This window comes from Callospermophilus lateralis, chromosome 12 (genome assembly GCF_048772815.1).
Source record: "Callospermophilus lateralis isolate mCalLat2 chromosome 12, mCalLat2.hap1, whole genome shotgun sequence".
Classification (NCBI taxonomy): domain Eukaryota; kingdom Metazoa; phylum Chordata; class Mammalia; order Rodentia; family Sciuridae; genus Callospermophilus; species Callospermophilus lateralis.
Window position 1 is genome coordinate 40,847,608 of NC_135316.1, and position 144,179 is coordinate 40,991,786.

Here is a 144,179-nt window from a genome sequence, read left to right on the forward strand (position 1 = left end):
TGAGAAGACATTACAGTTTAGCAGAGAATTAGGGAATGAATTATTGATAGACATGTAGAAAATAAAGCAAAAAATCAGCAAACCCACAAAAAAATTATGACTCAATTATAGACAAAATTAAATATCCAATTGAGACCACATAAACATAATAATATTGATTAACAATGAACAAAATATTTATACACTCATTATATAATAGTGTAAAAACTGATTATTGACCAAATAAAAAATAAGCATACTGGAAAAATGACAGAAGAAAGTGAAAAAGATTGGAGCTATGAAATGGTTGAATATTTATCCTCCATTGTAGTCAATATATACATACTGTATGAAGCTAGAAAAATGTAGCCATATAATTAAGATAGTTTTATCTGATTTTTATTAGCAATTTACAGGTAATTGGAAAAAATGGATGAAAGTTTTGAAATTGATCAGACAAGATAGAGAATTGGAGAGGAGACTAGACAATTGTTTTCATAAAGGACTTGTAGAAACATTAGAATGCCAATTTTTATTAAAATCCTACATTTCCTTATTCTACTTATCTACTTTTAACTGATTTTATTTATTTATTTTAGCAGTAACTTCAAGAAATAATCTTGCTGGGCTCACAACCATGGAGTTATTCTAAGAAAGGCTATTCTGTACTGGAACAATCCAGAAACAATTTCCAGGCCTGGATAAAAGCGTTCCATCTTAAAATCAACCAGGTGTGTGGTGCTGAGCAATGCAGTGAGGAAATAATGGGCAATAGTAGGAATGGAAACCAGACTCAATAGTAATGATGTTTTCAGAGGGAAATTTTCCAGTGCCAAGAAAAAATTGGGGAGAAAAACTACAAGGTCCAACTATTGAAAAGAAAAGATTTTAAGGGTGCAAGTAAACAGATAAATTAACATTAATCATATTACTTATATATTTTGAGCACTTTTACACCTAAAATATTGTGCAATGCTTTCAGAAGTTGATATTTTAAACAGGTTCAGATTTTAAATAAGATTGGCCCCCCACCCGTATTACCTCCCCATATTACTAACAGTTGTCTTCTGCTGTTGTTGTTGGTATTCTCAAAAACCAAATTTTACTTTGGTATGAACTGGGTCCCACAGTCACACATGCTTTCTGTATAATTTCTCTCTTAGTTATTGCTCCTAGTTAATAGGGTGTAAACATACTAAGAAAGGCTCTCCCATCTTATAGACTAGTGGATTAATCAAGAAAATGAGACCCTGCTTCATCTCTATTAATTTCTACTCCACACATTATACAAAAACTCCACCTATTTCACAATCAGATCTTCAAATTAATGCTCTGAAATTGCTGTCCCTACATTTTCACTTTCCACTCTTCAAATGAGGTCTCTCCCTCTCCCTCTAAATATCCCTCAGTCTTTTCTGCTTAACAACATCTCACTGCTTAGAATGCCAATAGATGGTCTTGGGTCTTCTCCTTTCTCTAACTTTCTCTAACTATTTCATCCACACCTTGAGACAAATTAGATGCCCACCCATTTGCTATATTTCTTTTATTGGGATTCTTGATTATAATTCATAAAGTATTTCCCACACCTTTTGTCATTCCAAATTCCTTTTTTTCTTAAGAAAAAACATAACGCATATAAGAAGCAGAGGACTAGGGTATAATCTTAGTCTCTCCCTTCATTCTTATCCCCACATCAATCATCTATATCTGTATATTTTCAGTCCTTCTCTCTTTGTTTGTCTGAACCATTCTCTTCCTCCATTGCTATCTTTTTTCAAAGCTTCATCTCAACAGCCCTTTCACAGACAATGGTAACATTCCCATCCCCAGTACCATTCCACAGGTTTCCAGAACTTTCAGCACATGTTCTATACTAACACCAGTGTGATCTCTAAGATACAAATCTTCTCATTTTATTCAATGGCGTAAGCCCTTTTAATGTCTTCTAAATACCTGTAGAATAAAGTCCAAACCCAAGCACGTGGCCTTCCGTAACCAAACTATTAGCTATGTATCCCACTTATCTCTTACTGTACCACTATTTTTCTACACTACCCATGACATATTTATTCCAGCTCTGGATTACATATCTTTACTTCTATTTAGGTTGCATCATTCAATCAGTAATTATATACCCTTTTCTTCTACATTTTCATACCCAACTGAGGACATGCATACATTAGCTTTCTGCTATTATAATAAAATACTGGAAGTAATTACATATAAAGAAAAAAGGTTTACTTTGGCTCACAGACTTGAAAGTTTCAGTCCATGATCAATTGGCCCTGTACCTTTGGGGCTGTAATGAGGCAGCACATTGTGGTGGCAGTGCATGATACAGAAAAACTGCTCACCTATGGCCAGGAAGTTAAAAAGAGAAAACAGATAGCTCCAAGCACAATGCTGAGGGCTGTCTAGTGTTCCTAAGGGAAAGAGAATCGTAAAGTGCCTTAAGAAGAACAGACATAGGCTAGATCAGCGCTGTCCAGACATGAATTATACTGCTGTTGGCCATGAATTCAATGTTAGTGAGTCAACAATACATATAAAGCAAGGAGACTTCAAATACACCCATATATAAGCAAGATTATATATTGAATGGCTGGCAAAACTGTGACCAGAGGCTCCCAGAAACCTAATCCTATACTTCCCCTAGGAACAATGGCTTGGTATTTGCTAATTTAGTATTTACACTGACTTCATAGAATATAACTACTTGGGGGGGGGGTGGAGGAGAAAAAAGAAAAAGTGTGTGTAGGGTGGAGAGCAGGAAGAGGCTGGGATCTCAGGATTCTCTCAGGGCATGGCCTAACACCTCCCACTGGACCTCACCTCTCAAGGTTTCATCACCTTACCAGAACAACTCCCTGGGGGAAAAGACTCCATCTATGAGCTTTTGTGGAACATTTAAGGTGCAGCAATCTACAATTAAGTTTCTTCAAGATCAACTTCTCTATGAGGCCCTCCTGGACTTTACAACCAAATCTGGTCACTTCTTCGTAATGTCTTCATTTATATCTACAGAACTGTATTTATATATAGATACAGACACAGATATAGATATAGATGTGTGTGTGTGTGTGTGTGTATATATATATATATATATATAATTTTTTAATAATAAATATATGTATATATATATATATATATATATATATATTATTTTTTTTTTTTTAGTTGTCAATGGACCTTCAGTTTATTTATTTATATGCGGTGCTGAGAATCTAACCCGGTACCTTGCACATGCAGGTAAGCGCTCTGCCACTGAGCCACAAGCCCAGCTTAGAACTGTATTTTTAATAAAGATATTTTTTCTCATTTCTATCTTGGGCCATGAGTTCCTTCAGAATAAAGTCTGTGTTTTATTTGATTTTAATTCCAGCATTCCAAAGAATTCCTGGAAGAGAGTTAGTGCTTGCTCTAAAAGAGACACTTGAATCTCTAACTGTCCTCTATTGAACCAAAATTCATTAGGAAAAGTTGCTTTAGATATTTCTTTTGCATGGAAGTTGTTATGTTCTGATTTATTTGACTATGAAAACCATATCATAACTGAATGGACCAGTGATCAGCCATCTCTAGGTTAGACATAAGGAAGCTGCTCCCTTTTGTGATAATGTGGAGAACAACCAGCTAGAAAAGTTGGTCTATATTGGATATGGGTGATATAATGTAGTTATCTCCGGATGTTAAATGAAAAACAAAAGTAGCAGAAACAGGCATAGTTATTTCAGTAACAAAGGAAGTCCTAAGGAGCACAGAATCATGAGTGCTGTAGAATGGCTAAAGGATGAAGGACCTTCTGAGGAATAGAAGAATAGTGGGACTCGGTTGGGTAACATGTAATGTTATTGTGTTTGAAATGGGTGATGTTTCCTTTGTACTGAAGAAGGTAAATGATGTTACAGTGCTTCATTGGACCTGGTTATGCTGCAGTTGAGATGGTACCATATGGCATATTTGAAAATATTCCATGATCACAGATGGCTATATAAACTTCACAGACTGGACTTATGTAATAGATTATGAAAGTCAAGCTTTATGGCATTTAAACTATTCATTATCAGAGAGTTTCATAATTTATATATTAGGGGTACAAAATCTATTTGATCAGGAAAAAAAGATCTATTAAATTCTTAACTCATATTTCTACTTTAGTTCTAGCTTCTTTGAGGTCTTCTGAATCAGTACAACATTTACTGCTTACTTTCAAATTGATTTAAAATCTCAGCCTTGAATTTAGGGCTCTGCTTCCTCAATGGTTTGTTCATATTCTATTACATACACAATCTTAGGGCCTCTCCTGTTTTTCTATGTTCATAAATCTATTGTCACAGTTAGAGATGACATCAAACCCAACAAACTTAAACACTAGGAGGTGATCATGTGAACAACATATAGCACCTACAAAAATTCTGGAGAGGTGATCAGAGTCTAGACATAGGTGACATATGCTGAAAAAAGGGATCAGTGGATTAAGAAGAGAGTCATTGCCTAGGATATCCAAAGCACATAGAAATAAGGCAGTGTAAAGGGAAATTGGACACTGAGAGGGGCAGCAACATGTGCAGACTTGAGTCTAGTTTTTTAATGTAAATAATCTTAAAGAACTGAACAACAACAGATGAGGTAGAGAGGGAAGATGGGAGGGGAGGGGAGGGGGATAGTAGGGAATAGGAAAGGCAGCAGAATACAACAGTCACTAATATGGCATTATGTAAACATTGTGAATGTATAACTGATGTGATTCTGCAATTTGTATTTGGGGTAAAAATGGAAGTTCATAACTCACTTGAATCAAATGTATGAAAGATGAAAAAAAAAGTCAAAAAAATAGTAAATGAATGGAAGATCTTCAAGATCATCTAGTTATTCCTTTGTTTTTATAAATTTCAAAAACCAAGCCTCAGAGAGTGAGTTGCAAAATAGCAAAGAGCTTCCTTGAATAATAGATGAGAATGGACATTAGAAGTAAATGGAGGCTGCCTGGAGTCCTCGCTTCCAAAATGACACAAACAGAAGGTGAGAAGGAAGAAGAGGAGGAGGAAAAATGGTCCTGTCCATAGTGGCCATGGCGTTGTGAATCCTTTTAACCGTATGAACTGAAGGAGGTATACCCAAGGACAAGGCCCATTAAGCAGTTTGTTGAAATGTCCCGCTAAGCCATCAGGGACATTTCCAAAGCAAGTGTCTTCAACGCCTGTGTGCTTCCCAAGCTGTGTATAAGGCTGCATTACTGTGTGAGTCATGCCATTCACAACCAATGGGTCAGAATCCATCTTATGAAGATCAGAAAGATATAAACCCCCCTAACCTGAGTTAGACCTTCTAGTACTGCCCAAAGACCTCCACCATAGTCCATGTAAGGAACGGAGTGCTTAAAGAGTAGGGAAAAACTATCCTCCAAGAGCGGGGTGAGTCAATGTGTTAACTCTCTGCACAAAGAGAGTTGCTAATTCCTAAGTAAATGCTGGGTAACTTGCTCATAAGGAGGTAATTAACAGTAAGGAAGACTCCTAAAAACTTCCATAGGCAGGAGGAGGACTCCTCATGCTTGTTTCCCAAAGTAGATACTGAAAAATATCAGGAAGACCATTGATTTCCATACAGTGTGCAATAAAATATCAAAAAGTTGTAAGCCTGTTCCTAGAAATGAATGTCATGGGGGTAAATGCAAAGAATTTAATAAGAGCACACAGGGCTGAGTTGTTGGCACAGTAGTCATAGGTGGCTACCAAGGCACTTGGAAAATAGAGTCCAAACTAAAGTATGCTGCATGGGAAATCTGAATGAAACTGATTTTAAGACTCACAGAAAAACCTATGTACAATTTCTCATTAATAATAGACATTGATTATGAATAATAATAGATAATGGTCAGGTAATCAGTTTCATGGGCCCCATCAAGGCCTTTTTCCTATGTAAAAACAATGCAGTCTACCTGTGGGAACATTCCAGCCAATTCCTTTGTCTCAGAGCTGTGGGAAAATGGAAGGAGGCTAAATCCAGATGGGGGTACAGGAAGGATCAAAACTCACAAGGTAGGGACTACGGTTGTGGCTCAATGGTAGAGTGCTCAACTAGCATATATGAAGCACTGGGTTTGATCCTCAGCACCACATAAAAAAATTAAATAAAGGTACTAAAGAATAAAAAGGCTGCAGGTGTGGTTCAGTGGCTAAGTACCCCTTGATTCCATCACTTGTACCAAAAAAAATAATAAAAATAAATAAAATTATATTTAAAAACTTGAAGGTTAAAAAAAGGATCAAGCCAATAGCATTAACACTTTTCCAATTACTCTTTAATGTAAATTTTGGCCAATGGCTTTAGTACTTGTTCAAAGCCTGTTTAACATAGATTTTGGTCAATGCTCATATCCCAAAACCATAGAAGACCCTGAGCTAGCACACCAAAATGGATTTTCCTACAATCAGGTCCCATCCCACATTGCACAAGTTCTATCTCTTCTCTTCTCGCTTAAATAAATCCTACCCTGTTTACTCTTCCCTTCTGTTGTTGTTCATGGATTTTATTCTCCAAATTTGTGAGACAAGACTCCAGAAAGAAATTGGTGAAGCAGAAAATCTAGTCTTATCTCCAAACTCCAGTTTCAATTACATATTGAAATGACATCAGCAGGATAATATGGGTTAAGTAAAATATAATATTAAAATTAATGTTGCCTGTTTCTCTACCTTTTTAAAACAGTGGTTACTAAAACATTTTTTAAAATCATATAGGTGTTTCATATTTGTGTTTTATATTATATTTCTTCTAGACAGTATGGAAAATATGTGGGAAAGGTAATTCTCAAATATTATACAGATGAGGCATTTTTCAGTTATGTTGTTTAATCTTATAATAACAATAATTAAAGAGAACTTAAATAATTATTTTGCTTGTGTTTTAGAGTTCCAAGAAGCTCCATGTTTTCTTTTACTTAAATTTCTAAAGATCGAGTTAAAGATAATTTTTTCCCAGCAGTATAACTCCTATTGTAAGCATTCAATATTAGTCTGAGATATGGAAGCAAAATATAAGTTCTTCTAAGGAATAAATGTTGTATTCTCAGTCCTCGAGGTATAGAAAATATGTCCAAGAAAAAACCATCAGAAAAGCTGAACTAAGAAAGGTATTTGTACTCACCATAAAGAAATGATAAATGGGGCTGGGGATATAGCTAAGTGTAGAGTGCTTGCCCAGCATGTGTGAGACCCTTAGATTAATCCCTAGTACCACAAACAAAAACAAAAAGAAAAGAAATGATAAATGTTATAGGTGATAGATATGCTAATTACCTTGAGTTGATCAATACCTCCTGTATACATGAATCAAAGCATCACATTGTGCTTCATAAATGTGCACAAATCTTATCTTAATCTACAAATAAGATAAAACAAAATAAAAAGCTAAGCCAAGTAATAAAGGAAAATACTAATATTGTTACCCTGCTCTGCTAATTTACATTAAGATAACACATAGGAAGACTACATCCTGCCCTTCCTGGATATTTTTAATTGGTAAGCCTTCTGTCTTTCACTAATGTATCTTATTTCTTCCATTATCTATAAAAGAAGCAAGTGTTCTTTCACCTTGAAAACTGAAATACCTTTTCCTGATATAATCAGATGCTTTCCAACCCCTTTTAAAGGAAAGGAAATTGCTTCTCTGGCTGCCAGCCATCATGCGGCTGAGAACATGCCTCTTAGGAAGGGAAGCACCCTAATGAATGACTTTCTTTGGACAGAAAGACAACCCCACAGTCATTCCACACAAGCTGCTGTTATTTAGATACTATTGGAATAAATAAAAACAAATAAAGATATAACTTCCCATGTGTGGTTGTCAGAGGTAAAGATAGTTAAGATAGAAACTCATTTCCAACCAATCAAAATATTGAATTAAACTCATTTTATCAACTTTGTCCATTTCTCTTATGTATGATTAAACTATCTGAAGGAAGGAACAAAGGAAGAAAATTAAAAAGGGAAGGAAAGGAGGAAATAGTTAATCATGCATACATTGGAAACTTGGCATAATTAAATTCACATTCTCTTCTTCCCTTCATAGGTGTTTGTTTGTTTGTTTGTTTTGTGGTACTGGGGATTGAACCCAGGGATGTTTTACAACTAAGCTACATTCCCAACCTTTTTTTTTTTTTTTTTCTTTTAAAACATGGTCTCACTAAGTTTCCCAGGTTGACCTTGAACTTGAAATTCTCCTGCCTCAGCTTTCCAGTAGCTGGGATTACAGGCAGGCATGTACCATTGTGCCTATTCCTTCCATTGCTTTATACTTAACATTTAATCTTTATTATTCTGGTGGAGCTAGAGCTGGTTTCCAGAATTGTGGTTTCAACTAATTTCTGAGGGGAGAGGAGGGAGGGGCCCCAGGGACCTTCACTAACAGGACCAAGGCCTTGTGCCATCCATTGACTTGCCTAAGGTCATGTAGTAAAATATCAAGTTATAACAAAGCAGCTTTTCAAAATCATACTAACAGTCACTGAACTTTATCAGCCTAATCTAGAGATGTTTTCCACAGACATACTAGGTGAAATTAATCAGTCAATTATAGTTGTGTAACCAATATTTTGCCCTGTAGAGAGACACTGCAAAAAAAAAAAATGCATTGACATGATTCTTGCCCTGAAACAATATGATGTCAAAGGGAAGAAAAGACAGTTCAATTAATCTATGGCTGCATAAGGATCTGTTCAAGAACTTAGTGGTTTTTAAAACAAGAGCCATGTTATTGCTCACAATTCTGCAGGTCAGGAATTCCAACAAGATTCATAGGAAACAGCACAGCTCTTAATCTAGAATATTGGCTGACATGGACTGAGTGGCGCTGGAGGGTCCAAGATGGCACGCTCATTTATATAGGGCTTCGGTGTTGGCAGTTGTCCTCCGTGTAACCTGAAATCTCCCCTTGAGTCATGGTCTACTCTTATCATTTTGGAATTCTAGGCTAAGAATCTTTCCAAGGGTGAAAGAGGAAGCCTCAAGTTTTCTTAAGACTTAGGGCCAAAAGTCACACATTGTCTCTTCTATTGCATTCCATTGAATAGCAGGCTACAGAACCAGCAGGGTCAAGAGGAGGGGAAAGAGACTTCTTTGCTTGATGAAACAGTGATAAAATCATATTACTTGGAGATTGGTAGGATAGGAGAAATTGCAGCAATCTTTGGAAATAGCTTGCCAAGTACTTTTGAAACAAATAAGAATTAAAAAATAAGGGAATGCATGCAAAATTTTTAAAATTTATGTAGAGAATTATGCCACAGAAGAATTTTAAGAAGCTACTACTGACTAAGGATGTAGCTGAGTGGTATAGCCCTTGCCTAGTGTGTGCAAGGCCCTGGATTTGATCCCTAGTATGTGGTGGGGGGAACCCTGCTGCAATAATTAGAATGATTTAAGATGAGCTGTTAAACCTTTTTTTGAACAAGAAATATTATTTATTTCCTTAAATACTCAAAATCACCAGGACTGCAGATAACAAAATCCCCCAAAAGTAAGTTCTAGATAAAATAAGTAGGTGTATACATGCTATGAACAAAAAGATGTGTCATAGCAAGCCTCAAGGAGGAGACATATTGACAGCCTTCTCCACTATTGTGCCAATGATGCCTGTAAAGAAAATCTGAACCAAATAAATTGAGTAAAATAAGAACTTACTGGCCAAAATTTAAATTTTCTAAAAGATTGCTTCTTCCTTTCCTGATCTCTCTCTTTCACACACAACCAAACACACACACACACACACACACACACACACACACACAACCACACACACCTCTCAATTAATTGGAGTCAAAGAAAAAATAAATACTATAATACATTAATTAAAACTACTTTAATAATAATAATCAAGCACAAATGCTACCAACCTATGGTTGCTTTTTTTTCTCAAAATGTACTCAGAAAAATATATAAACTTAAATTCATTCATTTGTCAAGAAGAAATAATTAAAATATCAAGATTCAACTAAAACTAGGAAACTAACAGCAAATTACCTTGAATGCAGGAGGAAATAATGAAATACTTTTTTTTTCTACCCAGAAGTTCTAAAATCAATACTATTGGGAATATGACTGTAAACCTATCTACATTATACATAAGAAGACTAAAATAGTAAAGAATTCTACTACACAATAGCAACTTAGGTAAACTTAGGAATAGAATAATTTTTAATGTTAGAAAATCTGCTAACACAACCTATTACATAAAATGAGATATAATAAAAAAAAGTTAGTAGAAATTCCAACACAACTAACTATGATACCCATTTATAAAACCTCTATCAATTATAAATGAATTGATAATTATTTGAGACAGTAATGAATATCTAAATAAGATAGACAGGAAATAATATGTATCTCAAACAGCCAAAGTTACAACAGATGGTTAAAAAAAAGAAACACTTCCATTAATGTCTGAAACAGGATTCTAAGGTCTACTATTACAACTATTCCTATTATTACATTATTCTCCATAGTAGCAGTTTTCAGAAAATTACAGACAAGGTAATAAGGAAAGAAAAAGAAAAACATTATGTAGGGAAAGATGACAAAATTGTCAGTATTTAATGATGAAATAAAATTTTAAAAATCTTTATCTAAGAAGGAAGAGGATAGGAGGGAATGGTAATCCAAAGAACATCCATGAAAATATTAACCATAGTTGCTTGGACAGAGGGAAAAATAAAATTTAAATAACTTCTATCTATGATTTTTCTCTAAATTCTTAAAGCTTTATGCAAGGAGATTACAACAACTTTTTTAGAAAGATGCATTATTTTCACAAGTGCATGTGAGTTCTATAGATACATTGGTCTTAGGATTCTTAGTCTTTTCTGAGTTTCATCTTCATATTTTAGAACATCATCACAGGGAAGGAGACAGGTTCTTCTAAAGAACCAATTGTAGGTCAAACAGGCTATATAGAATTTCCTATGAACTGAAGAGCCATAATCTCATTGGCTATAAGAGAATTTTAAAAATGTTCATTAATAGTTTGAGGGATTTCATTTGTATTTTCAGACAATATTTCCTCAAATTTCCCTCAGGGGATTCCATTCCTTCCTTCCTTCTTACATCTGGATGTCCAAAGAACACAAACTCATCCACTGATGGCCATTTTGTGGTATTTTTTGTTTGTTTGTTTGTTTGGTTTTTTTTGTGGTATGTTTTTTAAAGAAAATCTCATTGCAAATTTAAGGATGCAGGTAGATACTTAGGAAGAGCTAAAAACAATTCACATCATCAAAATCCAGAAAAATCACAATTATTTTCCAATCAATGAAGAAGTAAAAAACTTGAGAAAATCCAAGAGATGATGTACCTTGATATGGCAAAATTTTGAACTGTTCTTTTAAACAATTTTTTAGTTATAGATGAACATAATATCTTTTTTTTTCTTTATTTTTATGTGATGCTCAGGACCAAACCCAGGGCCTCACACATGCTAGGCAAGCATTCTACCACCAAGCTACAGCCCCAGCCCTGAGCTGCTCTTCTTAATTAACAGTCATGAATGTTATCTTCAACTCATTGACATAAATGGTAAAGACACTCAATTTTTTAAGTGGCTAATTGAAATCAACATGTGTATTTATGATGACAAAGTTGATGAGATTAGACCCGTGATTTTCAAATGAAGGCAGTTTTGCCTACTCTTCTCCCCCCATATCACCAGAGGAAACATTTGGCAATGTCAGGAGATGTTATTTGTTGTTACAATTAGCAGTAAGGCTGCTATCAGCATCTGTTGAGCATATTCTGACATTCTCCACAGAAAGAATTATCTCATCCAAAATTTCAATACTACCTAGGTTAAATAAACCTGTATTTGATAAACTTATATATTATGCTTCTGATTTTTTTTTTTTTTTGAGAAACTTTTTATTTTCCAACAACAAAAAAAAAGCAATGCAAAAGATTTTGGAAAGGAATTTACATGCAACTGGAAATCTATAAACTTGCTCTGGTTATCTTTGTAAGGCATTTGCATATAATTTAATTATTATAATTAATTTAAACCTCACAGCAACCTTATGAGGAAATGTGGCAGAAAACTCACTAACTCTACTGGTCATTCTTCTCATGTTCTCCAGTCTTGTAGCCGGACACATGGTTGTTCAATGAAAGAATACATTTCTCAGTCCTTTGAAAGCTAGGAGTGAAATCTCAGCAAATGAAGAGGGATGAAATATGTGTGCAGTTCCCAGATATTTCCTGTGAAACAACTGTGTCCTAGGATGCCCTCATACTTTTGTCCTTTTGACTAGCTGGAGATGTTGAAAATCATAGAATCCACTGTCATACTTTGTCTATGGTTTGTCCCCTAGTTTTATGCGCTAGAGACTTGGTCCCCAGCTTGACACTGTTTAGGTAGTAGAATCTTTAAAAATAGGGCCCAGTGGAACTTATTTTGGTCATGAGGGTTCCACTTTTATAAAATATGGATTCATGCTGTCTCTCGGAAGTTGATCAGGTCTGGTAGGAATGTATTAGTTCCCTGAAGAAAGAGTTGTTATAAAAAGAATGATCCTGGCCCCTCCCCAGTCTTTTACTTCCTGTCTTATGTGATTTCTCTCTCTCATGTACATGCCCACCAAGATGCCATATGTTATGCTGAAGTATTGCAGAAGGTATTCACCAGAGCCAAGAAGAAGTTGGTGCCATTCCCTGGGACCTACAAAACTGTGAACTAAATAAACCTAATTTCTGTATAAAGTTATGGTAATTTGTGATAGCAGTACAAAACAAAGACAATCATGTTGAACCTACAATTTGTAGCTAATAGTGTGATTCAAAAAAAAAAAAAAAAAAAACTCCCAAAAGATTTTCCACAATATCTATCAAAAGTCACTGGCATTTACAAAAGGGGAGAAGATGGGGTAATTACATTACACAGAAATAAAACAACTTTTCCAATTCCACTGAAAACTAGAATTTATATTTTCCTCTGAAGAGAAAAATTAGAGAGCCTTAAACATCTAATTGAACACAGAATGGGTCACATAGGATTTTTGGGCAATATTGACTATAGGTACCAATGCCTAAGAGTATGGTAGAACTTGGTACACATCACCAATGCTTTGGCAGACAGTATGTATTCAATCCCCAACTTTTGGTTCCTTTTTACAGGATGAGATGTTCTTGGAGGCTCAATTAAAAGTATGAAGAAACCACAAGATTTCTATTTTCTTATTTTTTGAAATAATGTCCATCTGCCTACACTTACCAGTATATGTAGCATAGATATGATGAAGGCATTTAGGTTAACAAGGAAAAAAGAATGAGAAAGAGATGTAGTGAAAAGGGCATTTTGTTTTCAATTGACAAGGCATGAACACTAAGAATTAAAAAAAAAAAAAAAAAAAAAAAAAACAGAAGTTTATACTATACAAAATGAACTCCAGGCTCAATGCAGTCCCTACCAAAAATTCTATGACATTTTTCACAGAAAAATAATCTCAAAATTCATATGACACCACAAAAGACCCTAAATACCCAAACCAATCTCAAGAAAGAAAATCACGTTTGTTGATTTTCAGCATCATCACAAAAGTATAGTAATTAAGAGTATGCTATTGGCATAAAAAAAAATAAACAGAATAGAGATGACAAAAATAAGCCCATGGATAAGTAAACTTATCTTTGAAAAGGCACCAAGAATACACAATGGGGAAAAATATCTTTAGTGAGGTTAGGAAACTGAATATCCACTTGCAAAAGAACACTATTGGACACTTGTCTTATACCAAATACAAATATTAATTCCAAATGGATTAAAGACTTCAAGTAAGTTAATAAACTGGAAAACACCTAAAAGAAAACAAAAGGAAATTTTTTTTTGAATTGTGAAGTTTGGATATTCTAAAGAGACTCATGGAATTAATCCAAATCTTTTAATTATTAAGAATTTTGAACAGGGCTGGGGATGTGGCTCAAGTGGTAGCGCGCTCGCCTGGCATGCGTGCGGCCCGGGTTCGATCCTCAGCACCACGTACAAACAAAGATGTTGTGTCCGCCAAGTACTAAAAAATAAATATTAAAAAATTCTCTCTCTCTCCCTCTCTCTCTCACTCTTTCTTTAAAAAAAAGGAATTTTGAACATACATTTATGATCATGAATAAGGTCAGAAATTTTATGAAAAGGAATAGTACATAGTGATGGGGACCTGTATAAATATCATTAACAGGGTTGTCTGCTATCACGGAAGAGAGGAAGGTACTGCAAGTCAGATCACAATGTGTGGGGAAATAGAATTTTCTTAAGGAAATCTTCTTGATATTGATTTGACAATAATTTTTGGTCAAAACACTAAAATCATAGGTAAAGAAAGCCAAAAATTGACAAGTAAGAATATATCAAATTAAAGATAATTTGCTTTTGCACAGCAAAAGAAGCCATCAACAAAAATGGAAAGGTGGGAGAAAATATTTGCAAGCCACAATATCTGATAAGGGGTTAATATCCGAAATATATATGGAACAAAACTAAGTCAGTACAACAAAAAATTAAAATTAAAACAAATAACCTGATTTAAATTGGACAAAGAACCTGAATAGATATTTCTCCAAAGAAGACATATAGATGATTAATAGGTATATGAAAAAAGCCCACAAAATAAATGAAGAAATGCAAATAAAACCACAATGAGATATCACTTTATACCTGTTAGAATGGCTATTATGAAAAAGATAATAGATAGCAAATGTTGTTAAAGATATGGCGAAAAGGGAACCCTTGTGCTATGTTGATAGAAATAATTAGTGCAAACGTTATAGACAATAGTATGGAAGTTCCTCAATAAATTAAAATAGAACTACCATTAAAATTCAATAATCCTGTTTCTATGTATATAATCAAGGGAAATAAATCAGTACATTGAAGAGATATCTATGCTTTGTGTTTACTGCAACATTATTCATATTAGCCGAGGTATGGAATCAGTCTATGTCTGTCAGTGAATGAACGGGAAAAGAAAATGTGGTACCTATGTGTAATGGAATATTATTCAGGCTTACAAAAAAGAAGAAAATTCAGCCATTTGTGACAACATGGGATGAACTGGGAGGACATATGTTAAGTGAAATAAGTCTGACCCAGAAAGAAACATACAACATGATCTCACTTATATGTGGAGTCTACCAAAAGAGAACTCAAAGAAGCAGAGAGTAACATGGTGGCTACCAAGGGCTGGGGTTGGAGTAAATATTGGTCAAAAGTTACAAACTTTAAGTTATAAGATGAACAAATTCTTGGGATCTAAGTTTCAACAATGAATGGGTGGCAATGGATTTTGTTAAGTTGACTGCATCAATCATTACACAATGTATATCGAATAATCACATTGTACACTTTAAATAAATATGGATTTTATTTGCCCACTAAATATTTTTAAGTTTGTAATATCAATTATTTTAAGAGCTGTGAGGATTAGCTCCAATTTCACATTCTCTGTTAATCCTTACTGAATGAAATTCTGCAAGGTTTCTGAGTGAAAAATATTGGTGTGGAGAAGGTGCAGAGATCACACCAAGGAATTGAGTGGGGAATTATTTGGCAAAGGATCTAGAGTGACTTCCTAGATGACATGAGTAAATATGGTTTGAAGAGTGAGTAAGAGTTTGACAATCCAACAATCCAGTGAAGAGGCAATTTAGGAACAACAGGTACATGTAAAGCCAATCGTTAAATAAACAACAACAAACAAAAAATTCTCCTGTTGTTATAGTTCATACACAATGACTATGACATGGTTTAGCAAAGTTAATCAGGACTGCCTACGGACAAAAAAGACATTCACATTGTGTGTTGTAAAAGAAGTGTCATGATATCTGCTTTAACTAGGAAATCTTTAGCTTAACAAATCATGGGGAAAAGTGTCAGCATATGATATTTTAAGGATGTATAAAGGTCCCAGAAATTTGAGAGCAGGGGTGCTATATAGTCACGCTTCACAGGAATTATACCAGGAGAGCTATCAAAACCAGTCTTCCTGTCTGCTCCACAAATATCATGTTTCCATACATTTCTCCTAGCGACTTCATTTGTCTGGCTCGCTTGCAAGAATCCTTTCCTGCTTCAGCTTGTACATGTCTCTGACTATTTCGACCCCCTCTTCACAATAGCAACTCTTCATACATCATTTTGATACATGTCCCTAAGGTTAACTGCCTTAGGCAGGTCTGTTTCCTAATTCTAAATTCCTAAGAGGTGGATCTGATTGGCTCTTTTCCCATTATTTTTGAGCCAGGCTCTGCAAGCCATAGGTTTCTGCTTTGCTGAAACATGGACTTGATGCCTTGGGGTATATGCACTCCCCTGGACCAATAAGTATCAGCCAGATGGGATGGTTACATGGTGCTTCACCATAACAAACCCACTCATTAGTGAGCAAGTTCCTGGGCAGCTTCCCTTAGAAGAGGCTGAGGAAATAGCAGGCCATTATAAACAAGTCTAGTACAGCTTTGATAATTTTGCTCAACAGAAACCGTTTTCAACTCAGATACTAATCAAGAAGTGTTTCTTTCTGCCAAATGCAGTAGAATGAAATATGCTTGCAATTGCTGCAGTGGGAAAGAACACAGAGGCAGCTGGCCAGAATACACAGAGTACAACAGAGCAAAACACTGGAATGGGCAGAGAACCTGTGGTTGGAGAGCAGAGTTGCTGTACGAATAGGCAGGGAAGAACCTGTATCAGATAGGGTTCATCAGTTTCCAGTACAAGAAATTTACTCTGGCTGGCTTAAGTAAAAAGATAATTTATTGGATGGATATAGGGGGAGTCCCAGGAGAAAGAGAAGGCACTCAGGTAACAATCAGCTTTTAGGGAGTTTAAGTTAGAAGTTCACCCAGGTGCAACAGTTGGAATGAATACATTCAACCATTTTCAGTGTATTTGTCCTCTGTCAACTGCTTAAGTTCTCAGAATTCTAACAGTGCCCAACTGGGATTGAGGATAAGAAAGCACTTCATCGATAAACTCTCTAAAAGAAGTGAGAGCATTCTCCAGAAGAGAACCTTAAGGGAAACTTTAAGTCCTATCTAAAAGATAAGGTGGAATGGTTGTTGGATAGGGAAAAAAAACAAAAAATAAAAGTAGTGTTCATTACAGAAACGGTCTCTTGAGCAACAAGCAATTAGTAGGGGAAATTGGCAAAATACACTACTGAGAATAACTCAATAAAAATACTGTTGAAAACACTGGTTAATAAAAGTGAAATCTGAACAAACACAGATGAAATTGAACCAAGTCTTCCCCTGGAAAAAAATGGTAAATGCTAAAATGTGCATGATACTTCCTGTGTGCTGCAAGCCCTTTGTTATGGTTTAGATTAGGTGTCCCCTCAAAGCTCATATGTGAGACAATGCCAGAAGGTATAGAGGTGAACCGATTGGATTATGAGAGCTTTAACCTAATTAGTGCATTAATCCACTGGGATTAAGTGGGCAGTAACTTTAGGCAAGTAGGATGTGACTAGATGAAGTAGGTCACTGGGGGTGTGCCTTTGGGGTATGTATTTTCTCCTTGGTGAGGGAAGTCTCCCACCCTCTCCACACCACATCCCCCACCTTCCTGATGCCGTGTCCTGAGTCAGTTTCCTTCACTAGGCCCTTTCTCCATGATGTGCTGCCTCACCTTGGGCCCCCCAAAATGGAGTTGGCCATCGATGGACAGAGACCTCTGAAACCATGAGCCCCAAAATATACTCTTCCTCCTCTCATTGTTCTTGCCAGGTCTTTTGGTCACAGAAGTAAAAAGCTGACTAAAACACCTTTCTAAACCTTTCTCATCTTTTAACTAATTTAATTTTCACTTCAACCCTATTAAGTTGTCAGATAAATCCCATTTCCAGGGGGGAATAAAAGTGGTTTACCTGAAAAATCTACTCAAGAAGCAGTTGAGCTGGGATCAAATTCCTGGAATCTGGTTCCACTGCACACTCTAAAAAACCCATTGCAAGGAACAGGGCAAGACAAGTCCATGGAACAGAAGGAAGAGAATTAGCAGAAATTAGACAAAGCAAGAAGAAATCTAAAATTCAATAAAACCAGTTGATCTCCTGGCTATATAAGCTAAGGATTTTACTGACTTTCTAGTTAACAGTATTCTGAAGGTAATTAAAAGAATCTACTGCATTTATATTTTCTTGAATCTGAAGGTGCTGGGGTTATTAGCTAGTAAATTTCTTATTCTACATTATAAAGTCAGACATTCCATATTAATCCTATGCCACTATCACCTTAGAGTCAAGCCCCTCTGCTTAAACCCTGCCCCCACAATAGATCGATGAGTTGTTACAGATCATTGAAAAGAGGGACTAAAACATGGATGTTTTTAGTTTATGCTATCCCATGAGAAAAACATTTTGTATAGTTTTCCCCTTCAGTTTTAAATAATCTTTAAACAGGAAAACTCCTTGATAACTTAATTAATTTCATTCTGATTTGTGTCCAGGGAAAAAAACAGAACAAGAGTAAGAGGTCTGGGAGCACCTGACAATGATGGTCTGCAGCCTATCATTGGTCAACTGTTTATGTTTCAGAGCTCTAAGAACCTCAATTCTTTCCTTCCTGTTTGTCTTTATGAACAAATCAAATGGAAGCCCAAATTGCAATTGTTTGTAAACAAACGAAGATTATTTGGTTGGTAGGAAAGGCTTGTCTACAGTTTTAGATAAACTTAAGTCTCGAGTACCAGAAAAAGCCAAACATTCGTCTTGAACTAACAAATGTACCATCTCTTTGTCTCTGGCTCAGGTTTGGTGCTTATGACATGGCTAATTGCCCACTGAAAGTAGACTAAACTGTGTACAGTTGGTGAATTCCACTAGCAGTACACACTTTACCATATGGTAAGTTAAGAGGAGAATTTTAATGTCTTCTGTTTCTTGATCGCCTTCTATCATTATACCTTAATTTCTTCATAAAAGTAAAAGAGAGGAGACAGAACAAATCAAGGGCAAAGGAGAGATTGTTTTTCTATGCAGGGATCTTTGCTTCCTCCTCTGTCCCATTTCTTAAAAATAAATAAATAAATAAAGTCAGGGGTTTTTTTTCCCTAAGAAAAAATATGGATCTAGAATAATAAAGAAAAAAATGAGAGTCTTCAAAAACATCAGAGATATGTGATGACAACAAATTTTAATTCTAGTTTTATTTCTTTTTTTTTTCTTCTTCTTCTTTTAGGTATCATTCAGCATATATTATTTGCCTGGCACAAAGCTAATAATTTTGCATGTACTGTTCTAGTTAATATTCTGACAATAATTTGGATGAGGACAGTTCTATTAAATGAAAAATAAATTAAATAACTTATTCATTGCACACAGCTTTATTTGGCTTTAAAGTCTTTATTGTAAACCACTATGTGAACAGGCCTTTCTTTACCTTCTAGTCGTCATTGCTCGAAATTAATGTGTGCTGGGCACTATTCTAAACATTGGAGACATAAATAACTAAGCAAGCTGAAGATGCTGCTCTCAAGAAGCTTATATTCCAATATTAAAATCAGATAATAATTGATATTTTTAAAATACATAATTCTAAATAATAGGAATTGCTATGAAAATTTAAACAAAATAATAATCTAAAAAGTACTTGGCTGAAGATTGGCCTCCAAGGAAAGACTCTGAAAAAAATGGGATTTGTATTGAGAAAGTACCAGCAATGTGAAGGTCTGGGCAAAGACTATTTCACACTGAGGAAAGTGCTCAGGAGCATGGTCTGAAGAAGGAACATGCAGGGTATGTCAAAGAGATGGAATGATCTGGTGTGTCTTGACTGTAGTAAAGCTGTAGCAGAGTGCAGAAAATCCATTAGAGACACAGGATAGGACAAAAGACCAGATCCTGAAGGGTCTTGTAGGGTGGTGGGCGGGGGTGGGGGAGGGAGTGTTGCCTGACTGGATTGCATACAAAAATCAAAAAGGAGCCATTAGTTACTTTTAAGCAAGGAAATGATTTATCTGATTTAAGTCTTGTTAAATAGAAAGATAGATGAATAGGAAGACAAAGACAAGAGATAGAGATATATTTCCTCCTGGATACTAGGTAGCAAATGAAGTACAAGGAGCAAGAAGAAAAAGCTAATAAGACTCTTCAGGGGTCCAAGCAGGAGATGATGGCGGCTTCGGCAGGTTAGTGAGAGGAAAGGAAATTTTAACTACCTATTGGATAGAATACTGACCAGATTAGCTGAAAGATTAGAAGTAATTGGAAAAAGAGAAGAAACAAGTGGCTTCTTGGATTTTGGACCCATGCAATTTATTTCTTGGCAGCATCCTTAACTGAGATGTAAAAAAAGAGGCTTCTGACATCTGTTATTAGCAATAAGGATTGGGTTCGTTCTTATTTTATTAGACATATGACCTGGTGGGAGTATGCCAAGGAAAATAAAATGGGAAGTCTATATGTGACCCAAAAGCAAGTCCTTTAACTTTTCTGGGTCCTAAGTAGAAAACAGGGTTGACAGTTTGATAATCTTTAGTCTTCCATACAGTAAAATTCTTCTGTCACAACTCACTTCTCACCCCATCTACTACATTATCTCTTGCCTGTACGCTATTGTTTTTTTTAACTGAAGGGAAAAAAAAAGTCTCAGAAAGGCAAAGATATGATGTGGAAACAACCATTAACAATTTTGATTAATTATGTCAAATTTATCTGTATTATAAATCTTGCATGCAAAGATTCCATTATCAAATACATCCTGTTCCTGTTCCTCTTAAAAACTATCACCACCAACTCTCCCCTTAAATCTATTAGTGACCCTCCTCCATTTCACTTCCTCTGTGGAAATTGCTGCCAATTGGCCTCTGAAGTTGTCAGGACATTTAACACTTCCATGGGACTCGGAGTGTAGTACAGGAGTAGAGCACTTGCCTAGCATTCATGAGGCCCCAAGTTCAGTCCCAGTGACACACAAAGACAAAATAAACAACAATAACAACAACAACAACAAAAAAAAAAACAACCACATGAGAAGGGCTGATAGATTATTCTATACCCTACAATGACAACCCCATTTTTGTTCACAGAACAAACTCTTAGACTTTTAAAAGATCGTTAAAATAAAGATTTCTTGTCTTTTTATTTATCCAAGTAAACTTCTATGCATAATAAAATGAGTATTGAGGGTCATATAATAATATGTTACTGAAATTGAAAGTTACTTATATAAAGTTGATAAGGTCAGCAAAGCTATAAATTTGTATGCAACATGTTGATAATTTCTTGTCATAGTTAAGCTATCATGAAATAGCTAATGATTAAATTCTTGTAATTTTCTACTCCACAAGTCTGTGAAGAATTGGAAAAGGACAATTTTTAAAAATGTAAAAATTGCCAAATATAAAAAGTCTAAAAAATATGCTAACATTCTACCTTATATCATTCCCAAAAATATATTACTGATATATTTTAAAGAGTTAATAAAGTTAAAGAGAGAAATATAAACAAAATTATAACAGTGAAAGATGATATAGGATAACATAGTTGTAACTTCAGAATTGGGAAAGTCAAATAATTAAAACAAAAACACAAGTCACAAGGAAGATAATGATACATTTTAGCACAGTATAAAATTTTTACATAAAAAGATAGCAAGGTTTTTTGTTTGTTTTTCTTTGGTTCCAAAGATTGAGCCAGGGGCTTTTAATTATTCAACCACATCCCCAGCCATCTTTATTTTTTACTTTGAGATGGAGTCTAAGTTTCTTGGAAGCTGACTAAGTTGCTGAGGATGACTTTGAACTTGCAATCCTGCTGCCTCAGCTTCCCAAGCCACAGAGACTACAGGCAGATGCCACTGGACCCAGCTAAAGGTAATGAATTTTTTTTTTCTAGAAAAGAAAATAACAGAAAATTTTTGAATATATAATATTTAATATATTAATTCAGTAAGAAAAATAAAATAGATCCAATAGAAAAATTGGATTGAATTGAAAATCTTTTTCAATCCAATAGAAAAATTGCCCATGGAAATACACAGAAGAGGAAATGTAATTTCCAATGAACTCTTGAAAGAATATTAACAAGGAATAAAGGAAGTATAAATAAAATATATACTATTTTCATGCATTAGATTGGAAAAAGTATCATTAAAGTTATTTTTAATGAAAACATCAGGTGTTAATCAAGGTGTGTATAAACAGATATTCCACATGCTCTGGATGAAGGGGTGAATTATTAAAGACTGCATGATAGAAATTTGGCACTACTTATAACATTTTTCTAATAGCACATATTCTTTTCTGCCCAGTCATATTCTATCATCTTCATACCCAAAAGACATAAGCAAGGTTTTCTCTGTAACATGTTTCATAATACCATAGGACATAAAGCAATCTAAAAGTCATCAACAACTGAGTAGGTTCTAAAAACTATAGAAAACTAAGCAGTATTTTATAGGTTGTGAAAGACACCATTAAATAGGGGAATACTATGTCCGTACCTATCACACCGTTTATGTTTTAAAAACCTCTCAGTTTTGTTTCACATATACACATATGTGAAATATGTTTTAAAGTTTAGCAAAAATACCTATCAAATATATAATCATTACCAATGTTGGGGAAGGGAATGAGATTAGAAGATAAAGATGAGACCATTAAAAGACACTTCTGCTTAATCTGTATTGTTCACATCTTTTACAATTGGAACATATTTATGTATGAGACAAGAAATTTAATTAAATATACAAATAAGGATCTAGAAGATTTCTTAGGTTTAAACAAAACAAATAAGTCATTGGTTATCCAATTTATCCCCAAAATCAACTTTTTTTTTCCCAGAAGAACACAAGATTTATTCCCAAGAGTAGATTTCAACATCCATATGTTTAAAGACAGTAAGTGAAATGAAATCCAGAAATTAAAAATTGGGAGGAGTATTTATCTTTATCTCATACTAAATTGGTATGTTTTACTACTATGTAAACAAACTACTCTTATTCTTTGTTGATTTGAACCCTCCAAAAGATGATGTGAAGAAAAAAAAGAGAGACGTGTTCCTGTGTTGTCTTATATCACACAGTTCAGAAACAAGCACGAGGGCCATTCATTAGCAGTAACTGTTTATACAGATCTAGTCTGTAGGCAGGTCCAAACGTGAGCGTCTTGCTATCAGTACAATCACACACAGGTAGTAAGTATTACTTCAATCAGGTGCAAGAGTAGATCTGATTACTGTGGCTTTCTCTTTCAACACACATGGTTGAAAGTCAAACTATGACATGGCCAAAATGAATCTCTGTGTGTGTATTCCAAACCCAAAGAGAGGTTATAAAAATATCACCATTTAGTAAATAAATGTAATTTATTTAGTAAATAACCAGCACCATTTAGTAAATAAATGTAATTTATTTAGTAAATAACCAGCAAGGAATATAATGAGATCTGAACTATTATAAAGCATCAATATAATACTGGATAGCATCAACATTATATTCACTAAATATGATTTAAGTCAGTTTTTCCCTTTTTTTTTTTTTTTTTGTATTGGGAATTGAACTCAGGGGCACTCAATTATTGAGCCACATCCTCAGCCCTTTTTATTTTTTATTTTGAGACAGGGTGTCACAAGATGCATCGGCTAGCTAAAGTTGCAATCCTCCTGCCTCAGTCTCTTGAGCCAGTGGGATTATAGGCATGCACCACCATTCCCAGCTCAAATCAGAATTTTAATGGTATGGGACCCAGTGGACCCATGGCAGAGACAATGACTAGATACTTTGGTGCTGGACAGTAGCTCTTGGCATGGTCACCAATACTCTTCTAGACAATGTATCAACTTGGAAGGAAGGTAACCCATGGAAAATGGCAAAAGTTATTAAATATTATCCAGGAGCAGACACACACATTTTTTAATAGAATCTGGTAATATTTCATTTGAAGTGCTGTATCTTCTGGTTGGGATCCTTAGAAAATTTATACCATGTTTCTATAATTCAGAGATTAATATTCAAGTAAAATAACTAAATACCTAGCTACCTTTGTTGAAGAAAACAAAGAATTCAGACAATGTAAAGCTCTTTGTGCATTATTAAGCATTCATCAATGATTCACATACTTGTGTAAGCATCATGTGAGATTAAAAGAAAAAGATACAATTTTCCAGGGACATGCCATTACCATGGGAAGTTTTGGTCTGATTAGACAAAAAGAGAAAAATTGAAATTTTCATGTGATCCAAAATCTTAATACTATAATCAAGAAAGAGCTATTGTTCAAATTTACCTTATTGAACTATGGGGTATATGTGTGCTTCCAAAGATGCTAACAAGTGTTAGACATATTGATTATATATCTACTGGATGCAGTGCTCCAAAGTAAGCATAAGAAATATAGTGGTATAAAGTAAAACAAAACAAACAAACAAAAAATCCATTATGATATCATCCATTTGGAGTTTAAAGTCTAATGGAGAAGATAAATATAAAATAACTGATGATAATAACAATCGATCCATGAAATATACTGTGCTAAGAATAGATCATTGTTAAACTTACCTAGTCAGAAGATGAGAACTAGGTCAATGAAAGATCTTCAAATAAGGAATTTTAAATTAAAATGTGAAAGATGAAAAGTTAGCTGAATAAAGATGTGGATGGATGAGTGCAGAAAGGTACTCCGCAAGAAGAAAAAAGCATGCCTGAAGGTTGCAAAGAAGACAGGAGGAAAATACAGAAAGGAGGACAGAGCTCAATGCCCAAAAGACAGTGTGACAAAAGATAAGAGTGTTGAGGTAGGAGGTCCCAGAATTATAGGACTCTATAGATCACCTTAAGGATATTGGATTTCTTAAGAATAATCAGGAGTCACTGGAAGAGGTTGAACCAGCAAGGAGTATAATAAGATCTGAACTATTATAAAGTTACTTTGACGATTGAATGAATAATGACTAAAGGAGATCAGCGGTGGAGGAAAGCATAGGAAAGGTTTCTACAGCATCCACGAGAGAGGATGGCTCAGTTAGGGTGATGGTGCTGGGGATGGAAGAAATTGCTAAGAAGGTACAATGAACAAGACTACATATGTGGACATAAGAGAGAAAGAAGATACAGAATGCCTCATAGATAGATGGCAGGAAAATGTGAAAAATCTGTGAGGATTCTGACTAAACTTCATGAGTGCCTCAGTTTGGACACCTCTGCTTTGCAAAGCTTTAGAGTGAAATACCTGTGAAGACATTTGGGGGAATATAAGAACTTATGAGGAGTAGGTGCAAGTAGCATGATTGCTGCCTTTGAAAGAAGCCCCACAGGATTATTTAGACAATGTTCTGCAGTCATCAGGAAAATTCATACCCTCAAGAGAATCTCTGTGAACTCTGAGGATATTAACCAGTAGAATCAATCCTTGACAGAAACTGGTGATTTTTATACCTGAGAACCCTAACGTTAGCTGTCCCCACTAAAAGAAGCTATAAGCAAAGGGGCAGGGACGAATCACTGTTTCTGAAGAGAGCCCAAGAATGCAGGGAGCTCAGGGCAAGAGGACTTGTTTCACAATCCTTTGCTGAGTATTCCTGGGAAGAAGAAGCTGTTCTCTGCAAAAATCTCAGAGACTGTTGTCAATTACCTATCTATTGAATTGAAACCCTAGAAATTCTGATCCAAGAATCAGCCACAAACAATTGGATCAAGTCTCCTGATTTTTAGTAAGAGAAAAGTATCAAGGAAATGAGTAAAAGTGGAATATGATACAAAAATCTATTGATTTAACTCATAAAAAATGCCAGATTCAGGCTGGGGATATAGCTCAGTCAATAGAATGCTTGCCTTGCATGCACAAGGCTCTGAGTTCAATCACCAGCACCAAAAAAAGAAAAAAAAAAAAATACCAGATTTAGTCATTGATATTCACGTGATTTAAATGTGTGAATTTATATATGTTTTATATATATTTCGCGCGCGCATGTGTGTGTGTGTGTGTGTGAGAGAGAGAGAGAGAGAGAGACAGAGAAATGTTTACTAGGTTACAGGTTTGTGTAGCACATCTGAGGGCCTTTCCCCTGTTATATAATCTCTATGCCCTGCCCCACCCCCACTCTACCCAAATATCTTGTTAGTTGGATATTTCTTTTTTCTGTACTCCTCCTTAGAGATACATTTTAAAAGAGAGTACTTAAGCCTCTAGGAGTTATCCTTTGTCCTACAGTTAATCTCTTAATAAGACCAATTTAGCTGTAATATAAATGGTAATTCATAGCGTTCTATTTATTTACTGCACAATTCTGAACTTGCTCAGAGACAGCCTGTGAACAGGCTGGCCTTACCTGTGGCAAGTGGTTAGAAACACTGGTAAGGTTTTGGAACCATGGAGAAAACCTGGGGTTTTGAATTTTGTTAAATACTCTGGGATGAGACCTTGTGGCATTTTAAAGAGGCTCCTGTATATACAGATTGCATTTTCATGGTGCCTGTTCTTAAAAGCAGAGGCATGCAGGAAACAAATGTAGGTTACATGCAAAAATATAACAGGGCTATATTCTCAAAAGGGTGAATTAGCATAGAACAGGACCAAGGTTTGGTTGACAATTATCAAAGTGAATTAGATCATCACCTATGGGTGAGACATATTACCCATACATATTACCGGTATAAAACACAATAACAATATTCCATTTTAATTTCTTGGGTCATATGATTGTTTCTTTTTTTCATAGTCACACTGTCATTGTTAGTTTAATTTCATTTGCCACTGTTGAAGGGAACGAGTTTATATTCCATCTGCTGTAAATAAAGGATTCACAAGTGGCATTATTTCATATTTTCTTAAGGATTTTAGATGTCATTAGCTTTCAACTACTCAAGGGTTCTTTGCCAAGATCCTACCTGATGTCAATTTTCATTTAATCTACATAAATGTTTATTAATACAATGGTGCACAAATTCTTCTTTAAGTTTTGAACATGTCAAAGGAGGTATTTGTCTTTCTGGTTCTCTATGCCCATATTTAAACATATTACGTAAATAAGTCCACACCTAAATCTGTCTCATCTTGTTGATCCATTTTTAAAATTCACACCCTGTCTTGTATAAACGCAACCCAACCATGAAAGTAATTTGTTCATGAGTCATAACCTTACAAACATTGAAGTAATTGTAAAAGCATCTCTTCTTAGTTTGCAATTAGGGTATTAAGTTTGATATCACGCTATTTTAGATTTTAGAAAAAAAAGGTCATAAAGGGTTTTATTTCTTAATGCCCAATAACATTTAATCATAAACATAAACAAAGACAAATATAAATGTTTATTCATTTTGACACCTGCAAAAATAATTAATTTTCCTAGATGTATCATGGCAGATGGTGCTTTTTATTTTTAAAAATACTTATGGGATATGTAAATTAAACAGGGGCCTATAGGCATGCTGCAATATTCTGCAATGGATTGTTGGTTTAATTTTTTTAAAAATCTTAAAGTAAAAGTTTCATCTTCAGTATCAGAAAAAAATTTTTACCTGTTGAATAAGAAGTTTGAACCAAATATACCTTCACATTCATTGACATTATCTAGACAGATAAGCAGTGATTCAGAGACTCTGCAAACCAAATGTAAGAAGATTACAAAAGCAAGTACATCACAATAAGATTTGTGATCTCACAAATTAAGAAGTGCACAAACTGACTTTTGCCTAGAAATGCATGTAGTAGGCTAGAAAGGGCACATTATCTGCCAAAACTCTCCTGATAATTCAGGGTCTCATGCCAATTGGAGAATCTCTTGGTAATGGAGGAAATTCCTCCTAATGTGTTTATTATCTAATTTAATAGCTCTGATCACTTACTTCCTCTGCATTGAACATCCTTAATATCTGTCAAAGGTATTCCTCCTCCTCCCCAACATGACTAACATCTCCTAAATTGAATATAATATTCTTAACATTTATCGAAATATTTCCTAACTGATCTACTAATCTAGATGAATTCACTTCCAATTCATCCACTACACACTCAACCACAGATCTATTCATGTTACACCTACTCAAAATTTTCTAATGATCTCCAGGTAATGTTAGTTTGTTTTTGTTTTTAAGCAAAGGGACTTCAAATTGAATTTTTTCAAAGTTCATTTTCATTATTATACTCATTTTCTGCTGCATTCAGACATCCTCTCTTTCCAACATCTCTAAAGATGTGGCACCACCCTTTGATGAGAATGCCATTCAATAGTAAGCTCAAAAATCTCCTTTTTTTCCTGAAGACTTCTCAGAATGCATGCTGTGTCAGAATATAGGATGTGTTTAAATGCTTGTTCTGCAGAGCAGCTGGTGTTGGCAAGTTCCAGGTCAAGTCCTAATTCTCTTACAGTTATATGATCTATAATAGCTGGTTGATACCTGCACAAAACACTCAACCATATCCATGTTTACAAAGCAAGTGCTGCTACCAAGGCAGAGAACAATAGCCTGTCTGCACACCTGCGGTCCTTTATATTTTAGCTGTAACAATTTATAAACTTGCTGGCTTGCCATATTTGGGGGTTTGTCCCAACATGGTTTGTCTCCTTCTTGCTGTATAAGGACTTTGCTTCTCTCTGATCCATCTTAGCTATCTGTATCCATAGAAACTATTCTGGTACTCTTTCTTGCCTTCTGCCTCTGATCAGCCAGCCAATCTCTTCCTTTGATTTAGTCTTGAAGTATATAAAGTATACACAGGGAGTGCCCTGTGTCTGCAGGTTCCACATCCCTGGTGTCAATCAACCATGCATGAAAATATTAAGAAAACAAGCTAAGATAGTACTAAAGATACACAGACTTGTTTCTTGTTCTTATTCCTTAATTAATATAGTACATTTACATAGCATTTACATGGAGATGATTTCAAGTATGCTGGAGTTTGTGTTTAGGTGATATGCAAGAGACCACACCACTTTAATATACAGGACGTGAGCATTTGCAGATTTGGTATCTGTGGGGGTCCTGAAACCATTTCCATCTTAGATATAGAAGGACCACTGTATGTCTCTACACATCTTTGGTATGTGACACCACCTTGTACCTCAGCTGAGCAAGGCTGTATTGCTCTACCTTTGCCTGACCTTCAAAGATAGAGCCTAGAGAGCCATTCATCTCTCAGCCATTCCCTGAAAATTTTATTTGACATAAAACTATTTTTTTGTTTAGTTTTGTTTTTAAATCTTGCCAGTTATATTTATGAATTTAGGGAGCCATTTATGTGGACTAATCTACTTGAGAAAATTCCAGTCCCATCAGGACAATGGCCAATGACCCATCCAGAAAGCAAGGGAGGAGGTTTTCTTGAAGAAGCATGAAGAAAAGTCTGGCTTTTGACTAGCATCCTTTATTTTCTCTCTCTTCTTATACCTTCTTTCAAGACATAGAAGGCTTCTGAAATCTTGTTCTTCGGTGAATTGGTTGAAGATGACCTTTAATTACCTACCTCTATCTAGATGGTTCTTGGCCAGTAGAGTCCCTCCAACCCACCATAACCTTCCTCCTGTGTCTTTGAATTCCATCTTTGAAATACTACTCAAGAAAAGGTTCTTAGAAGCTGCTAGTGGCTGGAATAAAATTACAACTTGAGTAGTAAGGTATATTTAATTTTTGCCCTTGAACTATGTTACATATTCTGGAACCGACACATTTCAGGGAAAAAAAAAAAAAAATAGAAGAGGTGAAGGTACTGTGGAACAAGGGAGAAGCCACACAACCAGATTTCTTCCAGGAATGTAGGAAAGTTTTTCCAATGGTCACAAAGTTTACAACTTCAAATAAACTGTTTGTCAATTTTGTTATATTCAAATAAAGAACAAAATTAGTTTGAAGAGTTGTCCCCTATACTTGAAAAAGTAGCTGTTTTCAGTGACTCAAGAGAAAAGTAGACTCTGGAAAGGAGTGACCTGTAATTTATTCTGCCCAGTTTAATGATTTTCTGAGAATCAAACATCAGGAATATATTAAGGAATTAGCTACCTAAAATTATATCAATTCTGTTTCGCTCCCATGGTTTCATGTGATATTCTATTCCTACAAATGTAGAAGCATATTGCCTCAAATTAGCCTGGCTCAGGGGATATCTTTATAAGTAGAAATTGTACCTCCTTATAAAATGAAAAATAGTTATCCATGAATGCTCTTCATAGAGCTCACTAATATAACCATATTTTCTTTCCTTAGTTTTATTAGCAATATATGTACTATTTTTAAACTTATCTGAGGCTTTCAGAGTAAATCAGAGAGTTTCTAATTCCAGCACAGTTCAGTGATAACTCTTCAAGATTTCTTCAGTATCATATGATTCTGGAGGTCCATACAGGCAGCATTCTGATGAGGGAAAGAATAAAAGTCATCAAATGTGGAGTAATTTGATTCCCAGGATGACTGAGTGTCTGAATGTTAATAATCAGCTATGATATGCCACTTATTTCAAAAGATACTTTGAGGTTATATACACCTTCTCTCTAATCTGGAGAAATTTACTGAATCAAACAGACCTAACCCATTGTGCCTTGGCTTCTGTGGCTACCTTCAGATGAGTGTCATTTGGGAAATAATACTCGAAATTAGAAGTTCTAAAAACAAAATTTGATATCTCATTAAGTATTCGTTTTCAAGTTACTGTTATAAGTTTATAAAGGGTAAAATAAATCAAAATTAAGGTTTCAAATGTCAAAGCTCAGTTTTGCATTGAATAGGAACCTGAAGTTTAGGTGAATCAGTTTTGGACCAAGAACTGGGTCTAGACTTACCTTTTTGACCTGGTTATGTCATCTGTGGTTACTGCCCAGGTCATTCTCCTTCATTTTATTTATATATAATGCCTGATTGAGGGTAAGAATTATTTTGTTTTTCAAATGCATGCCATGGTTTTTTTGTTAAAAAAAAAATACCATGAAAGGGAATGGGCAAATAAACCCCCCACACACTAATTACAGCAAAATACTAGGCACAGATAGGTAAATCAAAATAAAGTGTTGGCACTATAGATGTGGTTATTTAAAAAGAGGAAAAAATATGGAATAAAGTTAAAGGAAGCAAAAAATCAGATAGTTAAACTATACCAATTATAGATGCAGAATGAAGGGGGAATTAGAAAATCCCAAAAGGAGTTTAGAAATATTTAGAAGGGAAAAGAGAAAAACAGAGCAGTAAAAAAGGAAAAAAAAATCCTATCAGGTACTATTTGGTATCAATTTATTTCCCAAGGACCCTGAAGTGGAAGAGAAAGGTCTTTCAATAGCCAATAATCAAACTTTCTAAAATTTTACATATTAGAGTATGCTCACTCCTTTCTCTTGTTTGATATAAAAGAACAAACTAAAGAAACTAAAAAAAAATATTTTGTAGAGTTATGAGCAGGAAAAGACACAAAGAAGCTAGCAATTGCCCATATAGGGATTAAGCTATGAAACTTTGACTAAAAAGACACAGGAAATATTTCCAAGAGACATTTTTGCAATGATTCAAATGTCAGGGTTGTATGATGTAAGCTTTGGAAATAGTACACTGATTTATTTTCAAAGATTTATTTGGGGAAAAGAATCAGAAATACAAGCTGTAATTTGTAATAGTTCTGTTAAAGATGCCAAAATTAAATGCTGTTTACATATTATATTAGAAATGAAATATCTGTAAGAGACAACAGATTTTTTGTGTTCAAAAAGCACTGCAGTATTAGAATTCACCAAATGACATAAGGACCTGATACGATTCCACTGGAAATAACACCTAAACTAAGAAAAAACAGTGGAATGGCTAAAATAAGCCATCCACACAGATATGTCTTTGACCCTTTGACCACAGAGATCTAGCAAGAAAAGAGATGAGAGCTTAGCAAAGCAGATGTTGTTTCTTCCTCTGTCAAGACCATGCTTTGGGCATTTTGTTGAAGCTGTGTGTCAATTTCATCATCTGTAAATGTGGATAAAACAGTACACAATCTCACCTGGGTGCTGTGAGGATGAATGAGGTCATTTGCTTCCAAGCCTCTTCCACCTCTTCCACTTTGTTCATGTTCTTAGCATCATGATCATGATACTATCATCATGTAGCAGTCATTCTGTTAAACCTAATCTGTTGTCTCTTACAGATATTTCATTTCTAATGTAACACAAAAAGAAGAAATGAACCTGAACTCAAAAATCATGTAGGTTCACAGACTCGAAGTTTGTCAGGGACTTTCCTTCTCCCCACTTCTCATCTGTGCTTTATTTGAGCACAGGCTCCATTCTTTCCTTCTGTAAACAGCTTCTTTATGAGGCAGAGATCATCTATTGAGAATTCGGGGCCGGAATCTTACCAGATCCCAACCAAAATAATAATCTCTTACCATGCAGCTGCCACTATAAAAGCACACGGAAAAAGTCATAAATTTTCCTCTGGTGGGTCAGATGCCCATCGCTGTAGCTGGGAGAAAAGATATGCTAACAGGAGAGAGTATTTGATAACAGAAGTAGACTAGAGTGGAAAATATAACTGGCCTCCGGAAATATCCAGTGCCTACTTAGTCTGAGTCACTGCTAGTTCTCCTCCTTCATTCGACTTTATAGCCTCAGTCTCTAGTACTGCCTGGTACATAAAAGGTATTGGATAAATACTTCTTGAAAAAGGACTCTCTCAAGTATACTGCTATTACAAGTCCCCCCCAGGAGAACAACACAATTTTCCATTTCTTTTCCTCTTTAACAAGTCCATCAGGAAAGATCAACATATTTTCATGATATTCAACTTTTAATTGTCTTGAACAAATATTACTCATATCCAATAATAAACATGGTTCTCTCTGATTATTTTCTGTGATTATTGCAAAACTTAAAGAGGTACCTGCTTCTTCCTCTTGCCTGAGAACAAAAAGCCCATTTCCTTCTGCTAGCCTGCCTGGGTTATCCTAATTCTGAAACACCAGGACAAACCACATGAAACTTGGGGTTGATATATTTAGTCCTTAGACTCTCAGGGCTTGATGATAGATATAGTGCATCAATGGTCTCAATTTATCACCTCTTTGCAACATCTCCTATCAAGAAAAGTCTATTATTTCTTGAATCTGGGCTAGCTCTGTGACATTATAGTCAACTAACTAGGTATAGAAGAATCTTACCTCAACATAATAATGGTTGTACATGAAGATCCATAGCCAACTAAATGGGGGAAAACTGAAAACACTTCCTCTAAAATTTAGGAACAAGACAAGGATGTTCACTCTCACCACTTGTATTCAATATAGTATTAGAAATTTTAGCCAGAGTAATTAGGCAAAAGAAAGAAAGAAAAAAGCTACAGATAGAAAAGGAAGAAGTCAAATTATCCCAATTTGCAGATATAATCCTGTACTTAGAAGGCCATGAAGAGTTTACCGGAAGTCTTTTAGATCTGATTTTAAAAATTCAACAAAGTAGCAATATACAAAATCAACATGCAAATATCAATGGCTTCTCTATACCCTAATAATGAACCCACTGAGAAATAAATCAAGAAAACAATTCCATTCACAATAACTTCAAAAAAATAGGACTAATGAAGGAGGTGAAAGATCTCTACAGTAAATACTGGAGAATACTAAAGACAGAACAATTGAAGACAACACTAGAAGATAGAAAGACCTCCATGTTCATGAATTGGCAGAATTAATATTATAAAAATGACCAAATTACCAAAAGCTATCTACAAATTCAACAAAATTCCCATCAAAATACCAATGACATTCTTCACAGAACTAGAGAAAAACAATCCTAAAACAATCCTAAAATTCATATGGAAGCAAAAAATCCCCAAATACCAAAGAGTCTTGAGCCAAAGAAATAATGCTGAAGGCATCATGATACCCAATTTCAAAATACAGTACAGAAGCCAGGTGCAGTGGTACGTGCCTGTAATCCCAATAGCTTGAGAGGCTGAGATGGAAGAGTTCAAACCAGCCTCAGCAACAGCAAGGCGCTAAGCAACTCAGAGAGACCCTGTCTCTAAATAAAATACAAAACAGGACTTGGGATGTGGTTCAGTGTTCCAATACCCCTGAGTTCAATCCACAGTATGAAAAAAAATAAAAAATTGAAAAAAAAAAATACAGTGCAGAACCATAGTAACAAAAATACTGTGGTAGTAAAAAAAAATAAATAAAATAAAATAACATATAGACCAAGGGAATAGAATGGAGGACACAGGGGCAAATCATGTAGCTGTGGCCATGATTCTTGACAAAGGTGACAGAAACATACATTAGAGAAAAGAATGAATGGTGCTGGGAAAATTGGATATCCATGTATAGAAGATTGAAACTATCGATCAGATAGATGCCTATCTCTTGCCTTGAACAAAAATCAATTCAAAATGGATCAAAGACATAAACATAGGACCCAAAATTTTGAAACTGCTAAAAGAACACTTAGGGGAAACACTTTAAGATACAGACACAGGCAACAACTTCCTGAATAGAACTCCAACAGCTCAGGCAATAATAGCAAGAATCAGCAAATGGGATGGCATCAAACTAAAAAGCTTCTGAACAGCAAAGGAAACAACAAAGTGGAAAGAAAGCAAACCACATGGGAGCAAATCTTTGCCATCAACAGAATATTAATATCCAAAATATATAAAGAACTCAAAAACACTTAACCCCCAAAATACAAACAACCCAGTCAAGGAAAGGGCAAATGAACTGGTCAGATATTTCTCAAAAGAAGTAACAAATGGCCAATAGCAATTTGAAAAAAAAAAAAATGTTCGGCATCTTTGGCCATGAGAGATGCAAATTAAAACTGTGAGGAGATTCCGTCTCACCCCGAGCAGAATGACTATCATCAAGAATACAAAAAGTAAATCCCAGCCAAGATGTGGGGTAAAAGCAATCCTTAAACACTGTTGGTGGAAAGGTAAAGTATAGCCACTATGGAAATCAGTATGGGAGGGTCTCCCAAAAAACAACAAAAAATAGAACTACCATATGATCCAACTATACCACTTCTTAGTATATATGAGACGGAATAAATAAACATACTATAGAGATACCTTCATAGCTGTGTTTTTTTGTGACAATTATCAATGGCCAAGTTAAGGAATAAGAATAGGCACCTTTCAACAAATGAATAAATTAAGAAAATGTGCATTCATTCACAATTGAGTGTTGTTCAACCATAAAAAAAGAACAAAACTGTGTCATTTACAGGAAAATGGATGGAACAGGAAATCATAGTATAAAGCAAAATAAGCCAGACACAGAAACACAAGTACCACATGTTCTTCCTTATATGTGGGAGAAAATAAATGGAGCAGTAAAAGGGACACTATTAGACAAGAGAAAGGGGGTCAGGCAGAGGTGGAGGGCAGGGAAAGTAACAGGGTGCATACAAAGTATGCTATTTGCATGTACAAATATGCCACAATGAAACACTTTACTCTGTATAACTAAAATGCACTAATTTTTAAAAAATGTTGTTGAGGTGAACAGGTGCAGATTCTGAGCCCAAACCTCAAGAAGCTGTGTGTTTTCTCCTTTGCTCTCTCCTTCTCTGCCTTTGCCCTGAGAACATATCCAAGCTGGCTTCCTGGAGGTTAGGAGACACAGGGTAGTCCAGGGGTCCCATCACTTCAATAAAAGAGCCAGATATGTGAATGACGCTAGAACAAGAAGAACTGCCCAGGTGAGCCAAGGCTATCATTGACCTGCAGGCTTATAAAGTAAACAAGCAATTGTTATTTTATGCTTCTTTATTGTGACCATAGATATCTAATAAAAAGTGTCATTCAGACCCTACTTAAATCACACCTTTGTCAGTTTTATGATCTCATGGTTGATTATCCTATACCCAGTCAAGCTTTTATCACTGTTTTTCACACAAAACTTACAATGTTGGTTGAAATACCTGCCAAGTATCCTGAGTTCTCCAGCTGGTCCTTCTGATCCATTTGAGAATATGATGCTAAATATTGAAACAAATGCTTTGCCATGAGAAGCCTCGTGTGCTCAGTAACTTGGCAGGCTTCTAACAAGCAATAAGTCTTGAATGTCGAAGAATTCTTAGAAACTTGTCAACTTGACCAAACATGGGCAAAATCAAATTCACAACAACCGGGAACTAACAAAATAAGCCTGTGTATAATTATTTAATAGTTGCATAAGTCATCCTAGACCTTGACTGAGAGCTGTATTTTTGAATTGATAAATCATTGAAATTCTTGAACTTCAACATTTCACAGTCCATTTTATGTTTAAAAAAAAACACTGATATTTCAATAATGAATATTCCAAAACATCTTTAATCAGGAAGTTTCAGGACTTACACATAATGCTCTGCTTTCTTACCCATTCAAGGAAAGCCCATTTGAAACAAAATGCTTTTCCCAAGGAAAATCTTTAGAGTTCAAAGCTATGATCGGAATGGATAATAAAGCCCTAAAGAAACTACACTCTCAAAGTGACTTATTTAGACTCACAGAATTGGAAAGAAAATATTGGCAGCCTTCCCTCTATAAAGAAGACAAAATATAGGGGAGAAAATCTGGCAATCACGTAAAAACTTCTCTTCATCTTTCTGGCAATTCTTCAAGATCTCCATTTCAGGGAGCAGGTATCTGATGAGTTTAATGCTGAAATCACATAACTTATTATTCAGGGATATATTTAGTAAAGCTAGAACAATTTTCCAACTAAGCAATTTGGAGAAAGCAGAGTAGTACTGGGATAGCTCTAGAAAACAGTGTTTAGCAGCATAGGCGAGGCCCAAAGAAGAGTCCTTTATATTGTTTACCCAAACCTAACATTCCTTCTCATCTCTTTACCCATGTGGAATTGAAAGAAGATTGAGTGGACACTGATATGCTATGCACACCCATTTTTACCCCCTGTCTTTTCCCCCGTATCATCTAATCTGAAGCGTTGGAGAGTAGTCTTATACAAGCAATCACACTAAGGTATAAGTGACACACATGCGTGAATGGATTACCCTTCTTGTATTTCTACTTTCATTTTAAGCAAAAGAAACATCTGACTTTGGCATTTCAGACATTCACAAATCATTATCGTAAATATAATTCATACGTTGGCCAGTTCTTCAAGTCAAACAGGCCTCTCTGGTTGAAATGGAAGCTTCATAGGAAGATGCCCATGAAGCCTGATAAACACAAGTCAGGAAGCTCTGAGGAGCTGTCATTTTTTATTATCTTGTCTTTTTTGTTGTTGTTGTAGTTTTTTCATGTCACTTATTTCTTCCAAACCTGACCCTTCAATCCAGACCTTCATTTTCATCCTTTAAATTAACCTGCATATTCAGGTCTTTCACCTTTGATCTCAACAAGCAGCCCAATTTCTTGATCTCATTGCCAACTCCTTCTTTATAAAAGGCATCTGCTTCACCCAAATTATTTGCTCCTTGGTCTTGCATACCCAAGGACATTTTTGTTACACATGTCTAGAAATGCTTATAAGTAAAGATTCACTTTTTCTGTAGATCCAAATATTTTCTCTCTAAATAGCTCAGATGTCACCTCTTTCCTTAAATGGAGGGCAACTCAAATTGTCTGACTTCTCATCATACATTGTTGGTGGGACTGCAGACTAGTACAACCACTCTGGTAAGCAGTTTAGAGATATCTCAAAACACTAGGGATGGAAGCACCATATTACTCAACTATCCCACTCCTGGGTATTTCCCTAAAAGATCTAAAATCTGCATGTTAAAGTAATAAAGTCACCTCAAGATTTATAGCAGCATAATTTACAATAGCTAAATTATGGAATCAACCATATCCCTGTCAAATATGAATATATTAAAAAATTGTGGTATATATACACAATGGAGTTCTACTCAGCCGTAAAGAAGAATGAAATTATAGCATTTGTGGATGAATAAATGGAAACGAAGACTATCTTGCTAAGTTAAATAAGCCAAACTCAGAAACTCAAAGGTTGAATGTTTTTTATGTAGAAGTTAAAGTAAAATAAAGGTAGGGGGAAGAGAAGGATAGGATATCATGAAGATAAAGGAAACAGTAGAATAGAAAAAGATCTAGAGGCAGAAAGGAGGAATGGGATAAGGGAGGCAATGCAGAATGAATTCTTTTGAAATCATGTGATATACATATGTAAGTATACCTCAGGGAATTTTGCCTTTATGTATAAGTAAAAACAATCAATCAAATGTAAGTAAATAGATGAAGTCTACCAGAGGAGAGGAAGGACAATGGGGGAAGGAAGGGAGAACAGGAAAGAAAAGGGGGAATCATGATCTTAAATTGAATTCCACGCATGTATAAGTTTGTCAGTAGGGAACTAACTACTATGCATAACTCTAAAGTGCTAATAAAAAAATCAACAGTACCTTACCAAAAAAAAATATCAGTCCATAAGTAGCTGCCCACTTAACCAATTTTAGCCCAAGAAAACACATTCAAATACTTAGATTTCCCAATGCAAAACAATAGTATTTCCAACCAAACCTGTATAAAGTGATCTATCCTTTCTCTGAATGCCAATGGCAGTTACAATATAAAAACTTAATTTGACTTACATGTGAATTATCTAATGATATCTTCCCAGGCACTTCAAGTAGAAGAAATATAATTGATCAACAAATATATGAAAAGAAAATGTTCAACATCTCTAGCTATTAGAGAAATGCAAATCAAAACTGCACTAAAATTTCATCTCACTCTAGTGAGAATGGCAATTATCAAGAGTACAAGCAACAATAAATGTTGGTGAGGATATGGGGGAAAAGGTACACTCATACATTGCTGGTGGGACTGAAAATTGGTACAACCACTATGGAGTGGTCAGCAGTATGGAGATTGCTCAGAAAACTTGGAATGGAACCATCATTTGACCAGCTATCCCACTCCTTAGTCTATACCCAAAGGACTTAAAATAAGCATACTGCAGCAATACAGCCATATCAATATTTATAGCAGTTCAACTCACAATAGCAAAACTATGGAACCAACCTAGATGCCCTTCAACAGACAACTGGATAGAGAAAATGTGGCATATATACATAATGAAATATTACTCAGCCATAAAGAAGAATTCATTATGGCATTTGCCAATAAATGGATGGAGTTGGAGAATATTGTGCTGAGCAAAACAAGCCAATTCCAAAGAATGAAAGGCCAAATGTTTTCCTAATGGATGCTAATTCACAATAAGGGGAGGGAAAAGGAGGATAGGGAAGAATAGAATATTTTGGATTAGACAGGGGAGAGCGAAGGGGAATATGGGAGTAGGAAGGATAGTAGAATGAATTGGACATTATTACCCTATGTACATATATGATTACATGTATAACTGTATAACTCTACATCATGTACAACCAGAAGAATGAGAAGTTATACTCCATTGTATAGGATGTGTCAAAATGCATTCTACTGTCATGTATAATAATCAGGATAAATTAAAAAATCTGATAAAGTCAGAAAATTTACTTAATGGGAAAATACTAACATTTTTTGAGAAATACAGTGAGTTAAGAATATTAACATTCATGAGAACTGGATAATTCATATACAGAAACTTTAATTTTTGTAACTCTTTTCTGTAAGTCTGAAATATATTCCAAAATAAAATGCTTATTCCAAAGGGTTCACAAAAAAAAAGGTACAAAAACATGGACACTTCAAAAAGAAATCAATCATGGTATTTGTAACTAATTGGGGAAGATAAAAGTAATTAAATATTATATATAAGAAGTTAACCTAAGTCTAAGTCCAGAATCTTTGAGTAGTATTCATTTTTCTCCTAGTGTCCTCACATTGGTGTCTTTATATTCTAACCTATGGATTAAATTGTTATTTAAACACCAACATGTTATTTTATATAAAATAAAAGATGGAGAGTAGAAAAGAACAAAGACATTTCTGCATTTGGTTACCAGGCTACACCTGGCATTTATTATTAAACTCTTCTATTGTCCTTTGCCATCAATTCACACTATGTCCATAAGTCTTTGCATGATAGGAATGACTCAGGCCATCTTAAGTAGGAAGTCTGAGTCCTTGGTGACTCCAGCAGTATTCAATTTTTATAAATTTAATACACTGAAAATCATATTAGCAGGAACTCATTGTTCCACAGCCCTCTTGGTAGCAACGATCCTATGTCTTCATGAATCAGAGCACATCTCCCTAACCAACAGGATTATCTCCTTTATTTCCCATTTGTTCAGTGGTATGGAGAGTTCAAAATGAAAAGGTGACCATTCCAACACCAAATTTAGTGGCACCATTTTATATCTCCTACTAAAATATTTCTCCTTTGGTATTAATGTTTATACCAAAAAATCCAAAGTTGTAGGAGATTCAGAGTGGGCCGTTCAGTCTAAAGGAAAGAAGTATCAACTCCATTTATGCGCCTTGGTTTCAAAATCCACTTGTCAAAACTAAAAATGAGACAGCCTACCTAGGAAAGATTTCAAAGCATTCTTGGCTGCCTCTCAGTAACGACAGGCCATTCCATAAGGCCAGATATTTCTGGAAATTGGGATACATAATATCCCAATTCTTTGCGGAGGGGGGGAATTCTTTGAAGCTAGCTATTGTTTCCTCTTTCTATACTAGGAGTTCCTTGGTAAGTAGTAGTGTTATTTTTGACATAACAGTGCATGAAAACATCCAACAAGAACATTCAAAAAATTGTGCTGAAAGTATAAAATATGATGAAGGTAAACGTATTCCCCAAAAGTCTATCCTGGTGAAGACAAATCACTGCACTTATTGTGGAAGACATTTAATGTAACCAGTTGGTCAAAGATAGACTAGTCTCTCCAGAAAATAATAGAAGCTCAAATTTTATTGTGGTTTATTGTGGATTTTTAACAAGTGAGGCTCCTGTTTGTAGAAGTAATCAGATCAGCTGCAGTCAGGAAAATGCCATGTTAAGTTCAGCATGGCCTTGATATCTGTTATGATACCCTCTTTATTCATAAATCCATTAAACAGGACCTGGATTGAGTAAGAAAAGATGTTACTCATATCCACCGGGGTAATCTTGTCCAAATGATTTTTGTAAGACTTCTACAGAGGCATCCTTCTGATGAATTCTCTCCCAAGGCATAATTGTTCTTTTTTGGACTCATTCCAAGAGACTTAACCCATTTCTCTTCCCGAACCAATTTGTTACCAGTACTCCTGTCCTACTCTTTCCATATCCCTAGCTATCCAACCTAGCAATCTGTGCTAGCTATGAATTGGAATAAATTGGTAGTTCTTATGAAGAGACTTTTCCTCTCCCTTCAATGTTGCCCTTCAGATGAGATTATAGCAAAGAGTCCTCTTTCATCTGTTAGAAGTGTATCATCTAGAAAACAGAGCCTAATTCTCCCCCACTCCAAGTCACCTTTTTATAGAAACATCCTCTTAAGCCACAGGGGCAGATGCTTTGAACCAGCTGCCTAACTATGCTCCTCTCTTGTTTTTTCAGAGCCTGATAAATCTGAAATTTTGTAGTTGCCACTTAGGTGTCATCATGAAGAACTGCTCGGTATACCTGACTCTGTGCTTGGAGGACCATAGCCTGCTTATAATCTTTGCCCAAGACCAGTAATAAACTCAGAACAGCTTGAGATGATATGAATTTGCAATAAAATTCTATTAGCCTCTATTAAAGCTCTCTTATTTGGGCTTCAACATGTTCTATACAACATACTGATCTGTCAGAGATATCACAAGACCCTTTGGCTCTGTTGACTCATAGAAGCCAAAGGGAAGAACTGTTTATACTACAGCTGGAATGTTTTCCTTGCTCTGGTCCCATTATTTGTAAACATTTTTGTAAGCAGTTCGCTTTATAAACATGTTGGAGACACATATCTCCAATGCACTATGTATTCATCCAAGTGATCCTGAAAACTATCATGTCTCTTCCTTATTAGCAGAGGATGAAGAGAACCATTAGTAAGCTTTCAATTTGGAAGAAACATCTCAACAAGCTCAAGAGCACTGGACCCCCAGAAATTTTAGGAAGATAATACATTTATGAATTTATCTGATGTAATCTTCCATCCTCTCTCACATGTTGGTATTTGCCAAGTATTTATTTTACTTTTACTGCTTTGTGATGCTTCTATGGTGCTGGTAGAATGTATGATATAATATGGAAGCATTACAACATAAAGGAGGGTAAAATGATAAAATAGACCAGTGTGATGTCATAGGGATGATGAGATGATAGAAATTCCTGAGGATTAAATTACTGTATAAAGCTAAGTGGTTTGACCTCTCCGTATTAGAGACCACCACCACTCCTCTCTCTTAAAATGCTACACTGATAGCTACATAGCAAACCAACTTCCAGTACAGCCAATCCTATAAAATGACAGCTGAAGTCATGGTGTGCTTTTAATGACTATAATTTATTGTCACCCTGTAACACCTACCCATCTGCCTTTTGCACAAACCTAACAATCTTAATGAGGTTTCCGTAGAGATCATTGTTTTTGCATCTGTTAGGCTCCTGATGGTGGCTGTAATTTCTGAGCGTTTTCTGTGATGTAACATTGCTTTTGATATATCATTTTGTTAGGGTACTATTCTATAAGCTTCCACTTTGACCTACCTTCCCACTGCAGTAGTCTCAACAGTATTTCTCAGGGAAAGATGGGGAAATCTTCCATTTTCTGAATATATCTAATCAAATTATCCACACAAGAACTAGGGACCTCTGTAATCCATGCAGTTTGGGAGGCTGAGCCAGAGGGATTACAAGTTCAAAGCTAGCCTCAGCAACTTAGCAAGGACCTAAGCAACTAAGCAAGACCCCAGCTCAAAATAAAAAATAAAGATTAAAAAAGGAATGTGATGCTGTGATGTGGCTCAGTAGTTGAGCATCCCTCAGTTCAATCCCCAATACCAAGAAGAAGAAGAAGAAGAAGAAGAAGAAGAAGAAGAAGAAGAAGAAGAAGAAGAAGAAGGAGAAGAATTATTATTATTATTATTATTAAGGAAACAATCATAGATAGGTTTAAGTAGTCAATAGCCCCACCATGAAATGTTCTTTAGACAGAATTTCTTTTATCCTCTGATATCTACTTGACCTGTGATCAAAGTGTCATTTGGTTTCCAGGGTTTGATTTTCGGTTAAATCTATGCCCAGTGATCCTCAAAAGATTTTAATACTTCTTCAGGCACAATAGCCACACATTTGCGGGAGGTGGGGGCAGGTGGGGATCAGGAGTAACTAGGGATTGAACTAAGGGACACTTGACTACTGAGCCACATCCCAGCCCTATTTTGTATTTTATTTAGAGACAGGTTCTCACTGAGTTGCTTAGCAACTTACTTTTGCTGAGGCTGGCTTTGAACTCTTGATCCTCCTGCCTCAGCCTCCCCAGCTGCTGCGATTATAGGTGTGCACCACCACACCTGGCACCCCACATTATTTTATGGAAATGTAGAAGGGAGATTTAAATAAGCATATGTAATATTGACACAGGCTATTTATTCAAGGGTATCTATCTCCTTTTTTTTCTTCAAGGAGTTCCACCTTGTGAGATAGCTCAAGGATGAACAGAATACTTCCAGTTAGCAAAACTAGCATCTTTTTTATCCTTCAAATAGAGATCAGTGGGATTTCAGGAGTGTGGCCATCTGTTTTGATCCCAAGTATGCTATTATCACTGATCTGCAATCAAAGAGCACTGTGGACCTGACTAGATCATAGAGTAACACCAGCATCTTGTCTTTGACATAGAAATAGTGCAGCTTGTCTTCTACCCCACAGAATCTGAACATCCCCTCTGAAATCACCCCCACATCTGGCTCCAATGACAATGTCAGTCATGGTCCCAGGCAGTGTCTTCCACAGAGCTCTTCAGAGGCTTCTTTGCTTCCCTCAGCATTCTGTATCAAATAACTGAATGAAAGTAGTGTCTTCTCAGACACAGCAATAGTTTACACATAATAAATCATTCTGATCTCCTATAATTTTAGATTCTTTCTTCTATATTACAGCAAGGAATTCCAAACATCTCATCTTTATTTAGCATAGATAGCACTAAATTCATTTCCTAAAAGGAAATTATTTCCAGTGGGAAATTCTCTATCCACTATCAGCTAATATGAAGAAAAAAAAAAACACACAAAATTCAGAAGACATACATATCAGCAAAGTTACATCCACCATCTTGGGTTCAGAAAATCACAGGAAAACATGGTCTACCAAGAAAATAAAAATACAAAAAGACATATGACTCATCAAAGAAAATCAACACAGGGCTGGGGTTGTGGCTCAGTGATAAAGCACTGGCCTAGCATGTGTGAGGCACTGGGTTCGATTCTCAGCACCACATAAAATTAATGAAATAAAGGTCCATCAACAACTAAAAAAAAAAAAAAAAATTTAAAAAAAGGAAATCAACACAGGAAAATGGTAAAGAAAATACTAAGCCTGATGACAATGGTAGAGATAGAAGCAAATAATTGGCCAACTATAGGAAGAAACTTCCCCAGATTTAAGCAGACCAGAAAGCTCCAAAAGATTTCTTCAAAAATATGAAGTCAAGAGCCAGACACTGTGGTGCATGCCTGTAATCCCAGCAACTTGGGTGGCTGAGGCAGGAGGATGGCAAGTTCAAGACCAGCCTCAGCAACTTAGCAAGACACTGTCTCAAAAAAATTTTAAAAAATTTAAAAATAAAAAAAAATTAAAAATAAAAAGGATGAAGTCAGGGCCCATGAAGCCCTGGGTTCAATCCCCAGCACCACAAAATAAAACAAAAAGAATACAAAATTAACATATCACCTGAACATTTAATGGAGATTTGGGGCTACAATTACTAGTAAGTATACCCAAACTAAATCAAGAAGAGAAAAGAAGACATTTAGTGACTCCAGAGAAAATAGCAATTCATTGTTGGAAAGAAAAATAATTATAGTATATTCTTAAGTGTCATCACATGTGGCTAGTGTTTACACAATTGTAAGAATGTGAATCCTGAATATTGATCTATCTGAAATTATTATATAACTTCAAGAAGAGATTGGCAGCATGGGAAGAGAGTATTTGGGAGGTGGTGTGCATGCACATTTGTTGAGGATAATAGCACATTACAGAGTTAAGCTTTAGTCTCATTTCCATATAAACAAATACTACATAAAACTACAGGATCAAATAGTTGCAGCATAAGATTTTTAAGGTATCAGGAAGTAGATACAAAAAGAAATAGCTAAACATTGAATTGGTTACCTGCAGCAAGAGTACAGAGAACCAATGTGTGTCACAAGCAAGCCTCACATAATAATAAGGTTATTTCAATCATAGACTTGAATAAACTTGATATGAATAAATTCCCTTTTGCATAAGGGGAACATTATCATAAATAAGAATAATATAGGTATCTAAAAGTTGAGTGCCAGGCAAATTTCATTTCATCTAATCTTTATAAAAGCTCTGTGAGATAGGCATTATTTCTATGTTACACATGAGAAAACTGCCACTCAGAAAGATGAAGTAACTTGCCCGATGCCTCTCATTAGTCAGTTGTGGATCCAGAAATCAAACCTGGAATCATCTACCACCAAAATCTTTTTCTTTGTGTTGCAAGTGTACTCCCCTCAGTAAAATGACTTAACAGAATGCCTAAGACACCTCAGACTGGGCCTATAATCAATGACCGTTAAATGCATTGCAAGGAAAAGAAGTGTATCTCTAGCACAAGGTACAAAGGAAAGTATGTAGAGGAAAGCAAAGGAGAACTGGCCTGTTCCACATGAGGCAGATTGATTGTGGTTGGCTCTGATGTAGGGAGAGCCAAAGGATTTTCTCATTAATATTAGAATTCACAGAGGAAGAAAGAATACTTTGGCCATTTTGTTATTTCCTTTATAAAATTAGATTTTTCTGACAGTGCAACAAACACACATTCATCTGGAAAACTCATATGTCATAAGAACAGATGTTTAAATGGCCCACAACAAAAAGAGTAAATGCAGAATAACATTTCTTGCCAAACCAAATTATTATAACAGGAGCATCAATTTCTAATGACATGCACAGGAGACAATTTGCTTAACTGAGATACGGGCATGAACATAGGCCTCCTGTGCCAGACCTGGCCCACATTTATGCCTCAGATTTATCTTTGCAGGGAGCACAAATACAAAACAAAAACACCAATGTAAACAAATAATTTTATTTTTTATAGAAATTCTAATCTGTTACTTAAAATTATTCAGAGAAGCAACTGAGCTTTTTTCAAAACATTCTTGTCAGGTTTACTTGAGGTTTACTGAATAATAAAATCATCTGAGTTCCTTCCAATAAGCTCTTACAGCCTAAGAACTGTTTTAAATGTGGTATCTTAAGTCTCTTTGACCTTAACTGGACTCCATGACATCATCTTTATGAAAAAGAATGCTACATAACTGTCAGGTTAGTCTATATTATTTGAGACAATATTCTCTGTGGATATATATTATGAAAACAGTACTTAAATGTGTTCATATAATTGTAACCTAAATGGTAACACAAAAAACACTGCTGTTAACAGAGCAGCGTCAAAGCAAATTGCAAGAATGGAAAAGAGCTGCAGATGTCCCACCAATTATCCTAAGTACTATTATAATGAAAATCTAATGACTTGGATAGTTAGGTTAATAACACACTAAAAGAAAACATTTGTTTTTTAAAAGGAGTTAGTTTGAAGTTACATTATACTTTCGTGCAATACCATGATAATCTAACAAAGACTCTGTTTTATATTCTCAGATTCTGACTTGGCACGCTCAATGAGAATGTATTATTCAAAGTTTTTGCCTATGGCCAAGTTTTAAAGAAGGTAATTATGACTCCAGGTACTTGAGCAAAAGAGAGATCCATTTGTTTACATGTTAGACACAATAGGTGAGCTGTTACCTCACTTTGAAATAGAAATCTCAAATAGAAAAGAAGATGATGTATGTTAGCTAAAAAACAAAAAGTCATAATTCTGTCTCTACCAAGGCATATGAAGAATCCTAACAGCCAAAATAAGTGCACAACACAGGTGTATTTATAAATTATTGGTTTCTAATAAAAACTGTTTGGCTATGAAATTCTGTCATGCTGGTAGTTCCACGCCTGCTCAGATGTGCTGTGGAAGATAGAGATGCTGAATGCCAGGGTCATTCAAAGCTTCAGCAAAAGAAGAGAAAAATGAATGTGTCCTCTTCCACCCTATAACAGAACTGAGTCAGGAACATGAAGCTTCTCTTTCACTCTTCCAGGTTATCGATGCACACAACTGGAAGATGATGATGGGCAGATCTTAGTTATGTCTCCAGGCTGACAAAACAGTCTCTGACTCATAAAGAAGTTCAAGGATACGTTTTTAATCTTCCACACCCTTACATACATAACTCATTGGCTGCTCTGAAGATTATATCATCCAGGCTCTTTGAGATGACAAGAAACATAGATAGGACAAGTTTGCCCTAAGTGACAGGAGATTTTGTAGGAAAACACCCAGAAGTAGGTGAATAAAGAAAACCATCTCTATAGCAGTACACGGATTTCTGCTTTTTTTTTTTTTTGTATCTATTCAAGTTTCTAAGCAATCTGCAGCCTGGTTAATATGTTTGAAAAATCTTTGTAAGAAAATGTCCAGTTAAGTCAATTAAATAGAACTCACTGAAAAACATCCCTACAGATAGAATTGTAAATCCAGACCACTTTTTAAAACACTAAATTCCCAGGCACCCAGACTGTAGCTAGCTGCCACTGGCCATCAATAGGAAAAGAACTGACTGTGGCTGCAACAGGATTATGATACTCAAATACTTGGAGTGATAACTGGGCCCAAGGATGTTATCAGAGGGTCTGAATTAAACCCTGTATTTACTATAGCCAAGCTTACACAGATAGTCAAAGTTATTTGGTCTTCCTAAGCCTCTGTAAAAGAAGTAGAATAGCATTATGTATCTCATATCTGGCTCTACAGATTAAACTGTAGAATCTAAAACCAGAAGTGGTGGCACATGCCTGTAATTCTAGTGACTCAGGAGGCTGAGGTAGGAGGATCGCAAATTCAAAGTCAGCCTCAGCACCTTAGTAAGGCCCTAAGCAATTTAGCAAGAGCCTGTCTCACAATAAAAAATTTCTAAAAGGGCTAAAGATGTAGCTCAGGGTAAAGTGCCCCTTGGCTAAATCCCCAGTTCCAAAAATAAATAAATTATAGAATCCATGCAAAGCACCTGGCAGAGGGATCAGATGGTATTATTGCTTAGAAAAAAAATGATGAAATAATGCTCAACTATCAATCATCTGAAAAGTTGATATATTCACTTGTATACCACCAAAAATTTCAAAAGCATACAAAACTAGTCATATATTTACTATATGATCCAGCGATTGTACACCTTGATGTTGTTTATCCAAAGGAGTTGCAATCTTATATCTGTACAAAATCCTGCATATGGATCTTTATTACAGCTTTATTTATCACTATCAAAACTTGGAAGCAGCTGAGACACCCTTCTGTTGGTGAATGAATAAATTCAGTGTGGCAAATTCAGACAGTGAAATATTACTAAGCACTACAAGATGCAAGCTATGAAGTCATAAAAAGACACTGAGAAAACATAAACAATTACTAAGTGAAACAAGTCAATCTGGAAAAGATACATTCTGTATAATTTCAACTCTATACATTCTGGGAAAGAAAAATAATGAAGAGAGAAAAAAGGTCAGTGGGGGAGGGAAGGATAAATAAGCAGAGGAGAGAGGATTTTTTTAGGGCAGAGATTAGTATGATGCTATAATGAAGATGCAAGCCATTACATTTACCAAATTCATAGAATGTATACCCCCCAAGAGTGACTCTAATGCAAACTATGTATTCTGCATGATAATGATGTTTCATGGGGGTTTATCAATTATAACAAATATGCCACTCTGGGGAAAGATGTTGATAATGGGGGAAGCTAGGAGTGGGTTAGGCCAAGGAGCATATGGGTACTCTCTGTACCTCTCATTCATGCTATGGACTTAAAACTTCTCTAAGAAATAAAGTCTAAAGCCAGCTGAAGAGGTGCACACCTGTAATCCCAGCAGCTTTAGTTGCTGAGGCAGGAGGATCACAAGTTCAAAGCCAGCCTCAGCACTTAGAAAGGCCCTAAGCAATTCAATGAAACCCTGTCTCTAAATAAAATACAAACGAGGGCTGGGGATGTGGCTCAGAGGTTGAGCGCCCATGGGGTCAATCCCCAGTATCAAAAAAAAAAAAAAAAAAGGAAAAAGAATGTCTGTGTGTAAAAAAGCTCAGGGGCCACCAATAGCCCTTACCAACACAATCTTTGGGTGAACCCTGCAACTGAGAATCTTGGAAATTTATGTAAAGCCTTTTGCTAAATGAAAATATTTCTGTGTTTGAGGGTGATCTTAGGGGGTTCTAGGTAAAATTTCTATATATTAGTTTTGTTGAAAATAAGGATAGATTATAGGAAGTCTAAGTAGTTCATGTATTTATAAACAAAAGTACTTTTAAAAACCAACATAAACTGGGCACAGTGGCTCATGCCTGTAATCCCAGCAGCTCAGGAGGCTAAAACAGGAGGCTCATGAGTTCAAAGCCAGCCTCAGCAAAAGCATGACACTAAGCAACTCATTGAGACCCTATCATTAAATAAAATACAAAATAGGGCTGGGAATGTGACTCAGTGGTTGAATACCCCTGAGTTCAATCCCCAGTACCACCCCCACCCCACCCCACCCCCAAAAAACAACATGAAACAAGCATAGCTAAGGTATACTCATACCTCTTCATATACAAAGTCTCATCTTTCAACATCATTATTCAAAGATTCTTACTTTTGAGACAACAGAAATAAATAAGAGTCCTTTTACAATGACTCCAGGAGTTTATGGCAAAGGCTGCTCTGTCTCATAGAAGCAGACTATGAGATTCAAAGGTCTATGCAACAAAATGGACAGATATGAACCTTGGTGGCATATTTGACTGACCCAGGCATTAATTCATACCTATCATCTGTGACATGAATGGAATTACTCAATGTCTAAGAGTCTCAATTTCTGAAGATCACTTCAGTCAGATCTTCTAGAATGGGGCCCAGGTATCATATTTTTAAATTCCCAGATGATACTCATGTGAAGGTAAGTTTGAAAGCCCACATTCTAAAGCTAGCATTCTCAACCTATAGTATGTACCAGCGTTACCTGGAGGGGATGTTAAATTCCAGACTGCTGGTGCCCATCTCAGAGTTTCCAATTCTGCAACTCTAGGATTAGGCATAGGGTTTTGCATTTTTAATAAAGTTCTACATGATGCACCAGAGACTGGGCTTTGAGAACCATGAATGTAAGCTCATAGATACTTACTGTCCCCTTTGCATGGCATCTATGAATCCCCAACCACCTCTGCCTCAAGTTATTCAAAACTTCTTCTCTTAATCTTTCTTTTTCATTCCTAATCTCCATTAGCCCCTGAAAGTATTAATATCCTCTATGTCAATTAGATATAATAATAATAATAATAATTTCTTTCACAGAACCAAAATCATGATGTTACACAATATTTATTTATAACTCTGATTCTTCCCAGCCTCTAAATTCTCCAAAGGCAAAAATCATGCTGTATCAATAATGATGCAAAACTCATTTTTGTGTCTCTGACTTTAATGCAAAATTCCTGGTATATCACAAGGATATAATAACTGTTTTGTTGAATGCAAATCATCTGTAAGCCAAAAAATATTCACCAAGTATCAGACCCATTTCTCTGAAAGAGACCAACTTGGATTAGTGATGATGTGTACTTCATCACCATATATCAGGCCTTTTCCATTTCTTAAAGAAATACATGCAGCGCTGGACTTTGTAAGAAGTGTCTTGTATTTTTATAGCCTTATTCTGGTGAGTACCTTTCCATATTTCAGTGCCTCAGTCTGACCACACTCATCCTCTCTCATCCTACGCACACTAAACTTGATAACCACAAACCCCTAACACTCTAGCACTGAAACTAAAAATACTTAATTTTCCATATGAGGTTTTCTCACTTTTTATAGAACATGAAAACAGAAAATAGAAAGGTAAGGTGGGCCCTGTTTAGAGCTGCAATCTGGGGAAGTAAATATGGATGGAAAGCACAAAGAGAAGTTTGAAATCACTGAGCTGGGTGCCACTGATGTCACTAGCTTGTCTGTGGAAGTCTCCTGAGTCAAGTGGAGGCTGACACTGAGCTGGCCATCCTTGAACCCGAGGGCCAGCTGGTAACCTCTTCCTCATTAGCCTAGGAATGCTTTGCTAGGAGACCAGATGTTGGCTCTGTTTGCTGTGATGTGCTGTCATCAGTCCTGTTGCTGCTTGTTCCTCCCTCCCTTCAAAATATTACCAATGGGCTAAAGCAACAGAAGCCTGCAAAAAAGAGGAAGCAAAGACTGCGAAATTCAGTGTGTCAAAAGGCCAGCAAAGGACTGGAAAAGTCTCTGATAAAACAGGGTCTTGGTCATCGGGTGCCAGATGGATGGAAGGGGAAGGCTCTGTTGTTGTTTTACTTGTTTTTGAGTATTTATGATGGTTACAGCTGCGGTGAGGATGAGAGGCAAGAATGGGTAGTGGAAACATCTGGGTGAAAAAAATTTCAGAGTGCAAGAAATTCAGAAAAATGTCAAAAAGAGGCAAGTGTCTGAATAAAGGGCCAGGACAACAAACAAACATGTTAGCAGAGTGGCCTAAGTCTTAAGAAAGAGAATTTTAAAAGACTTACACTTCGATTTAAATTTAGGGAGAGAATGTGAATTTACCTACTTAAAATGCAACTGCCTTAAACCTTGCCTATTAAAGTTTCCCCTAAAGAGCTAAACATTAGTAATTTTCATATGACTGTTATTTTTCCATCATCTTTATGAATCCTATCTCTGAATCCCCGGGCATGTTTCCTTAGTACTAATAATGCTTCCACCTGAAGCTTCAGTCACTTGGCAAATATTTTCTGCATACCTGCTATACTTAAAACTCTAGTGCTGGGGTATAGTTCAGTGACACAGCATTTGTTTAACATGCACGAGGTTCTGGGTTCAATCCCCAGCACCACAAAACAAAAGCATGGATTTTGTTAGGCATTGGTGGTGCAGGCCTGTAATCCCAGCAACCTGGGAGACTAAAGCTAGAAGATTGCAATTTCGAAGCCAGCCTTGATCACTTAGTGAGAACCTGTCTCAAAATAAAAAATAAGCTGGGCATGGTGGCGTACACCTGTAATCCCAACATCTCAGGAGGCTGAGACAGGAGGCTCAGGAGTTCAAAACCATCGTCAGCATTGACGAGGTGCCAAGCAATCCAGTATGACCCTGAAAATACAAAAATAGGGCTGGGGATGTGGCTCAGTGGTTGAATGCCCCTGAGTTCAGTCCCTGGTACCCAAAAAATTAAATAGAAAGGGATGGGTTGTATCTCAGTGGTAAAGTTAAAGTGTCCCTAGATTCAATCTCTAGTAACACACACACACACACACACACACACACACACACACACACAAGCAATTCTACAGTGATTAAAGAAGCATGCTTCAACCACACAAACGTGCATGCACACATGCACGTACACACACACACACACACACACACGATTCTACTTCTCTCCTCAAACAGCTGTTAGGCTCCAAAAGACCTGATAATAAAATTTTGCTTTAAATGCTAGATCATCTGAATTAAGACATTTAGAATGAAGATAAAAAAAAAAAAAACGAAAACATTAATCTAAGCAAGTTTCTACAAACTTGGGATGCTGAGAAAATAGTAGAGATGCAGAAAGATAGTCTCTGTGTGCTGAATAAACACTGCTTCACAAAGAAGCATCTAGGATTCATATAATCTCCTTTGAAAAGAAGTTTCTAACACCAGTGGAGACAGTAAGAACAAAACTTTAAAGTACTACTTTAGAGTCATGAAAGGAGATAAATTTACAGGGATTATTCCTATGTATGTTCTGTATTTTCATAATGTAAATCAGGATAAGAAATTAGAGAATGAATCTCTTAAGAGTTTTTCAAGAATGCTATTTAGACTTCATTGCTTTGTAGACAACAGAAATAATCTTTTTTCTGCTCTCATTGAAGACAACCACCCTCCTTTTTCGAAGTTTAAGTCTGATCTTCACAAATTACTGTATCATCAACCAATTCAAATCTATATTACAAAAAAAAAGTTGCTATAAAAGCAATTTTCGCTCATCAGAAATCATCTGCCTGTGCAGCTCTTTGTAGAGTTGTGCTCTTCTCTTAACCCATTTAGATCACCTTCCGTTCACTCTGAAAATGGGTTTTGAACATTTCTGTTTCACTTTTAGAAAATTTCTGCCTGATCCTAATTATCATTGTACCATACCTTGAGTTCAGCAATTTTTTTTAATGTAACCAAAACTTAATACACTGTACTCCAGTACAATGCATGTTGAACTATATTATACTATACATAGCAAGTAGTCGAGTGGTTTTATCAAAACAGAACAAAAAAATTCTCTGTTATTTGGGGATATTTTGTAAACGTGCCTCTGAGCACAGGGCTTGATTAATGCATGATTTCCTTTTTAAAATTAGAAACAGGAATTGAGGGTGCAGCTTAATACTTTTCATTTGCTCTTCTTTTGCAAGCATCCTAATTAAGGCCTGGTTCTGAGATCTGAGTAAGTGACTCCTACATCCGACTGCAGTTGGCAGTTAACCCTGCAAGACAGGAACTCAAGCTTAGTTTGCATGAATGGAAACAATGGAGGAAGGAAGGACATACTGTGAGAGAGGAGGTTACTTGGTTTGGTTTTGCTTTTGTATTTAGAATTTACTGTGTTCATTGCAGAATGCATCAACAGGAATTAACAACAAATGTCAGAAATGTCAGGCTAAGTCAAAAAACATTAACTGATGATCTGTAGAACACCCTCTCAGGAATATTCCAGTTTCTGCTGCTTTTTTTGTCTTTGAATTTCTCAGTTAAGTGATACAAGAGCAAGATATATTTCATTTTTTATTTTATATTGAAATATTCAGAGTATCTGTGTTTTCCCTATCCAATATTCTTAATCATAATTAATACATTGTACTCGTAAAATTAAATGAAGTAGATATTATTTACTTATTTATTTTTGCAGTGCTGGAGATTGAACCCAGGATCTCACACATACTAGGCCAGTGCTCTACCACTGAGCTACACAGCCAGTCCTGAAGCATATGTTTTGATGACTTTAGTGGGGGAAAAAAAAGAATTTAAAAAAACAGTAATTGTCAATCATGAAAATTTTCAAAACTATTCTTTTAATTTAAAGATAATATGCCTAAATTATTTCAAGATATCAATTTTTAAAACATTAAAAAGTTGGGCAGGGGTTGTGACTCTATGGTAGAGCACTCACCTAGCACGTGTGAGGGCCTGGGTTCGATCCTCAGAACCACATAAAAATAAAATAAAGATATGGTGTCCATCTACAACTAAAAAATGAATATTAAAAAATCATTAAAAAGTTATGCTGTATTATAGATAACACTCATTAAATTGTTCTTGCTAATATTTGAAAAATATATTCAAGTATTCCTTTCTAACACAAGAGTAGGGTAAAGCCTATTTCTTAGGTGCTTTAGAGATGAATCCCCCACCCCCACCCCCAATATTTTAAATGAAATTTTTATCTACTACTATTTTTATCTAAGGAAGTGCCAGGACCCAGGACTGTCATATATTTAACTGAATGTGGTGGGAACAGAAGATATGGAGAACTTGTTTTCATTATCTCTCCATATTACTTTATTCTCTGCATTATACCTATTACTTAAATGAACAAATTCAGAATGCTTCCATTCTGAAATGACCTTATCCTTTATTGCTAATTTTTTAGGAAGTGTCCCAAATCCTAGGGACACTTTCAGTCACTAGTAGATCCTGTTCAAATGCCAATTCCAACTCAGTAGGTGTGGAGTGGAGCCTGCTGTGACATCATCACTAATAGTACAAGAACTACACTTCAAGAAACAAAGCTTTAGATACATTTCTTTTTGTCAGGGAAATATAAGTCTCAGAAAGAGCTTATGTAAAGGGAAGGAAAGAGAATTATATAAAATAAAATGTTTCATATATGATTGAATCAAGTTATGAGCTAGACAAACTTTAAGTTCATTTCAAGAATCGTGCATGGCTAATTGACTTCATACCCAAATATTAAAGAATTGTCTGTATCAAAGTGAATGAATGAATCCCAATAGGACAACTGAAATTTCTAAAACCATTTTCAAAAGTGTTTACATGCTCTATAAGGCTCAATACTAGCCCGAATAACAGCCAGACTTTGAATACTCTACTTCTGTCCTCCAGGGCTGTGCAACAAGTGTTTATTTTCTTTTCCTCAGTCACTGCTCTCCTGTCTGCAGTGATCCATGAGCTGGATTCTCTCCATCTGTTCCACTACCTGGTGCCCAGCACCCTGGAGTCAATAGTAATCCTGTCTTGTCTTTAATCTCTGCACCATTTGTAAAGCTGAAATAAAGCACTAAAAAGTGCTTGTGGTCCTGGCATCTAGGGATCATATGTTTTTATTTAAAGCACGTTGGTGCTTTAAGAAAATCATATTTCTAATTTGCTTTCTGTATGGAGTGTTGGTGGAGGTCAATAATACAAGAGAACAATCTTTAAAGTAGGCACAATGATAGCTCTTAATTACACTCAGCAGAAAATAGATGGAAAGTGAAACCAATCTAGTTTGCGCATTGTTTCAAATACAACATTATTAAATATATAGCATTATTTTTTCAGTTCATATTCATGATAAAAGCTTGAATCCTTTGAACCCTGGGGACCAAACAAGGCTTTTTATTTTGTGGAAGATAGATTTAGAACTTTTGTAAGTCTACATAAATATAATTCAGGTTTTATATAATGGAAAAATATTATTGATAAAATAAGCATTGCCAAATAATTTTCGTACTACTTTTCCATGTATTTCATTGCATTATTTAATAAACCATAAGCCTATTATACCACATCCACATAGGACATGTTTAATTCACTGGGTTTTGAGATTTTTCTTGTTTTGAGAGGGGCCTTTTGGAGGCTTTTTTCTGTTTGTTTACCAGTTGCTGGGATTTTTTTTTTTCCCTATCTGCTCACTTCCAGCTGGGGGTGCAATGTTTGTGTGTTTCTTCATGGTCTTGTTCTATCTGGTAAGAAGTACCCAATTTCATGAGGGCATGTGGAAAAATAGAATTGGCAAAAATTTGAACCATATAACAAAGGAAGAATATTTTGTCTGATTCTTTCTATTCATATTGTATCTGAAGTCAAGAAAAAGAAAAGATATCTTCCTTTTCCTCTCTTAGATTCTCCAAATGCCTATATGGAAAATACAACAATATGGTGGTATGCCAAAAATCGTCAAAAGGTTAAAGTCTTACTTAATTGCACAGCACTCAGCAATTTTATCATGAAGACAACTTGAGGAATATATTTGTCAACTTTTATGAGCCTTCCTGAAGAAAGTTATAAACTCACAGTCAATGAGGATTCCCCAGATTGCTGCTTCTATGGTGACTGCAAAATTTAAGATCCTTTCCTTTCTAAGGAGGGTAACCTAACATGAAGCATAGTCAGATTCCCTAAATACACAGAAAAGATGCAATGGAGAACAGCAGTATCTTAGACCCAAGATGGTGACATCACTATTGAGCTACATGTAAAAATTCAAACCCCAATTAGGAAGAGAATTCCAAACATAATAAGCATTGTACATTTGTTTTAATTTGGAGAAAAGTACAGTGGTTGACCGTAAAACCTCTCTCTAAAATATGAATCAAGTTGATTCTATCACACCTTCCTTGAGGTTATTAAATTAAAAAAAAAAAATCATCTTCCAATGGCATCTCTTCTTCTAGCAGCTCCGCAAATTTAAACCATTCTCTATCAAGTTCTGTCTTTTCATTATAATATCCATTCTTTCTGGGAGAGAGTAAATCTTCATAGAATTGGTGGAGAAGGAAGAGTTGAGGCAGTGGAATTTTCCATCACACACATCACACCAGTGTCACTCCTCACAGGCCGAGTCCACCATCAATGAGCCCCAGCAACAGAACCTCATCCCCAGACATCGAGTTCTACCTTGACCTCTCTTCATGTGCTGCATCCCAGTGCCCAGCTCCCTTCTCAGGGACCACACTCTTGCCTTCTGGAATTCTCTTCCCTTGCTATAGGAAGGACTTGCAAATCCTTTGGTGTTTGTTTGTTTGTTTGCCTCAAGAAAGACAGTAAACCTGGTTCTAATGTTTCATGAAAGATTCTCTCCATTATGATACAAATGTGTTCTCAAGTCTCAGTTGAGGGAACACAGCATAGTATAATCCTCAGAGCATGAACCACCTCTCTCTGCCCCTTAGTAGCCATGTTACCTTAGCCTGTCTTTGCCTCAGTTTTCTCAGATGTAAAATGGAGACAGCGATAATACCTCCAGTGTGTGGGTATGGTAAATTAATATATGTAGAATTCAAACGGTTCTTGACACATGAGAAGTGCTATAAAAATGGGTGCTGTCATTGTTGCTTCCAGCACTTTCCCTTTGTCCTTTATATCCTCCCTTTACTCCTTTTTACTCATTTTAGACACATGCACATGCTTACATGCACACACTCACACACACACATACACCCCTCAAAATTAAGTTAAATACTTAATTGTTACCCAATGGGCATTTTACTGCTAAAAAGTTTTATGCCACCTTGAGAATTTGTGTGTTTGTGAGTGTGAGTTTTACCAATAAATCAAAAATTCACACATTTAAGAATGTTTTCTGGGCTGGGGATTTAGCTCAGTTGGTAGAGTGCTTGCCTTGTATGCACAAGGCCCTAGGTTCAATCCCCAGCACGAGAGAGAGAGAGAGAGAGAGAGAGAGAGAGAGAGAGAGAGAGAGAGAGATTTGTTGGATTGTTATGATGTTAAATTTGGCTCTGTTCTTTTAAAGAGGAAGACAGGAAGAAAAGAGAGAGGGAGGGAGGGAGAGAGAGAGAGGGAAGAGAAAAAGGAAGAGAGACAATGCTCAGGAAAATCATGAAACAAAATGAAAATTCCTTGTAAAACAATCCCATTTCATATCCTATTGAACTCCACAGGAAATGCCATTTGCCACAGTAAGCAAAACGGATGATGGAAGGAGAAAAGAATATAAGACTCTTTGAAAACTGAGAATAAAAATACCACTGCTGACATTTTGGGTTCCTCTGACGTGTTCCTGTATCGGGTTATAGCCTCCCTCCGAGACAGTCCCTTTCTTTCTTATACACATGCCTTCCAGCCAAAAATAGTTTCACAGAGCTTCTAAAGTCAGAAATGAGTGGAGCTCTGGGTGTGTGTTTGTGCGAGGTTGCATGTGAGCTTGTGAGCAGGGATGGGAACAGTGAGGGTCATTCAGAGCCGTGAGACAGGCAACCCTGACCCGCGATGCCTCGCCAGCAGCACAGTGATTCATCTTCCTCTCAGGCACAAGCACATTAAGTCCTCTCTTTTGCTCTTAGTTCACATTTGTCCTCTTTAAACCAATGAGTCACAAGTTGGAAATATGCATGAAATAAGCAAGAAGAATATGTCACCGAGTTATTTCTGGTGGTTCAATATACACATCCTAGGACATCATGTGTTTGAAAGGCAATTTTTTAAATATGAGAGGTTGATACGTAGCAGATACAGTTGATTACTGTGAAAAAAAAGAAAAAGGGAAAGGAAAGGGAGAGAGAAATAAATAAACCAGGTGCAAGAAAAAAACGGATCCTGGTAAAATGATTAAGTTTAGGTGAAAGGGGATAAAATATTTCTTCCTTATCTCTAAAGGATAATTTTATTCAGAGGAAATTGCATAAATTCTTGGTCACTCCAATTAGTAGAGAATTATTCTTGCCAAAGTTTAGTCCTAGGGAACAAATGGCATTTGGTCTGTTGTAAAGCTGTCCTACCTCTCCATGGCAAACATGAGTTTCATACCTGAGTGCAAACAAAACGCTTCTATTCACACTTTCTTAGCCAAATCTTAATTACCTGAGAAATAGAAGATGAAATAATTGAGGAGTTTCATTATGAGAAAATAGGAACCTGAAAACAGCCACCTATAACGTCTGGCCTGATAATTACCAAGGCAGGACCTTGTCACTCATTCATTTGTTCAGCAATTACCTCTTGGGCACCTACCATGTGTCAGGTTGTAAATACCTGAGACACTGAGGAGACAGCAGTGCACAAAGGCAACACTGCTCACTTCCTTGTGAAGCAGTGGGGCAAGATGGGCATTAATTAATGAATGAAGCAAGACAGGCATTTAGCAAGTAGTAATAGAAGTAATGTCTGACAATCAGGGTATGAGGAGCGGGGGGGGGGGGGGGGGGGGCGTCCTTCCTTGCCTAAGGTCTGAGGCAATGTGGGCTAGAGACCTAAAGATCTGAAGTTCAGTGGAGACCCAAGGAACTGAAGGAAAACAAGGGGGTGGCAAGAACCCTCTCAATGTCATTGCAAAGTCCTTCCTGAGGCAGGAAAGAGAAGGGAGCTCATGAGGTTGTGACAAAGAGAAATAACTAGAGCTCAAAGAGTAAGACAGGAGAACAGGAACTGAGGAGGGGAAAGCAGAGGAGAAATAGGGAAGGGCTTCTTAGCATGTTGAGAACCATGGCCTTTCTCCAAAGAGTCATCACTGGAAGTCACTGAAGCTGGGGACAGATGTGAACAGATGCACATTGTTAGCAATAACTAGCTTTTATGGAAAGATAAGGAGAAAGAGAAAATGTTCAGGGGCTTCTGAAGTTCTCTAGCCTAAGGGTTATGGGTGAAGGAAAGGTAGAAATGGTTGGGATCAATTGAGAAAGACTTATCCGCAAGACAGTGATTGCTTTCAGGCACAGGTGAGACACAGTCGGATGAAAGGGGGGGCAGTAAAAGAATAGGAGGGGAAGAGGGTCTCTCTGAACCCTCCTTTGTGAATTATTTGTTTAAAAAACTTCCTCTTAAGCAGTAATGGATAATGTGGTATATATACACAATGGAGTTTTATTCAGCCATAAGGAAAAATGAAATTATGTCATTTGCAAAACAAAAAGAAAGACAGAAAGGGATGGAACTCAAGACCATTATGTTAAGAGAAATACACCAAACTCAGAAGGTTAAATGTCATATTTTTGTTGTTGTTGTTGTTGTTGGATTTGTTTGTTTGTTTTCTCATTGTGAAAGCTAGAGAGGAAAAGGAAAAGAAAGTTGGCAGGTGGGAGACCTCATGAAAATCAAAGGGAGATCAGTAGAGGAAAGGATCCAGGGAACAGGAGGCCAGGTGGTGGAGGGAGTGCTGGGGAGTGATATTGACCAAATTATGTTGTTATGTTATGGGCACGAAGAAATATGTAACAACAAATCCCATCATTACATCTAACTATAATGCACCAATTAAAATGTAGAAAAAAATAATTTTTTAAAAACTACTTCTTGGTATCACATGTCCACTGTACACTTTAACTAGTTTTCCTCTTATGATTCCCTTTTTCCCTCCTATTCAATATAAGTACTTCCCTTCACAGTGGAATTCATACTGAAAGACTCAGATTAGGGTCATGGCAGAATGAAGGGAGGAACTGATACCACCCAGAAAATGTGGTCTGGACTAATGCAATGACTGATAAGATTTGGGTTATCTCCCTATTGGCAGGCAGTAAGTGCATTCTCTGTTTTATATAAAATAATTTATTAGGATACATGGAAATCATTTTCTTTGGGAAGGGCAAGGGTAAAAGGAAATCTATGTTGGTTTCAGGCAGCCAAAGGATGGTATACTATTACAGACATTTTTTTGGCTGCCCAGTGTCTGACCTTCTTTCGTACATTTAGGATATTTCACAAGACCTATCCTACTACAGAAGGAAAAGATGTCAAATACTCACTATTTGCAAAGAGGAAAATGAACTCATTTTCAAGGCTAAATCAGTCAGATGCACCCACCCTGTATTATAAATAAAGAATTAATGACAAAAAGAAGAGACATGAAAGTGTGCTCTGATGCTAGGGTGGCAGCTGTATTCACATCTGCCTTTCAGGAATGGCAGAACACACAGTCCCAGCTGCTAAATACAAGGATCACCAGCAACAGGGCAGGGAGAACACACGTAGAATTAGAGTTCTCGGCAGTTGTAGCAACTGTGTTTTCTCCAGAGCAGTCATATGACGTGTTTGGGGTTGTGGTTTTTGCTTCATCAAATCTGGACCTCTTTGTTCTGTCTTCTCAGTAATTCCGGGGCTTATAATAGTCATTCAGTTGATTTCTTTTCTAATTTCTATCTGGCATTTAAACTAAAACCCTTCACTAATAATCACTCTGTAGCAATAAAAGATGAGAAAGTGGGAGAATTTAAAGGGTTGTATGGCTAAGCATAGGACAGGACAGTGGCCTGCAAAGGGTTGTGAGACAGACAGGGTGTCACTGAAGATGTAGACAAAGTCTAAACAGCAATGAAAGGAGAAAACTTATTGTTCCCACTAGCCAAGGTGGAGAAGACCAATCCCACATAATTCCAGGCTCTAGTTCTCACATATTCCTCATGTGATTCTCCTTTGATATAAAACAAAGATCCATCAGTGAGCTGGACTTGTCATCCACCATGAGTCTAGCCTAGCTGAATAATCCTGCAGGTTTTGTCACAAAGAGTTTGACAGTCAAGGCAACCACAAGTACAATTTTGCACTGTTAATGCTTTTCATCCTCACATTCTCTTCCCAGGAGGGCAGCCACTAAAAAGGATTTGGCAAAATTTTATAGCAAGATTTTGCCCCTTTAAAATTACCTTCTACTCTCTGTAATCAAATCTATTGCATTTGCTCCTGAGCTAGAACATTTCTGTAGTCCACTGGTTTTAGCTCCACTGCAGACTGGGTGCCAGAGGTATCATGGGCTCAGTGCTGATCTCACAGGATCGTAAATATCACTAACGTGATTGACATTGCTGTGTCTCAAGGCAGCAATAGGAGTAAACTGAGAGTGAAGAATGCTGGATTAAGTGGAACCACCTCTACTGGAAAAAAAAAATGTACAGGGATAAGGGCTCAGACTTATTAACTCATTCATGGACTCCCCACTGATCTCACTCTCTCCTCCTTGGTAATAATCTAGTTCTATGACTTTAAATATCATCTGACCATATCCAAATGCATATTCAAAGCATGGATTTGTCCCTTAAACTCCAGAATCATATACCCACTTACTTTCTTGAAGCATATGCTTAGAGATCTAATGATTGAGTGATACTTAAAATGAGCACAACCAAACTCCTGATTAGCCTAACATCTCTCCTTACTACATATCATCCAGTCATTGCTATTTCAGTTAATGACAACACCACCCTATCAACCTAGAATTATTTTTTTTAACCTTCTCCTTTCACTTCAGATATATTGCCCTCCTTGCTTTCCTTATACATACCAGGGATTCTTCTACATAGAGCTCTTTGCATATTATTGTTTCATTTTCCCAAAGTGATCACTTTCAAATTATAACCTGTAACCTCCCCTTCTTTATTCGTTCAAGAACTTCCCTGATATCTACATAGAATGCCTCTCCTACTGAGTTATTTTTCTACCCTCTCATAATGCTTTATTTCTCTTCCTCCTTTTACCTTTATTTCTTTTGTTCATGGGCGTATTTTCAGTTGATTCCCACTAGCTTGTACTTCATTTAAACAAATTCTGCTTTTTTGGCTCACCACTACATCCCCAAACTTTTGTTAATGTCCTCCTGTAATAAATCCTTTCTCTGTGTTTGTGAAACACATAATTGAATGAAAGAATAAAGAAGAACTCTAATGAGAGATCCCTGAAGGAACCATCATGTTTAGGAATTAAGAATACAGAACTCAGCGTAGTCTCAAAGAAGAGACAATTAAACCAAAAGAACTGGAGTCACTGAAGCCAGTGGAAGCGGTTTGAAGCTAGAGGAAGTGGTTAACACTGTAAAATGCCGCAGAGGAGGGACCAGTGAAGTGAGAGGACCACAGAGAGTGGTAAAGAATCAGGGTCAAGTGAGGAAAGAGATTCCAAAAGCAGACAGTGACCAACAATGTCAAACATATTTGAAGAGTCAAGTAAGATCAAATGGCCATTGAGTTTGTGAAACAGAGATTAATAAGAGCAGTTTTGGTGGAGTGTCGGAAACGAGAATCTAATTGCAATAGGCACAAGGAGCTGCAAAGAAAAGAGGGAAAGGAAATAATGAGTACATAAAATTCTTTTTTTCTCTAAATAGAAACTGAAATGAAGCAATTGGAGTGGATATTCAGATATTTAGGGCATTTTAGTTTTTCAGATAGAAGATATTATATCATCTTGGTATTTGGATGAGAATAATCTTGTAAATAAGGAACAGTGATTATAGAGAAAAAAGACATAACAGTAACAGTAAATATATATATACTGAATTCCATCCCTCTTTGCATACTCTTGCATACTCAAATACATGATTCCTATTTTTGTCTCATTTCTTAATATTGTGCTTTTTAAATTCAGTAAAAAATGCAAAATAATACTACAAAAACTTGCCATTCTGCCTTTTATCTGCTTTTTCTCCTTTTCTGAATGTGAACAATTGTAAATCCTGCATATAATCAATACAGTCAATATATAAGCTAGTTTGGACACTAAGCATATGCTAAGCATGCTGGTATTGACTGTTACATCTCCTTGAAAATAAATGCTGTTTATGACAATTGGACTGCTAAAGAGTGATGATAGAAACACAGCAGTTCAGGGTCTAACAATGGAAAGTGGATGAAGGATCTTTGGAAATGGGAAGGTCAAGAATTTGAGAGCCCAGGGTAGAGAAAATACACAGAAGAAGTATATTATTACCATTTGGATTTTAAATGTCCTCCAAATGTTCATATGGCAAAAGCCTAATCACCAGCCTATGGCACTATCAAGAGGTGGGGCCTACTAGAAGAAAGGTAGGTCAGTGGGGCCGTGCCCTTGAAGTACATGTTGGGACCCTGTTCCTCCTCTCTCTTTTTCCCTTCCCTGCCAACATCAGAAGAGCAGCCTCCATTGCCATGTACTTCTATCATAATGGCACTGTACTGCCATAGTCCAAAGGCAACTAGAGCAAATGATCACAGGCTGAAATTTCTGACACTGAGCCAAAATAAACTTTTTCTCCTTTCAATTGATTTTGTCAGGTATTTTGTCACAGCAAAAAAGAAAGCTGACTACACATATATTGAAATCACCAACAGTTGGATGGATCAATGAACCAAGTGCTGAGCCTTTAGGTTGCATAGTCCAAACATCCACAAGAGGATGAGTGGAGGAACCTGTGTTTGAGTTTCACTGGAGTTGAACATTCATACTTCGCATAGCATTCCAGGGCGATCTCAATAGCTCCTGCCACTTTAATGATGAGATATATTTTAGTGTATACATTAGTAACAAAGAAATATCTACCTTTAGACTCCAGACTCTCATAGCCAGCTGCTTACAATATCTTCACTAAGGTAGAAATTTAAAATGTCCAAAATTAAAAGAATTTCTCATTTCTTCCCAATTGCTTAAGAAAGAAGTATCAATAGCCACTTTAATCTATCTCTATCATCTGACACATCTATAAATTGAATACATATTATTTCTACTTCCTATCTCTCTGCCAGCTCTGACCATTTCTTCAAACTTATCTGTTATAACTCTATTTCCAAAGGCCATAATTTTTTTCATGGGTGTGTCCAACATCTTCCTGATTAGTACCTACTTTCTTTCTTCTCCTTGGTTTCCACACACACAATTGATTAGAGAGGAACTGGCTGAAAAACACTACCAATTGAACATTCTTTTTTATTATCTTTGTAATTATCATTGTTCTTGTTTTATCCAATTTTTTAGTATTTTCAGCTTAAGAGAAATGGCCTATTGTGTGAAGCTTGAGGAAAGCAAACTCGATTTCCCACTACAGTAACTGAAAGAGAACTGACCCTTCCCTCCCCCATCTTCTAGTACCTAAGACACCAACGTCCAATGTAGGCTTGGCCAATTTGATACTTGCACTCAGCACTTTGAATCTGGAGTAAACGATGCGAAAGATCATTTAGCTGTGTTACTTAACAATAGCTCTCTAGAGTGGGTAGAGTATGCCAAGGGCCAAAGGTGGGAACTGTTCACCTATCAGAAGTGCCACCCTAATAGGTTGTTCTGATCCATCACCTTGGCTGTGGCTCAGGCTGACTAGACTCCATTAGTTCTCAGATTTTCTGGATCCCCAACTTGTCCTATAAGTATTTCTAAGCCAATGTGAAAAGTTAATATTCTGCTTGACCTAGCCCATATAATGTTCTATTGCTTACGGTGCAAATTCTGAGAGGCACAGGTTGGTAAAGAGGTTGTCATAATAGTTTAGGATAAAAGACAAGTGGCCTCAACTAAAACAAGGACAGCATAATGGAAAAGATTGAAAAATAGGAGTTAAAATTCATAGGAATTTGTTGGATACTGAGATAAAGAGAAGACGAAGTCAACAATAATAGTTTTTAGCCTGAGTGAATGAAGTGGTTGTGAGTACTTGGAAACAGCAAAGAATAGAGAAATAATAATTATAAAGGAGTTGGGCAGATGGCTGCGGTGAGTGGGATTTGTGGCAGTGGGAATAATTACTATTTGATAAAAGTTGAGTCTGAGACTTTAAGATAATGTTATGAGAGCCATGAAGTAGACAGATGGATGAATCTGTGGGAAATGTTAGGGATAAAGATAGAGAACTGAAGTCATCAGGAACTGAAATCATGAGAGGAAATGAGATCACTCTGGAAGAGTTCATAGCATGAGAACAGTGGGTCGAGGATGGACATCTGGAGAATGCTATAATTTAAGAGATGAGCTTAGGAAGAAGTCTAGAAAATAAATCAGAGCATTTTGGACCAGTCTGTTTCTTATGAGATAGTTTGACTTTAATTATTCTACCTTCTTGTTTCCTTAGACATCTAATGCCATTTGAAAATCATATTCTTCCTCCCTTCCTTCCTTTCTTCTTTCCTTCCTTCCTTCTTTCCTTCCTCTTCCTCCTCTTCTTCCTTCTCTTCTTCCTCCTCCTCTTCTTCTTCTTCATCTTTTAATTTTTTTTAATTTACTTCCCCATGAGGTACAATTTTGAATAGTTATTATCTACTTCAAGTTTCTAAGCCAAGATTAGAGTTCCACATTCTTTTCTAGAAACCTCTTCCTTTAAGGTTTGAAGAATAATAAATATCTCTCCATTTTAAGCAATTCTATCAGAGGGGAAAATTTCTAAAAGTAACAGAATAAAGGAATTTGCTTGTAACTAATACTCCCACATAGATCCCTAAGTGCAGGTTTTCTCCATCCCCAAACCCCCAAACCCCCATAGTCATCCTAAGTTTACAAGTTCTAATTAAATAGAGTCCTAATTCAGTCACCAAGTGAGGACATGTTTGACCTACAAGAGACTCAATCAATTATTCCCCCACGTTTTTAGCATTATTCTTTGTTTTTGATGCCTTATATCAAATAAATGCTGCTGGTTAAATAGGGACTGTGTTGACATAAAAAAATATCTTATAGTTAGTTATAAATCCACTGCTCTTATATTCTCAGATTTTACTGTTTCTTGAATCCAAGCATCTCTGATAGTGTGCACGTACGAATATGTAACAGCAAATGGCATCAGTATATACTATAACGCACCAATTTTAAAATATGAGAAAAAAGTAAATGTGTACATTAAACTATATATTAGAAAAAATGCTATGATGAGAATAGTTCATCTTTATTCTTAATAAGTAAAAAGGTTACATTGGCTCTTTTAAAAAATCTCTAGTAAATGGAAAAGAGGTAGTGAAAAAAGAAATAAATATACATGCAATTCCTCCATCTTTTCTTTGTCTTAGGATTGGGGGAGGATAGAAAAAAGAAAAGAATTATTCTATAGTCCCAAGACAGGAAAAGGAATTCCTAACAAATGCAACAGAAAAAAAAAATTGAGAAAGACCGTGATACACAGCCTGAAGGTAATTTTATACAATATTTTAAACAACTTTGTGCATGAAACAAGAGAAAAGCAGTGATACATGGAGATCCAGATAATGCCAATACATGTAAAAATACCAAGTTCAGAGTATCAGAGGTTAAAATAAAGGTTCAAGTCACAGAGCAAAGAGTTTAGATTAGAAACAACAGAGGAAGGAATCCCAGGTATGGTCCGGAACCTAGGAAGGGAAGTGTTAATAATTTACATAAAGTTATATAGTAAGATATGACTTGAAGACAGGGAAAAAGGGAAAGCTATCAATGACACTCTGGGAAACGTCATTTAACTAACAGGCAGAAGAAAAAGATTGACCAGAAGCTTTTGAGTGTTATTTTTTAAAGTGTTAAGACAAGTTTTCTAATAAAGCCAAAAGAGAAAATATGAAATAAAAAGAGAAAATTTTTGTTAACTGAAACCAATGGAGACCTTAAATCCCTATAATATTCTCTGGAATTCAATTGGATCTATGAGGTGGTGTGTGCACCATGGAGCCAGTCCCTGAGGATGCCCTAGATAAAGCTTATAGAGGACAGGAGCTGAACGGCAAAGCCTCTTCTAGTTTCTTGAGAACTAAATCCATTCTAGAGCTGCCTGGATTCTTAAAATGAGAAACCAGAAGATGAAGGAAGTTTTAAGAAAACAGGAAGTTTGGGGTATAATCAAGTAAAGGAAGAAACTGGAAGACATGGCAAAGCAGAAATTATTCTGAGAAAGAAGACCCTGTAATTGAAAACATTATAAATCAGCAGTAAAACATGAGAAATTACCTTTAGGCGGAGGAAAGATACACTGTATTGCAATATATGGAGACTATATCTAATATTAACCCTCACCACTACCTGCCTTTCCCAATGGACATCTGCCTGCAGATAGACCTCTCTTGGTTTTTAAGGCAATAAAAACTTTATGAAAATAATTGTAGGCTCTTATACAGTTTTAAAAATAACAATACAGAGAGATGCAGTGGGTTCCTTACCCCGTTTCACCCAATAGTAACTTTTTTTTTTTTTTTTTGACACTAGGGATTCAATCTCTGAGCTATATTCTCTGAGCTATATCCTCAGACCTTTTTTTAAATTTTTTTTAAATTTTGAAACAGGTTCTTGCTAAATTGCTGAGAGTTTGGTAAATTTGGGAGCTGATCTCAAACTTGCAATCCTCCTGCCTTAGCCTCCCAAGTCAGCAGGATTACAGATATGCACTGCCACCACATCTGGCAGCAATCAGGATTGACATTATATCACCATTTTTTTGAGGGGGGGTGTTGTCAAACAAATTTAAAGACTGTGGGATTAATATGCTCTTATCATAATTTAGAAGGTAAAAGCAATGAGTTGAGAAGAGGTTTTGTCTGACAGTGTCAGACCAATAGCATCTCTTCATCTAATGTGATATTGAGAAATTACAGAAAGTATCATGTTGCTTCATTAAAGGATCTGCATGCATCTATAGAACCATCAGTTCTAGGACTGTAATAAAAATTTTTTTATTATTAGTTGTTCAAAACATTACAAAGCTTTTGACACATCATATTTCATACATTTGATTCAAGTGGGTTATGAACTCCCATTTTTACCCCGTATACAGATTGCAGCATCACATCGGTTACACATCCACATTTTTACATACTGCCATACTAGTGTCTGTTGTATTCTGCTGCCTTTCCTATCCTCTACTATCCCCCCTCCCCTCCCCTCCCATCTTCTCTCTCTACCCCATATACTGTACTTCATTTCTCTCCCTTGTTTTTTTTTTCCCCCTTTCCCTTCACCTCCTCTTATATGTAATTTTGTATAACGATGAGGGTCTCCTTCCATTTTCATGCAATTTCCCTTCTCTCTCCCTTTCCTTCCCACCTCTCGTCCCTGTTTAATGTTAATATTCTTCTCATGCTCTTCCTCCCTGCTCTGTTCTTAGTTGCTTTCCTTATATCAAAGATGACATTTGGCATTTGTTTTTTAGGGATTGGCTAGCTTCACTTAGCATAATCTGCTCTAGTGCCATCCATTTCCCTGCAAATGCCATGATTTTGTCATTTTTTAGTGCTGAGTAGTACTCCATTGTGTATAAATGCCACTTTTTTTATCCATTCATCTATTGAAGGGCATCTAGGTTGCTTCCACAGTCTAGCTATTGTGAATTGTACTGCTATGAACATCGATGTAGCAGTGTTCCTATAGTATGCTCTTTTAAGGTCTTTAGGGAATAGTCCAAGAAGGGGAATAGCTCGGTCAAATGGTGGTTCCATTCCCAGCTTTCCAAGGAATCTCCATCCTGCTTTCCAAATTGGCCGCACCAATCTGCAGTCCCACCAGCAATGTACAAGTGTTCCCTTTTCCCCACATCCTCGCCAACACTAAAGGTTTTAGGGGGAAAAAGCTTTTCCAAATCGTTGTTATTGTTGTTACTGAGAATGGAACTCAGTGGCACTTTACCACTGAGCTACATCCCCAACCAATGTGTGTGTGTGTTGAGACAGTTATCTCAATAAATTGCTGAGGTTGGCCTTAAACTTGTGGAAATCTAGCCTCCACCTCACAAATCACTGGTATTACAGGTAGGCACTACCATGTCTGGCTCACACAGCTCTTCAAGGCACATATCTCTGTGATTTCCAGGAAGCCCTAGAACAGAGGCTCTGCACAGTGGTTTCAAAACTAAATTCATGGCATCCTGCTTTTCCAAGACCTATCTGACATGGTGTTGAGCCAAAGATGACTGCCAGAATCTTCCACTTAGTTCTGCCCCCAAAATGATTGAGGAATGTGGAACACTTAACATAAGATAGAAAAGACAGGCTGAGCGAAGTGGCATACATCTATAATCCCAGCAGCTCAGGAGGCTGAGGCACAAGGATTATGAGTTCAAAGCCAGCTTCAGCAACTTAGAGAGGCCCTAAGCAACTCAGAGAGAGACCCTGTCTCTAAATATAAAAAAAGAGCTGGGGATGTGATTCACTGATTGAGTGTCTCTGGATTCAATCCCCAGTACAAAAAAAAAAGATGAAAAAGACAAAAGTGATTTAACATTCCAGCAAAATATCCATTCAAACTAAATAATGCATCTACATTATTGCAGAAGAAGGAGGAGGAGGAGGAGGAGGAGGAGAAGAAAGTCTTTTGGTGACCCTAAGAGCTATCGTTTCCCCCGCCCCCCGCCCATGAACCATTTGATTCAATTCAGAACCCCAGACTGTACCTTCTCCTGGTGTTTCTTTTTTTATCCCTTTCTCTTCTTTATCAGTCCCTCCCATACAACCCCATGTTCTTCATACTCTTGAGTCCCTTATTCAAATTTGACTTACCAAAACCCAACATCATCTTCACTCCCCTGAAATACGATAATGGCTCTAAATAGCAAATTTCCTTCTCCGTTATTACATCCTAAGTTATTTTCATTATATGTGTGAAAATAGCTATTTCAATAAACTTCTGGGTGGAACAAGTGAAAACACATGTTATATAACTATGATGGCATTAGGCAGAGACAGCAGAGAGAGGAAATTACTCTCTGACCATAAAAGTTAAAAAATAGATGAATGAGGCTGGGGATGTGGCTCAAGCGGTAGCGCGCTCGCCTGGCATGAGTGCGGCCCGGGTTCGATCCTCAGCACCACATAAAAAGATGTTGTGTCCGCCGAAAACTAAAAAATAAATATTAAAAAAAAAAATCCTCTCTTTCTCTCTTCTCTCTCCCTCTTTAAAAAAAAAATAGATGAATGAAGGACATCAGATGAGAGTAAAATTTGCCTTCACCATGATCCCAGTCACTCCACTGTTTTTTGTGCATTGTGTACCTTTAGTGGAAAATGAGACTAGAAAGACATCATTGTGTCAGGCAGCTCCTCAGAACAGTGGAGACGAAGTTGGGATGACAAAATTTTACAAGAGAACAAGTGACAGTATAAAAAGAGGTGAAAGCAAGACTAGTGAGTTAGGGTTGATCTTAGTTGCAAATAACAGAAAACCCAACAGTGATTAAAAGAAATGGTGTGTGTCTGTCAAATAACAAGAATCCAGGCCAGGTGCGGTGGTGCACACCTGTAATCTCAGTGGCTTAGAGGCTGAGGCAGGAGAATTTCAAATTCAAAGCCAGCCTCAGCAACTCAGCAAGCCTCTAAGCAACTCAGGGAGACCCTGTCTCTAAATAAATTACAAAATAGGGCTAGGGATGTGGCTCAGTTGTTGAGTGCCCCTGAGTTCAATCCCTGGTACCCACCCTGACTCCCCCCACCACCACCAAAAAAACAAAGAAACACTTCTGAAATACAGATGCTTCAAGTTTTCCTGTTCTGAATTTTACGGGATGGTGAATTTCATCCTTATGGCTCCACACCACTTTGCATTTACAAAAGTAGGGTGAAGGGCAAGGTGAAGGGCAAAATCTCCTTCTTTACCTAGCTATACTTTATTTGGCAAGACAAGGAGGGAAAGTGTCCCCTCAGAATTTATTTCAATAGCTCATTGCCCAGAATCATGTTACACAGTCACTTTGACTTATAAGAGGAGATATCCTGAGTATACTTCCCCCCTCCCTACAATGTATAGGAGAAGAAATCAAGGAAGAAGGAGTTTGGGTGTTGAGAGAATCAATCTACAATATCTGCAACAACTGGAGTGGAGATGAATGAGAATTCCTAACTGCTTCTAAGATTCAGGGAAGATGGATCACAGAGAAACATTAAGCAATGTTGAGATAATTTGCTGCTCACCAGAACAGCAAATTACCTCAAGGATTTACATGTTTAGTTAAAAATAATAATTTTAAAATATCAGTGATATCAAGTGAGATGAAGAGAAAATTCCCCCTTTAAGTTATTTGACAAGTTCCTAAGTTAATACAATATCCACTCAATTATTGGTGTGTGTATCTGTGTTTGTGGAGAGAGAGAGTGAAAGAAAGAGGAGACAAGACTCACACCAAAGTAGAAAAATTTTTTAAATTTGTTTAGTAAAAAGAGAACTAAACTATATTTCAAATACTTCCAAAAGTATTAAGAAATAGAAACACGAAACTGGGCTGTATTCCATACAAGTTAATCTAGGTAACATGAAAGAATTAATGGATTATGATTTTACATAAATAATCATGTTAGCATCAACCTACAACAGATTTGATCACACATTTGCTGGTTAAGCAACTTAATTTAGAGGGAGAAAAAAAATAGATTCTTCCAGAAAATTTTTGATACATAAAGCATTTATCCAAATGGTGAGCATGGGTTAGTGGGTATATATTAGTAAGCATTTTAGTAGTGTATTCCCAAGTAGTTTGAAAATTGTCCTGTTTCAAATATTTAATCTTTACATTTAGACTACATGAATCCATGTCAAAACCAAAGTAGAAAAATTGTGTTAAAGTATAAGATTTCTGATTACTTTCTGCTTTTGAAAGAAAACTGATAATAGTCCCACAACTCTAAAAATACTTTTTATAGGAGAAACTATCCCAATTTTTCTTTAAAAAAAAATGTTTCAACAGCTCTAAATTTGACCGTGAATCTGGATACTTTCATAATGTCAATACTGGGTTTGGTTTGGTTTGGTTTGATAATGCAGATTGAACCAGAGGCACTTTACCACTGAGCACAACCTCAGTCCTTTTTATTTTTTATTTTGAGAGAGGGTCTCACAAAGTGGCTTAGGGTCTTGCTAAATTGCTAAGACTGACCTCAAACTTGTGATCCTCCTGCTTCAGCCTCCCAAGTTGTTTACAGGTGTATGCCACCATGCCCAGGCCAACACTGTTTTTGATACAGATGTATATACAATAATTGGTCACGACACATCAACAGTGAAGTGTCACACTACTATTCTGGGATCTCACCATTGTAATGTCATTCTGTCATTGCATGCTAAAGAGGATATAGACAGTACCTCAATGAATATACTTGGTTGCATCCCAGTATAACAGGAGGCAGGCTAGATTTGGTCTGTGAGCCAGACCTTTGCATTAAATATTTAAATCAAATCATGTTCTTTCAGAAAAAATAGATAGTAGTTTGTTATCATTATATAATGAATTTTTTTCTATACATGATGTTACAGCTCTTTCTCATTAGTAACACAAACAATGAATTATACCAATTTCTCCCTATAAATCTACATTGTTATAAAGATACAAATATGTATAACATGGTGTTTGAACTAATCATTTTTAACATTTTTAACATTTTAAGAGTTGAGAAGGTCAAGTTTGCCCAAAGACCAAAGAAGTTGAGGGAGCCAACTGTGAAGCTTTTGGGGAAAGAACACTTCAGACCAAAAGCAAGGGCAAATGCCTGACGTACAAAGAGACTAGAAAAGTTCCACTACCAAGGGAGAGAATAATGTGACCAAAATAGAATGAGAAGAGACAGAGTAATAGGAGATGAAATCAGAGAGATTCCTAGGCACCAAATTACATAGAGTTTTGTTGATCATTATTAGGATGTGGACTTATAATTAATATTCAAGTATAATAAACTCTCAAAATTATGTAAATACTAAATATATTAATGAAGAATTAATACTTCTTTGGGATGATGGGATGTAATGCAGATATTTTAAATATTATGAATTTTTCCTAGTGAATAGGAAAACCTGGTGATAGAATATCAAGTGAATGAAGCATCATATGGCATTGTAAACGCATGGGTGCCCCTCAACCTAGGATGACATTACATCCTGAGAAGCTCATTGTAATTTGAAAATGTAGTAAGTAGGAAGTAACAACCTACTTACTAGTAACAACCAGTGGAGTGCTGGTTGTTTACCCCACGACCACATGGCTGATGGGAACTTCAGCCCACTAGGGACCCTCCACTCTCACCAAAGAGCATCACACCACATAACGCTAACTTGGGAAACAATCAAAATTCGAAGTGTGATTTCTCTAGTTGTATCACTTTTATATCTTTGTAAAATCAAGAAATCAGTTGTGCCATCATAATTCAAGAATGGTCTGTGGTGAGATTCCAAATACTAAAGCAGACTAGATCATGGAAAAGGGAACTAAACTTGATGTGTCGATCTCAAGTTGTAAAACAGTGGATGTATTGTTTTCATTCCTTTCTTAATTTCTCAACTTTCCTTCAACAAGTGCCTAGATCTTTTATAACGTGAAAACAATTACAAGTACCTTTTGTTAAACTAGATAAATATTTTGAAAAGGTGAAAAACCCAAGGTGACTTCCAGAGCCAAATATCAAGAGAAGCCACTGGGGTGTGGCCCTCACCTTGATGCTCTGGACTCACTCTTCTTATATAATATGCATTGTCTCTCTCTTCCTAGTGACCACCTGTGCTACTGTTTGAGTATGTAGAGAAAGAGCTGAGAGAAAATTTGGAACTAGGTTCTTGGCAAAGATACTATTTTGTGCTAGAGGCAAGCACAGGCTTAGTTCAGAGGCTAGATCTGAGGTAAATGCTTCTTCACTGTTTGGAGAATGCAAGAATTCCTGGCATGGAACTGCTTATTTTTCTAAATAAATTGAATTTGTTGTAGGAGACGGTTTAGAATCTGGCACAGACCAAAGGAGGAGGTTTCAAATGAAATTTTTACCTACTGACTCTGTAGGCTTACGTGTGCCATAGCTGTAACCTCTTTGTTTCCGTGCTTTTTGATCTCTGAAATGAGAAGGGTAAGGACAAGAACAGTAGAAGAAGAGAAAACACTGAACAGTGTTCCTTCCATGTGCAGATATTGCTCAAATCCAGGGTGTGTTCACATCACCCCAAGTTCAGGCTGGTAATAAATCTTGCCAACCACCCTTCTCAAAGGATAGAGAGTAGCCAGGTTGGGGAACACTGCAAGTATATTTTTGAAAAATAAGTTCTGGAAAATAATAAAGAAAAAATTATGTCTAATAATGGAGACATATTTTTCCATGATTTTACATCAGCAAAATGTTCAACCATCCCTCAGAATCATTCAGAAGGTTCAGTTCCAGGAGCTCCACAGATTCCAAAATTTACAGAAGCTACTGACCCTTATATAAAAATAATAGCATAGTATTTGCATATAATCTATGCACATTTTCTGTATACTTTAAGTCATGTCTAGGTTACTTCTGATTCCTAATACAATGTAAATGCCATGGAAATAGTTGCTATACTCTGTTGTTTGGGGAATGATGAAAAGGAAGAAAAAGTCTGTACATGTTTAGTACAGGTGCAAATGTTTCCCAAATATTTCCAACCTACAGTTGGTTGAATCCATGGATTTAGAACCCACAAATAAAGAGGGCTGACTGCACATTAGGTGGAATGTGACCATTCAAAAGGGAAGTACCTAATAAAAAGCAGAAATGTGGCATAAAGAAGGCCAGAGACATGACATGATGGCAATTCCCCAATTCTGCATGTCATTCCAAGGGAATATACACACAGTGTACAGTTTAATTCAATCTTCTACCTCACTTGCATGAATCAATGTAGCATTAGGGTCTTTTGATCTTCCATTTCGCTGACAACTACAAATTCAGAACTGCAAAATATGCAGAACCCAAGAAAACAGAGGAGATTCCTATTTTAAAATAGACACAATTTTATGGTTGACTCACAAAACTAAAGGAAACAAATGAGTTTCCAACATAATATCAGTTAAGTCTTATCCTCCAATCCACAAGGTGCTAAGCAAACCTTCACAGATCTGATGAATCAATCTTCATATGTCCCTGTAGGAAGAAGGGCTTCCTTTTGTATGCAACAGTGAACAAATTAGCACTAACCAAAAGACATGGGGGTGGGGTGGGGGTTCTCTATTCATGACCATCAGCTTAGCCAGAAATACCAGTGATTGCTATGAAAATTGAATGACATCCAATTATAAACTGAACTGTCACACAGGATTCTGGAAGGGCAGATAAATTCTTCTCTTTTTCAGTTTTTAGCCCATTTTATGCAGCTATTAACAGATTGCCAAAGACTAGATAATTAATAATGAACAGAAATTTAGAGTAGAGGAAGGGAATTGAGAGGAAGAGAAGAGGGAAAGGCATGGGGTAGTGCTGGGGAACAAAATCTACCAAGTTATGCTATGTATGAATATACCATAATGAATCTTGCTTGTATCTATCATTATAATGTACTAATTGAAATAATAATAGACAAGAGGTTATTAGAGTAGAAAAGAGCCCATGTGGAAGTGGTGCAGAGCGTGTCAGCTCTGAGCAGCTGGGCAACCCCAAAGTCCTGTGAGGCCGCCGCACAGCCTCCAGAGAGAAGACACAAGAGATTGGCAACTTGGACTGTAGCCCAACGAGCGGCGATGTCAGCCAGCAGCCATGCGCAAAGGCAGAGAGCAGGTTAATGTTGAAGAAGGAAAATGCAGAAGTTGTCATTTGACAAATTTTATAAATGAGTATTTGAAGCTCAGGAATAAGTGAAGCTGAAATATGAAAAACAAATGAAAGAATGCATTCTATCAGACCAGAAGTCCTATTTATAGAATATTGAGCAATTTGTGTGAAATGGGGAAGATAAAAGAAGTCAGAATTTGAAACAGAAGAATTTTAAAAAGAAATAAAAATGAAGTTCAGATAAGAAGATCTGGAATGAGAAAGCACTACTCTTAAGAATCCCCTCCTGCTTCCGGAAGTGGAAGCACTCACTGACGGGGAAATCTGCAAGGCATACCCCTGCAAGGTCTCACACCAAGGAAGAATCCAAGTGCTCCAGATAAAAGTCCAGGTCGAGATTTGAATCTAGGTCTAGAACCACAGAAGCTCTCGGAGGCATTATACAAGGTCCTGCTCCGATAGCTGTTCCAGTCTAGGTCTTAGGGTAGAGATTATAGCAGAGGCACAGCCACAATTATTCTCCCTCATCTACTCGAAGACACCCTGTTGGCAATCAGGCGAATGCTGACCCCAACTGTTGAGTGTTTGGGTTGAGTTTATGTACCACAAAAAGAGATCTGAGCGAAGTATTCTGTAAATATGGCCCCATTACTGATGTGTCTCTTGTATTATATGACCAGCAGTCCAGGCGTTCAAGTGGATCTGCTTTTGTATATTTTGAAAATGTAGATGATGCCAAGGAAGCTAAAGGACATGCCAGTGGAATGGAGCTTGATAGAGGTAGAATCTCTATAACAAAAAGACCATAGATACCCAACACCAGGAATTTACATGGAAGATCAATCTATGGCAGCTCACATTGTGGGGATTATTATGACAGGATATGATAATGTAGGCTATGAAGATCAGGACTACTATAGCATATCATACAGAGGAGGAGGTGGAGGAGGAGGTAGATGGAGAGCTGCTCAAGACCAGGATCAGATTTACAGAAGGTGTTGAGCCATCCATGGGTTGTGTGTGTGAGCTACGCGCACTTGAACATATAAGGGGATTGATCTGGCCTTGCACGCTGATTGGGCCTCTCCCTCTGCCTGTGACCCCACACAGCACCTGAGATGGGTGTGACTTGTTAAAATGTCAATCAATCTGCTGACCACAAGACATCACCAAGCAAGACTCCACCTTTCGAAACCCTATTCCTTGTCTTATTTGGGTGGAATATTCTATTGAATGTCTTTTCCCCAGTAAATAGAGGGGTTCCCAGTGCGCTCTCTCACTCTTGCTCTTTCCAGAGCTATCCAGTGTGGAGCTAACCCTTGGGTTCACAGAGCAGTCCCCCCATCAAAACTCATGTTCATGTGCTGTATGGTTTCTTCGCGGTTTTCTTCGTTTATTGTTACAGCCAGCTCCTTTGAACTCAGCACATCTCGTCAGCCGAGTCCGCTGGCAGAAGGTGTTACCTTCTCCTTACTGTTAGTTGTGGCGGATACAGGTCACATTCCAGATCTTGATCCTGCTCACCTCATTGCTATTAAAGCATGAAGTTGAGGGCTTTCTGAAACTTGCCATAGACCTGGGATATTGTTTGTGGACAATATTTTTTATTGTTTTCTGTTTAAAAAATGAAGAGTTCCTAGTGAAATTAGGTGACTTTTACATCTTTTATGATGACTACTTTTGTTGGACTTGAAATGCTGTATAGTTTGGTGCTTTGTTCAAAGTTAAGTGTTTTCAGAAAAGTGTGTTTTGCATGTATTTTTCTACACACTAAATTTTGACTGCTGAGAAGTTTCTATTGTACAAAACTTTATTCAAAAGGTTTTTCTACTGAATCCAGGGTATTCTGAAGATCAAAGCCTGTGTGTAAAATGCTACCAAGTAGCAAAGAGCAACAACAAACAATTTTATTTTTAAAAAAGGGGGCAGGCTGGGGATAACTTGTACAAGGCCCTGGGTTCAATCCCCAGCACCACAAAGAGAGACAGAGAGAGAGAGAGAGAGAGAGAGAGAGAGAGAGAGAGAGAGAGAGAAGTTATTAGAGTAGAGCAAGAATATTGAAAGGAGAAAGAGAGGGAAAGGAGAGGTACAGTGAAATGAGATTGAACAGTTGTGTCATGTATGATTATGGCATAATGAATCCCACTATTATGTATATTTTTAATACACCAACTATAAAAAGAAAGGAAGAAATTTACTTGATTCAAGGTTCCAAAATCTTGGAAGTTCAAGATCCAGGGAACCACATCTGGTGAGGGCCTTCCTACTGTGTCATACATGGTAGAAGGTATCACACTGGTGAGAAAAAATGAGAAGGCCAAATTCATCCTTTATATACCCCACCCCCCAAGATAACAAATCCATTCCTTCAATAATAACATTAGTCTACCCATTGCTTATTACATGCCCCACCTCTCAACATTGTTGCATTGGGAATTAAGTGTTCCACGTATAAATTTTGGGGAATTCATTTACATTGCAGTAACACCCAGGTATAGAGAAAACTGGAAAAAATTAACAATTTCAGCTGCAAGAAGATAGTGACCTTAATTTTTTTGCATCCAGGGCTGGGCTCCCAAAAAAAGTTCAACAGAGAAAAAGCCCACTTCCAAGATGGCTCAGGTTATTGGTATATCTTATCTGTAAGACTCTGGAAACTTGCTTTTCCAACACCAATAATTGTGAGAAAGAAACACCACTGAGACAAGTGAGAGACACTGTTCTACAATCATGTTCAGGTTATGAATAAATGCCATCACATTCACCACTTTCTGTGGTTTAGGAGCAATATTGGGTCTTGTGTAAACAAGACATGAATACCTCAAGGCATTAATACCAGGAGGTGGAGATGATGTAGGTGTACCTTAAATTCTGTCACCACCATCCTCCCTATGATCCCCAATTCTTTAAGTTCCTCCCACATGAAAAATAAGATTTTAAGAATCTCATCCCATTACAGACAAAGCTCAATAACCAAAATCTTATCATCTAAATCAAATCCAGGTACAGATAAAGTTCTTGGAATAATCCTTTCAATACAGGTTTTGAGGCACAATTTCTTTCCACTTTGGACCTATAAAACTAAAGAAACAAGTTATCTACCTTCAACATACCCAAAATAGAATGCAGAGCATAATAGCTTATGGACGTGTGTTTTTATAAAAGGAAAAATGGAAAGATGAAAGGAATCAGTGATCCATAACAGTTTTGAAATCTAGCCAGGCTGATATTGGGAGCTCCTTTATTGTGTGTGTTTCAAGGCCTAGAAATAACCTTAGCAGAAAGTACCACTCCTTCTCTCTTCCTTGTGGCTTCTACTTTGTGTATCACATAAATAAATATGACTGCACCTTCCCAGCTTCCACTTCCTGTTTCAAGTTTGCATGAGTGGTCTGATAATCTTACTTACTGCTGTGGAATTTGGGGATCTGACAGCCTCCTTTCATCTTGCACTCTCTGTCCATTTGAGTCCAAGATGGCAGTGTTCTGGTGAAAAACTTTTTCCTAAAAATTATGTAGATCTCTTGTAGATTTTAATGGGGTTAACTCAGAGAAAATCTATTTCTGCAGATTTCTACGTGGTAAACTCTTCTCTACATGAGCCTCCTGCTAGATGACATCGCCCTTAAGACTCCTGAAAGTCCCAGGGTTTGAATGAGAGGATCTATGGGATACATTCTTAATATCATAAAAACACCCTTTGTGTGTCCCAATATTCCATACTTTTGATAGATCTGGGGCTTCAACAAAAAATTATAATGTCACACACAAAAAAAGTTATGACGTCACACCTCTGCCTTCTCACTACAGTATGCTTTTCTAAAAACTGCTCAGAAACCATACTTTATCCTAGTACTTGTGCCATAGGGAAACAAATTTTAAGATCAATTCCCATTTCCTGTGTTTAATAGTCCTTGCCTCGATACATCTCTCCTCTTTCCTACTATTATAAACAACAGAATAAGTACTAGATACACAATTCCCAAAATTTTCATCTGTTTCAACTAAAGTAGTAGATATTGACAACACTTATTTTCCAAACTATGTTCTTTTGAGACAATGAACATAGTATCTTTCAACTACAAAATCATCAGTGTTGTCACACCTGCAAGTTAAGACACTCAATGTGGCCATCACTAATTGAGTTCTTATTGTCACTAAAAGGGTTTCATTACAAAATACTTCCAACAAATTTTCAAAAATATCGAAAAGTCAGGCATGATGTGACCTGCATGTAATCCCAGCAACCAGGGAGACCAAGGCAAGAGGACTTCAAGTTTGAGGCCAGCCTCAGGAATTTAGTGAGGCCCTAGGAAGCTTAGTGAGATACTGTTTCAAAACAAAAAATAAAATAAAATAAAATAAAAAGGGCTGGAGATGTAGCTCAGTGGTAGAGTGTCCTTGGTTAAATCCCCACTACCCGCCCCCCCCCACACACACACACACAAAAAAGTTTTTAAAAAGATACTGAAAAATAGTAAGCTAGGTATATAGCTCATTGGCAGAGTATGTTAAACTTAAAACAGATGATGAGGGTCACAATCTGATCTTGAAACTTGTTAATGTGTATTTGGTGCTGAATTCGTGATACTGAAGTTAAGTGCTCATGCTGTGTCTAGTCAAGGTTTGCTTTAGAGGAGTCAGTGAGAATTTAATGAGCTTCTAGATGAAGTAGTTGTCATGTTTTTTTCAGTTAGCATAGATTAACTCTGGATTGTCTTTAGTAGGTGCTGGGAGCCATCAGCCAAGTAGGTATGACAATTTCCTTGCCAGCGTACCCCCATGTTTCTTTAGTGGAAGGACTCATGGAAATAGGACATTTTGCAGGACATTGCATGTAAGGTGACCTTGCTCAAGGACCAGGGCGGATCCGTGTTTAGGGTGTTCCCGGTTTAGCATAATAGGAGATTAGGGTGTTCCCCCTTTAGAATAGGGCGGTTTAGCATAATAGGAGATTAGGGTGTTCCCCCTTTAGAATAGGGCGTATCCTGCTGCTGAGTTCCTCTTGAGTTCTTAGGGTCAGACTGTATTTTGGGAGACAGAAGCCCAGGAGTAGTGGATTTGGGCAGAGTGTGAATTTGGGCAGAGAACGTGGATTCCCCCAGAACGTGTTTGTAGACGGCCTATGTGAGTTCGGGAATAAAGAATTGCTGTTTGAATCTACAAGCTGTGTGGTGGCTCGTGATTTGTGCCCAGCCAGAGACTGCGGCAAGTAGGAGCAGTAAAGTTTTATTTAATTATCACTTCAAGTATAAGAAGCAAAGTTGCATTCATTAATTTAAATATTACATATTTTTTTTAATTTTTTTTTTTTTTTTTTTTTTGCCATACTGGGGCTCAAACCAAAGACCTTGCACATATTAGGCAATTGCTTCACCACTGAGCTACATCCCCAGGCCACACATATGATTTTGTATCATTGCATCTAACATAATTAACTATAGAAAGGATCATTATATTATATACAAATAAGAAAAAAGTTTCCAACTAAACTATAACACAATGCTTTATTATCAGTTAGAATTTTTAATACTTTTCAGAAGAGTTTTTTTTTAGACTTTAGATACAGATTTTATTGTATATTACCCTTATACATTTTTTTAAAAGTAATAAATTAGCAAAATAAATCAGTAAGTTATTTTCAGACTACTTTTCATCCAGAGAATGTGTTTTGGTCAGCTTTTTCACTGCTAAGACGAAGGACCCAACCAGAACAACTGTCAAGGAGGAAAGATTTATTAAGTTACCAGTTCCATTCCTCAGGGCGCAAAATGAGGCAGAACATCTCAGCAGAAGAGTGTAGCAGAGGGAAGCAACTCACCTCATGATCAAAAAGCAAAGATAGAGGCTCCGCTGGCCAGATACAAATAGATACCCCATAGCCATGACCCCAGTAAACTACTTCCTCCAGCCACACCCCACCTGTCTCCAGTTCCCACTCAGTTAATCCCATCAGGGATTAATTCACTGGTTAGGTTAAGGCTATAACCCATTCATTTCTCTTCAAAACCTTCTGGCATTGTCTCACACGTGAGCTTTTGGAGGACACCACATCTAAATGGTAACAGGCTGCTTTTTTGACTCACGTTTTGATTAAGCATCACTGATACCTATGCACTTTCCACATGAGACTCTTTTGCAGCTTAGGTTAATGCTATGCACGTTCTTCAAAAAAGCACTCCACTATCATCTCAGAATTTCCTCTACTGATCTTCATACCATGAATTTTCATGTTGACTATCTGGATCCTATCATAAAGTTCCAAGAGAGAGTTTAGAGATCATTTTCACTCAACGTAATTACAGCTGTGTCATGACTACAAACCTGGCAGATGGCAATTTGTAAGATATCATCCATCATTAGAAGAACCTTGACTTCAGAGAGGTCAAAATATGTGCATCTTAGAATTAACAAAATATAGAAAATATGGGCTGAGGTTGTAACTCAGTGGTTGTGCGCTTGTTTCACATGCATGAGACACTGGGTTCAATCTTCAGCACCACATAAAAACATAAATAAATAAAACAAAGATATTTTACAACTAAAAAAAATGTTAAAAAAATATGGAAAATTCATTTTCTTATTTGGTACAATCATCACATTTAGAAAGCAAATCAAGATTGGTCCCAAAGTGATTTTTTTATAGCTACCTAATAAGTGCTTAAACAAAAAGGGATATAATAGAAATATTAAATGTTACATTACAAATATAATCCTCTACCTGAAGGTTTTCCAAGTTTTTCAGCTCATAAAAAGTTTCATGTTTCAATTGAGACATATTTCAAATGTCAAGTAATAATAGCATATTCTCATGACTGCAAGCATTACAAATAAAAGAAGAAATTTGCTCCCAACATATGTTGCCAGCAACCATTCTGTCCCAGAAGTAAAACAGGCAAGAAGTTAGATAGGCCCACATCCTGTGAAAAACACATAGATTCCAAAGATTCATATTAGATTTGAATTCCACTGAATGCTATGTTCATTCCTCAAAATCTTGAGAAACTTTTTAACATAAAATAAGCAGCGCAACTGCAAACACTTTTCAATAATGAAAATAGTTTAATTGTGGCTGTTTTTACTCAAGAATTACCATTTTAAGCTTCTATTTACTGTATTTAATAGCCAAACTACTTATCGAGCGGTTTCTATAAATTAATTCTTAAATTACTTGAGAACACTTCTAAATGCAAGTAACATCAAATTTATTTGACATTTCACTATATGAGCTTCTTTGACATGCACTGTGCATGTCAGGGTTGATAAACTTACACACACACCCTGCATGTGTAAGTAAAGTTTTATTGGAACATGATCACACCCATCATTTACATATTGTCTATTGTTGCTTGGCCATCTCAAGTGTGAAGTTGAGTGCCCCACAAAGCCAAAATCTTTATTTTTTTTTTTTTAACCATAAACAGAAAAAAAAAAATTGTGCAAACCCTGGTGTAGACCAAGGCAATGATTTTATGTATCCCTTTCCACCCTATACCCTTCAGCTTTAAGCCAACCTGTTTTCCACTTTAGTAATGAGAAAAATCAGATTATTACTGAACAATAATGTACTATAAGTAATACTACCCTATGGAGTAATACTTAGAAAAACAAACTCTTCAAAATGATCCTTAGAGTAGAAGGAGAGCTTAACCTCAATATAATTATAAAATTTTCTTGAGCTCATATGTCAAGGACTATAAACACTACTTCTTTTGTAATTCAGTTGACCATCTCCTGCCTCCCAATATTACAATTGAAATCTACTTGGCATTTTCAGTTCTACTATATTTTCAGAGAAGAATTTCAATGTCTCAACTGGTAGCAGTGCCAAATGTCAAATACTAGTTTCAGTGGATAAACTAAGGGACAGAGAGAGAAAATTTTAATGGCTCTCATTTTTATTCTTCCCTCATTCTGGATACATGGACCCTGACCTTGGTCTCAGGGTCAAGGATGGGTTTTGCAACCTAGGCTGGATCAGTTATAATGTCTTATTTCAATGCTCAGAGTGATTGGTTTAAGGGAAGAAAAATGCCCATAGCTAGCCAAATCCCAATACTTTCCTAAGTAATCTGGAGTTGGGAGGAATCTAGTCTTTTTCATATTTTTTATTTCACAGCTGTCGTTGAGGCTGAACATTTCATTAGCCATATTTTAGCTGTGGTTCCCAGTGGTCCAGTTAAAAAAAGAAAGAAAAAGTTAAGCCAAATAAGAAGGGTAAAGGAGAAGAATATGCTAACAAGGACCAAGGTCCCTCATTTCAGACGTCCCTCAAGAGAGTTTTGCTGCTGTCCTAAGATAGAGCAGCCTCAAATCCTTCTGTTAGCATAAGCTATGTTGCTTGCAACCAAGATTTCTGACTAACAGGGCCAGATAATTCAGTGAAGGCAGCCAGCAAACTTACTTGGCAGATGTGACATCTTTACATTTTAAAGGCATTAATGGAAAGAAAAAAAAAACTGGAAATATCATTACTATTTTCTTATGGAAACTTTTTTTGTTGTTCTAGTGAGTTAAGAAACCAGTTTGGAAAAAAAATAAGCAATAGTACTAACACAACAATTCTTAGCCCAATTTAACTTTAACATGCAGTGACTTAATCTTCCATTTACTTTTCAAAACAGATTAACAAATCACACAGCCTTACTCTCCATTTACTTCTCCTATCTTTATATCTCTGCTTCACTTCTCATAAAAAATTTTATGTCTAAAGTATAAAAAGCAATTTATGTAAGATCTGCTATAAGCATTTAGCTCAAATATGGAACTCATTCACATGCTGTTAGATATAAAAACAGTAAACACTTTTTTGGTTTTAAGTAAAGCAAAACTGTAAGGTGATGCAAAAGGTAATATACATAAGAACTAAACTTAAAAAAAAAAAAAAAAGTTGGCTGATCCACCCCTGCTGTGTGCATCTAATGTTTTTCCTCTGAGAATAGAACTTATTAGCAATCCTAAAGTAAAAAGGACAGGATATTTTTCAACAAGGGCCTCTGCTTTGCCAAACATCCCAGAGTTTGTCTCCAAGGACTTGAAAAGAAAGGAAAGAATGAAGAACGGAAACCATAAAGCATGCACTACGGCTATCATCTAATTACTGAATGAATGGTACAGTTGTTTTGTCTGATTGCACTAAGCTAGTTATCCACTGCTAGCTTCATTGACAAAAAGGGAATCTACACAAATTATAGGGAAATTCAAGCACTAAAGGAATGTTTTGGTTCAGAGGTTTGCAATGACTATTGGCTTTGGTTTTTGGCAAAGCCTGTCTTTGCTATATGAACTCGGCTGTGCTGGGTCAGCCTGAAGCATTCCCAAAAGCCTAGAAGGGGACAGACTTCCTTGTCATCTGTATCCCATCAATAAATTAAAGTGATGTTCTCCAGTTCATGTTTGTTTCTTGGCAGGCTAATCTACAATCAGAAAAAGAAAAGCCTTTCATTTGTGGACTCCAGCTAAAGGAAGGAAGCTTTTGTATGTGGAATCACCGGAGACCAAAATATTAAAAAGTGGAAGAGGAAAACCATATGTTGCAGTTCTTGTAAGCAAAACATCCCAAAGTCTTGGTTAAAGAAATGCTTGAGTTCATTATACCAAAAAAAAAAAAGTGAATATTTTACTAGGAGAAAAGAGTGTACGAATAACAATATCGATACCTCTGTTTCAAACATGGACATTGTAAGTCATGTTTGGTTTTCTCTGATTTTTTTTTTAACCAGAAAAACCAAAAAGTTAGATATCTCTGAGAAGCCTGAAATGATTAAAAATTTTAGCATAATCTTTTAAGACTTGCACTTTATTTAAGAAGAAATGAATCAATAGAATAGAAGATAAGTTTTAGAAGCTCATGGTTTGCTCTTTTATAAGTAGTCACAGCAAGATTTGCTGATGCTCTAAAATTGCAGCAATTGAATGCAGATTAAAGTAGAAGTGAGACATCACTGTGCTGATTATCTGAACCCTATCTCATAGTTGCAATGTTAACACACCCCCTCTTATTTCTCTTGATTGATGAGGAGTTATCCTCAACCTTGTTTCATTTGTGAACAAGAACATCAAGCAGAAAAAACTGGAGAGGTCCTCTTCCAACACCCCATCATAGAAAATGCATAAGGTTCTTTCCATTCCTTTTAGCCTAACCACATTTGTGTTTGGTTTCCTTATTTTCTCTCTGAAGAAGACAAGCAATAAATCTTATTTTAATAAATATTTTTTTTTTAAAGAATATGGCTTGCAACACAAAGCTTTAGTACTTCCTGACTTCATTTACCAGTGATCCAGCTCCTAATAGGAGTAAATTGCTATTATTTTTCTTTTGTGCAGGGGTCACTTAAAAAAACCAAAGCAGATCAAATGCAAGAAGTATGATTGGTAAGAACCGTGGAAGTTCTTAGAATGAAAATGGAGTCACTGTGTCAACCCTTACTAAAAAAAAAAAATAAAAAATAAAAAAAAAAATTAACCAGGAGGAATGAAAGAACAGTTTTCAAGCATGATTGCCTGATAGTAGCTACCACAAAAGCCACAACCAGAACCACAATCTTGCACAGAGGCCGCCACAATCTTACACAGAAAAATACTTCTGTGGGGACATTCACCCAGTAACTGTCTGTTCAATCTCAGACTGGCGCCATCCTTGTTATTAATCCTTGTGGTCAAGGATAATTGTTTCAAAATATCTTATGTAATCCTCCCATTTTTGCCTTTAAAAACTTCCCCTGGCCTCAACTTCTTTGAACGTACTCGTAGTTTACAATGACCTGTGTATTCCCACTCCGATGCTGTACTATTCCCAGAAAATTTTAATTAGTCTTTAAAGAATCTCTCTCAGCTTATTAATGAGGTTGATAGAATTGATAGAGTAGGTACTGATGAAGCTTAAGACACAACAGTTTGAAATATGACTGTAGAAAACTAGAATATACCACCCTAAAATATGTGTCTTTGGCATATTGATTATTTTAAGCTGGTTGTTTTAAGAAACTGCATTTGCAAAAGCTCAGAATAGTTATGCTTTTATAAGAGAGTATTACATTTATTCAGGAAATCCTCATTTGAAAGTGTGTCTTCTGCATAAGGAAGAGAAGTCGCAATAATCCACTAAAGACTCCTCATCAAGGGCTGGGGTTGTGGCTCAGTGGCAGAGCACTTGCCTCACACATGTGAGGCACTGGGTTTGATCCTTGGCACCACATAAACATGAATAAACAAGATGAAGATATTGTGGAATAAAAGAATATAAAAAAAATACTCCTAGTCAATAGAGTAGGCATCAACTTAAATCTGTACCACAAACTTGATCTTTCTTTGTTTCTTTCCTTATCACCTCATCTTAATGAGGACTTTCCCCCCTCCATCTCCCAAAAGCCCAAATCCCTCTTTCTTTCTGTAGCTCAGGATGACATAAAAAATCTGAATCATTGAGTTCCTCTTGTTTCTGGGGGGCTCCACTCTGTACATACCTAATTTAACTTTGTTTTTCTCCTGTTTCTCTGTCCTATGTCAATTGATTTCATAGATCAGCCAAAGTACCTAGAAAAGTAGAGGGCAATTTTTCCTCCCCAAGAGCACATTGGACAGAAACGTAAACATCTTTTGATACTCAGTAGATAACTACATGTTCACTTATCTAACCTAACTGGAAAGAAGATTAACCTCAAAAGCCAGAGAACTTTGTTCCTGATTGTAGCATACAGAGCAGTGAATCTTTGGAGCCAGTCTGTATAACTTGGGATAGTTATTTGACTTCTCTGAGCATCAGCTTCCTCATCTTAAAATGGAGATAAAAAATAATGCTCACCTTACAGGACTATAACATACCTAGCACATAACAACCACTTGATATATATTCCCTAAAATAAATTACTCTCCACAGAAAGTCTTAGTTTTTCTATGCTCAATTTATCTGATTAGTAAATAGAGACAACAACTCACGTTTCCTACATCATGGTGATAGAGGCCCTGAAGGAATTTTTCTTTCACCATCTGAGGGTTCAATATTTGAGCCTATGAAATAACCTGACAATTGACAGGCTAACAAGGGAGAAGATGCACAAATTTATTGTGTGTACATGTACATGGGAGTCAAACAATATAAGACACAAAGAAGAGCCAGATGGTGAAAGCCTAAATGCCTTTTGAACTACGGAAAGAAGAGGGTTTTCGTGGGGAGGTGGCAGCACAAGCTATGGGAAAGGGAGGGAGGAAATGCATGATGAACAAAGAGGGCTCATTATGCAGATGGAGCCTCTTAGGTAGCAGTCCTCAGAAGAATATATGATAGTGTTCAGTGAAATTACAGGACAGGGGCTCAAAATAATTGCTTTCCTTCTAGAGAAATTTCTCTTAGGAATATTTCAGAAAAAGCCCCTCCTTATACTTCTGGGGAAAGAGAAGGTCAGTAGGTCAGGGAGATTTGGGTTCTAGGGATGTTTTTGAGGCGTTTCAATCTCTTTTATTGGAAAGTATCACTCCAAAGTGCCACATTTGGGGTATCATTTTCTGTGCTGAAATAGAGGTTTCCAATGAGTAAATTATCTATTGCTTTGTCCCACTTGCAAATGCAGGTATAGCAAAATACAAATATACATTTCCCTCTTTTCATAGTTCTTAAATGGGACACACTATAACAGCAGATTAACAAAAGAAAAATAAAAGTTTACTAATATGTATGTCTGCCATATATCCAATAACATATGTGTCTTCCTAGGAGAAGTTCATTGGAGATAATCCAGAGAAATGAGTGAATCTCTACAGAAGATCTCAAAGAGACAGTTTAAACTTCAGGTTTAAAACTCTTGTTCTCTGAAACAAAGAAAATAGGACTGGAACAGTCCCACTTAGGACAAGATTATTAGGGCTGCAGGTGTTACTCAATGGCAGAGTGCTAGGGTCCCATTTGTTGGCACTGCAAAAAATAAATAAATAAAGGCAAGATGGTCGGGAAAAGCACCTTAAACAAAGGTAATATTTCTTATGCCCATTTAAATCACTGCTTTGATTATTGATTAAGAGCCTCTTAGAGTTAAGGCTGGGACTGTAGATCAGTGGCAGAGTGCTTATCTAGCACATGGGAAGCACTGGGTTTGAACCTTAGCACCACATAAAAATAAACAAATAAAATAAAGGCATTCTGTCCATATTTAAACAATTTTTAAAAAAGAGTCTCTTAGAGCTGGGGATGTGGTTCAGTGGTAGAGAGGAGAGAGAGAGGCTCTCACAGATGGAAATTTCCTTTGCAGATATAATCGTCCCTTCTGATACAGTAACTTTTCAATCATATTTTGGGGCAGCATATTTTTGTACTCAACACCAACAACAAAAATGTGCTAACGTGAGGCTCTGAAGACGGCTCTACAAAACATGCTTCCTCTCCATTGTGTCAGGCCCCAAGCAGCAACACTCACTGTGGAACTTAAAGTTCTAAAAATGGTCCATCAGCAACAGCTTTAGGTTGTGAACAACCAAGTACTACTTTCCACTGAATAGAGATTTGTGCCTGACTAAGTGAAAGAATTCATTTAAAGATCAAAGAAAGCTTCCTCTCCAAATGCCCCAAAGGTGAGGCATAAGCTTCTTCTCTGAGACCCAAACAGTGGAGGGGGGAAGGTGAGCATTTCCAAGAGTCACTTGGAATGACTAACATCAGACCAAGTGTGGCTTATCAATTTAGGGAGATGTTTTAGTCAGCTTTATTTTTGCTGTGACCAAAAAGATCTGACAAGAACAATTTTAGGAGGAAAAGTTGATTTGGAGGCTCATGATTTCAGAGGTCTCAGTTCATAGACAACTGACTCCATCGCTCTGTGTTGAAGTGAGGCAGAACATCATGGTGGAAGAGTATGGCAGGGAAAAGCAGCTCAGAACATGGGAACAAGAAGCAGAGAGAGCAAGCTCCAAAGGCCTAACCCAAAAGCATGCCTCCAGGGACCTACCTCCTCCAGCCACATGCCACCTGCCTATGCTACCATTCAGTCAATCCTTACCAGTGGGTTAAAACACTGATTAGTCTAGACACCGTGGCACATGGCTGTAATCCCAGCAGTTTAGGGAGGCTGATGCAGGAGGATCGTGAGTTCAAAACCAGCCTCAGCAAAAGCAAAGCCCTAAGCAACTCAGTGAGACCCTACCTCTAAATAAAATGCAAAATATGGTTGGAAATGTGGCTCAGTGGCCAAGGGCCCCTGAATTCAATCCCCAGTTTAAAAAAAAAAAAAAAAAACCTAATTAGATTAAGGCTCTCATAACCCAATTATTTCATCTCTAAGCTTCCTTGCATTGTCTCACACATGAACTTTTGGGGACACCTCGCATCTAAACCATAACAGTAGGTTACTTCTGTTTAAAGAAAAAATATATTTTCTAAACAAATCATTAGTCTATTGTTACCTTTCATAACAATCCTCTGAAATTGTCATTTGGTCAACAAGGAAGGGTTCATCCTTCATAATAAATCTCCATAAATAAGAAATAGACACAATAATTTCCTTTCTAAAACATGCTTTTTTCTGAAACTTAAGTTTGAAAGATTTCTTTAAACATCTTATGATTCAATTCATTTGGAACTTGAAACCCATGACACAGTGAGTGCCTAGAATATGTCCCCTTCTAGGAACAGAAAGTCACTCCATTTATGCACAGTTCTGATGATTATAAAAATATTCCACAGTATTAATTGTTCAAAAATTGGCAAAAAGCAAAAATGTAGGCATGCACTTTACCTTATACACAAAAAAATATTTTCTGTTGGATCAATGAGCATATGACCTTATCTAATTCAAAAAAAAAAAAAAATTGAAAGGAAATTATTCTTTTTCCAGTCTTTGGAAAGGTAATGGCTTTTTAAAATTTTTCTATTCTAATTTGTTATATATGACAACAGAATGCATTACAATTCATATTACACATATAGAGCACAAATTTTCATATCTCTGATTGTATACAGAGTATATTCACACCATTCATGTCTTCATATATATACTTAGGGCAATGATGTCCATCTCATTCCACCATCTTATTTACCCCCTTGCCCCTCATCCTCTCCATTCCTTTTGCCCTAGAGTTTGTCTAATCTTCCCATGCTTCTCCTCCCAACCCCACTATGAATCAGCCTCCTTATATCAGAGAAATCATTCAGCATTTGTTTTTTTGGGGATTGGCTAACTTCACTTAGCATTGTATTCTCCGATTCCATCCATTAACCTTTAAATGCCATGATTTTATCCTCTTTTATTGCAGAATAATATTCCATTGTGTATATATACCACATTTTCTTTATTCATTCATTTACTGAAGGGCGTCTAGGTTGTTTTCACAGTTTAGCTATAGTGAATTGTGCTGCAATAAGCATTGATGTGACTGTGTCCCTGTAGTATACTGTATTTATTTTTAGCAATTAGAGAAATGCAAATCAAAACTACTTTAATATTTTGCCTCACTCCAGTCAGAATGGCAGCTATTAAGAATACAAACAACAATTAATGCTGGTGTGGATGTTGGGGAAAAGGCATACTCATACATTGCTGGTGGGACTGCAAAATGGTGCAGCCAATATGGAAAGCAGTATGGAGATTCCTTTGAAAACTGGGAATGGAGCCACCATTTGACACAGCAATTCCACTCCTCAGTCTATACCCAAAGGTAATGGCTTTTTAAGGTTTAAATATAATAGAAACAACAAAAAGGAGATAACAGATTGAACTGCACAAAAACTTAAAATTTTTTAGGGAATAAAACCAAATAATTAAAATGATAAGGCAGACAACTAAATGAACAAAAGTATGAATGAGGAATTAATATAAAAAATAAATGAATAAGTAAATGAACTATTAAAATTTTGACCTCAGTACAATATGTAATTTTAAAAGCAATAAAATATTTTACGACTGTTATTATTGTCTTTTAATTTAAAAAATAATAACTTTGCATAATAATTATCAATTGCTGTCTTCAAAATTAGGTGATGCTCAGCAGCTCAGGAGGGTGAGGCAGGAGGATCGAAAGTTCAAAACAGCCTCAGCAACTTAGTAAGACCCTGTCTCAAAATAAAAAAGGCTGGGGATGTGAAAAATAAAAGAAAGTTTAGCTTTCTATCATCTATAAGGCACTACAGAAAAAGGTTTGAGAATAGTCTTTTGAAAGAATTATTGTTGTGTCAGGGTTTTTGTTTGTTTATTTGTTTGTTTGTTTTTTTGTTTGTTTTTTCAGTTGTCCCAGGATATAAGGGATGCCTCAGCCATTTTATGTTGGGTGCCAGAAATAGAAGGGAGAAAATATAATGTAGCTTCGTCACCTGTCACAAGGTTGATGACTAAAAGGAGAGAAATATTCCAATATCCACATTAAAGTGAAGGGGTTGGTAATAATTGTTTTCTTTTTTATTTATTTTTTAAAATATTATTATAATTATTCAGGGTGGGGGGAAGTACCAGGGATTGAACCCAGGGTTGTTTACCACTAAGCCCATCCCTGGTCCTTTTTGATATTTTATTTAGAGACAAAGTATCTTAGTCAGCTTTTTCACTGCTGTAACTAAATGGTTCAACCAGCACAACTGGAGAAGAGGAAGAGTTCATTTGAGGGTTCAGGGTTTTAGATGTCTTAGTCTATAGAAGATGGGTTCCATTCCTCAGGGCTCGAGGTGAGGCAGAGCATCATGGTGGAAGAGTGTGGCGAAAGAAGCAGTTCACAGGTGGTAAGGAAGCAGAGAGACTCCAATCACCAAAAACAAATACATACCCAAAGTCACACCCCAATTCCCATCTCCTCCAGCCACACCCTTCCACTTCCTTTATCACTCAGTTAATCCCTTTTAGGGGATTAATTCACTGATTGGGTTAAGACTCTTACAACTCAATCATCTCCTCTGAACCTTCTTGCGTTGTCTCACAGGTGAGTTTTTGTGGGACATCTCATATCCAAACTGTAACACAGGGTCTCATCAAGTTGTTCAAAACCTTGATAAATTGCTAAGGCTGGCTTTGAACTCACTATCCTCCTGCCTCAGTTTTGCGAGCTACTGGGATTACAGGTGTGGCACCTTGTTAAATATTATTGAATTAGTTTTTTTACAATACTGAGTAGAAAGCTATGTTGTTGGCTGAGGAAGAAAGAGAGAGAAAGAAGGAACAAGAGACCTCAAACTCCTTTTCTGAGTTTTTATATCCTCTTCCATGAAATTCAATAGCACTTTCTTATATATTGCCTTCTTTTTTTGGAAATTGAAATTCATTTCTTCTATCTCAGTAAATATCTCCTGCTTTTTAAATATCAGCCTACAATCTTAATAGGAAGAATAAATTATTATTATAGAGAATACTGTATTCTGAGAGCTTGAGGTCCTGTTATATACAAATTGGAAACTACAAGAAAGATAGAGCAGGTTTCCTTTTTCTTGAAGTCCAAAGGAGGAAAATTGCTGAAACATACTAAGTTAGTATTCATCACTGTTGATTTTTGTACTGGAAATTGAACCCAAGGGTTCTTTACTACTGAGCTACAACCCCAGTACTTTTATTTTATTCTTTTAATTTTTCATTTTGAGACAGAGTCTTGCTAAATTGTTGAGAGTATCACTAAATTGCTTAGGCTGACGTCAGATCTTGCGATCCTCCTGCCCCAGTCTCCTGGAGTTGCTGGGATTAAAGGCATGTACCACCAACATCTGACTTCCAATAATTTTTTTATGACTTTTTCCATTTTTGTTTTTGTTTTTTCTTTTGAGACAGGTTCTTACTGTGGTTAAGATCCTCCTGCCTCAGTCTCCGAAGGAACTGAGTGTATAACTCAGCTTTTCATTGCTGTAACCAAAATACCTGACAAGAACAACTTAGAGGGAGATACACTGTTGGCTCATGGTTTCAGAGGTCTCAGTCCATGACCAGTGGGCTCCACTGCTCTGCCTCACCTCATGAGGCAGGCCATCATGGTGGAAGGGTGTGGTAGAAGAAAGTTGCTCTGTTCATAGCATAGAAAGTGAGTAAGGACACAGGGATAAGATACAGGTTCTAAGAGCACACGCCTAGTGATACCTTCAGCCGTGCCCACTTACTAATAGTTACCACTGAATAGCATATTAAAATTATTAATCCATCAAATGGATTAATCTACTAATGGATTGTAGCCCTTGTGATCTAATAACCTTGCTGCATTGTCTAACATATGGGCTTTTAAGGGGATATTCCAGATCCAAACCACAACACTGGCATTGTAGGTATATGGCACCATACCGGTCCCTACTTCCTAACATTTCAGAGCCCCTTTTTCTAGAAACTCAGTGTCTCTTGAGTTCCCTCATCCCAAATGAAGTAACTGACTTGGTCTGTTCTTTTACTAATCCGAATTCCTAATTCTTCAGATTTTTTATGTTGTTGTTGTTGTTGTTAATGCTATAGTGGGGATTGAACCCAGGGGGCTCTGCCACTGAGCTACAACCCCCATCCTCTTTTACTGTATTTTGAGACGGTTTGGGAAAGTTTCTGATGCTGCCTTCAAACCCTTCTGCCTCAGCCTCCCTAGTAGCTGGGATTATAGGCATGTAGCACCATACCCAGCTCAATTCTTCAGAACTAAGGTGTTACTGGAAAGAAATCAGATCCAATGTGCAAAAAGAAATTTATTTCTTCAGTTTGTCAAGCTCTGCAGAAATTAACTAATCTCCCTTCTTTATCTGGACTGTGATTCAAATATAAGCAGGATGTAAAAGAAGGGTCTGTATAAAAATTAATTTAGTAGTGGAATAATACTATTATAGAACTAATAAAATAGAAACAAATAGAATAGGCATGCTAAAAACATAATTTCTAACATTAAATAAAGTGCTTAAAAAGTCATACTTACGTACAATAAAAAAATAGATCAAAGAAATTAGAGAAAAGAACATAAACCCTAAAGATAAAGACATTCCAGTAAAATGTTAATTAGAATTTCTGAAATGAAATCCCAACTATTGAATTCTCTTTGAGGAACAGATTTAATCATTCCCATCTTAAACAAAATGAGAAATAAAGTAGAACAATGATAATGAATCAAAATATTACTGCTATTGTTGATAAAGGCTTATTCAGGCATGCCTCTAAATCACAGTATTTGAATCCTTACCTTGCCCATTAGACAATGCTAAATCAAGGTGGACCACTCACCTGGGAGATAGAAGGATGAGATAATTAATCAGTGGAACATGATAAAGGAAAGATGAACATTTGCTCCCTAAAGCCCAGTTACCCCAAAAGGCAGTACTGACCTGAGAAGTCCCAATTTATTTTTCCAGAATTTTCAATGATAATTCACTTACCTTCATTGGATAGAGTGAGTAAAGAGGTAGAGAAAGGCTATGCATTAAACTAGCTGAGCACACATTATAAGAGAGTGCTCACTCTCAGTGAGAGGGATCTTACAATGTCTGTGCTGTAGAATTTGCAAAAATTTCCTAGTATCATGTGTCTTCACATTTGCTGTACTGTACATCTCCGAGTCATCCTTTACCAAGTGGGAAATCTTATTACAATTATCCTACCCCAGTACCATCATTATATATTGGATGGATAAAAGACAGAAAACATACCATTTAGCCCTAAAGTCTCTGGATAATATTAAGACCTGATGTAGAGACAGCAGCACGTCACCAACTATCCTGACTTAGGAATTTGCTGTCATTATTTTATGGGGCTCTTTAGTTGTTTCCTTCTGGATGGAGTAAGTGTATTTCACACATGAAAATGAGGCTGAATCAAATATTTCCTTGCACAGAACCACCATGGAAGATATTAGGCTATGTTCTGCTTTCCTTCTCCTTCCAGGAAAACAGGATTGTATTTCTCCCTTCCATGTAACTTTCTTAGGCCAATAAAATGTGGATGGAAGTGCCATATGTTTCTTCCATGTGGTAGCTTTAAGAGTCAGTGTGCAATTCTCCACATTCCTTCTTTTATGCTTGTATTTTCTTGCCTTAGTGATTATGGAAGCAAGTGTTGAGATGGAGCATCTGTCAGCCTATGTCCCTGAGAGAGTTCTGTGGGTAGAGGCCCTGTAAACCACAGATAAAAACGTAGCCAGTGGGGGGGGGGGGGTAGTTGTCTTGTGTTAAGTGCCACTGAAACTCACGGGTTGTTACTGCAGCAAAATCCAGAGCCTCCTGATGTGTATGCTGCTTCTTGAAAAGACAGAAATTTACAGTGAGGCAGTCCCAATCTCCTGGTCTCCATTAGGTGCCATTTTTTCCCTTTCAAATACACCTAAAGCCTTTTAATTTTCATTCACCTCAGTTCCGAATGTCTTATTCTTTGATGAGCTAAAATCCACAATAGTGAACAGGCATTTTCATCCTTAAATCTCAGTGGATGTTGTCTCTTTTTACAGAATGACTTGGGATTTTTAAAATTCTCAATACATTTTCATCTTGCCTCTACATTTAACTGGAAAAGCCACTTTTAAAAGATTTCTGATCTGAAGTAGCTGGTGATGTTTCTTAAAACTGAGCCCTGAGGAGTCGAGTAAAGAAAAATAGCCATCCAACTTTCCAAACCTTGAAAATATTTATTTCTCCAATGTCTTTTTCTCAAGTATGTTTTCCCCCTCTCCTCCTTCCTGAAAGATTCAGCTCAATTTTTGGCAGACTGTCTAGCACTAATTACTTAAGTCTGAAATTCAGAATGAAAAGTTAGGGGCTGGGGTTGTGGCTCAGTGGTAGCCTCGCACATGTGAGGCCCTGGGTTCCATCCTCAGCACCACATATAAAAAATAAATAAATAAAATAAAGGAATTGTGTCTATCTACAACTAAAAAATATATATATATATTTTAAAAAAAGAAGAAGAATGAAAAGTTGAAGCTAGGTGCAGTGGCTCATTCCTGTAATACTAGTAGCTCGAGAGGCTGAGGCAGGAGGATCACAAGTTCAAAGCCAGCCTAAGCAAGTTAGTGAGGTCCTAACGCAACTTAGAGAGATCCTGCGCTCAGTAAAATATAAAAATGAACTGGGGATATTGCTCAGTGGTTAAGCATCCCAGGATTCAATCCCTGGTACCAAAAAAAAAAAAAAAAAAAAAAAGGAAGAAGAAGAAGAAGAAAAGAAAAGAAAATGTTAAAATAATATGAAACTAAAATCTCAGGTTTAAGTTTAAGCCAACCAATTATAGCTCTAAATGGATGATTATACTAGTCATTTTTCCATTACTATAACAAATACCTAAGGAAAACAACTTATGAGGAAGAAATGTTTATTTTGGCTCATAGTTTCAGATGATTGAGTGTATGGTTGCTTGGCCCAGTTGCCTTTGGGCCTATGGTAAGGAAGAATATCATGGCATAAATGTGTAGACAGAGAAACTGCTCATTTCCTTGTGGGCAGCAAGCAAAGAGAAGAAAGTGCCTTGATCCTAATATACCTTCAAGGGCATGTCCCAAGTGACCTACTTCTCCCATCTAGATCCCACCTCCTAAAGGTTCCACCTGTCAATAATACCACCAGCTGGGGACAAAGTCTTCAATGCATGAGCCTTTGGGGGACATTCCATATCCCAAACCATAACAATACCCAAAATTTAAAAGGAGGTCTCTAAAGAACCTCTTTTCTCTATTTTGCAGTATGATCCCATGTAGCAGTTAGTTCCTGCTGTGTAACAAATTACCCTAAAATTTAGAGGCTTAAGACAGGAACTATTTATTATTTTTTATGAGTTTACATGTCAGCTGGACTATTTCATTGATCATGAGTTGAGTTATATGCTCTCATTTTTATTTCTCCATGTGTTAACAGTCAACTGGAAAAAATAGAGGCTAGGTGACTTAGGCTAGCATCACTAGGAGTGTATTTCTGCTTTACATGGCTTCATTAAACTACACAGGCTTGTTTTCATAGCAATCTCAGATTTCAAAAAAGAGGAAGCAGAATCACTCAACTACTTTCTGAAATTTCTACTTGTATTATGTCCCTCATTATTTCATTAACCAAAGACATTCATTTGGAGAAGCCCAGGATTGGGTATAGAACTCCCAAATGGCATGGGTACAGTAGGCAATAAGATATTTGTAGAATTAATATATCACACTGCAGCTAATATGCTTATAAAAAGCTAAGTTTTCATTAAAAAAAGCTCTATCAGTCTGTATTCTAAGACCATTCTTGAAATCTGGTCACACATATGGTTCTGGTCACCTTTATGGTTGTTATCTAAGAGTGACAGTTCACAGCCTACCTGCTAGAATCTGTGCAATTTTGTCAAGGTTCTCTTTGCCTTTGTGTGCTCCTATTAAACAACTCTAGCTCCCAAAAGCTTCATCAATGGTCTTATATCCCTGCAAATCCTTGAATCTACAAAACTGCCACTTGTGCATCAAGCTCCTATAAGCTACAGTCCTATAAGCTACAGACCAAACTCAAATACCAAGTGCTCAAAGGCAATAGCAATGGAAAATTAGTGTACTGTATCCTTCCACAAAGTGAAAGCAATCTTCCCACACACTAAAATCAAATGACTAAACCATATCAAAAGTTTCTGTGTCTCTTACTTTGGCAAATTCTACAAATTGCAAACTCTACTTTTTGCTATATCTCTCAATGTTTCTGACTCATATATTAAATGCTGAGATTTTAGAAGGGCCTCAAAAATTAGCATCCCTCTCTCTTGCTGAGACTATGAAAAATGAAAAAGAAGATATCACCAACAGATAGGCAACCAAAATACCACATCTATGGTTAATAAAGGCAGAGCCGGAGTGAGACTTAAGCACGCCTGCTAACTGAAGCATACTTATTTATCCAGGTACTGGCAGCACTCATAAGTGTTCTACTTTTCAAGATGGGAGGTGAGTGGTCTGATCTAATAAGAATTATTGCATGAAGAGCAGAAGTTATCCTGAATCTTGATTCTTGCTTCCTTCAGGCTTTTATCTCTCACAAGAAAGAATGGAAACTAAGCCAAACAGTTTTAATTTATTCATCCCAAATGCAGAGTTCGATGTGTCATTGTTTGTTCACTGGAATAGACAAGGTAAAAGATTGAAATTACACTAATTGAGCTTCAATATTGAAAAAGATACCAGAAATTGTAAATGTATATTTCTCCCTAATGCCAACTTATGGACTTTTAAAATATTCAAAGATATAATGGGAAAAATAACTCTCTGAATTGAAGATAAAAGAAAGATATGGACATTAAAATGGGACACTGTGAAATCTACTTTTAACCACATAGCCATAATAATTTTTATGGGAATTATATTTATAGGTAAAATACTAGAAAACAATGCAAAATATTTGAAACTATTATTTTCAGATCCTGAAATTCATGCAGTGCAGGAGTATGATCTCTGAAAGAATCCAACAAATAAGATATGCTATATGATTTCCCTGGCTCTTTGCCTGGAGGCATATGGTCCCTAGAATAGAGGAATGGACCCACGGGGAATGGGCAGAGCAGGTACAGAGAAGGGTGGATATGATCAAAGCATGATATGTTTGTGTATGGAAATATCATAGTGAAACCCATTAGTTAGCACAATTAATGTGCATCAATAGTTATAATTTTTAAAAGGCTAAGGCATAGAGAAGTGTGGTGCAAATGGTATCTAATGAATGGTCTCACAAAATTATAAAGATAAAGGTGAAAGTTCTGGGCGACCTGTGCAGGGAGAGACAGAACATCAGAAGGAAAGAGCTAGGCAGAACATACTCTATGAATCTGCATAAGGTTTAAGTGTATGGCTAAAATTAATCTGAACATATATAGTGACACTATGTTCTCACTATACTTTGATGATATAGTGATACTTCATGAGACTAGAGAAAGATTAACTGATGGGTAAAGAACAATGACTAATGTGTTATACACACACACACACACAAAAAAAAAAAAAAAAAAAAAAAACCTCCCAAGCTCACTAAAGCTCAGTTCCCACAAGACAACAGAACAACTTTGTTGAACACACAAGGCATTTTGTAGAGACCTCAAAATGGGCAGAATGGGCATGCCTTTGCAGAGGGACTAACTTACAACTATAGTAAATACTAGTCTGGACTGGTTCCCCACAAAGCTTTAAATAATTCTCTAAAAGATAAATCTTGTCTGCAAAAAGAACTCAATCAATTACCACAATAAATTCCAACATCTTTGAATCAATGCAACAAAAGCCAGAGGCAAGAGAGCTGTTCTCCTGAAGCAGCCAAGCAGTGCCTCACTCATGGTGACTGTACCCCATTCCCTCAGCCAAGTTCCTCTGTATAGAACACACGAGGAATCTGTCATAACCACCTCCACAAAAATTGCATCAAGAATATGAAAACTCAAAACACCTCACCAACATTTACTTCAAAAAGCAGCAGCATGCCAGGCATGGTGGCACACGCCTGTGATCTCAGCAACTCAAGAGGCTGAGGCAGGAGAATTGCAAGTTCAAAGTCAGCCTCAGCAACTTAGTGAGGCCCTGAGCAATTTAGTGATACCTGCCTCAAAAATTTAAAAAAAAAAAAAAAGGAAAAGGGCTGGAGATGTAGCTCTGTGGTTAAGTGCCCCTGGGTTCAATCCTTGGTGAAAGAGAAGGCGGATGAGAAGGAGGAGGAGGAGGAGGAGGAAGAAAAAGAAGGATAAAGTGGAGGAGAAAGAGGAGGGGTGTGGGCAGGAAGGAAGAGGAGGAGGAGGAGGAGAAGTATCTCAGACACCAGAAATTAAAGATCTTTGAAACAAAAACAAGAAGTATAGATGGCAGAGCAATATTAGGTTGACCAGGTTGTAAATTTTATCAAAAATCAAAGCTATTCCTCAGCTCCAGGAGCATGTACAATTTATGGAATTTATTACAGGTGCAGTGGTGCACACTTATAATCCAAGCTACTTGGGAGGCTGAAGCAGGAAACCACAAATTCAAGAACAAACCTGGGTAACTTAGTCTCAAAATAAAAAATGGGCTGGGAATATAGCTTAGAAATAGAGTGCCCCTAGGGTCAATCCTCAGTACCAAACAATCTAATTTATCCTCATAAACTGTATTCTAAATTTCTTACCAAGAATTCTAATTAGTTAGGGGCTGGGGATGTAGTTCAGTCTGAGATTGAATCCCTGGGGGAGAACCTAATTAATTAAATGACATATTTTTTAAAATAATAATTTCTTCTACTCTTTAAAAGACACCATTTAGAAGAATGAATCACAACCCAAAGACCAAGAAAATATATTGGCAAAGCATATAGGGACTTGTATTCAGAATATATAAAGATTATAAAAATCACTAATAAAACAAATTTCAATAAGAAAATGGACAAAATAATCAAGCAAATATTTCACCCACAAAGATATACAGATGGACAATAAGCACATGGAAAGATACTTGATATCATTAGCTATTACAGAAATGCAAATTAAAGCCCCCCAAAGACATCAATATATACCTATTAAATTGACTAATATTAAAAGACGATACTCAGGAAAAACTGAAACTCTCATATTCAGCTAGTGAGGATGCAAAATGGTAAACTACTTTTGAAACCAGTTTAGCTATTTCTTAAATGTTAATCATGCACAAAACTTATCTTAAAAATTGACTTAAGCCAAGAATGAGAGAGAATATGTTCACTTACATAACTGCAAAATCTGTTGGGAGTCCGCCTGCTCCAAAGACTAACTTCCCCATCCTGGAGAAGAGCCATCCAATGGTGAGCATCCAATGGTGAGCCATCCAATGGTGAGCCCTGTTGGCTCACATGATCCTTACCCACCAATCAGATTAGCCCTGCTGGCTCACCTGATCCTTACCCACCAATCAGACTAGCTCTGCTGGTTCACATGATCCTTACTCACCAATCAGAAAGCACCCCTTGCCAACTGTCAAACCATTCAGCCATTAAACTATCATAACTGTCAAACCACCCTCGGCTCTATAAATATGTAGAGCTGTTCCTCAATAAACGAGGATTTTCTCCGATGATGAGCCTTGTTAGTTCTTTCAAGATTAGTTTTATGTCAAACACCTAAATCCAGTGCTCAAGAAATATCTTCAAGATTCAAGTCACCTTTTCTCTTGCTTTGTTGTCTCCTGAAATAGAATCTTACACAGCTCTTCCTACATGAGGATTTCCAGCAGTACCAGGTTTACATTTTACTGGCCTAGCAACCTCATCAAAGGAGTTTCCTTTTCTGATGGCTTTCTAGAAAGTCCTGGAATTGGTATCATTAACCTGGTTCATATGCACATTTCTAAAATAATGACTTAACCATGAGAATAAAATGCTCTGAATGACTAGAATTCAAGCACGCCCCCATACTCCCACTTGGCATTGCCCCCACTCATTACACATGAACTGGCCGAGGGGAAGGATGGAAGTTTCCTTCAGAGTTAAACTGCTATTACCCTAAGATGGGCAATGGTCAGTGTGCAAACTTAGCTGCTGAAAAATCTATTTCACTAGCAACTGATTTGGAAATATCCTTTCTAGTCAAAATCCCTTTGCTTGTTTTAGTCACTCCTTTTGAGAAAGCTCAATACATTAGAAACTGAAGGAAGTACAAAGTTTGCCCTTCATTTGCATGGGTTCTGCATCCTTACATTCAGCAAACCATGGATCAAATATATCAGGAGAAAGAATTGCATCTGTACTGAACATGTACAGACTTTGCTTCTTTGTCGTTATACTCTAACCAATGCAGTATAACGTATGTATAATATATATGTAAATATATGTATGAATATATAAATGTTTTTGTATATATATGTAAATAAAACATTTACATTATATTAAGTATTATAGGTAATCTAGAGGTGTTTTAAAATGTAGGAGACAGCAGAGCATGGTAGCGCACACCTGTAATCCCAGTGACTTGGAAGGCTGAGGCAGGAGGATCTTAAGTTCAAAGCCAGTCTCAATGAAAGCAAGGCGCGGGGCCAGGGCTGTAGCTCAGTGAAATATTCGCTCAATTAGAACTTGGACTTAGGTTTTCTGTGTGCTTGCCTAGCACATGTGAGGTACTGGGTTCGATCCTTAGCACTGCATAAAAATAAAAAAAGCCATGCTATCTATCTACAACTAAAAAAAATAAAGAAATAATAAAGCAAAGTGTTAAGCAACTCACTGAGACCCTATCTCTAAATAAAATGCAAAATATGGTTTGGGATGTGGCTCAGTGATTAAGCACCCCTGGGTTCAATCCCCAGTACCAAAAAAAAAAAAAAAAATGTTAAAGAGAGTGTGAATAGGTTACATACAAATACTATTTCATTTCATATAAGGGACTGTGGATTTTAGCATGGGAGAGAGTCATGGAAACAATCCTAATAGACACAGAGGGATGGCTCTATTTCTTCTTCTTGGGCCACCACAACTGGTGATATGTAATAGTGTGAATTTAACTTAAAAAAAAATCTGTCAAACAGGTAACACAAAGCCTCAGATGGAATGCACATCTACTGGGCACCTTGGAAGTCCACCATGCACACTGCCTTGGATGAATAATGAAAAGCTACCAGAGTTTCATGAATAGAGCCTTTGAATGTTTGGGGTTCTTTGTAATTCTGCTTTCGTTTTAGTAATTTTTGTCACAAATAGAACAGAGAAAGTGGAGAAGAAAGCTGTAGCACTTTCACAACCATAAAAGGCTATCTAGCTGAAGACCTTCTGACTCTTTGCCTGCTTTCTATTGCTAAACAACACAACAGTTATTAAAACATACCCAAAGCCAAATAGGCTGGTTACTGGCACAAAGTTAATTTAAAGAGCTGAAGTAGGAAGATTACAGAGCTGGAGAGATACAAGAACTATTTTCTGAGGAAAACTAAACAATCAGGAAAACACTGGAGCTTTCACGATTGTTTAAAAATCAGTGTAAATTAATGGGGCTGCTCAAATATCTCTCACAACAATCTTGGAATTTCCCATATGAAAAGCAGCATTAGTAATGATTTAGTAACATAAAAAGTAGCATAAAACAGGTTTTCGAGAATCTATAATTATCAGATTGAAAAACGGCTATGTCGATTTTTACTAACAACTCCACGTTCTATTTCATAGAAATCACTTTTGAGTTCTTAAAGTTGGCTTCAGTCAAAAGAAATGAACGTTAAATATTTTCACTTCCATGTTCAATTTTTAAATCATCTCGTAAGAGGAGAAAGTTCATCCTTTCATACAAAGCAATCCTAGGCCCCTCTGCCTGGCTTTTAACAGAGGGTCCCAGTTGTGACACCAAAGAGAATTAGTTGGTGACTTTCCCAGTTATCTCCAGCGGACTCCCTCCTTACCTGAGCGTCACTCTCAGGTGAAGGGCTATTCAGATATTGTTTCATGCTCTGTCTCACCAGTAGGTCATCCTACAGAGAAATACAGAGGTTGTAAGCAAGTGCATTTAACATTTACAAGAAGTTTTACACCTTTAAAAACTTTTTATTGTTTTTACAGTTTAAAAAACACAGTAAGAGCCTGTACATGACCTCTTACTCAAATTCTTTCTTAACTTTAGCCTAATTTCATCTGTAATAAACAAGAAGAAAACTGGACTACCTTGAATTTGACAAAGATTTTATATGTTATGTATGCACTAGGCATTTTTATCCCTTTCTCAGAGATATTGAAAAAGTCCTTACGAACATGCTCAACCCCTCCCAGCTAGTAAGTGGCAGAATTAATTAGAACTTGGACTTAGGTTTTCTGAGCAAGTTCACCAAGCTTTTCACAGCTTAAAAAATTAATGGCAATCTCTTATATTTGCATAATATTTGGAAATATTGAAAGTATTTCACTTGCATCATCTTATTTGACCTTAGAAGGGTGATATGAAGTAAGCAGAACAAGGTTGTGTCTTGTTTTCAGTGCTGAGGATAGAATCCCAGGGCCTTGTGCATACTAGGTAAGTGCTCAACCACTGAGCTATATCACAGTCCCCAAATAAGGTTCTATGTCACATATAGGGAGTAGCTCAGTGGAACAGCACTTGCTTAGTATGCGCAGGCCCTGGCCTTAATCCCCAGAACTACAAAAGAGAGAGAAAAAGAAGGAAGGAAGGAAGGAAGGAAGGAAGGAAGGAAGGAAGGAAGGAAGGAAGGAAACTAATGTCCACTTCACAAAACTCTGAGCAATGGAGGTGGGAGAGTTAAATGGCTTACCTAAGATCAAACCATTTTAAACAGCAAAATCAAATCCAGAAGCCAGGCATTGAGACTCCTCATTCACATCATATTCCATTCTGCTATAACAACTTATATATTGCCTCTTGCTCAAATCTTTTCTGTTTATCTAATTAAATTTGTGATAATAAGTTTTGCCTTCATGTAGGAGGAAAAAATGGACTACTATAAAATTTTTTGAGCATTTTAAGATATTTTTGTAGGACGGAAGATTCTGCTGAAGAGTTTTACCTGACAGCACCTAAAATTAAGAATTTTGATAGTGTTTGTGATACTGATTATGATGGTGATGATGATGACAAAAAATGATGACAATGATAATTATTTCCAGTTTGTGTAAATCTATTTACCTTTCCAATCACAGATATTAAATTTCGTTTTAATAAAGCTTTCTTGATGCTGTGACTTAAATACTAGATCAGCACATTGTAAAGTAGGAAAAAGTTTATTTGGGGGCTCACAGTTTCAGAGGTCTTAGCCTATAGAAGGTGAGCTCCATTCCTCAGGTCTCAGGGTGCCCCAGGGCATGGCAGAATAGTGTGGCAAAGGGAACCAGATCACATGATGATCAAGAAGTAGATAGACTCCACTCTCTGGATACAAAATATATACCCTATAGCCACGCCCCCAATGAACTACTTCCTCTAGCCCCCACCCCACCTGCCCCCAGTTACCACTCAGTTAACCCAATTAGGGATCAATTGAGTGATTAGATTAAGACTATAGCCCAGTCATTTCTCCTCCGGACCTTCTTGCATTGTCTCACACATGAGCTTTTGTGGGCCACCACATTCAAACCATAACAAATCTATTTCCCTTTCCAATCATGAATATTATACTCAACCTGTTTAATTATTACTGGGCTTGGAGTGCTGGCGCCTGCCTGTAATACCAGCAGCTCAGGAGGCTGAGGCAGGAGGATTTTGAGTTCAGAGCCTGACTCAGCAATTTAGTGAGACCCTAAGCAACTCAGCAAGACCCTTTTTCTAAATAAAAAAATATATATATTTAAAAAGTGCTGGGGATGTGACCCAATAGTTGAGATCTCTGAGTTCAATCCCTGGTAAACAAAATTTTTTTAATTAAAAAATAAAATACTATTTGTATATTATATTTTTAATTTTTCTTTAGGGAAATTAATGATTTCATTGTGAGAAATACGGGTCAACATTTGAGAGGAGTTTTTTCTTGATTGGTTGGTTGGTTGGTTGGTTGGTTGGTACCAGGGATTGAACCCAGGGGTGCTTAACCACTGAGCCACATCTCCAGTCCTTTTTTATTTTGTTTTATTTTGACACAGGGTCTTGCTGAGTTGCTTAGGGCTTCACTAAGTTGCTGAGGTTGACTTTGAACTAGCAATCCTCCTGCCTCAGCCTCCCAAGTGGCAGGAATTTCAGATATGCACCACCACACCGAGAGGTTTCTTTAAACACTTCATTAAGCTTTATTTTTAAAAATTATCATTAAGAAAGTAATTGTGATGAAAAACTTTATAAACATTGGAAGATATGTTCAATATATACATGCATCTGTGTTTGACATGGAGAAGATGAAATAAAAATTTTTAAAATAGATAATTCAAGATGTGTCACAAGAGTCTATTTAATTTCCTACCATATCAAGAAAAGTACTACATACGTTTGGTTCCATGTGTAGAACATGGAAATCTAAACATCTTTGAATTCTACCTGACATTGTAGAAAAAATGAAGATGGCTCTCCTTCATTAAATAATAACACAAGAGTGACTTGAAGGTTTAAAAATTCTCTCAAAAATGTGGATGTGTAACCCATGTGATTCTGCAATCTATACTTGGGGTAAAAAAGGGAGTTCATAACTCACTTGAAGCTAATGTATGCTAATGTATGAAATATGATATGTCAAGAGCTTTGTAGGGTTTTGAACAACCAATAAAAAAAAAAAAAATTCTCTCAAAATGTGAATATCAGTGAATATTAGGATGTTTATAAAAATACAGTAAAGAGGGAGCTGGGGCTATAGCTCCATTGGTAGAGTGCTTGTTTCAAATGCACAAGGCCCTGGGTTTGATCCCTAGCACCACAAAAAAAAAAAAAGAGAGAGAGAAAAGAAAAGAAAAAATACATATAGTAAAGGGGTGATATTTTCTTCTTTCTTAGCAAGTGAACATTGTTACTGTTAAAGAGAATTCTTATTACTACCAGGTGGTAAGTATGCGTAGCTGTGTGTGTATAGATGAAAATACTTCATCAACTACTGGATATTATTCACATATATAGTATTTTTTTAAATAATTACTCCATTAACAGTTAAAAGTATCTTCATTTGTTTGGCTTCCTTTAGTCATGAGTGAAAGGCCATAGAGCTTTGTGAATAGTGAAGTGAAATCTCCAGTAAAAGAATTTTTAAGGAAAAAAGAAAAAACTCACCATGCCAAAGTTCTGAGAGTTTCATGTTGTGCAACAAAGCTCTGGCTTTGGAACAGTGCCACAACTCTAGCACCTTCTGCCAGATCCTACATTTACTCAGGGCTATTTGAGCAAAAGTAGTGAAAAATGTTAAAGCACTGTTTACTTAGCAGATATGCAATATCAATCATGTTATGTACATTAGTGATAAGAATAAGTACTGGGTTGTTTGGGGGCAAAGTGACATTTTTCTCTTAGGTAGTGGAAAATTACCAGTAGACAATCTGTTTGAATTTTCTACTTAACTTTTCAAATTTTTCTTCATGCAGCTCAGCTCTAAATTACTATGATAGTGAAAAGGGAAAAAAGATAATGTTTTCCTCAGATTCTCATTGCTGTGACAAAATACCTGAGAAAAACAACTTAGAGAAGAAAAAAATTCACTTTGGCTCATAGTTTCAGAGGTTTCAATTCGTGTTTGGCTGGCTCTGTTGTTTCTAGGCCTGTGGTAAGTTAGGGCATCATGATGAAAGGGCATAACAGAGCAAAGCTGCTCACCTTAGGGTAGCCAGGAGAGAGAGAGAGAGACAGAGAGAGAGAGAGAGAGAGACAGAGAGAGAGAGAGGGAGGGAGGGGGAGGAAGGGCCCCAGAACAAAATAAATCCTTCAAAGGCACATACCCTTTTACCTACTTCCTCCAACCAGGCCCTATCTGCTAATATTTCCGAGGATTCTCAATAGTGATATCAGCTGAGGACCAAACCTTTAGCACATGATCTTTGGAGGACATTCAAATCTAAACCATAACAGATATCATCAAAAATGTTTTTTAGGAGCTGGAAATGTATCTTCATGCTAGAGCACTTACCTAACCTATGCTGGGTCCTGTGTCTGATCCCACTATCACCACAACAACACCAATACAAAATTTTATAGAATTGATCTGAAAACCAAATAAACATGATGATAAACAATCAATTAAATATGTATGTAGTCTATTATTTCTATGATGAGATAAAGGGGCAAAGTGTGTGAGCAATAATTATGCTCCAAATATGCTCATTATTTATTCTCAAATGGCAGACCACTATTGGTACCTACCAATAGACACCCTGTTCGCTGTGTTCTAGTAACTGATTTCTCTGCATTAGTTTATTCCCACGCTATTTAACTGGACCCTTAATTTCCCACACAACTCTCACCCCTTATCTCTACTCCCTGATACCTTATTTTCTGTTCCCAAACTGAATAACCTTCTCCAAAATACAGGGATCTCAATGATTACTAGTTGCCAGTCTAATATTTAGACTAAAGCCTAAGTAATCCACGGTACATCTAAAAGTAGGATTTCAACTACTCCAAATACCTCCGTTGGTATTTTCTTTCCCTTGGGATTGGTCTGTTGGATTCTCATAGAGGAGTCATGAAAGATGTCTTGCCTTGAGAGTGATGGAAACCTTGGCCTACCTTAAGGAGAGAAGTGGAACTGACTTCCCACATCATTACCCCAGCCATTTTACATAGTCTATCTCCTCTAATCCTCAGGTAGCTATTACACAGACACACTGAGGTGGCCATCTGTAAGTCTAGGGAGGTGCTTCAGTGTAAAAAACCCTCACCTTAGGCACCCAGCCTCCAGAAGTGTAAGGAATATATTTCTGTTTCTCAAGCAACGTGGTCTGTGCTATGTTGGTATGGTGGCCCTGAAGGCCCTAGAAAACTAATAGAGTTTACTCTTCTCATAGTGAAGACAAGCTCTGAAACTTCCACCCATTCGTGTGGGATAAGTTATCTTTTGTCTGTTGTTGAATGATGAAGTTCATTAATTTTAGGCTTAAGGCCTGATTTGTATAGAACTTTCTGTGTTAACCAAATTAGACAAATTTCTAGTTAGTCTTTATGAGTTCAAAATCATGTGAAAGAACTAGACCCATTTTATTATTCTGATACCTCATAATATCACATAATAGTTAAGAATGCAGACTACAGCTAGGTGCCGTGGCTCACGACTGTAATCACAGCAACTCAGAGGCTGAGGCAGAAGCATCACAAGTTCAAGGTCAGCCTCAGCAACTTAGCAAAGTCCTAAATAACTTAGTGAGACTCTGTCTCAAGATAAAAAAATAAAAATGGGCTGCGGAGGTGTCTTAATGGTTAAGCAAATTCCTGGGTTCAATCCCCAGTACTAAAAAAAAAAAATTAATGCTGACTAGAAGCACACTTATCTACACACACATCGGAGACATAGTTCTTAAAATGTTTGTTATTGAAAATTTTAAACATACATATGAAAATAGAAAATTTAATATCCCATGCCCGTCAGCTGACTTTGATAATTGTCAATCCATGGCTAGTTCATAAATCACGACCACTCCCAGTCCCAATCTATCACCACCCGCACATACCAGGATAGCTTTGAAGCAAACCTGGATATCATAGCATTTCATTCATTGACATTTATCTATATTAAATACATAGTAAATATAGTTATAATACAGTGTAAGATACGTTAAAACAATATGGTCATATTACTTTATATATTACTTAATAGATAGATATATCATATTATTTTTAAAATGTATAATAAGGACCTTTTGAACATAATTAAAATCCATTTATATAATCTAAAAAATTATCAGTAATTCTTATAATCACCAATAGGTAGTGTTCAAAGTTTCTTGGTTTCCTCATAATTGCTTTTTCATAAAACACTATGTTTTTTAAAAGCATGTATTCAGGGCCAGAAATATAACTCAGTGTTATATTTCTTTCCTAGCATGCACGAGACCCTGAGTTTAACACTCAATATTTATGTAACTAAAGGAATAAAATAAAGCAGATATTAAATTCAGTTGTAATCTTCAGAGATACCCACAATTACAGTTTCCCTTAGGAGAAAGGACTGTTTATTGGAAAATCTATAGAATAAATGTAGTCCATGAACTGTCTAGTGTGTAAAATGATCCTGAATTTCAAATTGGCCTCAGCAACTTACTTTTCTCTCCTTCATCTGGGAGCTATGTTTATTTGCTAAATAGTTAATATGTAAAAGGTAATATTTAATAAATACCCAAAGACAGCCTGCTTCTACATTATTGATCTTTTTTATTAGTTTATTTATTTTTAATTAGGTACATATGACAGCAGAATGCATTTTGATTCACTGTATACAATTGCAGCACAACTTTTCGTTTCTCTGGTTTTACTTGATGCAGCATCACACCATATGTGCAGTCATATGTGTACCTAGGGTAATGATGTCCAATCCATTACACCATCTTGTCTCCATGCCGCACCCGCCTCCTTCCCCTTTACGCCATCAAAGTTCCTCCATTGTTCCCATACCTCCCCCCATTATGAATCAGCATCCACTTATCAGAGAGAACATTCGGCCTTTGGTTTGGGGGGATTGGCTTACTTCTCTTAGCATAATATTCTCCAATTCCATCCATTCACCTGCAAATACCATAATTTTATTCTCTTTTAATACTGAGTAATATTCCATTGTGTATGTATACTATAGTTTCTCTATCCATTTATCTACTGAAGGGCATCTAATTTGTTTCCACAGTTTAGCTATTGTGAATTGAGCTGCTATAAATATTGATGTGGCTTCATTGCTACAGTATGCTGATTTTAAGTCCTTAGGGTATAAACCAAGGAGAGGGATAGCTGGGTCAAATAGTGGTTTCATTCCAAGTTTTCCAAGGAATCTACCTACTGCTTTCCAGATTGGCTGCACCAAATTGCAGTCCCACCAGCAATGTGTGAGTGTGCCTTTTTCCCCACATCCTCACCAACATTTATTGTTGTCTGTATTCTTGATAACTGCCATTCTGACTGGCATGAGATGATACCTTGTAGTTTTGATTTTAATTTCTCAAATTACTAGATATGTTGAATATTTTTTCATATATTTGTTGATAGAATGTATATCTTCTTCAGAGAAGTGTCAGTTCAGCACCTTGGCCCATTTATTGATTGGGTTGTTAGTTCTTTTGATGTTAAGTATTTTGAGTTCTTTATATATCCTAGAGGTTAGTGCTCTATCTGATGTACGTCTGGCAAAAATTTTCTTCCAAAATGTAGGCTCTCTCTTCACCTCATTTATTGTTTTTTTTTTTTTTTTTTTGCTGAGAAGCTTTTTAGTTTGAGTCCATCCCATTTATTAATTCTTGATTTTATTTCTTGTGCTAAAGGAGTCTTGTTAAGGAAGTCAGGGCCTACTCGAACATGATGAAGATTTGAGCCTACTTTTTCCTCTATTAGGCACAAGGTCTCTGGTCTAATCCCTAGGTCCTTGGTCCACTTAGAATTTAGTTTTGTGCATGGTGAGAGATAGGGGTTTATTTTCATTTTGCTGCATATGGATTTCCAGTTCTCCCAGCACCTTTTGTTGGAAAAGCTATCTTTTCTCCAATGTATGTTTTTGGTGCCTTTGTCTAGTATGAGATAACTATATTAATGTGGTTTTGTCTCTGTTTTTTCTATTCTGTACCTTTGGTCTACATGTCTATTTTTTTGCCGATACCATGCCATTTTTGTTACTATAGCTTTGTATTATAATTTGTCTGTTATTGTGATGCCTCCTGCTTCACTCTTCTTGCTATGGTTGGCTTTGGATTTTTATGTTTCCAAATGAAGTTCATGATTGCTTTTTCCATTTCTATAAGGAATGATGATGGGATTTTAATTGGAATCACATTGAGTCTGTATAGTGCTTTGGGTAGTATGGCCATTTTGACAATACTAATTTTGCCTATCCAAGAACATGGGAGATCTTTCCATCTTGTAACGTCTTCTTCAATTACATTTTCGGTCTTGATATGTTTGACATACCCAATGACTTTAAATCAGCAAGACACTTTTTATTTTCTTCAGTACACACAAAAGTTGGCCTGTGAAACTCCCTCTTTTCCCATCCCATCCATCCATTACAATCTCTGTGGTGATGGGAAGATCCTGCTGTAGATATTATTGTGCTTTTAAAATTTCTTTTCAAAAGATAGGGTGATGCTAATCATTATTTAGAGATTGAAGAAATTGTAAGTCTCAATCCCTTCCCACGCAGTTGTTGATGGAACTCAGAAGATTTGTAAAGACGCATGCTAGGATATGTAGGGCTTCAACACAGCACACACAAGTGTGTTGCTTAACACGTGCCTCAGGCTGGGGACATTCACATTAAGTGTGAGCATGGACTTAGGTCTTGGGTGAGGCCAAAAAGACAGGAGGGGATGAGTGGAGAAGTAGAGATGAAAATTAGTTCTCCATTTGAGCTACCAGCTTTTTGTTCTCGTAATGCACCATTTTCCCACCTAAATGGTAATGCCAGGATAGTCAACAAATGCCTCAACTGGTGGTCAAGCCTGGAAAAGTGGACAAGTCACTGAGAGAATTGCTAGCCCTTTCTCAGATAAAGAGAAGAACACCAACCCCAGATATGTGGCCATTGACTTTATTTCACTACAACTCAAACCTTTATCACAAAATTAATATATATCATGTTTCTCTGAACAACTTGTTCCTTTATGAAAGATTAGATCTCACCTGACACTCTTATTTTTCTCCCATGACATTGTGGAATGAACCAAGTTTGCTTCAGGCCTTCTGGGCAGGAAGACGTCTCTAGAGTGGCTAATTTCTTTGGCCCCTGACTGAGGCTGATGACAGAAGAGCCCTGTCACCCACTTGAGAACCCCCGGCAGCATATTCCCTTCAGAGGAACTGAGTGGGGTAGCCAGTGCTGGAGGACTTGTGAAGGAAGAGAGGAAGCAGCAAGGTCTTCTGCGTTGTTTCTTAAGATCTCCCATTTTTAATCCTCTCAACAGAACCAAATGTCTGGAAAGACAATAGATTTATAAAAACAAAGGAAATAAAATGAACTGTTACCCAGAGCTGCTTGAAGAAAAATATTTTCCTTTAAAAATATATTTAGTTTGAATCGGAATCTTTTACTATATATATATCAGCTCTAAATTAGAATCTAGAGCAAAGATAATAAAATGGGAAATAATTTTAACAAATGTGTGACTAAGGATTTTAAAGTAATGTGTTGCCTTTGGTACAGCATAACATTCACTTTTATCACACATATGTTTAACTGGATGTTTGAAAACATGATTACTGTATCCATTTCTGAAAAATAATGAATGTTAATGTCTTAATAGCCTAACAGATGAAGCCAAACAATTTAAAAATTGATTTCATTACCTGCAATTAGTGTAATTTTAGGGAGACAATAATGTATACACAAGATGGCAAAGCCCTTTAAAAACTACACATAGATAAAAAAAAAAAAAAAAAGACTTCTACAAATGTATAAAATAGATATGTTTCCAAGTCATGCAATCCAAATTCTTTCAATATAAAACTTTAGAGGCCAGGCACAAAGATTAATGCTTATAATCCCAGCAATGCCGTAAGCTGAGGCAGGAGGATCACAAGTTTGACATCAGCCATGGCAACTCAGTAAGACTGTATCAAAATAAAATATAAAAAGGAGTGGGGATGTAGCTCAGTGGTAGAGCACCAGTACAAAAAAAAAAAAGATTCTGAAATAAAATTTAAAAGTTAATTTTCACTTTTTAAATTTATTCTTGGGCTGGGGATGTGGCTCAAGCGGTAGCGCGCTTGCCTGGCATGCGAGTGGCATGGGTTCGATCCTCAGCACCACATACAAACAAAGATGTTGTGTCCGCCGAAAACAAAAAAAAAATAAATATTAAAAAAATTCTCTCTCTCTCTTAAAAAAAAAGATAGCAAAAGGAATGTTAGTTTATCCAAATAGAAGTATGGGTTCAATGCTGGATACTGAGAAATTGATGTGGCTCCATTTAAAAAAATAAAAATAAATAAAAATTAAAAATAAATTTATTCTTTTGTAGGCTTTCTTATTTAAATTCTTTTGTTGTTGTTGTTGTTGTACTGTTTTAAAACTAAGGAATGGAGCCAAATGTAATAAATAAATAAATTTATTTTTGTGGTGGCTCACACTTGTCATCCCAGCAGTTTGGGAAACTGGACAGGAGGATTTTAAGTTCAAACTAACCTCAGCAATTTAGAAAGACCCTAAGCAATTACCAAGATCCTGTCTCAAACATAAAAAGGACTAGGGATGTGGGTTGGTGGTTAAGTACCCCTGGGTCCAATCCATGGTAAAATAATAATAATAATAATAATAGAAATAGAATTTCATTACATAAGTATATATGGGAATATATATATATGGTAGACTGTGAAACCTACAGAAATACCACTTGTAAGGCCAAAGAAGTCAGTGTGCACACACTGACTTTAAACTGCCACATTGAAGTCCCAACTCTGCTGCTTGTCAGTGTGGTGCAGGCTGAATTATTCTTATCTATAAAAAAAAAAAAAAAAAACTTATAACAAAGCCTAACTCAAATGATTGGGAACATTAAATAAAATAGGCTACAAAAAAAAAAAAAATTAGTGTACTTCTCGGCATATTCCAAGAACCCCCCAAAAGTTATTTTATTGTGATCACTGTGTTTAATAGGCAAGTATTTTCAAAGGTTTCATTTAATTTTCAAAGTTACTGTTTTTAGTGAATTGAAGATTCTCTTAATTCACTTCCCTTTGACAGATACGTGGGCCTAATTCTATGAATTCACAGGAACCAAATGCTGTGAATTACAACTAAATCCCAGAAAAAAAAATAGAAGCAGAAAATTAGGACAGCATCTGCTCTTTCTCTCTGCTACCTATTGGAATTTCTCCATACATTTACCAAGCATACATTTACTATCACTGGGAACAAATTTGATAATCTTATTCCCCAAAGAGTTTCCCTGGACCATCTTGACATAGCTTAGAAAGATTTATGTAGACAGACTATGTGCCTAGATGAACCCACCTTCCCTGCTCCCCAAATCCAACATATACTTCCTACCTCCACGGATCCCACCCCCACCACACATATCTACAAACTGCTCATCAGGCTTGATAAAACCTTAAACTGGAATTCAGCATTGATGCCTAATGTCGGGCCTGATCTGACACACTGGACTGGAGCTTGCCAACATGGGCTGTGCATGAACATGGTATCTCTAGTTGATTCTGGTAGAACATTTCATCTGAAAATGGGAATCTGTTTCAACATGACTGCTTTATTAGGGAAACGTTTAACACAATACTAATTCATATTGGTTTATAACAATTTCACCTCCCAATCGCATTACGAGGCCTCCACTGAAAACTGCAACCAACTGGGCTGTTTGAATCCATTTAACACATGGGGACAATGAGTTGCCACAATCGTGTACATCTGCTGTCATACCTTACTATCAAATTCCAGATAACTCTTCTCTCAGTAGTTCACAAACTGCCAGATGCTGTCATCCCAGCTACTAGGAAGGTTGAGGCAGGAGGAACACAAGTTGGAGGCCAGTCTGGCAAGGGGTAGAAATGTACCTCGGTGGAAGAGCATTTGCCTATCATGTGTGAGACCTTGGGTTCAACACTGCATACACCCCACCATACAACCACCACCACCACCAACAACAACAACAACAACAAAAAAAACTAAAAAAAAAAAGAAAGAAAAAACTCACAAACTGTAGCCCTACAAATTATACATGTACACACACCCTACTTCTTTTACTACTGATATATAGCTCCACAATTTGCTGTGGATTAAACAGTGCTATCTTTATTGTCTTTCCTCCTTTTTTAATGTATCAGTGATAAATTTTTTGTGCGTTCCCTTCATGATAGCCTGTGGTTTCCCACAGGGGATTGGTTCTAGGACCTTCTAAGATACCAAAATCTAAGGATGCTTGGGTTCCTCGTGTAAAATAGCATAGTATCCACATATAACCCATATACATTCTCCTGTAAAATTTAAGCCATTGCCAGTTTAGTTAAAATGCCTAATACAATATAAATGTCATGTAATAGTTGTTGTTCTCTATTGTTCAGGGAATAAAGACAAAAAAAAAGATGTCTATTTGTGTTCACTACAGATGCAATTTTTTTCCGGAATATTTGATCTATGGTTGCTTAAATCCTCAGATGTGACTTAAATTTATAGAGAGCCCATTGTGTGGTGCCAAATGGTATAGGACTGCAGGATCTCTATCCTTCTGACTGGAAGGCCATAGAAGGCAGGGAAGAGATACTTTTTCTTCCCAGATAATATAAAGTTGAAAGGTAATTCTGGTTAAAGAATTTCTGAAATAATCCACCAGACCTTAATTGCTTCCAAACACTACTTAAATCAATACTTCACTTAGTGTCAGATTTGATGTGATCCATGGTTAAGGGAAACATGCGTCCATCTAAACATATAATCAATTCCATGTGGAATTCGTAAGGAATGTGGGAAGAGATTTTTCCTTTCCACACTGTTTCTCCTGGCTAAGAGTCTAAAGAACATATGGGCAATCTTTTGAATAATAATTCTAACAATAAGAGGCACAGTTTAAAAAAATATATATTTATCATGAACAAAGTAAGAAAAAGAAACAAATTTAATTTTTAAGTTGCTTCATATGAGATCAAAAATTCATTAAGAATTTATTCATAAAGAAATCAATACATAAAGAACACAGCTTAGAAATGTAGACCTTCAATGAAAAATTACCCACATTTAATTAGTTATAAGAATAAATTTGATCATCAGCAGCAAAACACCCTCATGGTTTCCTGAAATTTTTAGGACAATTCTTTCTTCACAGGAAATACTATACTAAAGCACAAGTATGTAAAATCAAACATCCTTTCCCTTCCCCTTCATCATGTGCAATTCAGTGGATTCACTACAGTTCTATGAAACATCACTGAAAGAAACACCCCTACCAGCTCTTTCATTTAGAAGATATGGGTAAAAATTATAATAATATAATAAAGAGAAATGCACTTGGAGAAATGCAAAATATCTGAAAAAAACTGAATTTAAGAAATTTAAGATGTATCATCTAAAGAGACAAAGCTAAAACTAATTTTAAAAATTTAAGAGAACTATTATGTGGTACTGATGCAAATATAAAAGTTGTTTGAAGAAGGGGTATTCTGGACTCTTAAATCTCTGACATCTAATGCAGAATGACTTTATGGGTAGGCTAACTCAGCACTGGGACTTACACCAAGGTTTGAAAAGCAAGGGGCATGGCCCTACCCCCATCCTCCTATATCGCCTATAGTTCCCATTTTGGTGCAGTTATGTGTGAGGCCTCTAGGTCCAAACTAAACATGCATTTCATGCGTGCATATGCTTTCTAGACTTAAGATGAAAGAACATAGCCATACATTAGGGTGAGTATCAAATCAGCCTTGATGATGACCATTCATATCCCACCCTCCTGAGCACAGATCCCATCATGACTCCCCTGACCTCAGAGTCCAACCAGAGAGACTAAGTCTCACCTTAGCTTTGATTCAATGCCTGAAACTCCAAATCCTCCACCCTGAAATCCAAGAATGTGTGTCCCCTCAAAGCACCTTTCACCCCCAAAACCCTCCACTCTCCTCAGTCACTCCAGAGCCTTGAAATCTCATTCCTAACCCCAGTAGTTAAGATAGATCTATTTGACACTGCCTCTCTGGGATGTTAACTGTCACTTACTGACCATTCCACTGGTGTTTTTCAGGCTGTGAGGTTGATCTGATGATTTTTTTTTTTTTTTTGGTACTAGGGATTGAACACAGGGGTGCTTAACCACCAAGCCACATCACCAGCCCTTTTTATTTGAGACAGGGTCTCGCTAAGTTGCTTAGGGGCTTGCTAGGATGCTGAGGCAGGCCTTAAGCTTGTGATCATCTTGCCTCAGCCTCCGGAGTCGATGAGATTATTGATGATGGTATCTTGCTCACCAGGTTGATTTAAAAGATCTGGATTTCACCTTTCTATTTCCTTCCTGTTTTACCATCCCACAAATGCCCCTTACAAAAATGACATTTTTTAGAAGAGAGCTGTTCTGAGTCAAAGAAATATAGTCCTGTTCTTCCTTGTTGAAGAGCACTTTGCCTCAGTCTTCATTGTCCATTGCTTGGGGTTTTCTTTATTTTCCACCCCATTCCCATGGGCCTGTTCATTTTCAAGAGACAACAGTCTTATATAGTCTACTTTATGTTACACAAGCCCTCTCCTTGAAATCTACTATTAAAAATGCTTCTTTGGAAAGCTTATAGAATCCCCAGACTTCCCTACTCTGTGCACATATCCTTGTGTTCGACAGTCTGTGATCTAATACCTTAATGACATCTACCTAAAATCAAAACCAGTAGAAGGAGTTGAATATGTGCAAAGAGAATCTTCACATTAAATATCTCTAAGGCAGAATATAATGCTATAATATAATATAATAAAGATATAACAGAATATAATAAAGATATGAGAAATTTAACGCAAGCATTTCTTGAGCAGAAATGAACAGCTATTATGGATAGGTATACTTTGATCCATGAAAGTCAGGATTCCTAGAGAACAAACTGGTAATTCAATGAATTGTAAGCATCTTTAATCCTGGTGCTGATATCAAGATAAACTAGGTAAACTAAGCAATTTACAAACATTTATTATATAGGATGATATAGACTAAAGTAATAATATAACAAAGTGTGGAATAAAAATCATAATTGTCCAATGGTAATGCTATCCCCACCAACAATTTTCTTTATTAGTGTGAATTTGATGCTCAAGAAGCCATCTTAAGTATTAGATCCAGTTACTAAGAATTAGTTCTATAAGATTAACCCCAATAAAAAATTTCCAGTAAAATAAGAATTGTGTTTTAAGTCCTACTTTATGAGAAAGGAGAAATGCACTTAAAAAGGATTATAATTATCTAGTTCAACTTCAGTACCACTATTAAATATTAGGAAAAATTTCATTTTTACAAACTTTAATGACACTTACTGACAGGGATAAAACTTGTATGTAAAAATGGTAAGTAAGTATTTTTAAAAATCATAATTGTATTTGTTGTTATTTCATCCTCCAAAATTGTCCAGCTACTGTTGCCGTAAAACCAGTAGAGGGAGCACCAACCATTGTTTTTTTGATGGTCTGCTCTTAACAAAACAGACTCTTTTTTGATGGATTTTTAGATATTTATCAACATAGGCAAAATTCTTGTAAATTACAAATATTGTTGTCACTGCTAAATTTTCTCTTGAATTGGTTTTATTAAATCAGTATTGAAGCATTTTATTAATGTTTTAATTAAGAAAATAATATATGTTGTACAGAGTGAAACAAAATAGAAAAAAAAAGTTTAAAAAGTTACTAATCTAGAGTTCTGAATACAGCTCCATGGTACAGCCCTTCCCTAACATGCACAAGGCCCAGGGTTCAATCCCTAGCACTGCAAAAAAAAAAAAGAAAATAATAAATAAATGTTAAAAGTTAATACTCTATCTCCCCTTCAGATCTGTATTATAAACAAGACTTTTAAGTGTCTTATCATATCTTTCTCATAAAAACTTTATTTATATATATGTTTTTGTGTGTGTGTGGTCTGGTACATGCTGGGCAGCCACTCTACTGCTGAGCTATATGCCTAGCCTAGTTTATTTGTTTTAAAATGGGGATCTTACTGAGGAATCTTATCTGTAGGCTACATATGAATATACAATGCATTCCAACAGAAAATGTGAAATAAATATAATGTTAGACCATGTAATAACTATGTATGTACAGAGGTTCAATATATGGATATATCTCACAGCCTTCTGAAGGAAAAATCTACACAGGAATGAATATGCAGGTCTGGGGGGGGGAAAATACACAAACCCAAATGTACAATCCCCTTCTTAAAATGTGAAAGAAGTACTAAGTGAATTCAATTCTGACTTACGATTTATTACTGATCTCGTTACAAAACAAAATTGAAACAAAATAACAGCAATAAAGCAACCACTTAAAGCTTTTTAAAAATTGAAAAATATTCAAATACTTTTTTAAAACTTTATCATATTTTTTAGATTTTTAACTAGATGATCAAACTCCTTTCCACTAACAGCTACAATGCACTTATTTGCATAATTGGACTGAAAAACAAAGGGATGTAGCCCTAAATATTGGACCTTTTCATTTTCTAGAGGCAACTCTCCTACAGTCTATCTACTACTGAAAGCCCTCTCCTTGAAATCTACCATTAAAATTGCATAATAGAGAGAATCCCTGAATTTCACTATAGGTTCCAACCCCATCTCTTTGCAAAGAAATCCTGCTATATAAGTGGACTCAACATGTACAGACCCATCAGAGCCTAGAGACCCATCTACTCTGTGGGTTTATTTTTCAGAGCCCAGTGAATTTGCTGAAGCCTCATCCTTTACTGGAACCCCTGCCCCCATTCAGTTCCTGTCACTCAGCTACCCTCCTTGTTTTCCGGTGTCTCTGCATAGCCTAATAGAAGTATTCTTCACCCTTACCAGTTTCTGCACCCCTTGATATCATGCATGATGCTACGGTTTCACTCACAGAAAGGAAGGAAATATTGCAAGAAAAGAGAGAAAAAAGAGAGAGGGGAAGGGAGACGACACAGGGAGAGAGAGAGAAAAAATGAGAACAAAAAGCAATGATAAAGGAAAAACTTGCAAGTGTAGGAGAAGGGAAAGACCCTCCTTACGTGATTATAAAGATAATTATTTCAGGGAGTGGGGAGTAATTAGTCAGCTATGTTTTCCTTTTCATCTCCTAAGAGCAGAAAAAGTTCATTCTATCTGTTTGATCTTTTTTTTTTTTTCCTTTTACTAAAGGTATTAAACATTTTTTAAAAATCTTCTAATAGCCACACCTTTGTGATAAAATAAGAAAACACAGCGTGGTGATCCTCCTTCCATCAATGAGCAAGACTGAGGAATGGAGGTCAAAAGCCCAGCTCAATGTCACAGGGAAGGCAGTTGCAGAGTTAGGATAAGACCCAGGGTTCTTGACTCCGGCCCTTTACTTTATCCACAAAGTCAACACAAGCAGTCTAGATTTGTTATCTCGCCCCCTTCTGTCTCAAAGGCTGAGTGACAAAGAGCGCTTAGTGTGATACTGAGTGTAAATGACAGCACAGGAAGTCCGTTCTCAGGGCAAGCTGTGAGACTGGCAGCTGAACGGAGGCCAGAAAGCAAGTCTGTACAGAGCACTTTCCATCTACGCTCACTATCTTGCTCCTACTGTGGCCCAGAGTCCAAGGGGAGGAGTCGCTGAGGCTTCGCCAGGGCACCCTCAGGGCTGAAGTCCCCTGATCTCAATCCCTGAACATCTCTTAGCAAAAGGAAAAGCTGGCACTTGGTGAGAATGAAATGAATCATCTACAGAACTGAGCGTTTTACATTTTTAAAATAGAATGTTTTGTATGATAATTCACATACGATCTGTAAATTATGTAATTACTTATGAACCATGTATATAATTCCTGTGCCAATGCAAAGGAACACTCTTTTCTGACATGGTACTAACCTCAGTTAATTCAGCTCTTTGAAACATGTTAATACAGTTCTCAAGGAATTCCATCTAGTCACGTATCACATGTTCGAAGCTTAAAATGCTGAAAGTGAACAAATGTTGCATCCAAACAGGTTCAGTATGAATAGCGACCATATATGGAAGAAACATTTATATGGAAACCACACCCACAGCTGGATTCAGGGTTGTAACAGCCAAGACACTGTGTGTGTACAAATCTCCTTAGCTCAACTGTATAGCACAAACATGGATTTATTTGTGCTATTATGGCATTGTCATTTACTGCAAATACAACAGGCAATGAATCTATGATGACCTAATTCTACTGTAAATTAAATTTCATTATTATCTTCCTGTAAACATACCTTTCATTACAAATGGATAATCTCTTAACAAAACAAAGGAGAAAAATAAATTTACTTGTTTAGATCAATCTCTCAAAGTATAATGTATAATTATTTATCTGTACTAAATTGTAACCAACAATTCTTTTTAATTTACTAGTAATCAAAATATCTTATGAAAAGATATGCTTTGCCTTATAATTAATTTTAAGATTGCCTAATTACATATATATTTTTACCCCCTAGTACTAGGGATAGAACCCAGAGATGCTTTACCACTGAGTTATATTTCCAGCCCCTTTTTATTTTTTTATTTTTTATTTTGAGTCTGGGTCTCGAAAAGTTGCTCAGGCTGACCTCAAACCTGTGATCCTCTTGCCTCAACATCCCAAATCACTGGGATTGAAGGTGTGTGTCACTGTACTTCACTGCTTAATTATATTTAAATTGATTGAAATAGACATCGTGTGCTAAACTCAGACAGATCTTGAAATACATTTTTGTTTTTTGTTTTGTTTTGTTTTGTTTGAGTGGGGGTACCAGAGATTGAACTTAGGGGCACTCAACCACTGAGCCACATTCCCAGCTGAATTTTGTATATATATATATTTTTTTACCTGGAGACAGGGTCCCACTGAGTTGCTTAGTGCCTCCACGTTGCTGAGGCTGGCTTTGAACTCGAGATCCTCCAATCTCAGCCTCCGGAACCACTAGGATTACAGGTGTTCTCCACCACACCCAGCTTGAAATACGTTTCTTAGTTTTTCATGCCCCAGTTGTAAAAAGCTAATTTCTAAAATGCACACTCTGATTCATCATATTTTCATTAAAAATAGATTTCTGTTCTAAACATCAGGCATTTATAAAACAAAAAAAAATTTTCCTTTATCACAGGAAGGAATTGTTTTATGTTATCTATTCATGCAGGTATTCTAATAACTGGAAAGATCTGTCAGAGCTCGATAGGTTTTTCCAGAATCCAAAAGAAGATATACTTAAAGAGGGAGATAGACACCCAAAGGAAGCCACAAAAACAGGCATAAAGAAAAACCCAAAGGGACAGAAAAATTGCAAAATGTCCTTTCTTAAAAAAATTCCAGACTACTTTGGTTACAGCATATGCACTGGCTTGGTTTTCCTAAATCAACAGACTGAAGAAAAACTGCCTTGTCATCAGACCTCCAAAATATATGAATCTCAAGAGAAATAAATACATGGAGCTATAGATCTAAATCCAAACTCTCTCTGCACAAGAAAACAAATTTTACCTGCAAAATCAGTCGAGCTGCTTGACCAATGTATCAAAAACTACAGAGCAAATATACTCTAAGGACATGATACTAAACTCTGTCCTTTCAAAAGGGTGTGGGGGCAGATAAGGGGCAGCAAACAGAATGCAAAATGAAAAGCTTGAATAAGAAAGACTGATGAAAGCATAACATTAAAAAGAGAAGTGTTTAACTGTTAAATCATCCAAATTACTTTGCCAAATTTTGACATGCTTGGTTTCCTGTAGTAAAAATCTCTCTCTCTCTCTCTCTCTCTCCTTTTTTTTTTTTTGCACTTTGAAAAAAAAAAGTGAGGAAAAATAACCAGCTGTTCCTTGTATAGTTCAGGAAACAAGTTTGATTTATTACTTTAAGGTTATTTTTGAATGAGCTGCTTGTGGCAGCCAGAGTGCAGAAGTCACTGAGGCCTGTCCACTTGAAGGGCTCAAACTGTTTCCTGAACAGCCCTTCTTCACTCCTCACCTCCAACGGCTATTATTGACAACGTGTGACTGGGGCCTTCCAGGATTTTAAAACAGCAGGGGTCCCAGCCGAACAATCGGGCTGTCAATTACCTTTTCCCCTGTTGTGAAAGAGGGGCCCAAGACAATGCAACATCCCAGCGGGGAGCTGTACAGCTCCAAGTCTGTAACCCACTCTCGCACAGCTCGGTATTCAAAACCAAGTAAATGGTTGGTGCCTTCACTTTTGTCTGTGTGTGTCAGTTCAAACCAGAATTACTGCAAGGTGTAGCTATGTCTCCATGGATGGGTTTTTAAGTTCTCGCTGGGGCAAAACTGACTCTGTACATTGTTATCTATGAGCTTTGTGGAAGTTCTTTCTGAGATCCAAACATACACAAAGAGCTCTCTGGCTCCCAGCCCCCTTCTGTACTCTGTACCCAGGAACGCCCAAGCCTCTCTACCTATATTGTGGCTTAAAAAACTTCCTGTGTGCATTGATGACTTGCTGTGAGGACTGTCCATCATCCAGCCCCTTTGTCTAGCAGTCACTTCCATTCGAATTTGACTGACTGAGGCAGCCTGAGTTATTTGTAAAGAACAACAAGGCTTTTCATTCATAATTTTAGTAGGGGGACAGGGTGCTAATGACTGAGCTTGAATAACTAGGGAATGTGGTATTCAAGGCAGGAAGAAGCCCAACCGGCTGCCAAATGAAGGCCTGAGAGGATGTAGGTGAAGAGTGCCCGGGTAAAAAGCCAAACAGTGACAGGAGGATCACACATGTATGCAAATACAAATCGTGTTTTCTAAAAGGTGAGACAATCAAAAAGATAGAAGCAGGAAGGAGGGCAGGAAAAGTCTAACAGGATTTCATTAACTTTGGAGTTAAGTTACATGCCAGGGTTTTACAGAATCCGAAACCCATAAAGTGTCTACAGGGGAAGTGATCTTTTCTGCCACTGCTGGTCTTCCTACAAAAACAAAAAAGTTTTTTTTTAAAAAAAGGAAAACTGTTTTTCACTCTCTTTTGGTACCTTTCATATATTCAAACAAAGAGGGCTTGTTTTCCAAGGGTGCTCAGCTTGACAACCAAGTCTGAGTTCCAAAGAGCTTAGTTTTGGGGTCTTTAGTCAACTTTATGTACATGCAGCACGAACCTGGTATGTAATGATTTCACATATCTGATGCTTCCAGGGAAGAGAATTTATAAAAATGTAGATTTCCAGTTGAATGTAACTATATATTCAAGTATAACAGGATTTATTTTTCTCACTGAAATAGTAAAATTCTGGTTTGGTGTTTTTCAAATTAATAAATTATAACTGTCATATTAAAATTTATTTAAAATGCATGATTTTATACACAGATTCATAGAATATAATCCAACAGGAAGGTGTTGCACATTTTTAACCTATTGTGAATTAGTAGAATAATCCAAGCTATTTTTTTTCCAAAATCAATGTAGTGCCTTAAGAGAAGAATGTTTCATTTTTGGAAAATATTTATTGTGTTTCTTCTGTTAAAGCAAATCAAATAAAAGTAAAATTGAACAATAGCATGCCAGTGAACAATAACATGGTAGCGACCAGAAAAAATAAATTTTCTGTCTCTGTGTTTAGTCTATTAGAACTAGTGTTCTTAGGGAGCATTTTGGGCTACTGAAACCCGAGGTCAAAGTTCAAACCCTGGGTTGTGTTGTCACCATAAAGGGCTATAAGGAGGTCTCACCACAGGCAGAGAAGACCTCTACTCAGAGCTTTCAGACCCTTGACACATCACAGAAAAGAATTTAAGGACATGTCAGGCTTTAGCAAAGAAAGGTAGAGTTTTCTTAGCAAATGGTGAAGATATATGGAATGCTGTTTATCTGGAAGGTTAGACCTATCTCAGGGCTGAAGGACTAAGTTCTTTATTAGGGTACATAATGAGGTGGAAATATGTATGATGCTAAGGGGATGTACTTTCCTCAAGATTGGGAAATATTAAGCAAGATTGTGTTTCCTCGTTGTGGGGCCTGGTCCGGCATGCAGGTTTTAGCTCACATCAATATTTCTGGTGGTCTAATGGTTGATTGGATGGTGGGGTCATAAGATTATGGTCCAGTCAAATGTTGCCCCTAGCTTCACAAGGTAACCTTCTTTCTATGTCTTGTTTCTTCTTTACTACATTTCAGAAAAACTTAAAGGAACTGGAAAGCTATGAAGATTTGTATGGGCTCTTCAGTATACTCATTTATTTTGATAGCTTTCTGTTCATTAGGGTATTTTTTGTTTTTTTGGAGGGGTGGGTACTGGGGACCAAATCCAGGGGTGCTCAACCACTGAACTACACACCCTCAGCCCTTTTTTTTTTTTTATTTTGAGACAGTCTCACTGAATTTCTCAGGCTGGCCTCGAACTTGGTGATCCTTCTACCTCAGCTTCCCAAATCGCTAGGATTACAGGTGTGCACTACCATGCCCTGGCCTTTAGAGTCTTTTGTTGGATCGTAGTTGTTCACAAGCCTACCGTACCACATTCCAACAGGGATATTTTCTTCTTTCGAGATTCAGCTTTCTCACGGGATGCAGTGGTGCATGCCTGTAATCCCAGTGGCTCAGGTGGCTGAGGCAGGAGGACTGCAAATTTAAAGGCAGACTGGGCAAAAGCTAGTCACTAAGCAACTGAGTGAAACCCTATCTCTAAATCGAGCTGGGGATGTGACTCAGTTGCAGATTGCCCCTGGGTTTGATCAAAAAAATAAAAAAAGAGGGAGATTCAGTTTTCTATCACCCTTGGAACGTAGGCACAGGCCATTTCCATGAATGACAGATGCCATGAAAGACCTGGCCCAGGCCAAATGAAGTTTATGAACGTCTTTTTTTTTTTTTTTTTGGGGGGGGGGTATCTTTTTAGATTTCCTGGCCAACTGTCTCTATCCTCTTATGTGGTTGTAAATGTCAATAACTGGCTCTCTGGCAGGGCAAAGGGATTGATTTCAATATTGGGTGATGTCTATGTTGTAAATACACTCACAAGGCTAATTTTCCAGCCTGGCATCTTTACTAACTTATTGGCTTTCGTAATTGTGGAAGCCAAACAAGATGCAGATCATTCTGTTCTAGCATCCACCTCCATTTATCCACACCTCATTTGATATCTCCTCTATTTTCTATTCTTGGGCTCAATGAACTATGGATGAACATTATGGTTTCAAATTATAATAATTCATTGAAGAGTTATTACAAGTCAGATATCTTCTAAAATTCCACGTGCACATTAGGCATGTCACTTTGGGGTGCCTTTTTAGAGATTATGCATTTAATCCTCACAAGGATAATCTGATATAGGAACTATTTATATTCCCATTTACTTTTGAGGAAAATAAGGCACTAGCAGACTGCATAATTTTTACAAGGTCCCCTTCCAAATCAACCACATAATTTCAATATGTGGCCAGAGTTGAAAATAATTTATCCAGATAACAAAGCAAGAATCTTAGATATCTGAAAAAATATATAACAACATTTCTATTGTGAGTGGCTAAGTATATGTTAAGTCTTGAGTAAAGTTCAATTCACACTCCTGTTTAGTTTGTAGATACCTATCCTATAAAAACCTCATTAGAGCTGGGAGAGATGGTATGTACCTGTAATTTCAACTATTCAGAAGGCTGAGGCAGGAGAATCTCAAATACAAGTTTGAGGCTAGCCTGGGCAACTTAATGAGACCCTGTCTCAAAATAAATATAAAGGGTTAGGGGTCCAGCTCTGTGGTAGAACACCCTTGGGTTCAATCCCCAACACCAAACAAAACAAAATAAACAAACAAAAAAATCCCTCTGTAGAGATGAATGAAGTAAAAACATGGGTCATCTTTAGGTTGTGACATAGTTTGTAATTTTTCAGTGTTTTACTTTGTTTATTGGTTTTGTTGTTTTTTTGTTGGGGGGGTTGGCAATGCTAGGAATGGAACATAGGAACTTGTATATGCTAGGCAAGCATTCTTCTGGTGAGCTACACTCTCACCTCATTAATTTAGAATGTTGAAATTTCACAGCATTCAAATATATAAGAAAGACTTCCACAACTCAGTGTAAATGAATATACATCTCTCTCCTAACAGGGGATGGAGTTTCAATACCATTTCCCAAAAGTATACAGTTTAATTCATTGTTGGGTAATATCCCAAATGTTGCAACCACTCTCATTTAAAAGCAGAAATTCACATTTCTCTATTCCAGATTTTTTGAACAAGTAATTCCATGAATAGACTTTCCAATCAGAAACAACCATATCAGCTAAAGAGGTTCTTTCTTCTCCAAAATGCTTTACCTACTTTGAAAAGGTCACAGACAGAAACAAAAATCAATATAGGGTTGAGAATTTCCTGGACATGTTGACAATTAATAGTTGAATATAGCTAATAGTCATTATAAATTTTTTTTTGTTTTTTGTTTTTTGTTTTTTTTTAATTTGAGGTGTTAACTGGGCATTGAAGCCAGGAGTGCTTAACCACTGAGCCACATCCCTAGCCCTTTTTAAATTTTATTTTGAGACAGGGTCTCCCTAAAGTGTTGAAGCTGGCCTCAAGCTTGCCATCCTCCGACCACAGCCTCCAGAGTTGCTGGGAAATAGGTGTGCACCACCACACCAGCTAAAAACTTGTTTTAAATTTCTAAATTGTTTTTCCCATGTAAGTACAAACAAATAAGTACATTTAAAAAAATTAAATTGTTCCTAGTATGTTTAAAATTTCTTGAAAGTATAAAGGACAAATAGCCAATTTTACCAAATAAACTACCACGCTCAGCTTAATGGAAATCATCAGTACTGCACAGAGAGAACCTCCCACATGCTAGATTTTCTGTACATTTCGGCCACCCAAGCAACCCCGTGCTCCCCCTTTTATAGACAGGAACTAAGGTTAATCATTTTGGTCACTTACTCATTCATCTGATTGAAAAATAATATTTTAGTTCCTTATATGCACCAGGCCCCTCAGTGCTGAAGATAAAATGGCAAGCAAAACCAGACTTGGAGTCCAGCCCTATGGAACTTAAAATGCAGAGAAGGAAACAGTTATTAATGAAAGGATCACTCAATTACATGTACAGCTGCATCACAGAAGGTCATAAGAGGAAAAAGTGGGATTTGACCTAGTCAAAGAGGTTAGAAAATATTTTCCTGAGAACACCATAATAGAGATTTAAAAGAGAATTAGGGGTTATTAGGGCAAAGGATTGTTGAAAAAAATGCATCAGGGAAGGTCCTGTTGTAAGAGAGAGATACTTTTGAGCAACTAAAAAGTTGTCTTCATAGCTACAGGTACAAAGCAGGGAAGTAGGGGTAGGGGCTGGGGGATTGTTAGCAGACTCTAGGACCTTGAAGTTGTGTTGATGACTTGGATTTTTATCCCAAGAATAACCAGAATCAGAGGAGAATTTAAGCATCAGGAGATTGTGATCAGATTTGCCCAACGTGGTCTGCACTGAGTCCAAATCCAAATCACTTGAATTCCCAAACCTCTGGAATCTGTCATGATATGTAAGTTCAACATAGAATATTATTTTGAGGGGAGGGAGGGAAATTACTAGTTTTTTTGTTTGTTTGTTTGTTTTGTTTAAAGAGGCCTGAGATTAGCTAAATGGCCGAGTGCCTATTTAGCAAACCCTAGGTTTAATCCTTAGCACCACCAAAGGGAGGGAAAAAAGGTAGCAACTATAATAGTGATTTTGAAGATAAAATTTCTAGTTTTACTCATGCATTATTTTAACATCTCTCAGAGTATGATTCAGGTATGTTTAGTAGGTTTCTGCAATTTCAAAAGAAGGGTGTGAAGACCATTTCCTAAAATTACAAGAACATCAATGGCAAGAATTCTTAAGTTTGATGAATTCCTTTCTGTTATTTTTATTTTAATTATTTACTTATTTTGACTTTTCATGGTCCCTGGCACCAATGATGCAATTGCTGATAGGGCACTCCTTTATTCCTCTCCTTCTCTCCCTTCTTCCAAACCCCCCCCCCCCCCGCCCTCAACTCCCTCCACACCTACCCCTGCCACCCCACTGCAAGGGATAGAACCTAGGGCCTCTCACCTGCGAGGCTATGCCACTGAATGACATTACCATCCTCTTTTCAAATTTTGAGACAGGGCCTCCCTAAATTTCCCAGCCTGGCCTCAAATTTACAATCCTCCTACCTCACTACCTCAGCCCCCCAAATCACTGGGATTATAGGCCTGAACCACCATGCCCAGCTAGTAGTTTTTAACTTAATAAGTATTTGCTATTTCACCTATTAAAAATCACAGTCTTACCAAACCTGTTTGAGTCACTTCCTGATAATTATGCAAAATATAATGGTAATTTCCAGAGTAGCAGAATGACCCTTAAATTCCCTCATTAAGAAAATTCAAAGACTGTTAATTTGCTTTTACAAAGTTTACACTTAAAAAATATTCACTTAATATTCCTTGATTTCATTCATTCATTGAAATGCTATTATTGTCTAAAGTCACAGAGACTCCAGTGAGTCTTTTCTGTTTTTTAAGAGTGTGATGGTAGCCAGGTGCAGTGGCACATTTCTGTAATCCCAAATACTTGGGAGGCTAAGGTAGGAGGATCCCAAGTTCCAGGTTAGCCTGGGCAACTTTGAGAATTTGTCTCAAATTATTTTGAAATCTCAGGGTCTTGGGAGGCTGAGACAGGAGGATCACAAGTGCAAAGCCAGCCTCAGCAACATAGCAAGACCCTAAGCAACTTAGCAAGACCCTCTCTCAAAATGGAACATAAAAAGGGCTGAGGATGTTGCTCAGCATTAAGTGCCTCTGGGTTCAATCCCTGGTATGGATGGATGGATGGATGGATGGATGGATAAATTAATTAATTAATTAATTAATTAATTAATTTTAAAAAGGGAGCTGGGTGTGTAGCTTAGTGGTAAAGTTTGTCAACCATGTGCAAGACCCCAAGTTCACTTCCCAATAGGGAAGAAAAAACAAACAAACAAAATTGTGATGATGAAGACATTAAAAGATAAATTAATAAAACAGGAAAAAGAACATGAAACTGAACACATGCTTATAGTATGGAGTACTAGGCTCCAAAAATCTTATGATTTCAATTCCAGGCCCTAAAGAAGTCCAAGGCAGCCCTGATACAGATTCCCCAGATCTTTGGAGGAGTCTATCTTTTAGAGTTCCACCCAACAAACAGTAAGTATTAAAAAGCTGTAATGAGTCTGTAACTACAAAATATTTCCTGTCCAAAGGAACAAACTAAATCCACATGCAATTGTAATCTATTTATCAAACTGAACCCATTTAGACTTGATCTGTTAACTGAGATTAACTCAAATCTGGCTGGTAGCCTCAATACCGTGGCATCTGGACCAGAAGAATGGCCTTGATGGAATCTGTTTGACTTCATCTTCCTTAGAGAACAGTTTGAACTTCCTGTGCCCTTTTGATCAAGTCTCCACATAATGGGAAAAATAAAACTAAACATCCTATTTATTCAAAGGCTAATATCTTCCCACTGCTACTAAACATGGCCAATAATATCCAAAGACGAATTTTAATGATTTTCATTTATATGGGGCTTTAGTGTCTGAGAAGATTCTGAAACAAAGGGGATCAGATATTTAAAAAGAAAAAACAAAAAAACCTAGGACTACTCACAGAAAGGCAAAACAAGAATGCAGTGTCTTCACAGATAAGATTTTCTCTGAACACATCAATCCCACAAAGAAAGAAGTTTGATTTTTACATCAAGGGACAAATATATTGAAAAAATGAGAAAAATCATGTTGGCCATGAACAGAGAAATTCTGTTCCTGCCTTGTTACAGAATTTCAGTCCACAACTGATTTTACATAATTGTTGTAATAATGTACAAGTATTTGGCAAGAATGTTCATTAAGTAGTCAGTAGAAACCACAGGTAGATTACTGCCGAGTACATAATCTCTGAAAAAGACCAGATCCACGGAGCCTCCAGCTCAAGGTCACTCATCAAGACCACTCTTCTTTCCCTGGGATAACCCCAGATCTTTCTCCCAGTTTAGTTCGGAGTAAAGGACATCTGCAAAAAAAGGTTAGATCCAGAGATAAACCATTTCCAGTCCTCCAAGTAATCTAGATAAGAACTCTAGTGGTCTATTTTGAATTCCTTTGCATCTGTATTGCAGCCACTCCCAATTCCTTCCTAGAGGCAATATCAACAGAATACAAGGGAATCAAAGCAATTCAAAAAGTGAAATGACAACAGTCCTGGCTGCCAAGTCCAAAGGTCCAGTATTGCAAAGTCCTTCAAGGCAGGAAAGCCCCCGGAAGAGTCCTTGCATAAACTGATTCTACTATCACAATCAGGCTCTAAGGAAATGGTTGGAAGCCCCCAAATTTTACCCCAGGAAACAGCATGTTGTATGCATGCCATCCTTAAATGTGAATATATAAATAAACTGTTTTGCTAATAGAACTAACAAAATATCCATATAGCTATTCTTTTTCTTTTCTTTTTTGTCCCAAGAATGCATTGGGGCTGGGGTGTAGGTCAGTGGTAGAATGCTTAACACGTGTGATGTCCTGGGTTCTAACCCTCAGCACTGCCAACCTCCCCACTCCCACAAAAAAATGATATCTTTGCAATATTTCTCTGAACCTAGTAACGTTAAGTACTTTGCTCAATCTTAGAAAGAACTGGATAGAGCCTTGTTTAAAGCTAAATTCTCCCATTGAAGCACAAAAACTTAGACCCAGCAAGTACAATCCTAAAAATATGACTTCTACTCACCCAACACAACTACCAGCAGAGAAAAACATGTTTCCATTGCTGCTATTTACCAAAGATCAGAAGAGGTGAAATGCACATGTTTAAATATTTAGAAAAATACTGAGGAAGGTCACAGTTACAAAATGAAGTAAATGCAAATAAATGAATACATAAAATATGTATTCATTTATTTACAGATGAGATCTAAATATTTGGTGGTGTCTGTTTAATGGTTAGGACTGGGAAAGCATGTTACTTGGTGAACTGGAGGTGGGTATTGATGCACCGCAAATTTCCATAGATTTGGAATTTATCAGTATTAGGCAAATGGCAAAACTTGTTTCCAGGCATCAGGATTTACATTCAAGAACTTTCCACAACAAATGTGAAAATGAGCTTTATTATGAAGTTGTACCTAACTATAAATTCTAGAGTATCTTTCAAAATAAAATTCCTGCTATAATTTTGGAATGTACCATGACAGTTAATTTGGGAATACAATAGTCACATTAAATATCTCACTGTGCATATCTCACACATTCACAAACAGTATTCATCTTCTGAATTATAACCCAGGCCAGGTGTGGTGGCACAGACTTGTAATCCCGATTACTAGGAAAGCTGAGGCAGAATTCAGTTTGAGGCCATCCTGGGCAACCTAATGAGAACCTGTCTCAAAATTAAAAATCAAAAGGCATGTAGCTTAGTGACAAATCACCTGTCTAGGTTGTGCGAGGCCCTGGGTTCAGTCCAGGGTAGGAAAAAATAAAAAATAAATAAATAAACAACCTTAGGCACAAAGTGGTAGCTTCATGCTGCTCTTCATTCTGAAAAGTAATGATATTGCACTAAATAAGATAAAGACAAAGATACAAATTAGAGAAAATCCAACAGATTGTTGTGTTTTCCTTAAGTTACAGGTTAAACATTTTTCCAACCAACAAACTGGAGTCTGTGAGAGAAAGGGTGGGCTAGAACAGAAAATTTTTTCTAGTTTATGGGAGACAAATATAAATTTCTAGATGCTCCCCTATTGCCTCAATAAAAATACAAAGTGCTGTAACCAGCAGGAAGTTCCTGATCTAAATTCCATCTTTGTTGGGATCCTAACTACGTCTTCGAAAAGCTCCTGGAGGGCTGAAGAATTAGCATAGGCGCCAAAGACTCATAAGAAACCGCCAACCGGATGCAAGGGTTTGAGCAGAAGAGAAGGCATTTCTTTCACCTGTTCAGCTCGAGCGACTGGATTGGCCGGACACGAGCAGTTCCCGACCAGCCTTGCACAACCTGGCTTTAACCCCCAACTCTTCCCCTAGGTAAAAGCTGGGGTTCTTCTGAACCGAGGTACAAAACAAAATGCGCCGGAGATGGCAGGAAAATTTGCCTTCTGTGGCACTTATAGTATAAATATCTTTTTATTAATTTTAAACCAGCCATGTTAATGCACGTTTTGGAAGACAACCCCACTAGCCCACGTCGCGTCCTGGAAAAGAAAGCAGATCCAGCCCTTCGCCGGCCTGGCGCCCCCTAGTGGCTAGATGGGCCTTTCAGCGCAGCAGCGCCTGCGTTCGCTAGAAGCTCAAAGGCTTCGGTCGTCGGGCAAGTGGCTGCAGCCATAGAGGCCCAGCTGTCCAGTGCCGGCAGCCCCGGGATCCTGGCAGAGCCGGTCGACATGGCCTCATCCACCTTCACCAGAGGGGTGGGAGGATTTAGGCCAGCACCCGGAAATAACGCATGCCACTTCCCCTACCATCTGTAGTTCCAAACCTCAGGCTAAAGGAGGAGAGTGTTAGAGAAACATGGAGAGGGCAGGGCGACAGCGCGAGGCAGGGAACGCGCCTGGGACATTCTAGAGCAAGACGTCGGAAGAAGGCAGCTGGTACCAGGATAGCTGAGAACGCAAGTGGGCTCGAGCAGCAGGAATCAAGCACCATATTTTCCTAGCAGTTTTCAAGAACTGTAACCCCGCATGGGGCAAGATCCCGCAGGTGCCACTGGGGAATGTTGAATTTACAAGCAGGTACTTCCCTATAAAGTAAAAGCATTCTGTAAAATCGACAGAATACAACAGTAGGGGTGTGTGTGTGTGTGTGTGTGTGTGTACGCGCGCGCCCCGTGCGTTTTAGTTTCCCACTAACGCGCAGGCACGTGGAGCTGCAGCTGGAGCAGTGCCTGTGTATTTTCTACTTATATATATGTATAATTTTTAAGTGTGGAAATTAAGTCCACCTTCAATGTGGACAAAGGAAGCTTCTTGAGAAATGTTCTAGGTGACAAAGAGTGGGAAATTAAGGCTGACTCTCCTGGTTAAGCAGTGGAATAGTAAGCGTCCCCACCCTGCGCCCAATTTCGGAAGTCCACGATGTCTCCCTGAGTAATTATGTATTACTGAATTCATTTAAAAGGCTTCGGCTACTGCATCGAACAAAACAAACAACAAAAAAGTATCTATAAAAAGCCTCTAGATAATTCCCCTTAAAAAGTAAAATTCAAATAAGCCAAGCCGAGAAACTACATGTCGACACAATCAAAAGCAAATCCCAGCAAGAGCAGAAAAGACTTGAAATTCGAATCTGCATTCCGTTCCTCCCGTACAAGGCTCGGAGGTGGGGGAGGCGGTTTGTGCTGGTGCCTGGTGTATAATCGGGTTAATCCAGTAGACAAAGAATAAACCAATAGCCCTCCCACCTCACTTCCCGCTCCCCTTTCCCTCCCTCTTGTGCTCCCCCCCCCCAATCGCCCCCTCGGAGTGAGGGTACAGACTAGGCGAGAGGTAAACTTGAAGTGGATTCTGGATAAAGTCTTAAAGCCTGTAACTTGTTGTTTTTAATGGTAACACTGAATGGCCCGGATTAGTTTTAAATGTTCATTCCCCTTTCCTGGTAACAAGGAGAAAGTTCCATAAATCAACCCAAACCTATAGCTCGTCCACATGGCCCCTGGGGAAACCTTAAGGTCAGTGTTTCCTTGAAACTAGATAAACTGACCCCGCCGTGCCCAGTCCGGCCCCGCCGGCGCCCCGCGTGACTGAGCCAGGGCGGCAGGACTGGCCTGGGGACGCGCGGGGCGGCGCGGTTGCCCTTTTGAATGCCTCCTGCGGCTCGGAGCGCTGGCGGGCGCTGGAGTGTGAGTGAATGTAGCCCCGCGGAGCCAATGAGCTGGGACCGGATGCGATATATCCTCTGGGACAACAACTGCTCTGTTCCGCCTCGGATCCACATGACGCCATTTACTGCTGCCGCGGCCGCCGCAGAGCTCCCTGCCTCCTCCGGAAAGGCGAGGGCGCAGGCCAACGGCGAGCCCCCCCGGCCGGGCCCCAAGCCCTCCTCCTCTTCCTCCTCCTCCTCCTCCTCCTCCTCCTCCTCCTCCTCCTCCGCACCCACCGCCCCCGCCTCGGCCTCGCTGCCGCGCCTCCACAACGCCCAGTCTGCACGGCCGAGAGCTGCGCGCCGCAGCGCGAGCGGAGGAGAGGGGCCGGCGGAGCGCGCAGCGCCCAGGCCCCCGCGCCCGCCCGGCCCGGCTCCCGGCTCCGCGCCTCCGCGCCGCCTCCGTTCAGACGCGGACGGAGCCGCAAGACTTGGCGATCTGGCTTTAGATTCTTTGTAAGGCCATTTCTTTTCTCATTCGCTAATCTGCCAGGAAAAGAGATTCGCTGTTGCCGCTTCGGCCTCTTGTTCATTGAGAAAAAGAGGAAATACTCCGCGTGCGCTTCTGGAAGGGGGGTCGTCTCCAGCCCCGAACCCCGGAGTGTTCGTCGGCGGGGGACTTGGCTCCGAATTTTTCTCTCGATTTTTCTCCGCCGATTGCTCGGAAGTTGAACTGAAGCTGAGTTGGAAAGAAGGGGAAAAGTTTGCGTCGGGGCTGGATTTATTTGCACATCGCTGAAAGAAAACCCAAGGGAGAGGGGTTGGTGCAAAGCCGCGATTACGGTGAGGCGCGTTTGGCTCTTCTTGGAGCCGTGGCCGGCGGTGCGTTGTGGGCAACATGGAGTAGGTGCAGTCGGGCGGGGAGTGGGGGTCCGTCTCTCCCCTAATCCCGCAGGCTTTCCGCGAGGATCCAGGGAGTTGACCGCCGATCTACCTCGCCCAGGGTACGGGCTCGGCCTGCCTTGGCGGGGCTGCAATGTGCGCCAGTGCAGCGTCCCACGACCTCGCGCACCCGCACTCTAGGGGGTTTGGAGCAGAGGACGGCTCGCCTGAATTCTGCTCCCAGCCCAGCATAGACTACGAATCGGCGCTGAGAGCGGGAGACCCAGGGAAAACACAAAAGTGTTTTCCAGGTCGCTTTTGCTGGCGCTCTCGTTTCTAACCTGTTCCTCCTGAATGGAAGGCAAAGTTCTTTCGGGGCGAGTGTACCCAGAGGCGGGGGCCCCGGTGGAGCAGGGGGGTTGGATTGCTAACCTCACTGGAGCAGGAGACCCTGCGAGTGAAAAAAGGCCAGTGTGCCGGGCGGGAGGAGTCCCCTCCTCTGCCCGGTGTGGCCAGAGTCTAGCCCAGTGCGGGTGGGAACTTAGCCCAGCCTGGCGCCAGGTCTCTGCGGTTCGGAAATGCAGCTTTCTCTTTTTTCCGTTCTTGGTCGGCCTAGGTCATGCTTTTTATTTTTTATTTTTGGACGCCTGTTCTGACCCAGCACAGGAAGGAAGTCATCAAGTGGTCTCGATTGTTTTCCATTACCTGAAAGTAGGTGGCAAAAGAGGCTAGTTTTTTTAATGCCTTTTGTGTGTGTGTGTGTGGGGGGGGGGTCGCCCCTTCTATCTTGTTGCTGTTCTTTTTAATTTGAATCTTGTGCGTTTTTTACAAAGCGGTTTCTGTGTTGGTTTGCCCCACCCTAGTGCTGAAGTCCTTTCCTCCTAATCCTCAGTCTGATCACACACTGGTCTTAATGGGGGTTTCAAAGCACTTTCAAAGGGGAGGGAGGAACTGAGAGAGCGCAGTGGGGTGGGGTGGGGGCTATTAAGAAGGAGGCCGGGGATCGGCAGAAATCATTTTTCTCCTTTCAAAGATGCTACTTTTCATTGCAAGCCAATCTGTGCTGAAAGTTTCCAACCCAGGGATCTGGGTCCAGCAATCCTGGCGTGTGCAGTGGAGCTCTGGAAACAGCCTTTTTTTTTTTTTTTTTTCCACTTTAAGAAATAACATGTTGGTTTTTTTCTCAATCTTAAAGGACATAGGCGTGTGCAGATTACAGGCGGTGTTCACTCCGGTCAGTGCACCATGGAGTCGCTGTGCGCGCGGGGTTGAGCTGTGTCCCGACTGTGAGGCCGGGCTTTTTTCCTCCGGACATCAGGTTTGGAAACCTGTGCCGGACATTGGAGGGCCTTTCCCGAAACGCCGTCTGGTCTGCTGCGTGACCTTTGCGGGGTGGGGGCGTTGAGGTTGGCTCCCTCTTGGGGCTGTAAGATAGAGTTCCTGAGTTGCGGCGGGAGGGGGTGGTGATTTTTGCTGGGGAGGGGAGGGCGGGGGAAGTGTGCTAGTGCGTTTCATAGCACGTCCCCTTAGGAGGCGCCGCCGCCCCCTCCTGTCTTTGCGTCTCTGGATTGTAAGGGGGGGCGGGCAGCCTGGCCCTTGGACAGCGTCAGTTCGCCTGGAGAAAAGTCCCCTGGGGTTTTGGCTGTGTCCCACCTGCTGGGGACGGTGTTGGGGCGCAGATCGAACCGATAAAGGGAGTGAAAGCAGAGCAGCGTTGTCTTGTCTGCCATTCTGTTGAAGGTGAGGAGATCCGGTTACCAGCTCTGCCTTGTTCTGAATTAAGAAGGCGTTTGTCACCTGCCTTGTTCGCTGTGGCTTTCCTCTGAAAAGCAGAGAGTGAATAAAGGTCCACTTTTACCTATTTTACTTTCTATTTTCATGTAGTCTTGGGAAAGAGATGATACCTAGTTTTGAAACCTAGGATGACTGCAGTTTAAGGGATCACTTGACAGAATGCTAGGTTTGAAATATGACACCTAAATTTTTTAAACTTTTCCAATTACTACTAGTTGGTTTGTGTTCTCAACTATTCATTTTTAAGAATAAGAAAGTAAGATTTTGATGTACTTTTTAATTTCTCAGGTGGTCTGATAGTCTCCTTTCTGCTGCAGAATCTAAGTGTTCCTGGCTATCAGGCAATAGAATATTTGATTCTTAATGTTGATAAATTGAAAATAAATTCCTGTGTTGTTGCTTGTTGTGTAAGTTTGCTTTAATGTTCTTCTGGTACCTAATTAGATTTGAAGTGATTTGTTTTTAATCCTATAACTTTGTTATTAGGAATTGCAAAATGTATAACCGTCCTTGGGGAAAATTAGACTTTTTTGCATGTCATATTCATGCCACAGATTTTGAAAAAGCTTCAGAATAATGGATAAGTCATAATGCAAGTACTTGATGTAAAAGCAGAGTTAGAGAACTAAGAAAGGATTTTCTAGGCTGCATTTATGTATGTTTAAAAAATGTTCACGACAAATTTAAAACCTATTTCACATTTTGAAAGGGTATTTGACTTTTTTGAAAATGTTGGTATTAGTACTGTGTTCCAACATTACTTTCTTGCAATTTTAACAATGAACCTGAACCTTTCAGATTGTGTGCTTATTTGAATAAGGGATTGTTGCTGAAGTGATTCAGACAAAGATCGGCTTTGTGTCACTGCACATCACAGGATTACAGAATTGTTAGTACCGAGACACAATTTTTACCTTCCGGTGCATGCATTGATCAGTTCAGCAGTTCCGATACATCCTCACTGTCATTCCACTTCAAATCCTGTTTCTCTAGGGGATGTGGAAAGTAAAGAGTCAACTCAGGTGGGTGGAGAATGGGAAGTATTTTGGAGTGTAAACCATTCTCTTTCCTCTTGGTCTCCCCAGGAGTTCAGATGTGTTCTAAGCCTGCTGGAGTGACTACACTTCCAAGACCTGATGGAGGCCAGAGCTCAGAGTGGCAACGGGTCTCAGCCTTTGCTGCAGGCGCCCCGTGACAGTGGCAGGCAGCGTGGGGAACCCGACCCTAGAGACGCCCTCTCCCAGCAGGTACATGTTTTGTCCCTGGATCAAATCAGAGCCATCCGAAACACCAATGAGTACACAGAGGGACCGACTGTGGTCCCAAGACCTGGACTCAAGCCTGCTCCTCGCCCCTCCACTCAGCACAAACACGAGAGACTCCACGGTCTGCCGGAGCACCGCCAGCCTCCCAGGCTCCAGCATTCACAGATTCATTCCTCTACTCGAGCCCCTCTGTCCAGGTCCATCAGCACGGTCAGCTCAGGGTCTCGGAGCAGTACAAGGACAAGTACCAGCAGCAGCTCCTCTGAACAGAGGCTATTAGGACCATCCTTTTCCTCTGGTCCAGTTGCTGATGGGATCATCCGGGTGCAGCCCAAATCTGAGCTTAAGCCAGGTGAGCTTAAGCCACTGAGTAAGGAAGATTTGGGCCTGCATGCCTATAGGTGTGAGGACTGTGGCAAGTGCAAATGTAAGGAGTGCACCTACCCAAGGCCACTGCCATCAGACTGGATCTGCGACAAGCAGTGCCTTTGCTCGGCCCAGAACGTGATTGACTATGGCACTTGCGTGTGCTGTGTGAAAGGTCTCTTCTATCACTGTTCTAATGATGACGAGGACAACTGTGCTGACAACCCGTGCTCTTGCAGCCAGTCTCACTGTTGTACCCGATGGTCAGCCATGGGTGTCATGTCCCTCTTTTTGCCTTGTTTATGGTGTTATCTTCCAGCCAAGGGTTGCCTTAAATTGTGCCAGGGGTGTTATGACCGGGTTAACAGGCCTGGATGCCGTTGTAAAAACTCAAACACAGTTTGCTGCAAAGTTCCCACTGTCCCCCCCAGGAACTTTGAGAAACCAACATAGCATTATTAATCAGGAATATCACAGTAATAAGGATTTTTTTTTTAACACATATGCAACCAACTAAACAGTTGTAATCTTGGCACTGTTCGTAGAGGGTTGGGATATTGTTTGCTGTTTGCAGTGAGATGCTTTTTTGTCCATGTGCCATTTTAACTGATATGCTTGTTAGAACTCAGCTAATGGAACTCAAAGTTAAGGGATTCAGAACTTGATGACCCATATATTGCATAAGCTAAAGCAACAGACACTCCTAGGCGGTTTTTGTTTGTGAATAGTCCTTGCAAAATTTGTAAATTAGCAAATGACTTTTTTTTCCATTGTTTTCTCCAGAGATAATGTGCTATATTTTTGTATATACAATACTATTTGCAACTGTGAAAAACAAGTTGTGCCATACTACATGGCAGTCACAAAATATTATACTAATATGTTGTACATTCGGAAGAATGTGAATCAATCAGTATGTTTTTAGATTGTATTTTGCCTTACAGAAAGCCTTTATTGGAAGACTCTGATTTCCCTTTGGACTTCATGTATATTGTACAGTTACAGTAAAATTCAACCTTTATTTTCTAATTTTTTCAACATATTGTTTAGTGTAAAGAATATTTATTTGAAGTTTTATTATTTTATAAAAAAGAATATTTATTTTAAGAGGCATCTTACAAATTTTGCCCCTTTTATGAGGATGTGATAGTTGCTGCAAATGAGGGGTTACAGATGCATATGTTCAATATAAAATAGAAAATATATTAACGTTTGAAATTAAACTGAGCTGTTTTGTCTTATTTTACCTTTTCTTTGTTTCTTTCAAATGTAAGAAACCACATAGGAAATAGCTTTATTTATCTGCAAGATTATTTTTATCGTATGATTTCTGCTTTAATGCAAGGTAGATTTGATGAAATAATTGGGCTGTTTCTCCCTCTGGAGACGACCACATTGTCCCTTGAATGTGCCTCTGCTTTCCTAAATAAATCTCTGTCTATGCCTTTGGAATAAAAAAAAAAGAGAGAGAGAGAGAAATAACTGATCATTTGACTCTCTGATCTGGGGGAATCATGAGAACTGGTTTTGGCTATGTCATTGTCCCTGTTCTCCGTCTTTGCAGATTTGCTGACTGGCCTTTGTTATCAGGGTGATTGTATTTCTTTTTTCTTTTTTTTTTTTTTGAGCTGATTTATTTAGAAATTTTTCCCAATGATTAATAATCAGATTTTTTTCCCTTGATGTACAGTATTAAGAATGAATTCCATGAAGATAATTTGAAACTAGAGGAACAAGTTTAGTTCACAAATATTTATTGAATGCTCTCAGTGTGTCAAGCATGGAGTATATGTATGCACAAACCAGTCTTTCTTACTGAGGCAGAAATGTTTTCCTGACTGAGCATGGCTTTGTTTTTTCTGGTTATTTAGTTTTAGACTCACCATCACACTAAGTTCCTTACGTTAGAAAAGACATGAAAAACAACTTGTTTTTGATTTCAGGTATTTGTTGTGACATTTCAACCTTTATTGGTCTTATTATCTAGAAAAGTGTTAGATTTAACTCTATAGGTACAAGATATATGGCAAACAATTGGTGCATTTGGAGCTGTCTTTTGGGAACAAAGACAGCAAGCTGCTACAAGTCCATCTTGACAAATATTAGGTTTTCTTAAGTCACTTGATTAGTCACTTTGTGGCTGATGATTTTTTTTTTTTTTTTCTTTTTTCCAAAAGCACAAGCTTTTGCTGCCAAGAATCACCGGAAGTCTAGGAAATGATTTACCTGTCATTATTGTTTAATCTGTTGTTTCCTGTTCTCTTGGCTTAAGAGGTCTTAGTACAGGTTGTCTTCTGTTGTGTTTTTTAAAAGTGGCTTTCAAGGAACCATACAGCCTCCTAAACTCACACAGTGCTATACAGACCTTCAGTTCCTCTGAACATCCTCCAAGCAACACAAGATTAATTTGGAGATTGTTTAATCTTTAAAACTTCAACTCGGGGTTCTGAATGTTCACTGAACGTTGGTTCTAATGTGTATTCACAAATTTCACCCACTGATCTCAGGAAGAAGTAGAATATTGAAAAAAAAAAGCCAGGTTCCTTATTCAGTGTAGTTTTCAAGACTTGTAAAACCCCAAATTTTTAACTGATTAACTTTGTCTTTCAGAACTGCTTTATGCTCTGATAGTTTTTTGGTGTACAAGTTGTATGAGTCAAAACTTTCTTGGACAGTAAGAAAGCAGTGTAAAAACAGTAAACAGTTTTCAAAGTGTTCTGTAGACAAATTGCAGCAGATGCCATTGGTATTAATTGAAAAAGTAAGAATCTTTCGCCATAGTTACTGAAACAGAATCCCTAATTTTAGATTTTCATTTTTAATCTTTCCATAAGCATTTATGTGTAGTCTGAGACTGCTAACCTAGGAATTGCTTTCAAATAAAAAGTATAATAATGATCTGAAATTAGGAGAGGATTTTGTATAAGTATAAAGTCATGGAAAAAAATAATTTCTTTAAAGATAAAAAGGAAAGTTGAATTTCTCAAGAAGCTACCAAATAACCTAATTTAATGTTGAATTTATGAGCCAGTGTAGAATTCATGTTCAGAATATGGAAAATTAAATGTTTATGTCCAAGTAGATTGGAAACAGCTGGTGCTCACTCAGTGTGTTCAGGAACTTTTTGAATGTCATAAATTATCTCACTTGAGAACAAATATAGAGGAATAACCACCTCAAGTTTTTAATCTCTAAAGTTAAAAATTCATATCACAAATTAATGAGTTTATTATCCAATGGCCATTATTTTGACATAATAGATTAAAAGTGTAGTAATACAGCAAACATGACCACTAAGCATTTAGGGCAATTTTTAAAATTTTTTTGTTTCTTTTATGTTTTTAAAATCTGTGCTCTGTATTTGAGATTCATTTAAAAATGAGAACTTGATTGTTATTACTTAAAACATTCATTTATGTGTTTTGAGGAGATTTTAAGGCCTTGCCAAATTTCTGCCATGTTGGAGCATGCACTGGGGATTGTGAAAGAAGAAAGCCAAAACCCAGGGAAGTAATCCCAACCAAACTTTTGCATAACTTCTTTCTCCGGTACACTTATGTCTCAAGGAGTACTTGACTCTAGCATATGTAAGTTAAGGTACTGATGTCAGATCAGTGAATTCACTCTGCACACTGTTGTGAGGTTTTCCATAGGCAGTTGATGGGCTTGATGTAATTTATTAGCTTTTGATCACGTGGGTCAAAATGTTCAAGAGTTCAATGGATTTAAGAGTTTCACTTGTATTTATAGCCACAAGTGGCCATGTGCTTTCCTCTTCTCAATGTGCAAA

At 37.3% G+C, this 144,179-nt stretch overlaps 1 protein-coding gene and 1 pseudogene across 1 annotated transcript; both read left to right on the forward strand.

The window, feature by feature from the left end:
• The first annotated feature begins 20,066 nt into the window (after positions 1 to 20,066).
• LOC143411379 (uncharacterized) lies at positions 20,067 to 77,788 on the forward strand (annotated as a pseudogene).
• A 58,653-nt stretch (positions 77,789 to 136,441) lies between these two features.
• Spry2 (sprouty RTK signaling antagonist 2) lies at positions 136,442 to 140,976 on the forward strand. The gene is made up of 2 exons (XM_076872414.1): positions 136,442 to 136,925; positions 139,844 to 140,976. The coding sequence occupies exon 2, from the start codon at positions 139,895 to 139,897 to the stop codon at positions 140,840 to 140,842; it is 948 nt and encodes a 315-aa protein (XP_076728529.1). The 5' UTR covers positions 136,442 to 136,925; positions 139,844 to 139,894; the 3' UTR covers positions 140,843 to 140,976.
• The last annotated feature ends 3,203 nt before the right edge of the window (positions 140,977 to 144,179 follow it).

Bases quoted from the DNA above. Each gene is read 5' to 3' on its own strand.
- Spry2 (XM_076872414.1), top strand. From the start codon at position 139,895: ATGGAGGCCAGAGCTCAGAGTGGCAACGGGTCTCAGCCTTTGCTGCAG.